This window comes from Eublepharis macularius, chromosome 12 (genome assembly GCF_028583425.1).
Source record: "Eublepharis macularius isolate TG4126 chromosome 12, MPM_Emac_v1.0, whole genome shotgun sequence".
In the NCBI taxonomy this organism is placed as follows: Eukaryota; Metazoa; Chordata; class Lepidosauria; order Squamata; family Eublepharidae; genus Eublepharis; species Eublepharis macularius.
The window spans coordinates 54,585,179-54,711,890 of record NC_072801.1 but is presented as its reverse complement, the minus strand read 5'-3'; the positions used below and the strand labels follow the sequence as shown (position 1 = coordinate 54,711,890).

The 126,712-nt window shown below is 43.0% G+C and overlaps 3 protein-coding genes and 1 long non-coding RNA gene across 11 annotated transcripts; 1 reads left to right on the top strand and 3 right to left on the bottom strand.

Annotated features, from left to right (window-relative positions):
- Nucleotides 1-1,785: 1,785 nt before the first annotated feature.
- LOC129338553 (tripartite motif-containing protein 72-like) lies at nt 1,786-29,454 on the bottom strand. Of its 5 annotated transcripts, XM_054992872.1 has the most exons (8): nt 29,348-29,454; nt 25,063-25,169; nt 21,668-21,757; nt 14,742-14,762; nt 9,720-9,740; nt 8,308-8,328; nt 6,784-6,810; nt 1,786-3,304 (listed from the first exon to the last, which is right to left on the bottom strand). In XM_054992872.1, the coding sequence occupies exons 2-8, from the start codon at nt 25,085-25,087 to the stop codon at nt 2,763-2,765; spliced, it is 747 nt and encodes a 248-aa protein (XP_054848847.1). In that variant the 5' UTR covers nt 25,088-25,169; nt 29,348-29,454; the 3' UTR covers nt 1,786-2,762. The 5 variants fall into 5 exon arrangements, with proteins under 5 accessions (XP_054848847.1, XP_054848848.1, XP_054848849.1 ...); XM_054992873.1 differs by lacking the exon at nt 14,742-14,762; XM_054992874.1 differs by lacking the exons at nt 14,742-14,762; nt 21,668-21,757.
- A 1,043-nt stretch (nt 29,455-30,497) lies between these two features.
- On the top strand, nt 30,498-60,347 carry LOC129338547 (butyrophilin subfamily 3 member A2-like). Of its 2 annotated transcripts, XM_054992860.1 has the most exons (14): nt 30,498-30,831; nt 34,971-35,039; nt 35,679-35,762; nt 37,190-37,546; nt 39,478-39,762; nt 40,717-40,815; nt 42,177-42,203; nt 45,311-45,337; nt 49,156-49,182; nt 51,130-51,156; nt 56,142-56,168; nt 56,571-56,591; nt 58,266-58,292; nt 59,509-60,347. In XM_054992860.1, exons 3-14 carry the CDS (start codon nt 35,696-35,698, stop codon nt 60,120-60,122), a joined length of 1,605 nt encoding a protein of 534 aa, XP_054848835.1. In that variant the 5' UTR covers nt 30,498-30,831; nt 34,971-35,039; nt 35,679-35,695; the 3' UTR covers nt 60,123-60,347. The 2 variants fall into 2 exon arrangements, with proteins under 2 accessions (XP_054848835.1, XP_054848834.1); XM_054992859.1 differs by lacking the exon at nt 34,971-35,039.
- A 5,348-nt stretch (nt 60,348-65,695) lies between these two features.
- Nucleotides 65,696-88,039, bottom strand: LOC129338546 (erythroid membrane-associated protein-like). 3 transcript variants are annotated; one of them, XM_054992855.1, is made up of 15 exons: nt 87,844-88,039; nt 86,158-86,253; nt 84,038-84,391; nt 82,938-83,330; nt 80,457-80,513; nt 78,599-78,646; nt 76,061-76,081; nt 75,485-75,514; nt 75,168-75,200; nt 74,413-74,433; nt 73,957-73,989; nt 72,351-72,380; nt 72,162-72,191; nt 69,595-69,621; nt 65,696-66,721 (listed from the first exon to the last, which is right to left on the bottom strand). In XM_054992855.1, exons 2-15 carry the CDS (start codon nt 86,219-86,221, stop codon nt 66,192-66,194), a joined length of 1,671 nt encoding a protein of 556 aa, XP_054848830.1. In that variant the 5' UTR covers nt 86,222-86,253; nt 87,844-88,039; the 3' UTR covers nt 65,696-66,191. The 3 variants fall into 3 exon arrangements, with proteins under 3 accessions (XP_054848830.1, XP_054848831.1, XP_054848832.1); XM_054992856.1 differs by lacking the exon at nt 72,351-72,380; XM_054992857.1 differs by lacking the exon at nt 82,938-83,330.
- A 2,655-nt stretch (nt 88,040-90,694) lies between these two features.
- On the bottom strand, nt 90,695-111,233 carry LOC129338556 (uncharacterized). Its single transcript, XR_008597955.1, has 5 exons — nt 111,158-111,233; nt 108,754-108,778; nt 106,706-106,758; nt 94,397-94,428; nt 90,695-91,294 (listed from the first exon to the last, which is right to left on the bottom strand). It is a non-coding gene; the product is annotated as an uncharacterized LOC129338556 (long non-coding RNA).
- Between the last annotated feature and the right edge of the window lie 15,479 nt (nt 111,234-126,712).

The following is a 126,712-nucleotide window of genomic DNA, read 5'->3' as shown; positions in this document are numbered from 1 at the left end:
CAGTCCTTCCATCTTCCTCAGTTTATGCCAAAGCTTGAATATGCCTCCTTACTATACCTGAATATGCCCTTGCTGTGGCATGCTGTTTTTTGGGGGGGGGGGGGGTTGCTGATGTAAGCTTTAAGAACCTTTCTGTTTGTCACTGTTTTCCTGTTCCAGGCACAATATCATGGGGCCAAGCTACAAGTGACGAATGACACTTGAACGGCAAGTGTATTTCTCCCTGTTCACTTGCTCTCCACTCAATCCACTTGCCATTCAAGTGTCATTCGTCACTTGTAGCTTGGCCCTTGGAGGGGCTTAGATTACGCACCTGGCACAATGGGGCATAAATCAACACCTAATGAAGGGAGGCTTATAGGCAATCAACTCTTGAGTAGACATGGGCACTAACAGAAAAAAACAAACATGGTGTTCGTTGTTCGTTGCCATCCACGAACAACGAACACTGACAAACATGATCCTGTCACAAACATGTTCATTGTTTCTTGTTCGTGGGGGCCAGCAGGCTCTCATCCAGCCATCAAGATCCCTACTGCACCACTCCCAGAATCCCTATCTGAGCAGGCAGCAATAAATGTACCTATAATAAATAATAGCTTGGCCCCAGAGCCTGGCAGCAGCCCTGGAACTTGAAGGGGTAGATCCCTTCCACACCACTCCCAGAAACCCTACCTGAGCAGGCAGCAGGAAAGGTACCAATAATAAATAATAGTTTGGCCCAGAGCCTGGCAGCAGCCTTGGAACCTGAAAGGGTAGATCCCTATCCCACCACACTCAAAGAAAATTCAAGCTCCAATGCATTCACCCTGTCTCTCTAACAGCAGCTGTCTCTCCCTGAAAGCCAGAGCTGGGAGCCTCCCCCCCACCTGCTCTTTGCTCTCTTGTAACAAATTTGGAGCTTCACACTTGAAAGGAAGATCTGCCTATCAAGCTAAATTGGGCTTAGATTGGGGTTTCCAGGGCAACAGCAGGAGTTCAGAGAGAGTTCAGACAATCTCTGCCTGAATTGCCATGGGAATTGATTGCAGGTGCCAGACTGTCTGGCTTGACGAACAGCAACAAACAGCAACAAATGAGGCTTGCAATGACCACCTGTTTATTTAGAATGGGGCCTCACAAGCAGCTTGTTCGCAAACAGCAGATTCGGCTGTTCATGGTTTTTTTTAGTTCATATTGCTGTTTGTGCCCATCTCTACTCTTGAGCCAGTTCCAGGTGCCTAGCTTATCTATTTGCTTTGTGCAATCAAGACAGCTTGGACACTAAGGCATTCCTGGCCTTGACCCTCCCTTTTCTGACAATTAAGCATCTTTTCTTTAATTATCTCTTTTTTGAAGAGGATTAAGGTGCCAGGTGGAAATATGTAGGTTCAATCTAGATATGCTGCAGCAGTGCCGTGCAAACAGGGCCAAAGAAGTCCACTCATTGCTGTCAGATGGGGTTCCCAGTAACAGGAAGAGTGTTGTAGCATTAGATGATATAGTTCCTCTGTTATTGTATGTCTTGCATGTTGGGATTGTTACTGTTATTCCATTCCTTGTATGTTGGGATTGCTACTTGGTTGAATTCATGCACTTATTTCTTTCCTGTATTTCAGTTGTTTACTTGCTGTTTGTTGAATACATTCTATTTTCCATCTACATTTGTTTTGTTATTGCCTTTGAATCCCAAAAGAACCATTTGCCCCTTGGCAAAACAACTTGGGTGTAACTGACACTGAGGATTGATAGTTAATCAGCTCTGCTTTATTGCATCTTTTAAGATGAAAGATCTTCCATCCTAAAGAAGGCTTGTTTGAAGAAGGAGAGTCAAAAGCATGAATGGTTCTATTTATATTGTTCCTTCTATTCGGTGTCTCTCGCTGGACACAAAATGGGCAGCAAACCATCCTGCATAAATTAAAACTCAGTATGTAGTACCTATGCATTGATTTATTTATTGAACATTGGATTGATCTGCATAGTGCTTAGAAAACAGGTTCCTGCCACAAGGAGCTTACAATCTAAAATTTGATCCAAGGAGAAGAGAAAAGGGAAGGAGGGGAGGTGGGGATAAAAACAGGAACCAAAGATATACACTAATTATGAGCTAAATTTGGAATGTTTTACATGTATAGCCCTTAGGGCTACCAAGTCCCCCAGTGGAGGATCCCCCACTCCTAGCCTCTGCTCCCCGCCACCACTCACCTTGCTAGCAAGGGGGAAAGGCCCTAGGAAACAGGCCCAAGAGGCAAAAAATCCTCCTGAGCCAGCACGCAGTAGGCATTGCTCCCTACAGGCATGATGACATCACTTCCAGAAGTGACATCATCATGCCTTCTAGGAGTGAGTGTATACTTTGCACGCATGCAAGAAGATCCAGGTCTCTGTCTCCCAGCCAGGAGGTTAAAGGGGCCTGGCAAGCCTAATAGCCCTGTACATATGACATATTATGTGAATGAAAGGTGAGTGGTAATCACATGTGCTGACCCGAAGCCACATCCAGAATTAAGCATGTTGGGCCTTCAACACACTTATGAGCATTCATCCCAAAGTGGGCACAGTGCCTAAGCATGTACAAACTTTACATGCATCAGCTCCAACCCTGTGATTAGGAATGTTCAAAGAGAAGAATTCCGTACCTGGGACAAAGAGCATAAGTGGGTCATGGGCCATGTGCTCAGTCCTGCTACAGGTAGCCGTATATAGGACAACATACATAGGGAAGGTCCTACGTGTGTTACCATATATTTTGCCACCAGTAGAGGGCTTTTCATTCTTCCTCAACAGTCTTCTTCAAACCATGGAGAAATTCTCAGAGGTAGGCTATCCATTTCTAAGCCTGTAGAGAAGAATGGATACAACTTCCCAGAAAAATTGTCACAGATTGTAAAAGTGTACAATTTAATTTTCCTGTGGACATCATAAAAAACCAGACTTTTGTCTGATAAATTTAGAAATATACCTATTTTTGTAGGTTTTTCATTCACTTTCAGAAACAAATAGTTTTCCTGATCCCAGTAATATTTGCCATCTTCAAGTTTTATAACCCAGCAGCCATTGTCAGGGGAAAATGAGATTCTTTCTGTTCTGCTAATGGATTCAGACACAACTCCCAAGATCCAGTTTTTTTTTGGGCCAACCTCCACTTCCCAGTAATGTTTCCCTTTGGAAAATCCATCTTTTGCCAAGATGAATATAAGAGTGCTAAACCTCTTCTCATTCTTAGAAACACATGACACATTTCCTGTGTCCTTCACACATTTTCCATCTTCAGACACTTCCAGCCTTGAGTGAGCTGTCTCAGGGTCAAAGACCACATTTTCTGCAAAGGAAATGAAGGAGCCTAATTAAAAGTCACAAAGAACAGATACTAGTATCTGGAAATTAGTGGACATAAAACAAAAGTCATAATCTTCTCAAACAGAGTTTAGTTTGGACAGCTCATGGATGGTCATCTGCTGGAACAAGTTCAGTTCTGTAGACCTGTGGGCATTATATTTCAGTCTTCTGGTATACATCTGCATTATGCACAGATGAAATCTCAACAATCTCCTTGAACTGCTACCTGATTTTTTTAAATATCAAAGGTAGATGATTTGTTCTATCATGATTTGGGTTTACAAGGCCACAATGGTGCCTTAATTACTTTATGGTGTTATAAGACAAAGCTTGTGTCCAGGGTCCACAGCCCAGCCCCTGGACTTACCTGGAGAGAAGGATGGGAGACCCCTGGGAGATGACCGCCCAGCAGCAGCAACAGGCAGTTGTAAGGGGTGGAGCAGTCATGGCACCCCAGCCATTTCCCCCCCTTGCTGCCTGCCAGCTGATAGTTTAAAGGGACCTGCCACTTGCAAGGAGCAGGAAAAGTGCTTATGTTTTAAGTAATTTTTATGTGTTTTTAACATCATACTTTTATTATTTTGGGGGTTACTATTTGATATTCTGGAACTGTAACACTAATCTGGGCTCCCTGGGAATCACCCTCCCCCACCAAATCTATGTTGTTTACCCCAAGTTCCAATGCTTACCAGCCATGCAGTGTGAGCTCATGTATTCTTTTGATTCTATAGATTTCCTGGACAATGACATTTCTCCTTCCTATCAGATCCTTGCAAGGAAGGAGCACAGAGTACTTTCAGGTACTCCTGAGCTACAGAGAGCTGCCATTCTCCCCCCCCCTTTCCTCTCTGAAAGTAGAAAGCTTGGGTTTGTACAGAGGCCTGTAAAATTCAAATCCTTTGTCCAATTTGCTTTAAATCGGGGGGGGGGGGTGTCCTTTGGTAAACAGGCAGAAAAATCTCTGCTGCAATTTTGGTGACATTTAGTTGAAATATAGTCCCCCAAGACACCCATAGGTAATATTGGAAGTGCAATTACAATGGCTGAGCGGGACCTTTTTCAGGGTCCCATAAATTCAAACACTTTGCCCAATTTGCTTGAACCTTGGGGGTTCTTTGAAAGGGTTTTTTGAAATTAAGATACTCTGCTACAATTTTGGTTACATTTGGTTGAAAAAAACGAATCCAGACCCTGCCCCCAAGTTCCCCATAGAAATAATGGAAACAATTATGATGGCCGAGGGGGACCTTGTTTAGGGGCTCATAAAAATTAAACCATTTGTTCAGTTTGCTTCAACCTTGGGGGTTCTTTGAAAGGGTTCTTTGAAATAAGATACTCTGCTACAATTTTGGTTACATTTGGTTGAAAAAAATGAATCCAGACCCCGCCCCCAAGTTCCCCATAGAAATAATGGAAACAATTATGATGGCTGAGGGGGACCTTGTTTAGGGGCTCATAAAAATTAAACCATTTGTTCAGTTTGCTTGAACCTTGGGGGTTCTTTGGTTGACAGGCAGAAGAAAAATTCTGGTGAAATTTTGTTGAAAAATGAAGACTCCATCCTCATAGACTCTGTCAAAGAATAGTGGCAGACTGACTGTGTGTGAAGACGGAGGGGAGCCTCCCTCATTTTGTGAAAGAAATCAAATGGAAAACCACAACAAGGAATGACAACAAATGCAGAATTTTCAGTAGAAAGGTTAAATGAAATTGTAGTTAGTTATTGTAAAAGTAGGGAAATGAAATGAATGCAACTGGTTGTTTTTTAATGCTAGTGGATGGCTAGAGTTCTCGTTGTCTGCTGCTTGATAACCATTTTAGGAACCAGTAGAGAGAACTTAGAGAACCTAATTTGACGGTCTGTAAAATTGGCCCCCTTCATTCAATTGACTTGAAATTTAGGGATCTTTAGATTAGAGGGAGGACTGTGTTCTGTGCAAATTTGGTGCCATTATCTTTATAAACAGCTGCCCTAGAGTCTCGTATACATTCCCTACTTAAAATAATGGTCCTGGAATTCTAGTATCCCCTAAAACACAGATTTGTATCTGAATCAGTAATGTCCTACCCAAAATAAGCAACCATGTAGGCAAAAATGGGGCCAGTCTGACTCCTAAGCAAAGAGCCCTGCTTCTGCAACTGGGCCTGGGAGGCAGTTCCTAGGTAGGGCAAGATTCCAGACACAGGCTGTACCATCAGGAGAACTGGGGGTGGGGGGCAGTCAAGAGGCTGCTCCAGCCTCCTTAGGCACACCTGAGCCTAAGTTGCAGGCTTTTAAGGGAAACCTGGAAGGTGGGGCAAAAGATTGAAGGGTCAGGGGAGGGTCCCATTGGCCCTGGCTCTTGTCACTCATGCCACCCCACAGTGGAGGGTTGGGAGACCTCAGGAATGACCTGCCTCCTGGGGACCCTTTTATAGGATGACCAAGGAGGAGGAAGGGAGGAAGGGCCAGAATCTTCACAAGATGCCATGGGAGATGAAGATGACTTGAGAGAGAGGCACCAGGGAATGACAGAACCTCCCTCCTCTCTGTATTCTGAGGTTCACCCAAGTCTGCCAGAAAGGCAATGCTAGAGGACACTACAGCTCCGGACTGACACATTAGATAGGGAGTCTGACAGCAGATAAGGGTAAAAGACCCCCCCCACCAACCTTGAATTTCAGGTGATTGAGAACTTCCAGGGGAGACTTCTGATGTAGATCTTGGATTGCACAATTCAATTTCCCCAAGATTCTAGAGCCTGTGTGGCTTTAAAAATGAACTCTTTCAGGGATGCTTGTGTTACCACAGTGTTTTTGCATGGCATTTTGAGTTTCTACTGCAAGCCAATATGCTGCCTGAATTTAACTATTTAAATGTCTGTGCATACTAATAGTTTGTAACTCTGTGCATGCGAATTGTTGGTAACTCGTATAGGTTTTTTTTGTCCCTTTCACCCACACATTAAAAAAAAATAATTTTCCTGTAAAACAGGATTTTCTTGGTTTGCAGAATCCTCATTCGCGGCTCAGTGTTGCTTGCCCCAGTTTGAAAATTTTTTTTGGAGACGTGACCAGAGGAAAGCACATCATTTTCTATGCTGCTCTGAGTTGAATTATGCTATGAAAAATATGATATTAAAACAGGCAACAAGGTGGAAGCAAGGCTACTTCTTATGAAGGTAGTGATTAGAATACTGCCTATACATTTTCATGGCAATTAGAAGAACTAGACATTTATTTATATATAAAAAAATGATAGCTAAAAATCTGGGAACAACTATAACCTTGGCAAAATTTGAACTGTTTGAACTGCATGGCAACTGTACATTGAGTGATGATTACAAAAGAGTTGTGGTGTGATGATTTATGGTTTAATCTGGATAAGCGCCATGAAACAAAGAGAGGTGTGCAGAAGTTGCTGCCTGCCCATACTGTTTTCCTGGTTTTTGTTCTTTCTTTTAAAAAAAATGTTACACTTACCTCTGTAGGAATGGGCATGCCAAAATTCTGTGATGAAAGAAAAAGACAATTCATATACAAAGATGTAAAAGATAGTTCTGTTCACAGAGTCATCAACAATGCTGGCCCAAATCTGTCATGGATATAGCCAAAAATACAGTGGAACTGTTGCTGGATTTGACCAAGAAAATCATAGAAGATTTCTTTGCACACAGAAGCTAGCCTAGCCCCATAGCTAGATATGTGAGGAAGGGAGTCTGGAGGCCTAGAATAGAACAACCTAGGAAAGGGGCATGAAACAGAGGAGTAACACAGTTGTAATGCCTTGTGTAGTTTAGAAGAGCAGTCTAACCCATATCAATAGATACCATGTGTTGAAGACTAGGTGCAGACAGCATCTCAGAATGACAGGACTGCCCAACTTTACAGAAATGGAGATATAACTCAAGGATGGGCATATCGATCAATGGCCAAAAGATATTGTAATCACTTAATTTTACATAGTCTTTGTTAAGATAAAATGTAGCAAGAATGAACTACATTTTTATATATTTTGAGAAGATGTTTCAAATATAGATAATCTTGTCTGGTGTTTGGAGTTATAAGATATGTGAACCCTTCTAATGCAGGACAGTTGATTGTTGGGAGAGGATTCTGAAACCCCATAAATACAAGAAGCTGAATTGTTTGGGAGCTTCTGCCTAGAAGGGGCTCCTAGCTCATGACCTATTTATTTTGGGGTAAGATACTTCCTTGGAAGCATGTATTTGCTCTCATTTAATCATCTAAGTAGGTATGATGGATGGTATGTTTTTTGTTGACTGAGCTAATATTAAGAATGCTGAATAATCATGGATGGAAGCATTCTGTAATAGTATTACTTGTGTGCCATACCAGGCAATGAACCCAAAATGTTATTTGTGGTATATCTTTTGCCAGGAGTTAAATAATTTGATATAGGAAAGCTAACTATACACTTAGGGCTTCTTAAATACACACCTATATATGAATAAGGCCTGACCAGAGTCATCCAGAAGAAGTCCAAAACCTATTTTGGCTTTGGCAGACCTTCATGTACTGGCCTTGCTTTGCAAGTTAGAGGTCAGTCGGGGAGAGGGACCAAACATGTACTCATCTGTGCACTGATTTTTCTGGCATCAGGGCAACTGAGGGCCAAGCTACAAGTGACGAATGACACTTGAACAGCAACTGGATTGAGTGGAGCGCAGGTGAACAGGGAGAAATACACTTGCCGTTAAGTGCCATTCGCCACTTGTAGCTTCGCCCATAGCTACAAGAAAATTAAGCAAGGGTAGGTCCAGCAAAAGAGAGACTTTACATTTTACTACCTCCCCCAAAATCAAAACCATTTGAACCACAGTTATGAGAATGGATCTGTAGCAGCATCCCTTGCTGAGGTAAGATCCTGATTTTCATATTGTGTGGTAAAAAACTTAGATGCATCTTGGTTTACCACAAATAACATAGGTTATTCTTATTTTTAATCAACGACACTGGAAAAGGCCACAGAAAACTCAGAGTTACCTTTTTCTTCCTTCAGTTTTTCTGGAAAAAAAAGTATTACATTCAGTTGAAAAATAAGCAAACAAGAATGGTGGCCTAAGAAGTCCAAAATGCATTCTTGCTCTGATGGAGCTCCATGTACCAGCTTTGTCTTGGTCAATTTGAGAGTGGGATCAAAGATAAAGTCTTCATTTGCACTGATTGTTTTGAGATCAGTGACACACATGATCACACAAGACAATTGAACAAAGGTAGGTCCAGCCAAAGAGAGACTACCTTTCCCAAAAAGTACCTTTTCCAAAATAAAAACTATTTTAACCGCAATAATGAGGATGGAACTTGGGGCTGTAGCAGCTCCCATCTTTATGGTAACAGCCTGCTTTTTATACTGGATTGCTGAAAAACCTAGATATATTTAGCTTTACCACAAATGACACGGCCAGTTCTCATCTGTAATAATAAACGGATCCATCTCTATCTCAATTTCTCTGTACATGGCACACATAACACCTCAGAAATTAATCTAGAGTCTCAAAACTGGCCACTGGCTTCAGGATGGTCATACAAGATGCAGTGCCAAACATAAAGGGAACTGGAATATCCTGGCCTGTGTGTAATCTTCAGACCCTCCCCCTCCCCCATATTTTGCTGTGGAAGCTATGGGTTGTCTTTGGCAGACAAAACTCGTGATGAAATAAAGCTAGGGTTTTTAAAAAAGTTGGCAACCAGCTTCAGGATGATTATGGAAATTGCAGTGCCAAAAATGAAGGGAATCAGAACATTCTGGCCTGAGTATTCTGCAACCCCGCAACCCCCTCATTTGTAATGAAAACTAAAATGGTCTGTGGCAGGCATAACTCACCAGAAAAAACAGCTAGTTGCCTCAAAATCAGCTACTGGCTCCTAAGTTATGATGGTCCTGCAGTTTAAGAAACTCCCTTACCAATGACAGCCTGTGTTGTGTTACAAATGCTGTTTGTTGTACATATAATTTTGCATACAGCTTGCTAACAAAAGTTGATCACTCTTGCTTTTGTTTCTTCTGGTATTGCTGTAAGTGTTTTAGCAGGGGTCTTACCTCTCCTGCAGTATGCAAATTACAATCAAATATGGCAGGCACAGGGAGCTATGGAGTTGGTGAGTGGACCAAGAGGGGCAGAGCCTATAGTTGCCAATTCTGAGTTGGGAAATTCCTGGAGATTTGGGAAGACTGGGGAGGGTGGGGCTTAGGGAGGGGAGAGACATCAGAGGAGTAAAATGCCACGGAGTCCACCTTCCAAAGCAGAATTTTCCCAAGGGGGACAAATCTCTGCAGTCTGGAGATCTATTGTAACTCCTGGTGATCTTCAGGCCACATCTGGATGTTGGCAACTGCAGAAAAGCCTGTGATTTTTAATAAAGGACACTGGAAATGCCACAAGAAAGTCACTTACTGTTTTCTGCTGTTAAGTGTTCTGAAAAAAGAAAGAACATTTGGTTAAAATATAAACAGTTTTATAGTAAAGACAGGGACATTTCTGAATATTGTCTTTCCACTTCATGACTCAGTGATACCACTACAGGAGGAAATTACCTGACAGCACCCTTTTCTCTCTGAGGGTGAAGATGACAGTGTTACATTTCAGCCAGTCCAGGCTAGAACGGCAGACAAACTAAACTACGAAATATTATGTGAAGGGCTTATGAAAGTGTGGAGTCCCCTCTTTGATAAAATAAAGCTAAGGGGTTTCAAAAATTGGCAATTAGCTTCAGGATGATCATGGGAATTGCATTGCCCAAAATGAAGGGAATCAGAACATTCTAGCCTGGGTTATATGCAGAAGCACCCCCCCTCCCCCAATTGTAATGGAAGCTCACATTGTCCATGGCAGCCATAACTCTCGTGAAAATACAGCCAGGTGCCTCAAAATTGGCTCCTGGCTCCTGAGTTATGATGGGACCTGCTGTTCCCCGAAGAAAGAGAATCTCGACATCATAGCCCATGTTACTGCGAGAAATCGCCACTCCAATTGCTAGGGAAGCAAAGTTGCCTGTGGCAGACATAACTCATCCTGAAAGAAAACTAGGCATTTAAAAACTGGGCACCAAGGTGATAGTGATGGGAATTGCAGTGTCATTGGTCTAGGATTGAGGCAATCCCAGTTTGAATCCTACTGCTGCCGTCAAAGATTCCTGGCTGACCTTGAGCCAGACACCTTCTCAGCTGGCCCTACCTCATAAACTACAACACCAAAAACATTTCGCAAAATCTTATTAAATATTAAGTCATAACCAAGTAATAGATATAATTCACATAATCATTTACTCAAGAATCAAACAGGCAATTCATGTATAGTCACAAAGTTTTTGGATGAACAAGCAAAGTGCTCTTTCACCAGATCAACAAGGAACTGCTCTCTTACAATGGCATGTGCAAATGAACCATCATTATTCAAATCTCAAATATACAATAGGGCTGCTTCCACAGACATAATCCACTTTCAATACTCTTTAGTGAACATTTGGAACTGCTTTTCCATGTATGGAACAAAAAATCTACTTCCAAAAGATTGCTAAAGTGCACTGAAAGTGCGTTATTCAACGTGTGTGGAAATGGCCTATGCTATTCTTACTAAAGTGCACATGCTTTAGTCTTCATTAAACATAGTAATTATAAGGCAAGCATAGAATATTCCACAATTCCATGGAAGAGTTCAAAAAGTTCATATTGCATCACAGTAATAAAGTGCAGAATTAATTCATTATACATCCATAGAGCTTGGTTTCAATATCCATGTACACTCAATCCTTGTTGAATAAATTCATCAATCACTTAGTTCATAGGGTATCACTAGGTCCTTCATGCAGATATAGGGGGAACTGTGATCAAAACTTGTTCTACAGGTTGTCTATATCCTTTCAATCCCATTTCAATATAAATCTTTTTTCAAAAAATCACAGACTCTGTAATATATTTAACAAAACACTGTATCTCCATACAAGGTTACTGAAAATAACATACATTGATTGTATTCTCCTATACGCACATAACAAGCAGAATTATTCAGGCATGCTGGCGTGTTCAATCCTTAGCTGATGATGTGTGTGAGTTGTATTTTCCTATGTTAATTATACTGAATCCTCTTGTACCCGCCTCCCATGTGGAGTTCAAAAATTTAAAATTTAAAGTGAAGTATTAGCTAATTGTTAGCCTAAATTTAAGTAGATTTGGAGTTAATAGACATTGGCAAAATTAATAAAGTAGATATTTTATTTAATTGTTAGCTTAAATTTAAATATATTTGAAGTTAACAGATAGTAACAGATAATAGATTTTAAGTTAATAACAATAGATTTGAAGTTAACAGATAGGGCTTAGTTTAACAAAGCAGAATGTAAACATGATATAATGAGTGATAGAAAAAGGGGATAGACTAGGAATAGATTAAGATATAGGGTTGGAAAGCTGTTGGAAGTCCTGAAAAAGGGGAGGGAGGGGAAGGGTGGGGAAAATGATATTGAAATGTTATTTGAAAAAATTAAAATTTAAAGGGGACAATGTAACCATTCTCAATTTCTGCTTAGCCCGCCCAAAAGGAAAAAATAATTGTGGGAATTTAAGCCCTTTGGAGCTAAAGAACAGAACTTAAATATCCAAAGAGTCTCCTTCCTGTGTAAGTCCCTGATAATTAATTCAGTGTTGGTTTCTAGTGATCTGTATAGGATGGTAAATTTCATGTCAGTTTCTCCATGAGACTTCTCTACATAGTGAGAGACCATGGGGGCTTCTAAGATTCGGTTCCTAATCTTGATCGCTAAGTCTGACCTTGACTTGACATGTAGTGTAGTAAAGAGCCACATGGGCATTTTATCAGATAAACAACATTGTTGGTATTGCATTTCATAAAGAACCCTGGTTCTTTAAGTTGTAAATCTATTAGATCTTGTTTTTTCATAATCAATGGACACATTTTACATTATCCACATCTATGAAGCCCTGCTGGAAATACGGAATTAGGATGCTTTATTGGAGATCCTAAATCCAAACAAATAATAATGTCCCTAATGCTCCTAGTCCATTGGAAGGCTATTATTGGTGGCCGTAAACATCCAGGTATGTCAGAAACCAACGTCCAGAACTTGAGGGCTTCATAGATTTGGACAATGTAATGTATGCCTATGATATTTCCCAGTTTTTGGGCTGAGCAGACACTGAGAACTATATTGTCCCCTTTAAATTTTAAGTTTTTGATCTCCAGGAAAATCGTGGAGAGTTGGGAAGGCTGGGGAGGGAGGGATTTAGAGAGGGGAGAGACATCAGTAGAGTAAAATGCCACAGAGTCTGTTAGAAGAAGGGACAGCTGATGTCTCTTGCTCAGGCCTTTAGGATTGCCAGCAGAGAAGAAGGAAGGCAACAACCATAGAGACAGTTAGATAGGCTGCTATTAGTCTCCTTCCTGCCAGGGGAACTTCCTTCCCTTCTCTCCCCCTCTCCCTCTTTCTCCCCTGCATGCACCAGGAGAGGCAGCATGGCCTACTTTCAATCTAAAGCCATCCTAGCTAGTTAGATCAGTTACTAGTTCTTTCTCTCCCCTAAACTTATCTATATATATAATTGAGTAAGCGTGTTTCAGACAACTCACTTTATACCCTGGTGCACCACCAGAGGGCGCTGCCACAAAGGAAAGCCCAGGTAACTCACCATATTGCTCCAGAAAACATGCCTTGGTGGGAAGCACAGCCAGGGAACAGAAGCGGAGGAGGTAACAATGCCCTCCCCATGCCTTAACCCAGCCGGTATTAGGAGCAGAGCAGGTGGCAATGCCAATCTCCAGCCTTAACACAGCTGGTAATAGGAGAAGAGCACTTAGTAATGCCCACCCCCACATTAACCCAGCTGGTATTAGGTGCAGAGCAGGTGGCAATGCCCGCCCCCCTTCAGCCAGCTGGTATTAAAAGAGCAGCTGGTGGCAATGCCCACCGCCATCTTAACCCAGCTGGTATTAGGAGCAAAGAAGGTGGCAATGCCTGCCCCTGCCTTAACCCATCTGGTATTAGGAGTGGAGCAGGTGGCAATGCCCACCCCCACCTTAAGCAACTGGTATTAGGAGCAGAGGAGGTGGCAATGCCGACCCTCACCTTAACCCAGGTGGTATTAGGAGCAGAGGAGGTGGCAATACTAGCCCCCCTTCAGCCAGCTGGGATCAGGAGTGGAGTAGGTGGTAATGCCTGCCCCTGCGTTAACCCAGCTGGTATTAGGAGCGAAGAAGATAGCAATGCCCACCCCCACCTTATCACAACTGGCATTAGGAGAGAAGCAGATGGCAATGCCCACCCCCACCTTAACCCAGCTGTTAAAAGCGGAGGATGGCAATGCCCATCCCTGCCTTAACCCAGCTGGTATTAGGTGTGGAGCAGGTGGCAATACATACACCCTCCTTATCATAACTGGCAATAGGAGCTGAGCAGGTTATGCCCACCCCTGCCTTAACAGAGTGGGTATTAGGAGTGATGCAGGTGGCAATTCCCACCTGCCTTCTCCCAGCTGGGATCAGGAGCAGAGCAGGTGGCTATGCCCACTCTCTGCCTTAACCCAGCTGATATTATGAGCAGAGCAGATGGTAATGCCCACCCCCATCACCCAGCTGTGATCAGGAGTGGAGCAGATGGCAATGCCCACCTCGTGCCCTCACCTTGGTGGGATCAGGCACAGATCAGAAGGGAATTCCCTTCTTCCCTTCACCCAGCCAGGACAAGAGATGGAGCAGGTGGCAATGCCCACCCCCTTCAACCTACTTGAGTAAGGCACTGAGCAGGTGGCAATGCCCACCCCATCTTCACCCTGTCTGTATCAGGCGCCAAGCAGGCAGCAATCTCTACCCCCCTCCAACCTGCCGGAATCAGGAGCAGAGAAGGTGGCAATGCCCGCACCCCCTTCACCCAGTTGGGATCAGGAACATAGCATGTAGCAAAGCCCATTGCCTGCCTTCACCTGTCGGGATCAGGCAAGGAGCATGAGGTAGTGCTCACTCCTCCCTTCACCCAGCAGGGAACAGCTGGCAATGCCCACCTCCCTTCACCCAGCTGCGATCAGGCTTGGAGCAGGCAACAATGCCTGCCCCCCTTCACCCAGCCGTAATCAGGTGCAGAGCAGAAGGCAATGCCCATTTTCCCTTCACCTGGCTGGGATCAGGAGCGGAGCAGGTGGCAATGCCTGCCCCCCTTTACCCAGTCTGTATCAGCCGTGCAGCAGGTAGCAAAGCCCACTACCCCTTCATGTTGCTGAGATCAGTTATAGAGCAGGTGGCAATGCCTATCCCCTTCCTTCCCTGGTTGGGATCAGTGATGGAGGAAGAATGAATGCCTGCCTGCCCACCCTCCCCTATCTAGATCCCACTGTAGTTTTCCCCCACAACGGGCTTTGTTTCTAGTTTTAAAAAACTGACCCTGGAAAAGATCCCAAGAATCTCACTTACCAATTTCTCCCTTTAATTGTTCTGAAAAAAGAAATTACATTTGGTTGAAAAACAAGCAATCAACAATGATGGCTTAAGAAGTTCAAAAGCCATTCACACTTTCTCAGAGCTCCATACACTGGAGTTTTCTTGCAAGTTAGAAATCAATTTGGGAGTCTCTCTGCACGAGACCTCTTACACGAGGATGCTCAAGTGTAGGGAGATGCAATGTTAGCTGGGAAATGCAGTTTTAAAAGACAGAGCTGAAGGGTGGTGAAACTGACAGAGCCTTCCGTGAGCTGAAGATGAAATTAACAAAACCTCTGAGGAGCAATCTCTGCCAGGTACTGTAGAGAGGTGAAATTGACAGAGTGGTTATATCTTTTTAAACTACGCTTCCTGGCTAACATTGCGTCTCCCTAAACTTGAGTGTCCATGTGTAAGAGGTCTTGTGTAGAGAGACTCTGGGAGCAAGACCAAACTTGTGGATTCTTCATCTGTGCACTGATTGGTCTGGCACCAGAGCCACAGGATCACAAGAAAACTGAGCAAGGACAGATCCAGCAAAAGAGAGACTTTATATTGGACCACCCAAAGATGGTTCCAGTTTTCTGTGGGCACTGGGCAACAGAGTACCCCTGGGCAACCACACCCCTTCCATTTAACCTCTCCATTTTCTTTTTAACCACTCCTTTTTCCATTTCAATTTGCTTACTATGGTAAAGAGAAATAATATTTTTGCTTTCTTAGTGACTTTTTATCACTTTGTATAAAACCAGAGAGAATGAAAAAATGCCTTCAATAATTTTATTTGGGGGCTATTCAATAAAATTGGCACCATTTGTGTAAAAGTAATACAAATGTTGTTTTGGAGGAGCCTCAGTCTCAAAGTCTGCTGAAAAGATTCTTCACTCTCTTCATCAGAAGCGAAGAGGCCAATGTACATTCTTCCAACTGAACAATTCCAACCGAATGAAGATTTTCATTTGGAACCATCCAGTAGAAAGAAGAGAAATTAATTGTATTATTCAGCACTGCATCAAAGGAGCCATAACATAGCTAATACAAGGGGGGAAACCCTCCTGATTCTACTATATAAAAGGCTAAGCATATTCAAGACAACTCACTTCCAAACATGTTGCACATCCAGAGGGTGCTGCTGTGGAGGGAAACCCAGGCCAAGATCAGGTGCAGAGCAGGTGGCAATGCCCGTCCCTGCCTTCAGCCAGCTGGGATGAGGAGCAGAGCAGGTGGTGATGCCCACCCTCAGTCTTCACCCAGATGGGATGAAGAGCAAAGCAGGCAGCAATGCCTGCCCCCCATTTTGACCCAGCTGGGATCAGGCACAGAGTTGGGGGCAATACTCACCTTCAGCCAGTTGGAATCAGGAGCAGAATAGGTGGAAATGCCCATCCCCTCTTCACCAAGCTCAGATCAGGAGCAAAGCAGGTGGCAATGGCCACTCCCTCCTTCACCCAGCTGAGATCAGGAGCAGAGCAGGTGGCAATGCCTGCCTCCTGCCTTCACGCAGCAGGGATAAGGAACAAATCAGGTGACAATGCCTGTCCCCACCTTACCCAACTGGGATCAGGTGACAACGCCTGCCCCCCGCCTTACCCAAATGGGATCAGGGGTGGAGCAGGTGGAAATACCCACCTGCCCTTTACTCAGCTGGGATCAGAAGGGGAGCAAGTGTCAATGCCCACCCCCACTCTACATAGTTAGGATCAGGAGCAGAGCAGGTGGCAATGTCCGCCCTCCTTCACCCAGCTGGGTTCAGGCATGGAGCAGGAGGCAATGCCCATTTGCCCTTCACCCAGCTGGTGGCAATGCCCGCCCCCTCCATCTTCCAGCTGGGATCAGGAGTGGAGCAGGTGGAAATGCCCATCTCTTCTTCACCCAGCTTGGATCAGGAGCAAAGCAGTGCCCACACCCTCCTTCACCCAGCCAATATCAGGAGTGGAGCAGGTGACATTGCCCGCCCCCTGCCTTCACGCAGCTGGGATCAGGACTGGAGCAGATGGAAATACCTTTCTCCTCTTCACCCAGCTCAGATCAAGAGCAAAGTAGGTGGCAATGCCTGCTCCTCCCTTCACCTGGCCATGATCAGGAGCAGAGCAGGTAGCAATGCCCACCCTCTCGCTTCACCCAGCAGGGTTGAGGAGCAAAGCAATAGCTTCCTGCCGCCTTCACCCAGCTGGGATCAGGAGTGGAGCAGGTGACAATGTTCAACCACCACCTTCACCCAGCTAGGATCAAGCAGATGGCAATGCCTGCCCATCCTTTACCCAGCTGGGAATTTGCACAGAGGAGGGGTTAATAACCGCCCTCCGCCCTCACCCAGCTGGCATCAGGAGTGGAATAGGTGGCAATGCCCGCCTCCTGCCATCACCCAGCTGGGATCAATAGTGGTATCAGACAAGAAAAAAATTCCCGTGTACTATAATGCCTCCACAATCAACAATAAAGCGTGTAATATTGTTTCCAGAATTATTTATTCACCAATATATAAGGGGTATATTAAACAACTTGTATTTCAAATTATCTCTCTTAGCACATTCAAGAACTGTACCACATATTGCACTCCCCCTCAACCTCAATCATATAGGCATTTCAGACGTCCTGTAATTATTCTATTAAAGTGTCACGTGCTCCAAGTGCTATAATTATTACAATTAAAGTGCATTTACTGGTCAGGCATCCTATGACACTACTTTTCCTATACAGGGTTTAAATTGCCTTGTTCACAATTATAATATACAGTCACAATATAGGTGCAGTCCAAGAATGATTCCAGACACTGTGGGTGTCACAGCTCATGGGTAGACCTATGTCCTTCCAATATACGTTGTAAACTCTGTGACTGAGTTCTCTAACGGACGGTCCAGATCCTTGTAAGGTCCGTTTCCAAAGTTCTTTTTCAAAGAGCACAGTAGCTGGAAAAACATACATAGTCATAAAGAATCCCTGAGTATCTAATGTTTACACTAATACATTCATAGTACAATATACTCACTCGGAGATTCTTGCAATTAACCTTCCATATCCCCTTCTAGTATTCCAATTACTTCCATCTGCATCTTGTTAGCTAGTAACCGTTTTATCCTCTGAATGTAATCCACGCCCCCATCATATAGTTATTCTCTCTTAAAGAGATATTAGTCCCATAAGTAGTTATAAGAAACACGTATAGTCATTGGCTATATTCAAGCCATTAGGTATGAGAGTATTGAGTTTATATATCCAAAAGGTTTCTTTTTGGTGTAGTTCCCTAGTAGCAGTCATATATTCCCTCTTTCGAGTCTTGAACAGCACTGTAAATAACATCTCCATGTCACTATGTTTTCTCTCCAAATAATGTTGGACCATGGGTGCCTCTAATACGTTATTCTTTATTCTGGACTGATGTTCACCAAGCCTTATTCTAATGGAGCGTGTGGTACTTCCTACATATAATAGACCACATGGGCATTTCAAAACATACACTACCCCCTCAGTGCCGCAGTTAACAAATTCATTTGTAGTCCTTAATCCTGACTGTTCCAAATCTTCTGTAGTCATTATTAGGGAGCATTGTTTACATCTCCCACATTTGTATACACCCCTCGGCAGTCCTATGTTCCTGGTGCCAATATCATAATTTAAATCCGAATGTATAATCTGATCTTTGATGTTCCGGGTCCTCCTGAAGGCTACCAGTGGGGGAGTCTCACAGCCTGGGATATCATTGACAAGCGGCCAGTATTTCAAGATTGCCCTGCGGATGGCATTTGCTTTCTCACTATAGTCAAGAACACCCACGATACGGTCTCTGGTCGTTCGTACCTTCGGTCTAAGTAATTCTTCTCTGGTCGTTTCGTCAGCACGTCGTCTTGCTTGTAATAACACCCTATCTGGGTAACCCCGTTGCTTCAAATGTTCTTGCAATATATTACTCTGGAGAACATAATCAGCAATACTAGTAGAATTTCTTTTAAGTCGCAGGAATTGTCCAAAGGGTAAGTTGGCCCTTAGATGTCCGGGATGAAAGGATCTATAATGGAGTAATGAATTTTTGTCTGTTTGTTTCCTAAAAGGTCTTACCGCCAGGGTCCCATCCTCCCCCTTATACACTGTCACATCCAGATAATTCACAGACTCCCTACTTGTGCTCCAAGTAAACTTTATATTGGGATGTATACTGTTCATCCATTCCCCCAATTCTTGGATGTTGACATTTTCATTTGTCACTAGGAAGAGATCGTCAATAAAACGAACAAATATGATGATGTCCTTCCAAAATGGATTAGTTACAGGATTACAAAAATAGTCCCTTTCCAGCCGTCCCATAAATAGATTCGCTATACATGGTGCTGCAGAGCATCCCATCGCGACCCCTCGAAGCTGAATAAAAAATTGGTCTTCTACTCTAAAGTAGTTGTTTTCTAGTATTATTTCCAAAAGTGATGTCAAAAAGAAAGTGGGTGGGCGCAAACACTCTCTTTGATCTAAAGTTTCCATTACCACTAGGCGTGCCTCTTCATGCGGAATATTAGTATACAGTGAGGCAACGTCCAGTGTTGCTAATATCGCCCCTGTTGGTAATTTGAAGCCTTCAAACTTCTTGACAAAGTCCCCCGTGTCCAGTAAAAAAGTCGGTAGTTTTCTTACAAAATCCTGGAGAAAAAAATCCAAGTATTTAGACAACGGTTCCAGGATAGAGTTGCTTCCCGATATAATTGGGCGACCCGGAGGGGGAAAACCTTCTTTATGGATTTTAGGCAATAAGCCTTAGAATAAGGCTTGGTGAACATCAGTCCAGAATAAAGAATAACGTATTAGAGGCACCCATGGTCCAACATTATTTGGAGAGAAAACATAGTGACATGGAGATGTTATTTACAGTGCTGTTCAAGACTCGAAAGAGGGAATATATGACTGCTACTAGGGAACTACACCAAAAAGAAACCTTTTGGATATATAAACTCAATACTCTCATACCTAATGGCTTGAATATAGCCAATGACTATACGTGTTTCTTATAACTACTTATGGGACTAATATCTCTTTAAGAGAGAATAACTATATGATGGGGGCGTGGATTACATTCAGAGGATAAAACGGTTACTAGCTAACAAGATGCAGATGGAAGTAATTGGAATACTAGAAGGGGATATGGAAGGTTAATTGCAAGAATCTCCGAGTGAGTATATTGTACTATGAATGTATTAGTGTAAACATTAGATACTCAGGGATTCTTTATGACTATGTATGTTTTTCCAGCTACTGTGCTCTTTGAAAAAGAACTTTGGAAACGGACCTTACAAGGATCTGGACCGTCCGTTAGAGAACTCAGTCACAGAGTTTACAACGTATATTGGAAGGACATAGGTCTACCCATGAGCTGTGACACCCACAGTGTCTGGAATCATTCTTGGACTGCACCTATATTGTGACTGTATATTATAATTGTGAACAAGGCAATTTAAACCCTGTATAGGAAAAGTAGTGTCATAGGATGCCTGACCAGTAAATGCACTTTAATTGTAATAATTATAGCACTTGGAGCACGTGACACTTTAATAGAATAATTACAGGACGTCTGAAATGCCTATATGATTGAGGTTGAGGGGGAGTGCAATATGTGGTACAGTTCTTGAATGTGCTAAGAGAGATAATTTGAAATACAAGTTGTTTAATATACCCCTTATATATTGGTGAATAAATAATTCTGGAAACAATATTACACGCTTTATTGTTGATTGTGGAGGCATTATAGTACACGGGAATTTTTTTCTTGTCTGATAGCAGTATTACCGTGTTGCTCTATATTTTGGGATCAATAGTGGAGCAGATGGAAATGCCCATCTCTTCTTCACCCAGCTCAGATCAGGAGCTAAGCAGGTGGCCGTGCCTGCTCTCCCCTTCACCTGGCTGAAATCTGAAGCAGAGCATGTGGCAATGCCCGCCCCCTGCCTTTCACCTGGCTGAGATTAGGAGCGGAGCAGGTGGCAATACCCTCCCCCCACATTCACCCAGCTGGGATCAGGAGCAGAGCAGGTGGAAAAGCCCACTCCCCCTTCACCTGGCCGAGATCAAGAGCGGAGAAGGTGGCAATGCCCACCCCCTGCCTTCACCCAGCAGGGATGAGGAGCAAAGGAGGTGGCAATGGCTTCCCCCTGTCTGCCCACCCCCCTTCACCCAGCTGGGATCAGGAGCAGAGCAGGTGGCAATGCTCACCCACTGCATTTATCCAGCTGGGATCAAGTGCAGAGTAGGTGGCAATGCCTGCCCACCCTTTACCCAGCTGGGAGGAGGGGGCAATACCCGCCCTCTGCCCTCATCCGGCTGGCATCAGGAGTGGAGTAGGTGGCAATGTCCGCCTCCCACCATCACCCGCTGGGATCAAGAGTGGAGCAGGTGGAAATACCCATCTCCTTTTCATCCAGCTCAGATCAGGAGCAAAGCAGGTCGCAATGCCCACTGCCCCCTTCATCTGGACAAGATCAGGAGTGGTGCAGGAGGCAATGCCTGCCCCCCTCCTTCACTCGGCTGGGATCAGGTGCAGATGAGGTGGCCTTGCCCACCTCCTCTGCCTTTATGCGGCCAGGGTCAGTGATGGAGGAGAAGGGAATGCCCACCTGTCTTCCTTCCCCTTTCTAGATCCTGTTGTATTTTTCCCACAACGAGCTTTGTTGCTAGTCTTTAATATTGAGAAAGGTATCACTCAGTTTTTAAACAAGAGTGACATCTAAGAGTGCCAGCACTCCTAGTGATGTTTCTAGGCTCTGCTTTGTGCCTGCTACTCCTGCTCACTCTGTAGGGACAGCTTCTACAGATATAGCTTACACTCTTGTGCACTCAGAGGACCTAGTGATCTATTGACCAAGTGCCTTGCTTTTCCAAGCACCCTTTTAGTAATGGGAATTGCAAGTTTTGCAGTTTGCCAGTTGTATAATATTACTCACCTACTTCTGCTTGGCTTGGTGTTCTATTGTTGTGTTGGTGTCCTTTAATTGTATCATGTTGTACTTGAGGTTCACAAGTCTTAGAGAGCTCTGCAATATTGGACACAAGCTCAATGACTGTTGATATCCTATTAAGCCTGGTTGCACTCTCCCTCCTCCAGCCCCTGCCTTGCTGGATGTGCCAGCTGCATGCTGAACTGACATGGCCTCCTCAGAGTTGCACCCATCTCCTTGCTTTGCCCCTCTCTGGGGCTGGTGCTTATAGGGTGGTTCCCAGCCTAATTAATTTAATTTAATTTCTTCAATTTATAGTCCACCCTCCCCACACAAGTGGGCTCAGGGCAGATCACAACAGACTTAAAATACACCACACTACTAAACACCACCATTAAAAGCATAAATAATACATGTCATTCAGTTAAAATGTATACTACAACTATATAAATACAAATATAAAAACAAAGAACATGGCAGCACGTAAGCATTTTACAGTAACTATGTGAAGGACAAGAGGCAACATTGGGTGGGAGGGCATAAGATTTTAACCCCCCCCCCACCAAAGCCTACCTTTGCTGTTGCTGCTGAGGTAGGGTTGCCAGGTCCTGAGGGCTCAAAGTGGGGGTTGGAGGGTGCTACAGCATGTGCAATGGGGATACCTATCATGGACGTGTGTGCAGAGCGTGCAAACACTGGAATACTTCCATGTTGCACTGGGAATCTAGCATTTGCAGCTTATTTTTTATCAAGTTGGCACCTCGCAAGACCCCTTGCTTCCACATTGAACTGGGAATGACATAATTGCCAGCATGGCACAGAAATGTTCTGGAGCACATGAGAGCTCACTTTCAGTCTTTTTTTTTTTTACCATTTCCATGCCTTTCTCTCCACTGGTCAGGTGAGTAGGGTTGCCAGATGAGGTCCAGAAAAAGACTGGACCTTGGAGAAAGGTAAAGGGGTGAACCAACCTTTTTTTTTTGACAAACATATGCATGCAGTGCATACATAATCCCAGCCAGTGTGATGATGTCACTACCAGATGTGACATCATTGTAATGACGCACTTCTGGGTGCCCAGGCTGCCGTCCACTCCTGCTGGTGGTGCCACACAGCCACAGGAGACTGCCTAGGCACCTAGCCACTCTTGAGGAGTGCTGTGCAGCCACAGGAGGCCACTCAAGTGCCAGGGCTGCTGACCCCTTCTCTGGGTTGGTGGTAGTGCCACATAGCCACAGGAGACTGGCCAGCCAGGCTGGGCAATAGGGGAGGGGGAAATGAAGGGAAGGGCCAGGTGTTCAGTATCTGGATAAGGTTTCCCCAGACATTCCCCCCAAATACCGGACTGCCTAAGTGAAAACTGGACACCTGGAAACCCTACAGGTGAGAGGTGGTGATGAGTGGAGGCTGGGAGCAGGGAATGGTACCAAGGGAATGGTAACTCTATGATTGGTCCTCTTTAAGTCATTGAAATCACCATGGCTGGGGATGAACTTGTCTATTTCTGTTTAAAAGATGCTGGACTGGAACCTGGTACCTTTTGCATGCAAAGCAGATGCTATTGCAATGAGCCCACTTACTGGAGGCATACTTTCAAAGAAGTCTTAAAGGGCAGAGGGCAAGAAGTGATGCTTACAGTTTATGAGGATGGATCTTGGGACTGTAATTGCTCTCCCCTCTGAGGTAACACCCTGCTTTACATATTGGGCTGATGAAAAACCTAGACCCATTTAGGTTTACCACAAATGACATGGACTGTTCTTATAAGAAAACAATTCATCTGTCTGTCTCTGTGGTATGCATAAGCCCTCAGAAATGAAGCAAGGAATCTTAAAATTGGCCACCGGCTTCAGGATGATCATGGGAAATGAAGCCAATAGAAACACCCTGGCCCAGTTTATCTCTAGAAATTTCCCCCCAATACACTATTTGAAAAGCAAGCTAAAGTTGGCTGTGTCAGGTCATTGGCATCACGGTGGTTGTGGGAGATGTAGTGACAAATGTGGAAGGAATTGGAACATCCTGGCACACACAATCTCCAGAAACTCTATCCCATTCCAGTTTCTGCTTTGGAAGACATGTTTACTCTGGCAGGCATAACTCATCCAAAAATAAAGTTAGGAGCCTCACGTTTGGCCAATGGCTTCAGAATTATGATGGGACTTGCAGTGCCCCCAAAAAAGGGAATTGGAACATTGTGGCCTAGCATTTTCACCAAAAATCCCCCCTTCAACTGGAATGCCTGTGGTAGGCATAACTCATCGAAAAATAAAGCTAGATATTTTAAAACTGGCCACCGAGGTCAGAAAGATGAAGGGAGTGGCAGTGCCCAAAAGAAAGGGAATCAGAATACCCTGGATGAGGTAACTTCCAATAGTCCCAAATGCTATATTCAATGGAAGCAATTATCTGTGGCAGGCATAATTCATCAGAAAATAAGGCTAGGAGTTTCAAAATTGACCAATAGCTTCAGATTGACTGCAGGATCTGCAGTGCAAAACATGAAAAGATTGGAACATCTTAGCCTAGGCAATGCCCTTGGCCCCCCCGCCCCTTGAGTTTTCTCATTGGAAGTTATGGCAGGCATAACTCATCGGAAAACAAAGCTAAGCAATTAAAAATAGTTGACCAGCTTTAGGATCGTAGTGCTACTTGCAATAACAAAACGAAGGGAATCATACCATCCTAGCACAGATTATAACCCTCTGGTATTTGCAATGGAAGCAAAGGTTTACTTACAAACAGCCAGCAAGGGCAGTGAGCTCTGATAGGGAAGGCAGAACATATCCCATCTCTAACAATGCAAAGAGAATTTAACAACTTCCCTGACCTATTTAACCTTGTGTGGTGTAACTGTTAGAATGTCATTCTAGGATCAAGGAGATCTAGATTCAAATCCCCACTCTGCCATGGCAGGTTGCTGGCTGAGTTTTGGCCAATTCCACACTCTTAGCCAGACCTATTTTCATGGTTGTTGTTGTGAGGATGAAATGGAGGAGGGGGAACAATGTAAGCTGCCTTAGGTCCACATTAGGGACAAAGGCAGCACAGACGAGGAGGATGGAACACATCCCCTCCTTTATTAAGCAAGGGGGTTTAAGAACCTCTTTTAGCAGGAGGCAGAACCACTCATTCACTATTAAAACTACCATTAAATATTGTCAGTGCGGTGAATTGTGGGGTTGGCAAGTGTGAGTAGAGGCCAAGCCCCTAGTAGATGAATATTTTTCACTTTGTAGTGTATCAGAGGCTTATACTACACTGGGGTAACTGGGCCTTCAGCTAGCTGTTCAATGCTCTTAGTTATGACTAGTATGCTTCTACGAAAGGTCAATGTGTGACACTTTAAACTGTAAATAAATTCAATTAAAATAAATATAAATAAAAGATATTTACTGTACCTCTTTTGCAGGGGCAGCAGGGCATACTGCTTTCAAGAGCTAGGAAAGCTTCTACAGCAATATCTTGAAGATAAGAACTGGGTAAGAAGTACGCAAAGAAGTGTTGCCTGGAGTAAAAAAAGAATGACAAAACATAAGAAAAGTATTAGCTAAATCTTGGGAGGGGTTATAATTAGACATGGGCACAAACCAAAAAAAATTAACAAACCCGTGGTTCCTGGTTTGGTGCAGCCGCCGAACCTGAAGTCGCAAACCACAACAAACTTTTCCTGCTGATGAACCGGTTCGAGGTTCATGGTTTGTGGTTCACGGGGCTCAGAACGGCCCCTGTTGGACTTAGAGAGCCCATATTCCCAGGAAGCGTTTAGCAGGCTCTCCTCCAGCCAGCACCCAAATTTGGTCAAGATTGCAATAGGGATCTTGGAGTTATACCCTCTCCAATCCGAGGCCCCTAGGAAACTCCCACTCGATACAATTAGAGCCACCAGTTGACGTTGGCCCAGTGTACTTGAAGGTGGGCTGCCTCCCCTCTAGGGGCGGGGGGGGGTATGGCCACTCGCTGGCGGCACCCCCATGTGCCGCCCGCCAGGCCTCAGAGGAGCGTGCGCTTATTCCCGGCACAGGCTGGAAGTTGGGTGATGATGGTGGCCACTGGGCCTGGCGGGCATGGGGAGGTGGTGACGAGCCACCTCCCCTTTAGGGGGTGGGGGGTCTGGCTGCTCAACAGTGGCACCCCCATGTGCCCGCCCACCCGCCAGGCCTCAGAGGAGCATGCTCTTATTCCCAGCGCAGGCTTGAAGGTGGGTGATGACGGTGGCTGCCGTGCCTGGTGGGCATGGGGAGGCGGTGGTGTGCCACCTCCCCTCAGGGGGTGGGGGGTCTGGCTGCTCACCAGTGGCACCCCCATGTGCCCACCGGCCAGGCCTCAGAGGAGTGCACTCTTATTCCTGGCTCAGGTTGGAAGGTGGGTGATGACGGCGGCTGCCATGCCTGGCTGCCCCCGAGCCACACCCACTACTGCTTTCCACAAGTAAACCAGGAGGACTGCCATTGCACTCCGCTCCACAACCACCCTTGGTGGCCAACACAACAGGAAGACTTATTGTGCCAAGAAAGTAGAATTAAGGAGGACAGAAAAGGAGATGACTCTGTGAGCCCTCAGCCATGTTGCCCACTGAGCTTGGCCACAGAGCCAGGCAGCAGCCCTGGCACCAGAGGGAGGGAGAGACTAGAGCCCTAGCCCACCACTCCCACAGACCCAACCCGATCAGGCACTAATAATACTGTGTGAGCCCTCAGCTGAGGTGCCTACCGAGCTTGGCTCCAGGGCCTGGCAGCAGTCCTGGAATCAGAGGCTGAGGTTAGAGCCCTAGCCCAGCACACCAAGATGCCTGACCACCAGATCAGGCACTAGTACTAATAACAGTGAGCCCTCAGCCGAGGTGCCCACTGAGCTTGACCCCAGGGCCTGGCAGCAGCCTTGGAACCAGAGGTAGGAGATAGATCCCTATCCCCAAAATCCCAGCTCAATTATACTCTCTCTATCTCTCTCCCCAAAGGCTAGCAAGTAGCAAGCAATAGCTCTGTCACACTCCACTGCTTGCTGAAAGTGAAGCCCAGCCTGGGAGCCCACTGCTATTTATAAGCACAAGTCCCATAGACCAACACAGGAGGTCTGTGGTTGGCTGTCAAAGCTGCCTATCAGGGTTTGCAGGGATGAGATTGGAGTGCCCAAGGCTACAGAACACTCCCCTCCCCCCTCACTCCCCTGAGTGTCTTCTCCCAAGTTGTAACCACTTTGCAGGTCCATGGTTGGAAGGAAGACCTGCCGATCAAGGTAAACTGGGCTTCCATTTGGGTTTCCAGGGCAACAGAAGGAGTGCAGACAGAGTTCAGGCATTCCCCTGGCTCCATTTCCAAGGGAATTGATTGATGGTGCCTGACTGTCTGGCTTCATCAACCGTGGAAGAACGCACCAAACCGGGCCTCTTACGAACGCTGGTTTATTGGCCTTGGACACTCATGAACTGCCAGATTGCGAATGGACGATCGGGCAGTTCGTGGGTTTTTTTGCATTCATAATGCGGTTCGTGCCCATGTCTAGTTATAATTTTTTCATATCAAAACTTTCTTCTCAGTTTTGTCTAAAATGTCAGGTTAGAAGTTCACACGCCATCATCAATATATCGTTCACATGGCCCCATCTATGGATACTAAAATCCCTAGAATGGGGCCATGAACAAACAAAACATGTCTTTCAACAAACCCAAGAAAAGCCCCAGGTTTGCAAAATAATACCAAAAAAAATGAAATATGAAAAAATATGAAATATGAAAAAATACAAAAAAACCCATTAGGGTGTTACCCCCCCTCCCCAAAATTATAAAAGCATTGCCTGTAGTTTTAAGAAATGAAAGCCCTCAGTGGTCATTGCTAGGCAACTGCCACAGTATTGCCAGCCTTCAAGCCTTAGTTTCTTTCAATAAACAACAGAGGTAGGGTCCCTTACAAGGCTATTTTGGCCTTTGAAGGAGGATTCATTGGGGCTAGACTCTTCAGCAATCCTTCAGCAATCATGAGAAGCCAGCATAAGCAGTTAGCTCAGATAGGGAGGATGGAAAATATCTCCTCTTAGACAAAACTAAAGGGGTTGGAACAAGAACTCTACCATGGAAGGTTGCCGGATGACTTTGGGCTAGTCACACCCTCTCATCTAGACCTACCTCTCAGGATTGTTTTAAGTATAAAATGGAGGGGAGGAAAACAATCTAAAACATTTTGTTTTCATATCTGGGAGAATGACAGGATATTACATTGGTTATAAATCAAATACTGGCCACTATTTGCCAAAAGGGATGTTGCTTCTTCCAGTATTACTGTAGCTCTTTTGGCAGGAAGCAAAACTACTCAACTACTGTCACATATAGAGAGAGCAAGGAGCTTAAGAGTTGGCAACCAGAGTGAGTGAATTAATGAAAATGTTGAATGGATTTCAGTGTAAAAGAGCCTAATTTACTGACAAAATATGAATATAAGACCATCTTTGCTGGATCAGACCAATGGTCCATCTAGTTGAGCTTCTCGTTTTCAACATTGGACAATCAAATGTCCCCAAAGACCCCCCAAACAAGATATGGTGGCCTAAACTATCTCCCGTGGGCTCTGAACATAAATGTAGTCTTCTTGGTTAATAGCCACTGATAGCTCTTATCTTCTATGTATGTTTCCATTCATACAAGGAAGTCATCTATGGATTTCATGCTGACAGCACAATTTCACAATTTCATGCTGACAATTTCATGCTGACAGCACTAAAGGTGATACAATTTGATCAGTAATACAATTTACACTAGTATGTGAATGCACTTGCAGAGGGGGATGCCCTGACCTGGATGGACCCGGCAAGCTTGACCTTGTCAGATCTTGGAAATTCAGTATGGTCAGTTTCAGGGTCATGGCCCCCGAAATAAGCCATGCTTTACAAGCTTAATGGTCTTAGCAGCCCCTGCCATACTTTAGGGACTTAATGTTAACTGTTATGCTGGGTGCTTGATATTCTTTGACATGCTGTGTAAAATCTTGTGTGTAAAAGATCCTGCTAGCTGACACTGTTTCCTCTTGGCACGCTGGCCTGGGAAAGCAGGCAGAGACATTTATCTGTCTATATCTATGACCTTATAGCCAGAAAAGAGCCGTTGCCGTAGATACTAACCTTGAACTGGCTGGATTTTTAAAATACATTCTAGTAGCTTGCATTCTTTTAGATATGTACTGTAGCTAGATTCTTTCTGTAACTGTTTGCTGTAGATAGAAGGGGGGGAACAGGGCTGTGCTTAAATGTCTGTATATGTTGGGTATTGGGAAACAGACTTTATTCCTAACAAAGAATGTTTTGGGATGCTGAACTGAAGTGGGATTATCGATAAAGTTTTCACTCATGCAGTCTTGGACTCTTGCAGTGAATTTATTGAGATTCAACTGGCAGATCCTTACAGTCAGCCACGGTCAGTATTTGGATGGAAGACCACCGAGGAAGTCCAGGGTCACTATACAAGGGCAGGCAATGGCAATCCACTTCTGAATATCCCTTGCCCTGAAAACCCTATGGGGTTGCCATCAGTTGGCTGTGATTTGCTGGCACTTCCCACCATCACCACTTAAAGAGCTAATGAGATTCTTTGGCAAACAGAATTGGCAACACATCTCAGAATTATTAACCTGCCCCCAGTTTCACAATATTATTTAACCCATTTTTGTTTTTAAAAATTCACAAGAAAGAGCTTACCGTTTGCTGAAATTTAGGAGTAACCACCACAATGTAGTAAATTACTGAAAAGAGACCTGCATGTGTGTCCTGCTCTGAAGAGGTAAAGTGAGAGTTGAGATTTTGTAGGAGAATATAAATCAACCACTGAACCTTAACCGGAACAAAATGACACCAGTAAAAACAAGTTACATATTAATCAATCGGGGCAAAGTCACTTAGTAATTTAACTTTGCCTCTATAGGTGCCATATGGTCCTGATGAGTTTATGTAGAAGCATTTTTGTTTACGAAGAACAACTCCCTTTCCCACAAAGGAACCCTCACATGCACCCCCTAACAAATTGGCTATATTAGAAATATATCCATCATTAAGCAAGGTGCAATATACAGAAAAAGACTGCTTATTGCTACAACATCCACTGTTGTGGCGGAGGGTAGGTTTTTGTTTCACTACGATGTCCCCAAGTACAGTGTTTACTTTTCATTGGAGCAATAGATGGCAATGATTAACTCTCAAAAGATAATATTTTGGATAGGCCTGTTCTCTGTTTTTAATTATCACAACTATCTTGTGCATGGGAGTTTGTTTTGTTCCTTTTGTTTTTATTATTAAATCCCACGGGACTGTTTTGTTATTGGGTTGTTTCATATGGCTTTGTTTCATTATTGTTTCTTTAGTTCGCTCAGCAATATTATTGTGGTTGCCTTCAAAATGGAAACAGTGAATTCAGTGGGCATTCTTTTCTTAAAACTACAAGCATTGTTTCTATTATTTTGAGGCATTTTAACCCACCAATGAACTTTTTAAAATTTAGCTTTCAGATTTTTCTTCAAACTTCCTTCAGATGTGTAGAGAAATCGCCCCAGCTGTCCTTAGTTCCATTTTGATTTTAATTCATACTCTCTTAATTAACACTCTATGGCCTGGTTTAGAAGTAGATACATAATTATTATTTTGGCTTGTTATCATGTAATTAGCATGTTGCTTAGATGCATGAGGCTTGTAAACCCATAGATGTATATTTACTGTTAGACAAACAGCATTTTCTGTGGACTCTGACCATTTACTGCTTGTCTTTGCGCTTTTACTGTGCTCTACCCTTTTATCACTTGGCTCTACTCCAAATTCTTTTGGCTGTGCCTTTTGTCTTCTACATGTCTTGTGCCACAGCTACAACTCTGTTATTGAGGAGCGAGCAATTGTATAGGTTATGGTGTGTGAACGAGCTCTTAGCCACTGTATGACACCAATCCACATAAGTATCTGTAAGAGCACACAAGATTAGTCTTTGTATGGCACAAACTTAAGTTTAGAGTAGAGGGATGTGGAACAATGAACTGCAGATCATATTGCTAACTCCTATCTACATCTGTTCAGCAAGTGGAAAATGAAAGAACAAATCTAATCAGCGGTAGACTTTTTCCATGAAAGGCAAAGAAAAGTGAAGCAGAAGCTACAGAAAAGTGCAACAGAAGGAGGATATATTGGAATATTCTGGGCAGGTGAGAAATTACATTTTACCTGAAACAAAATTAAAGCTATTTTTATGTTAACAGGAATGTCCTTTTAAATTCTGAATCAGTGGTTTTGGAAATTTCCGTCCTCATTTTAGAAACTAAATTAATCTGTTCCTTAACTACAGATACACTTTGATACTAGATTTCCTAATACATTTCTTTAGGCAATATCAATTAATCATTGGGAGAAAATATTGTGTATCTTACAGAAAAGATTTTTTTTGGTGTAAACTGAGAATTACCGCTCAAGTATAACAGATATAAAATATTTGTTTTTCAGCCGTTTTCATTCCATATCAGCAAATTATATTCATCCACCAGCACAAACTTCAGTTCATTTTTCTTTCAATTCATTTATTTCAATAGATAGCTATAACAAGGTCTACATGCTGTTTGTAGTGGTTCAAACAGTTAATAAAAAATGGGGTTTTGGCAAAGAAGCCACTTTTCTGAATGTGCCTATTGGAAAGAAGAGTTTTATTCTGTGTGAATTTGGTTAGTGTTCATGTTTTTATTTTTTCAAAAGGAATGTATTCCTTATACAGTGAAGTAGCGAGAGTCAAGTAAATAATGGATAGAAACTTTTAAATTATGTGGGTAAGTTCATCACCTCTGTGATGAATGATTTATCCATTTTAATGAAATGCTTCAGTAATGTTTATTTTTATTGTACTGTATCAAGGAGCAATTTTGTTTTTATTAAAAGTGTCTGTGTGCATTTTAAATTGCTTTTAAACTCCCAACAAGCAGCAGTCTCTCTAGTTTAACTAAAATAGACATTGGAAAACTGTGTAATTGTAGCATATGAACATCCTTCTGATGCCAAAAACTCTGGTCTTACTTTATAGAGTAAATTTACTCATGTAGACATAATTTTTGAAGTATCTGTTTGGACATATTTTAATGCCAGTAACTGAAGGTTGATAAATGGATCTTCAACCAGTGGAAACACTTCTGTTTTTTTTAAAAATATTATTATTAAAGGGTATAATTTTGAGATCCCTAGAACAGTTTTCAGTATTATATTATGAAAACTCAGCATGGAAAAGTAAATTTATTTACTTTATTTATAGTTTGCTTTTCTCACTGAGACTTAAGGCAGATTACACAGTGTAGGAGAGCCCACATGCTTACCAGTGTTCTTGATCCTCTAGTGGAAAACCTTTCCATTTGAATGAGGGCAGCCTTAAAATGGCCCAGTTCACAAGAAATACCATGGCCCCAGGTATTAAGGGAAGTACTGGTGGGCACGATGGCACCTATGGGCACTATACTAGCATACAGTATTAGACATGATAATTAAACCAGTGGTCTCTAAACTGTTTGAACCTCCAGGCACCTTGGGAGTTTTCAGAGAGGGTGGTGTGCACTACTCCAAATGGCTGCCACAGGAGGCAAAGCCAAACTCAGAATGGCTGCCGCAGTACTTCCCTCCTCACTTTGCAAAAGAATCATGGAAGAAATATAAGGAGAAATGAAGGAAAGCCCAAAAGGGAAAGACAAAATAGAAAGAAAAATAAAAAGAAATGAAGAAAATTTTCCTCATTGTGGATGCAGAAGGGAGAGAGAGAGAGAGAAAGATATTGTAAATTAAAAAGAAATGATGGGAAGTCCAAGGAACAGGAGAGTGGAACCACACAGTAGCTAAAGCCTGGGTGCTTACCAGTCCTTTAGAGGTTGCAGCTCTTATTTCAGCCATGCAAAGCCCTTTCATTTAAATGAGGGAAGTCAATAACAAGCCCTGCCATACAATGCACCCATTCACTTTCTCAAAGCTTTGCAGACACCAAGGGAAGTATTTTCAGGCGCTATGGTATCCATGGGTGGCATGTTGGTGAACCCTGTGTTAAACAATGCAGGATAATGCAAATAGCAAACAGATAACACATACTGTGCACAGTGGTATAGTCCACAATCTAATTCCCTTTCTAAAAACGCCTTCCTTAACTATTCCGTTATAATATACCCTATAACCTTTATAGAAATGGCCTTCTGAACAATTTTGTTTTACATAGTTTGTGGAATTATAGAAATGTGGGGGCCTTTCTGACTACCTCAAGTAGGCCATTCCACAATGTGAGGGCCACAATAAATAATGCATATGTATCAGCAGTTGTTGATCCTGACATTTGCAATATGGCACCCCCAGAAGGCCCTATTCAGGTAAGCAAAGCTGTCATATAGAGCATTGGAGGAGAGGTGACACCCCACTTTCTCCAGTATTCCCCTCCCAACACAATTTCCCTTTTTCTGGAAACCCACACATTCTCACCCTTTTCTGCTTTTTTCTCTCCTTGCCACCCACCCACCCACCAACGTACCTTTTATCTGCCCACTTATCTTTAGCTATATTTATTATTTATTTACTTCATTTATACCCCTCCTTACTCCTCAATGGGCACCCAAAGCCATTTACATCATTCCCCTCTCCTCCATTTTATCCTCAGAACAACCCTGTGACCAGGGACAGACTGAGAGTGAAAAACCCAGGAAAAAGGCCCCTCCTCCAGGCCAACCTGGTCCCACCCCCAAAATAAGGGGGGAAGAAAGGAAGAGGCTATCTTTTTGATCCTGCCCCATGCTCTGGATGGAGGAACGAAGAGGCAGCCTGTCTAACAAATTACCAGAGGCCGCTTTCCTCATTCTGAGCAGGTTTTTGGAGGGTTGGATGCTGCCTCCCTTGTGCACCTTGTACAGAGCTCGGCTGGTGCACTCAGCCCTTCTGTCACAGGTCTGGTCCAGCCCAGGTGGCATTCCAATGCTCTAAATGGCCAATCTGACTATTCCTGTGAAGTAAATAAGGCAGAGATTTGGCTGAGAATCTAATAGCCAAGTGGCCGTAATCTGAGGATACTGAAATCCAGACATCGAAGCCATGAACAGACAAGACGGATCTTTCTACACACTTGAAACCTGCCCCAGGTTTGTAGGTTTCAGGAGTTTAAAAAGCCAAAACGATAAAAGAAGTGCCTGTAGCTTTAACCAGATGCCCTCCGTGGCTGTTGCTAGGCAACCATAACACTTCTGCCAGTATTCCAGGCTTCCCCCCCCCCAGGAAATGGCAGGACCCTTTCTAGAGATGCTTTGGCCTTTGAGGGAGGACTCATTGGGGCCAGGCCTGGGTTCAACCACTGGGTGACTTGATACTAAATGATTTACATGACTCACCAGCTTGGCCGCTTGCTACTCTTCAACAACATTCCCGCCCCCAAGCCAATGTGGTTAGAATTTTAGAGTAGGATCTGGAAGACCCATATTTGAATCACCACTTTGCTGCAGAAGCTCACTGAGTGACTTGGATCTAATCACACACTCTCTTAGCATTGTTTTGAGGATAACGTAGAGGCAAGGAGAATGATACAAGCTGCTTTTTCGTTCCCCATTGTGGAGAAAGGCAGTATATAAGTGAAGTAAATTAATATAGATGGAGATAAAGGGCAGATAAAAGGTAAGTTGTTCAGTGGGTCAGAAGGAAAGAAGAACATAGGGAAAGATGTGCATATGGAGGCTGACAGGAAAAGTGAAAGTTGAAACAGTGTGGGGAAGGGGATACAAGGGAAACTGAAGTACCTCTACAAGTCCTTGCAGGTTCCATACCATGCAACTGAGCTCAACTCAGCATGCACTGTCCAACTAGGCCATAGGAGAGAGACTGCCAGGGGAGGAGGGGGAAAGATGAAGACAGGGGGCAGATAAAGGTGGGTTGGAAGAAGAGAAGGAAACAGGAAAAGGGGGAGAGGCTATGAGGGTAGGGAAGGGAGAGATAATATAATAGGGGATGGAAAATTGAGATGCCTCCCTCAAGCCCTTGAGGTCCTTCACTTGTTAGATATATTGACAAGTGGGGTTCTGCAAGAAACTTGTGGAGCTAGGAGTGAGTGGGGGACTATGGTGGTGACAGTGCAGGGCAGTGAACCATGCTGGATGCAGAGGGGGGATGCGGAGGCGGGCAGTGATGCCACCAACAGCTGCACTGTGCCTGGGGGAGACTGTGGCAAGAGGGGCAGAGAACTTCTCGGGAGAGAAATCCCGTTACCCTTGCCTTTGCTTCTTCCCATTTCTTCCAACACCTTCCCTGTTACACTTCCCCCCTATCCCTACCCTTTCTGTTACTTATCTTCCAGAGACAGTGGTGAATTATGGAGCTATGCTGTGCTATGTTGTGAGCCTGGCAACAGTGAGGCTGAGAGGAGGTGAGGCCCATTTCCAGTCCCCTGCTGCAACTTCTCAACTGGCTTTGGAAGCTGCTGACAGCTGGGACATGACCTGCTCCTCTGGTGGCAGTGGTACCAATTCCTTCCTGACCACTTTTTCCTTCAGCCAGGCTGTTGGGACTGTGCTGCCACCCTCCAGATCCTGCAGGTCCATCTGGTCAGCCACAGGGAGGAGGAGTCAGCAGTGGCATTTCCCTCGCCAACCTGGCCTCCTTTATGCCAGCTGGGAATTGGGGGAGGGGAGGCTGCAGCAGCAAGGCTCAGAGGAGCTGTTGTCTGCACATGTGCTTCTTTGTCAGGAGGAATTTAAACCGCTCTCCCTTTTTCAAAGTTTTCAGTTTTCAATATGTGTTAAAACACTGTTTTTAAAATGAGATGAAGCAGTCTGAACATTTTTCCTGTGATGTTCATCACTTGATCATGCTGTCATCAGGTACTGAACATTCATGTGTCAACTGGTCACAAAAAATAGCAGTAATATATAAGCATCATTTGGGAGGAAGGGAAAATGAAGGATGAAGTAGTTTGTCCCAGTTTACTCCCTAGTGAACTCAGTATCAATGTGTTGATAGTTCTGTGCTCTTTATATATTAATGGTTGATCTATTGCTCAATACAGCCTCATTCTTCTGACCCATGTGTTCCTTATCAACTGCATTTTACATCTGGACACTTCTACAGATCTCTCATGAGGTACATGCAGGTAAACTACTTTTGTGCATAAACCTGAGTGATTCTATACTCAGTTAAACCCAGAAAGATGCAAGCATGGCACCTATGAGGTGTATGCTGACGATACTCAGTTCTATTTTTTTCCAGCAAGGTCAGGTGATGTTTTAACCAGTGGATGTTTTAACTAGGTTCTAGAGGGGATGGATAATGGCTGATAAACTTAAGTTCAGTTCAGACAGAATGAAATGCTGTTGAGCTCACAGTTATGCTAAGCAAACCACCTCTGTTAGTCTCTTGCCATGAAAACCCCACCGGGGGGGGGGGGGTCCTAAGTTGGCTAGGACTTGAGGGCACTCTCCACCACCAAGCTGCTGATTGCATAATGGAGAACTAGAGGATGAGTTCTGAGCAGAGCTGCTGCAAACTTTGCATAAACTGCAACTGACATTCAAATGTACCATGTTTCCAGTGCCTGTTTTGTGTCTACTCCAACTCTTTATGTAATAGTAGAAAAAAGCAAGAAGCCAATAGCACCTATAAGACTAACAAAATTTGTGGTAGATTATGAGCTTTCATGAAGAAATCTGTGACTCACGAAAGCTCATATCCTACCACAAATTTTGTTAGTCTTATAGATGCTACTGGACTCTTGCTCTTTTCTATTTCTACAGACAGACTAACACAGCTACCATCTTGATCTACCTTTATGTAATAGTCTTGATAATTTGATTGCAATTCAAAATGAACACCACCTTGAGTAGATTTGCACCCTGGCGACAGTCCACATGATGCTACAAAATCAGATGTTATGGCTTGTTTGAATTACATATCCTGCAGGGTTGTCATGAATAGGTCATATTATAGTGCAAGTCTGTAAAAATCCTGTTTTCATACCAGATAACTAGTTTTGAATATTTTGACTGGCACTCAAACACTACTGTTCAAATAGGGGGAAATCCTGCTTATTCCTCATTTGCATAAACAGCTTAAATACGTGCGGAAGTATTACTGTGTTTAGCATTGCATGTGATCTTTAAAAAGCATGTTAGGGATCAAAAAAGTTCTCTCCCAGCTAGGTTTTTTTTATAATCTATCTTTGAGGCAACCCTCTTTGTATGCATTACAGAGACTTCATTGTTATAGATTTGAATCATAGCTTTTTCTGAGCGTATTTTGAATTTATTATGTTACGACTGCCTCGTTCAGTTAGTGAAGAGTTAAGCATATGCACAAATGTTGGCTGGGATAGTATGATCCTGAATCCATTATTAGTATATTAGACTATTCCTTCTATTTTTGTGACATAGAAAACTCTTCTTGAGTATTCCTGATTGGCAAACTTAAAAACAAAGGTGGAAAGTGTATATGGACAAATATAAGAAAAAGGTAGATTCTAACTTAAAGCAAACAGGAAAGGGATATATCTCAGATGGATTTTTGCTTTGTTCTTCCCTGAAGGTCAGTTTAGAATCACCCCACCCCCAAATCCTGTCACTGGATTTCTTGGAGCGGACATAATCCTGCCATGCCAAGTAACAGACTTGAATATACCTGACAGCAACAGGATCACTGTCCAATGGACCTATGACAATTCCTCAGGAAACAATGAAGTCATGTCCTATGATGGAAGAAAGAAGGAAGACAAACAGGACAAGAGATACCAAGGCCGAACAGAGCTCTTCCACTCTGAGTTTAGTAAAGGGAACATGTCCCTCAATCTGAGAAACAGCCAACTCTCTGACCAAGGAACATACACCTGCATGATCTCCCTTGAAAACTGGTATGACCAGGCAGTTGTTGAGCTGGTTGTGGTAGGTGAGTTGATTGTTTAATCAGTGACAGGAAAATGAGAAGTCTAGGACCTTGAGGCATCCTTTCATCTTGAAAGAAATCTCCGATGAGAGGCCCTCAGATTGAGACTTGTTAGCTGCTTAGAGCCAACTTTAGAAAGAAAAGAGTAGAGGCTTCCCCCATTCCTGTGTATTTGGAAGAGTTCCTTTTCCATGTTGAGGAGAGAAATTGGCCCTTAACATGAAGAGCAGTCTGAGTGTTATGAACTGAGGTTTCATTATGACATTTGTCTTAATATGTGATCACCCCTAATCAGGACATTCCAACATTATAAACTTCAATGAGTATTTATGTCATGGATTACATCATTAGGAGTTGAATGAGGATTTCAAACAAAGAGAATGAGCCTTGCATTTCCAAATAATTGGGGAAATTCTTGTCCCACCAACTCACAGGCAAAAAAGTAAAGATAAACTAGAATGAGTTCTAGCATCTATCCCTGCTTACATGGCTGCAGTTCTCAGTATAGCTCTTTGCTGTTGAGAATGCAGGGGCATTTAAAGCAGCAACTGAGCTTTCAGACAGCATTATTGTCTGGAGTTTTCCCTGCCTAGCCCCCTACAGCCCCCATTCTTCCCACTGCACTATAGGAATGCTTTTTTGAAGCTTTTAAAAAAACTGGCAATTGCTAAATCATTCACCGTATCACTATCATATATCAAATTATGAACTGGGCCATAGAGTGAGGATGTAAAAAAAAATCTGTACAATGGAGCTGGTGACAGAAAGAGAACACTTTCCTAGCTACTTGAAGAAAGCCCCAGGTCTGTAGAACAATCTGAATAAAAAAAGTACAGTTGGGGAATTAAAACTCCCCCAAATAATAGAAACAATGTTGCTTTAAGAAAAAATGCCCTCTGAGAGTACAGTCTGATATCTCAGTGACCAGTTAGGTGGTTGCTAGGCAACCACAACATTATTGCCCAGCCTTCCAAGCTTTGGTTTCTATAAAGCAAACCCATGGGGGGATGCAGAGGTGGACCAGGAGGCCAAAACTGCCTTGGAATGCCCCCCATCATGTCCCCTGATGGAAGAGGGCTCGCCAGAGAAAGCCCCAGCAGCAACCACCGGAGACTCACTCTCCACACAACTCAGATGGGCCTAGAAGCATCCACTGGATAACTTGGCCAGACTTCTCCAGGAGAGAGCCTACTCAGGGGAAGGAAAGGGGGAAAGCTTAAGATGTGTAGAGGAGGGAGAGATAAATGTTGGGTGGGTGGGTGGGAAGGAGAGAAGGAAGGGAGGAAAGCTGAGAGCCTAAGAGAGTACTGGGGAAGGGAAAGAGGAAACAGTGGGGAAAGGGGATAGGGGGAAAATGCGATCCCCCCAACAAACCTTTGAGGGTCTATTGCCATGACCTACTAATTCCTCTGAATTTCTAGCTTTCATTTTAAAAATGTCTAGTTCTTTTCAGTGGCTGATTCCGCACATGTTGGATAATGCACTTTCAATGCACTTTATCAATCCTTTGAGGTGAATTTTTTGTTCCACACACGAAAAAATCCATTCCAAATGATCTATAAAGAGGATTGGAAGTGCATTATCCAACATGTGCGGAATCAGCCATTGTGTGAACTCAGAGGAACAAGCAGATTGTGTTAGGACTGTCATCTGACAATGATTTTAAAAAAGTCTAGAAAAAAGTCTTTGTGTGGTGGGGAAAGGTGAATGTTAGCTATGGGGGCTGAGGTAAGGAAAATGGGGCTGGTGTGGCCCCATAAAAATGTTCACATACTCATCCATGTGGCATCCAAAGGTGCTTTTATTGTAACTTTCCAAAAAGATTGTGTCAGACCAGGTTTGGGAAAGATCACATCAAAAAAGGGCATACGGTAGATGGATTCTGCTGTACCTGAGGTAGTGGAAACTAAATATGCCTTGTTATTTTTGTGTAGCAAAAGGAGAGGCGCCTTCCATTTCCTTGGACCTTTATAAGGGCCATGGTATTGGCCTCTCTTGCAAGTCTAAGGGTTGGTACCCAAAGGCCCAGGCTCTCTGGCTGGACAGCAAAGGGAAGAATCGAACTGAGAAATCAGAGACTACAAACACAGAGACCCCACCTGGGATCTTCAGTATTTCCAGTTCCATTGTGATACAACCAGGAAGAGACAATGAGGTTTCTTGCAAAATCATCAGCAATGTCTTACAACTGGAGAGTGAATCCAGGATCCTGATTTCTGGTGAGTAGAGGGGGAGCAGAGTGTTGTACTACAACAGCTGCATTCATGATCTGACATATTTTGATGCCTGTTGTAAAGCTGTCAGAGAGATGTTCTATACATGCTGAAGAGATGTAAAGTTTGCAGCTTAAGATTGAATTGTTGATGGTGGTTCTGATGAGGGACTCCTGATGAAGCAGTGGGAAACAAGTTGGACATTAGCCGGCCCCTTGTTTAGTCCACGCCAGACACGGGCTTTGATATCTTCTCAGCCACCTGAAACATACAACAGGACTTTATGAATAGCCTTGTGTACACTAGCAAAAATTATTAGCCTTGTGTGCACTAGCAAATATTATGCTGCATTCTCTTAGGACCTATACCCCATTGATGAGACTTTTGTACATCGAAGAGAGGGGGGTCTGAGCTGTTAAAAATATTTAATTTTGGAGCTGTTGCTACTATAGCTGTGTAAGAATTGTCTTTGTGAAAATTACTAATATATATATATTATTCACTATATGGAATATAAATTATTGTTCTGCATTTTGGATTAGATTGTTTAATATTTACATTGAGGTTCACTGAGCACAGAATATAAGAACAAATATTTACTTTATTGTTGTAATTATTTATTTGGACCCTCTGGTGTGGTTTCCACTGTTGGTTTGCTACCTCCAGGTGGTGGCTGGAGATCTCCTGGAATTACAATGGATGCCCAAGTGACAGATATCAGTTCCACTTGAGAATGTGGCTGCCTTGGAAGCTGGATTGTATGGCATTATACCCCACTGAGGTCCCTCCCCTCCCCAACCCACCCTTTCCAGGATCCACTCACAAAGTCTCCAGGAATTTCCCAACCCAGAACTGGCAGCCCTAAGTACAGCCTCTATGACATTTGAGTAATTGTGTTTTGCAATTTGGATTTTTTTCTGTAGAAATAAAAATTAACACAGATTTTAATGTGTCTTTCAGATGTTTTTTATCCTACCACTTCTGCTTGGCTTCCTCCTTTCATAATAATTTTATTTCTTACCCTGGGCCTTATTCTTTTTATGTTGCATAAATTGAGAAGTAAGTATTTTAAACTTATTTTGGTAGATCTAAGAAACTCATAAAAGCTGTCTGTTTTTTACAACTGTGAGTAGGATCCAGACAGTTTTTCTGTTACTGAAAAGGAAGGCAGAATCCACTTTTGACCACTCAAAAAGACTATGGGTGGGGAACATGGAACCATCATGGACAAAAGCCATGCGGAATGGGGCTGTAGTAAGAACAAGTATTGGGTGATATTGTGTAAAAATGTTGGCTGGATCCAACCATCTGTTTATAAAATAAATGCTATGGAAGAAAAGCATGCCAGTTAAACTGGGTATCTTCTTGACCAAGCTCAGTTGCCCATCAATGTACTCTACAAATTGCTTAGTACAGCCTAGTCATCTTCTAAAAGAGATATGGCAGTTCACAAAAACCAAGTAAATCTTGTCTAATATATAAAAGGCAACCGTGAGGCTGACAACTCACTTTTTACCCTGGCGTAGGTGCACTCACTGCAGCATATGAGGGGCCTGTGATTGTGCTTGTGCCAGGATAAAAAGTTAGTCATCGGCAACACGGTGACAGAGAAGCTTGGTACAGGACTCCTCTGGAGAGCCGTGCCATCATGCCAACCTTTTTTGTGGCTATGGTGGCCTCCTTGAGGCCTTTGGAGGGCCGTGCTGGCGTGGCAGGCCTCCTTGCTGCCTCCGTGGCTCCTGAGGAACCTTGGGAGACCCGGCACAGCGCCGCTCCCAAGGCCTTGCAGCAGCCGTGGATGTGGCAGGGAGGCCTGGTGTGGCAGCATGGCCCACCCAAAGCCTTGCAGCAGCCACACAGACCATAATGAAGAAGGATGGCAAACACAGAGTTTTCAGCAGAAAGGGAAAAATATTATCAATCAGTCACTATAAAAGTAGGCAAAATAAATGCAGACAGAAGGTTTTTAAAAAATACTAGTGGCTTGCCAGGGCTTTTCCGCTAGGCTGTTGCTTGAATGCCGTTTTAGGGATCAGTACAGAGAAGTGCATCTGCACAGAGAAGCACCTAGTTCAGAGGTCTGTAAAATTGAACCCCTTTGTTCAATCTGCTTGAAACGTACGGGATCTTTCAATTAGAGAGAGGACTGTTTTCTGTGCAAATTTGTTGCCTTTATCTTTATAAACAGCTGCCCCAGACCATCATATACATTCCTCATTAAAAATAATGGTCCTGAACTCCAGAGACTGAAAACCACATAGATTTGAATCCTGAATTGGTAATGTCCTACACAGAAATAAGCAATCACAGTACCCTCAAACCCCCAAGCACAGATCTAAAATGATAATGAAAATTTTCTCTACACAAACTCCTATAAAGTAGTGTGTTTGTTCTTCAGAATTTGTTCTGCTTTCTTTCAGAGAGTAATCAGAAGGCAACTCAATCAGGTGAGTAATTGACAATAACATCCTACTATATAAAAGGCTAAGCATATTCAAGACAACTCACTTCCTACCTTAGTGCACCTCCAGAGGGTGCTGCTGTGGAGGGAAGCCCAGATGAGGCAGCCAGACCTCCAAAGAGCATGCCATGGTGGGAAGCCCAGGCTGGAATCAGGGGTGGAGCAGGAGGCAATGCCCGCCCTCCACCTTCACCCAACTGTGACCAGGAGTGGAACAGATGGAAATGCCCACCTTTGCCCGCCAGAGATCAGGAGCAGAACAGGAGGCAATGCCTGCCCCTTCTTCACCCAGCTGGGATCAGGAGCAGAGCAGGTGCAATGCCCACCTCCACTTCATCTGGCTAGGATCAGGCACAAAGCACATGTCAATGCCACCCCCCCCCCCGCTTTCACCCATCTGGGATCAGGTGTAGAGCAATGTGGGTAATGCCTAACCCACTTTCACCCAGCTGGAATCAGGTGCAGGGCAGGTGGCAATGCCCCCCTTACTTCACTTGGCTAGAATCAAGCACAGAGCAGGAGGCAATGCCCACCCCTTCTTCACCCAGGCAAGATCAGGCGCGAAGCAGACGGCAATGCCTGCCACTATTTCCCTTTGTCAGAATCTGGCACAGAGCAAGAGGCAATGCCCATCTTCCCTTTACTCATCTGGGATCAGGAGTGGAGCAGGTGACAATGCCTGGCCCACCTTCACCCAGCTGGGATCAGGCATGGAGCAGGTGGCAATGCCCGTCCCCCCTTCATGTGGCCAGGATCAAGTGTGGAGCAGGTGGCAATGCCTGCCCCCCCCAACTTCACCTGGCAGAGATCAGGAGCAGAGCAAGTGGCAGTGCCCACCCCCACTTCACCCGGCCAGGATCAGGATCAGGATCAGGCATGGAGCATGTGGCAATGCCCAACCCTCACATTCACCTGGCCAGGATCAGATGCGGAGCAGAGGGTATTGCCTGCCCCCTTTTTACCCAGCCGGGGTCAGGTGCAGAGCAGGTGGCAATGTCCCCCCACTTCACCTGGCCAGAATCAAGTACAGAGGAGGATGCAATGCCCACCCCTTCTTTATCCAACTGGGTTCAGGAGCAGAGCAGGTGGCAATGCCCTCCCCCACTTCACCCAACTAAGATCAGGCATGAAGCATTGCAGCAATGCCCTCCCCTTCACATGGCCGTGATCAGGAGTGGAGTAGATAACAATCCCTATCCCCCTTCACCCAGCCCAGATCAGGTACGGAGCAGGATGCAATCCCCGCCCCTGTTTCACCCAGTTGGGATCAGGTGCAGAGGAGACGGCCATGGCAGTCCCCCTGCCTTCATCTGGCTGGGATCACTAACAGAGGAGGAGGGGATGCCTGCTCTCCCCTTTCTAGAGCCTGTTGTATATTTCCCCAGAACATGCTTTGTTGCTAGTTTCATATATGGAAACAATTTATAAGGAAAAGGGCGTTTGGTATGTGGGTAGCAGTTAAAGAGTAATTTTTAGAATCTCCACCTTAAAAGTAATTAAAAGCAACAACCATGTCCAGTAGCACCTTAAAGACTAACTTGATTGCCAGGGTCTGAGGTTTGACTCTTGAGGGCTCATATCCTGGAAATCTAGTTGGACTTTTAGGTGCTACTGGACTTGATTCTTGCAAACCAACACTGCTACCCATCCAAAACTAAAAGCGTCATCAGTATAGATGTAGGTACCTCTCCCTTTTCTGTTCCTTTTAAGTTCATCTGTCTTGTAGAAGGTCAATTTGTTCCCACCAAAGTTATTTTTAAAATTAGGTTATTTCATTGAATTTCAGTCAAGCTCCTTTTGTCAGAGCATTTTATGAAGGGAGCTTGACGAGAGCTTATACCCTGGAAATCTTGTTAGTCTTCAAGGTGCTACTGGACTTGAACCTTGCTCTTCGACTGCAAACCAACATGGCTGCCCATCTGAAACACGGAATATGATAAATTCTTACAACAAAGTATGCTTTGTTTCCTTGTAAGAAGATGCAACCTCTTTAGATTGGCCTAGTTTAATAATCATCCATGGCTTATCTTAGAATAATATGCTTTTTGTGTAAGAAGTAGTAATAGTAGTAAAAATCCAGAGGCAGGGTAGTAAAAGTTTGTATCTCAGAGAATTGTTAGTAATTTATCATATTTATACCTCTTCTCTCCAACAGTTTGAGCTGGGTTGTAAAAACATTAAAATTTCAATTTTGTGGTACACAGCATATTTGAATCAAAATTCATATTTTAGTGTTGTACTTTGCCCATAGCTGATAGTAAAGAACTGATATATTGCTGTGTTTCTCTTTTGATATTTGCTACTTTGATACCATCTGATCCAATATTAGTAAAGCAAACTTTATATCCTACTAAATAAAAGAGTAAGCATGTTCAAGACAACTCACTTGCTACCCTGGTGTGCCTCCAGAGGGCGCCGCTGTGGAGGGAAGCCCAGATGAGGCAGCCAGACCTCAGAGAGTGCGCCACAGTGGAAAGGCCAGGCCAGAATCAGGCGTGGAGCAGGTGGCAATGCCCGCCCCCGGCGAAGTAGATGCAGGATTACTATCTGCTATCAAACATGGTCTATATCAGAGGTTCCCAAACTTATTTGGTCTACCGCCCCCTTTTCAGAAAAAAAATTACTCAGCGCCCCCCTGGAAATCTAACTTCAAGAAGTGGACAAAAAATCTAGTGACAAATTTGCTCCCTCCCTCCCTGATCCCAGGGAAGACCAGGAGAAGGCAAAAAAAGGCTGCTTTAGATAGGTTCTGGACTCTTCTTTCTTTATGTTTCCACTGTCCCCTTATTTTTATTCAATGCCCCCCGATTGTGACCCAAGGCTCCTACTGCCCACCTGTTTCATTCCAGCGCCCCCCAGGAGGGAAGTATTGCCCACTTTGGGAACCACTGGTCTGTATGTTTCTGTATGTCAGGTCTGGATTCTGGGTTCACACAGAACAGCCAGGCAACCTCTCTTCCACTGTCCTTGGAGGCAAATGTAAATTTATGCGTGTGGGTGCTGTTTTTGATGTAGTACATTTAATGGAACATGTAGTTTCAGCCTAAAATTTTCAGCAAATAAATAATGCAAAAATGTTTTTTTTTCTTGCAGAAAACAAGAAGAATGAATTAAAACAAAGTAAGTTATATATAGTCTAATGTTTGATTTTAAAAGCTCGCAATGGAGCGGTAGGTCTTGCTAATATAACCATAGAGATGGGACAAAACTAGAGTGACAGGAAGAGTAGAGAAGGCATAGAGAAAGGGATGGATAAAGATAAAGTTCCAAAGGGAATAAAAGGAGTGGGGCAAAAAGAATTAAGGGAATGATCTCGCTAGAAAAGAAAGATGGTTTGAAACTTTAGAAAAGAGCAAGAATCCAGCAGCACCTATGTGACTAACAACATTTGTGGTAGGGTATGAGCTTTCGTGAGCCTCAGCTCAGTTCTTCAGATACAGCTAGGTGTTAAACTTGCCATTCAGGCTTGAGTTAGCTTAAATCCAAGCAAAATAACTTCTTCTGGCTTTCTAGGGATATTCTTGTAGTGCTTAGGACAATAGCTTTAGATGATAAGATACTCCTGTCTATGTTGGCAGCTAGCTTAATCAGTACAATCACCTCATCTTGTTTTGAATGTCTGGCTGATTGGAATGGGAATGACTGTGCTATGTGGTTGATATTTTAAAAGACTCATCCCCAATGCATTTGGCTTACAGTCCTGAATAGAATTACACCCTTCTAAGCCCACTAAAGTCAGTGGGCTTACAAGGTTGTACATTTGCTTAGATTTGCACTATTAAAATGAAATATGACACTATGGACAGAGACAGAATATTGTTGTTTAACTGGTTTCTGAATTTTAAATGGTGTTACAGGATTAATTGAACCTGCATGTGAGTATGAGACACTGCTAGGTTAGAGAGCCTTATGCACTCTAAAATGGAGTAGAATTTTTAAAATGTTGGTGGAATGAACCAACTTATACTATCACAATGTTGTGGCTATCTGATACACAATAGCAGTGCTGTTAAACTATTTTCAGAGGTAATGCAGCAGAGGGTTGTTGTAGACTAGAATCAAGCAGAGATGGAATTGGGTGAGGAATAGTCAGGTTAGAGCATCCTAAAGATATTCGATCCATCAAACAATCAGCTATGTCAATACAGTGGTAGATGATACATATATGATATTGAAACTTAACATCATAGGCAAACTAACAAGAGGAACGTGTTTCTTTCTTATGTGTGGTTATCAAAGAGAGGTTATGGAAGATGCTGAGCCTTTTCTTTGGGATTAATTCTGTGGAGCACCAATCCTATTTTGTATCTGGCTAGCTAGCTAGATAGGAGAGAACAAGGCTGTTAGGCAGGCAGCCAAGAACAATCCAAGCTAAAATTGATCACTAATTCAGAAGCAGGAGCTGAAGCAAGTGACCAGGGATCTAGGCAAAAAGCTGCAACAGGTTGAAGAATTGGAGCTGTCATAGCAGGCTGATGCCCATGCTGAAGTATGAGGTAAATTTTAGAAGATAGTTAACCAGTAAAGATTAGACCAAATGAGGAGTCATATAGGGAACTTGAAGCCCCACCCTTTCCTGCTGCCTGAATAGGTATCGTGATTAGAGATGGGCATGAACCGGAAAAGAAATGAACCATGTGGTTCGTGATTCGTCAAATTTCATGAACCACGAACCATGAACTTTCACAAATCTGCCCCTGATTTGTGAACTTGTTCATTTGGTTCGTGAAAATGTCACATCCAGGTCAGAAAATTGTCACTTCTGGGTCAGCAGAAGGTCTGCAGGAAGTCCATCCCCTGTTGCTTATGAAACTGATTGATTGGCGCCAGGCTGTCTGCAGTGACAAACCAAAAAATGAACCAAACGAACCAGCCTAAAGTTCGTGGTGGTTCGTCAGAAATGGGATCTGATGAACCGCTGATTCATGAACCACGAACTGGCCTGGTTCGTCATGAATTTTGGTTCGTATTTTGGTTTGTGCCCATCTCTAATCCTGATCCTACATAAGAACATAAGAAAAGCCCTTCTGGATCAGACAGCATCCTGTCTCACATAGTGACCAACCAATTCCTAAGGTGGACAACAACAGGGCATAGAGGCCAAGGCCTTCCAGTGATGTCTCCGCCTGATACTGGTATTCAGAGATTCACTGTCTCTGAATATGGAGGTTCCCTGTGGTCACCAGGGCTAGTAGCCACTGATAGACCTATCCTCCACGACTCTGTCTAATCTACTTTTAAAGCTGTTTCTGCCTGTGGCCATCACTATATCCTCTGGCAGTGAATTCCACAGTTTAATTACTCATTGAGTAAAGGAGTATTTCCTTTTGACAGTCCTGAATCTGTTGGGTGCCCCAAATTGTATTATTATAGGAGAGGAAGAAAAAGCTTCTTCTACTCATTTTCTCCATGTAATAGTTTTATAAACCTCTGTCTTCCCTTGTTCACATTTTCCTAAATTGAAAAATCCCATAGCTCCATACTTTCCTCATAAGAAAAATACTCCACCCCCTAATTACACCTTTTCTAGCTCTGCAATGTCAACTATGCTAAACCTGCTGCTGTAACTTCAAGGCTAGACTCTGTAACATGGTGAAATATACTAGGTGGGGCTACCTACCCACAGAAGATGATTCAGAAACTTCAGTTATTGCAAAATGTGTCAGTTAGGCTTTGAGCTGGAGTGAGCTAATATTGGCATATTTCACCTCTATTAGATCATCTTCATTGGTTGCCTATTTGTTTCTGGGTTCAATTCAAGGTGCAGGTTCTTATGTTGAAATACACTGGGGGCCATAGTACCCAAGGGGCTGTCTCTCCCAGTATGAATCCCTGCACTTGTTTTGGTCCTCTCAGCAATCTTTAATTCCTGTGGTTTTCATTAGGATTATAAAATCTGTAGCAATCTGATTGTGTGTCCCCCTTCCACTCCAGCAGTATCCTAGTCCCTCTGGAATGATCTTCCAGAGTAGGTATCTTCCCTGCTGGCCTTCAGAAAAGACTTTAAGGCTGGGTTATTTAAAAGTGCTTTTTATGCTTCGTGTTGAATATGGTAGATGAATTTTTTCTGGTGTAATATGGGAATATTATGTACTTTGATTTTCTCTTTGAAGGACATTACAATCGGAAGGACATTACAATTTTGTATTATTTACAAATCTTGTTGTAAGTTACCTTGGGCTCATTCAGGGGGGAAAGATGGGATTAAAATATTTCAATGAATACATATATAAATTCTTTGTGCATTTGATGCATCACAACCAAGATGATTAAAAGGCTAAAGCATCTTTCCTGTGAGGAATGGTTAAAAAGTGGGATTTTCCCATTTAGAAAAAAAGACAACTGAGGAGGAGACATGATAGAGCTTTACAAAAGTAAGCAAGTGGATGGAGAGAATCCCACCCTCTCAAATAATGCTTGCACTCAGGGGCATCCAATTAAATTGATGGGCAATAGGTTCAGGACAAAGAAAAGGAAATACTATTTAATGAGTAATTAAATTGTTGAATTCCCTGCCAGAGGATGTAGCGATGGCCATAAGAACAGATCACTTTAAAAAGGGGTTAGACAGCTTTATGGAAGAGAGGTCCATCAATGGCTACTAGCCACGGTGACTAAAGGGAGCTCTTCATATTCAGAGGCATCAGACCTCTGAATAACACTGCTGGGAGGCAACATCAGGGGCAGGCCTTGGCTTCTGTGCCTGTTTCTTGACCCTCCTCGTCCTGTTTCTTGACCCTGTAAAACAGGTCGCTGGACCAGATAGACTGCTGGTCTGACTGCAGATTGTCTTATAGGATACCCCTTTAGTTATTTTCATGCAGGTTACTCTTTATACCATTGCTTTTATACTTATTGATGGGTTGAGAGTGGTCTACTCTAGAAACAATTTGTTAATAAATAACTGTCTAATAACACTTCAATATCAATGTTTTCAGAGCAAGAAATACTACAGAATGCATTAGGTAAGATGGAATTGTTTTTCTGTAGATTGAAAATAAAATTTAGAATGCAGAAATTAATCAGATCTGTACCAATGTGTGCGTGTGTGCATGTGTATGATCAGTACAAGCCATTCCACAAGAATGTTGCCAAGTAGAGAACGATTCAAAGAAGGGCTGAGAGAGAAAAAGCTCCCTGCTCCTTTCTCCACAGCCAGATGGAGCAGATTTTCCAGTCTCTGTATCCCCATGATTTTGCCTAGAAGTACAAATAAGTACAAAAATGATAACAAACACTTTCAGCCCCCTCTGTAGTACCAAATGTATACTGCAAAGCATCAAGGCACTCTTGAACACTGACTGTAGAGTCACACTGACACAAAGTACAGAAAATATCTAACGCAGGACCCTAAATATTAAACAAGATATTCCTCCTCTACTGTTTCTTCCTCTGTCTCAGAAACCTGTCACTCATTTAATGTTTCAGTGAAATGTTCAAACAACGTATCAAAAACTTTCTTCACTGAATAGCTACTGTATTTCTCCTAAAAGGGTGAAATTAACAAATAAAAATTTCACTATGAATGGGGCTATGGAACTTTTTCCAACGCTTGTCCCAAAGGCTACGGCCACATTTCAGGGCAATCTTCTAAACATAAATAATAAATTCAGCGACTGTAGCGCAACACTCTGCCCCATCCCTAGCCAGCAGGCGTCAGGATTCCAGATTTACTTTCCAGCTGCAAGTCACCATTGATGATTTTGCAAGAGATCTCACTGTCAGCTCCTGGCTCTATTCTAATTGAACTGGAGGTGCTGAAGGTCCCAGGTGGGGTCTCCGTGTTTGTGGTGTCTGATTTCGCATTTCAATTTTCCCCTTTGCTGTCAATCCAGAGAGCCTGGGCCTTTAGATACTAACCCTTAGAGGTACAAGTGAAGCCAATTCCTTGGGCCTTGTAAAGATCCAAGGAAATGGAAGGCTCCTCTCCTTTTGTGGCACAAAAATAACAAGGCATATTTAATTTTCACTATCTCAAGTAGAGCAGACTCTGTCTAAGGCATGCCCTTTGAGATTAAGCACTAGAAACATAGGAATACATGTAGACCTCCATTGAATCAGACAATGGTCCCACCTAGAACAACACCCTTATTCCTGCAGCGGTCAACCTGATGCCCCCAGAATGCCAATAAATAGATCATAAAGGCAATATCTCTCCTCCACTGTTTCCCCTCAGCAACTGGTGTTCACTAGCATCCTACCTCCCCTCCCCACACCCACAGTGCGTCCTGCTCCATGCCCAGAAGGTGGCAAAACACCTCCAGGATCCTTAACCAAACTGGCCTGTGGAAAATTTCTACTTGACCCCAAGGTGGCAATCACCTGGCTCCCCCATGCTACACCTCTGCTGTACTATCCTCTATACGACAGTCCTTCAAGTACTTGAAGATGGTTACCATATCACCTCTCAGTCGTCTCCTCTCCAAGCTAAACATTCTCAGCTCCTTCAACCTTTTCTCATAGGACTTGGTCTCCCCTCACCATCTTCATTGCCCTCCTCTGGACACGTTCCAGCTTGTCTATATCCTTCTTAAATTCTGGTGCCCAAATCTGAACACAGTACTTTAGGTGAAGTCTAACCAGAGCAGAGTGATACCATCACTTCGTGTGATTTGGACACTATGCTTCTGTTGATACAGCCCAAAACTTCACTTGCCTTTTTAGCTACCACATCACCCCGCTGACTCATGTTCAAGGTATTTATTGAATACAATAAAATGCAATTATTTTTAATTATTATTATTACAAATGTTAATTTCTGAAAATAAACAACCCTCTGAAATTCACTAGATATTGCTACGACTTTACCCAAACTTAGGTTGTAACAGCCCACTTTGGAGACTTTCATATGTATATGTGGTGAAATTTTATGAACTCTGGTGCATAATTTTCTTCTTTCTTTATTATTGTAGATACAGAAAAAACTACAAGGGAAGGCAGTGAGTATTCATCGCCTTCTTTAAAAAAAAAAGCAACCCACAGAATGCTTTCTTTTTTGGCTCCATTATTTTTTCAAAAGCTAAAACATACTTGGAAGGTAACAGAACACAAGAGCAGGACCTGGAGATGGAACAATCTAGGTCCCCCTGTAAATTTGAGCTCAAGAAAGATGCTACTCAGATTCTATGAAGCTCATAACTCCAAGAATAGAGATGATGGTAAAAATAGTAATGCTATTTTTTACACTAGTTCATAAGAATGCCAAGCCTCTGATGGGGATAAAGGATTCCCTGCCACCAGGCCCCATTGCCTGCCATGGCTTGGATCTGTAGCAGGATAATTTTTTAAAAACAAAGCAGCCCCAAGGACTGACCAGAAGTTCTTACTGGAAGTGTGATAAAGGGTAGCTCTAGAAATGGCTGGAAACTCTATAGTACATGTAGAATTACCTAGTGTAACTTCCAGGGTAACTATAGAATTTCCAGAAACTCTATAGTAAACCATAGTTTCTGGTGATTTCTAGAGCTACACTTCAAGTAAGTACACAAGTCTGCGTTTTTAAATAGAAAAATGCAATGATACTCCCCTCACCACATTAGTTGCCAGTCACTGCCTAAGTCACTCCCCCCCCCATCATTTCATGAGACAGTGTTCAAGCACTTCCTAGTCAGCCTTCAAAAGCCTGGGATTCTGTGGTCTTAGCCATGAGGAGTATATAGGATATGTTGTGGTTAATTTGGAGTGTCCCTCCCCCGCAAATATGCCCTGACCTGAATAGCAAAGGTGAACCTGATCTCGTTGTTACCGAGATCAGGCTCACCTGTGCTATTCAGTCTCCTGTAGGTCTCCTTGTGAGTAGGGGGAATTAGCAGCAAGGAAGACGGCTATACAAGCGGGATAACAACTGGATCTCCATCAGTATTTATGGAGTCCTTTCCCCAAGGAGCCAAACGAAGCCAGTGTTCTTAATTAAAGAGTGGTTTTATTGAAAGGGAAAAATTCTCTCACACACACATGCACGCACACACGCACACACAGAGAAGATTGCATACAAGTGCACAAGATGCCTAGGAAAAGCAGAAGTGAAGTTGGAATAGATTTGAGGGATTGCAAGGTGATAATTACCTATGTGGAGTATGGAGAAATCTGTGGAGGAAGAGCTTCAAATGTCCAGCATTCTTGGCAGCAAGAGAGAGAGACTTAGGGAAGGTAATCCCAAGGGAGCAGCACTTCAGATCCAATAAGTGTGCACTACTCAGTTTGCGGCAAGAGTTCCTATTCTTATAGGGCAAAACATGCCTTGAGGCGGGAGAACCCTCCCAACCATTGGGACAAAGACCCCAATGGTCAGTTCCTGGGTATAACAAAGAGTTGATTACCTTTTGATTGGTGCTGCCGGGGTGGGGCAAAAAAGTAAGATTTTTACCTCCTCTTGAATCATAAAGGAGCATTTGCAAATTAATGTCCCTGGAGCTGAGTTGATAATTTAGTTGGGGGATGTACCTTTTCCCAGGAATGAATTACAAAACTTATGGGTGCTAACTGATTTCACCTCAATCTTGGGCTGGGGATTTCATCATGGAAGGAGGGGAAAGGAATGTGTTAAATGGGATGACACAGCAAGACCTTTCTTGCTCTGGCTTCACCTGGGGCTGAGAGGAAAGTAAACTAATCACCTCTGGTCACTGCATTTACATTTGGCATTCCATTCATGCCTGGGTCTCCTGGGCGGGACTCAGCAACTGCTAGCTGGAATTCCCCCGTTTGCAAATCAAACTGCATTTAATCCAGGGGCCTTGTGATTCTCATATCACAGGTAGTTTATTAAATAGCTATTAAACATGGTAGAGGCTGGGCTGACTGCTTACATTGTCAGATCTCAGAAGCTAAGCAGGGCTGGCCTTGGTTAGTCATTGGATGGGAGACCTCCAACGAAGACTGGGGTTGCAGAGGCAGGCAATGGCAAATCACCTCTGTTAGTCTCTTGCCATGAAAACCCCCGCAAGAGTCACCGTAAGTCTGCAGTGACTTGAGGGCACTCTCATCTCCACTCCCCAAAGCATAGCTGGGGTAAGAGAAGTTATAGATACTGCAGTCTTGATCTGACTTAACCTAAAGGGAAGTTATGAACTATATTTGCTGATTCAAACAAATTGAAATTTATTCAAAGTGTTGGCTGACATATATCACCAGAAAGGGTGACGTCCACTCTGAAAATGTGCTGTTTCATACTGTAAAATAGAAACTGAGAGATATGATTCCCCAGTTGTAAAAAGTAATTTTCACTGGATAACAAACACACTGATATTTTCTGAAGGAACTAAAAAAAAGATCCCTATTTCTGACAAAGAAAGGGCAGTGTTTTGTTGATTGGTCAGTCTATGGAAGAAGGTGGTTGGTTCCAGATTCCTAGTCAATTCTTTGACCCAAACACAGGCCAGTGTTTTAGCTATCAGTGGCTGATTATATGATGGCATGCCAGTGAGCCACTTATACAAACTGTACATTGACTTGTTACAGTGTTTATTAATAGGCTCAGGTCCAATGTGCAGAGGAAGGAACATTTACAAGTCATTTAATGGTATTACTTGAATAAGCATTTATATGTAGTTCAATGGGCTGATTTGCTGGGAGTGCAAAATTGAATATTAGCATCATATATTTGTTTAACACTGGGTTTTTAAATGTCTGCTTCTTAGCTGTCTGATAGTTAAACAAATTATGATCATTTATATGAAGTGTGTTCCCTCTGCGCTTCTTATCAAGTGTCCCATTGTGATCAGTAATAGTATTACTGAGAATGCTGCCTGACCTTACCTTTGTTCATGGCTGATTCTTTCTGAATTAGTGCTAATTGTTCAGAGATAGCGCCGTATGCAAAGAGGCAGTAAGTGAAACACATGGAATTTATCAACTAGACATCATTGTTGCTTGAATACATGGGGTGATTTCTTTAAAAAAGAGAGAAATAAGTGGCATCAATCCATAATTCTAGCATTAGCTATTACTTAGCTAAAGCTAATTAAAAAATAATTAACTTTCTGAAGAATCTGTGGAGCATATGCATTTTATTTTTCAATGCACTCTGCTTTTCCCAGATCAATTGGTTTGAAGAAATAGTAACAATATCACTGAAGTTCAAGAACAATATACTGAAAATAAGAATGTTCATAGCTCACAAAATTCAGTCACATTGCAAATTAAGCTTTCTTTAGACACTCAAAGTCTCTCCACATGATACTTCTTACACGAGGATGCTCAAGTGAAGGGAGACACAATGTTAGCCAGGACAGAAGGCTCTGTAAATTTCCCCTCTCTACAGGAGGATAGTTTAAAAAGACAGCAGGTAGAGATGCTCCTCAGAGGGTTTGTTAATTATATGCAATTAACAAACCCTTTGAGGAGTGATGGGGTTCTTTCTTTTCAAACTACCCTTCTGTGGAGAGGGGAAATTGACAGAGCCATTGGCTTTTAAACTATGTCTCCCAGCTAACGTTGCATCTCCCTTCACTTGAGCATTCTCGTGTAAGAAGCATCGTGTAGAGAGACTCTCAGACATGCAGCTTCACAAGAGAAACAAAACACTGAAGGAATGTAAAAAAAATGACAATAAAATAGGAAAATAGAAAAAATAAATAATAGAAATATAATAAAGATAAGCTTTTGTGACACACAAGAAATTAATTAAACACTATGGTTCCAGTTAAGTTGACGGCCATGAGAATTTCTTTTGCAGCCCTAATTTGCCACATTCAAGAAAGGGGAAAGCAATGCCAGCAATTTAAAAGAAATGGGGAAAAATGAAAATTAAAACAAGCCTCATATAGAACAGAAATAAAAACATGACAACAATAGGGAGAGATTTACACATAAACATCCATGAAAGGTTTCCAAATCTATAAAATAAGGCCCTATGTAATTTTCATCCGTATGTCATACAGTTGAATACCAATAAAGTTGTAAGGTCCTCCTCAGTCCATTGAATTAGGAGAGATGGGCATTTTTCTTTCTAATGTTATAAGTCTGTTATCTACAGTAAGGGCACAGAGGGTCCATTTCCATTGATGATTGGTTAGGTTCCTGGATACAGGCAGGTAATTTAAAGGACATAAACATCCTCAAAAACCATTGAGCATTCTAATACAAAATTAATATGAATAGTGACGAGCACTTATTTTCAGCTATACCTAGGTAGCTGAGAAACTCACCATTCCACTTAATCTATATTTAATGAGGGTTGAACAAATTATGTCAATGGTTGTTGTGGGTTGTTGTCGGAAAACCCACAACAACCATCGTTCTCCGGCCGTGAAAGCCTTCGACAATACAAATTATGTCAACTTGTAAATTTGATATTTTCTAGGTTCAGCTTAGCAAAAATGATAGCTTGGTTGTTTTGATCTCTTTCTAATAAACCTGTCTTACTAACTTATGTCTTTGCCATAGAAAGAAGAAGATGCCCCCGTTTCTATGACAAGAATGCCTATGTATCAAATTACTTGGCTATCTAACCTGAGAGATCTAAAAGTATCTAGTTTGAAATGGACAAAACATTCCTAGGCCTACACAAATCCTCCTACATTTTTAAAAGAAGTTAAGAGGGGTAGGCTACCAACATTCTAGTATTTAGTCTTCATTCCCTGATGACTACAGTGTGTAAAGTTATGTATAGGAATGGTCATAGTGGTTTTCAAAGGCAAAGTGCTATAAATGGTCCTCTAATTGCTCCATATAATTGAGGGAAGAACCATACAGGCCATAGGCAGAGGCACAGAGTCAGTGTCACATTCTGTCAGTGGCAGGATTCAGTGGTATCTGTGGGTCTGCCCTAGCCACATTGGTTTCCTGGGCATGAAACGAATGTGGGAAATATGCTTAAAAATAGGCATGATTTTCTGTTATGTGAATGGCTTCCAAATTTGTGCTTCTGTTTCTTTTCTTATATGAATTTTTCATTATTCTAACTTAAGTAATTGTTTTATAGTTGTTGCTGAACAAGAGGAACGTTTTGGTAAGACTTCTCATATGGATTTGAGGGATGATGAAAGGGGTGGGATTTGTTGATAACATTGAATGGGATTCAGATAGCTTTTTTTCAGTCTTATCCAAGTCCCCTCCTTACTCCAGCCCCGCCCCATATGGCTTTTGGCCATACAAATCTTGTGGGCCTCATCACAGCATTTTATTTTGGTGTGGTGAGGTCAAACTGATCCCCCTTCCCTTTTCACCAGTGGAAAAGCTGGTTGTATCCATTCCCACCCATAAGGCCAAGAAATGCAGGTTTATTTGAATGGCAGAACAGGTTGGCAAAATTTATATAATACTACTGCTTCACTCTATAGTATCATTGTCAATAAAAACATCGATATATTTTGAAAATGATGTCACTAACGGGAACTTCTTTTGATTTCAGCTCGACTCACAATTGAACTTGGTAAGCCTCAGTGCTTTTGATTAAAATAGTTCTGCATAGGAAAATGATTAATTATGTATTTAATATTGTGTTAAAATATACTCAATAATGAAAAAGTGTTGTCTAGCAGAGCCATGGTGAGCCCATTTGCCTATATTGGTTTAAGTTTCTAAGTTCTTACAGGCCCAGTTTGGCCTGACACCCTAGGAGTGGAATGTGCAGCTCAGTAATTAATTACACCTGGAGCTGGTGTCCTTGAGAGACAAGGGAGTTTGGGATCTGCACGTACGCCTTCTCAGCCTAGCAACGCTGATTACAAGGTGCCTCTGATTGGCTGGCAATCTTAGAAAAGGATGGCTCCTCGCTGTTCAAAAGGCGCGCAATTACGCCACACACACTCACTGAGATGTTTGTGAACTATTCCATGCTGTGTTAGCATCTGAGAGACTTTGCTCCAGGTCAGGCCTGAGATGACTACCTGCCTGGCATGGATTATGGATTTGTGAGTATGAGCCTCAAGCCTCTTCAGAAATGCAAGTTAGCAAGTTTATGTTTTTAGTCAGTCAGCTGTAGTAAAGAGTAGTGTAGCTGTTCGTTGTTTTAATGCCTCTTGTTTGTGCCTTAAAGGGAGTGTTTCCTGCCGTTTGCATACACTCCTCTGAGTTAATAAAACATCTGTTTGTATAAAGTCTTGTGTCTGAGTGCTTGACCATTCGTGTGCAAAATCCTCCAGACTGAGAACCAAAGAAAATAAGGATGTTCAGCCTTCTCCAGGAGCTGCCAGAGCTTGAGGGCTGTGGTAACATGTGGAACTGTAGCTAAACGGGGGGTGAACCCCTTGATAGGTGTATATCATTATGTTTAGGCTGTATATCTAGGCTGTATAGTGTGGATAAAAAATCCATACAATGGGGCCAGGGCCAGGGGTTACAACTGCCCTCCAGTCATAGAAGCAATGACTACTTCTTTAAGAAATCTATGGCACTGAGATTTTGCAAGACTATGTGGTGAGATCTCACTTGCCATTTTGTATGTTGCTAGACAACCACAACTAATATGAGGCCACTCAAAACCTGGGTAGGGGAGCAGAGGTGGACGAGGAGGCCAAATTACTCTGGGAAGATCCCCATCCACTGCTACATCAATTACATGACTCTCTACCACTGCTTAGGTGAAGACAATGGCAACCACTATACAACGTGCTTGGGTGACTTGACATCATGTGGCTTACATTAATCAGCCAGACTCAGTAGAGGTCACTATGTGAATCACCCAGGAAAGTTGTAATTGACTGACCAGTGCAACTCAGCCAGGCCTGTTAGTGACCAGAATGCAACTTGTTCAGGTAACTTGCTGCCATTTGACCTGCAGTACTTGGTGTGGCTCAATGGTAACTAATGCACAATTTACCTGCCTGACTTGCCACTGTGCAACTTGCATGACTTGGCCATGCTTGGCAGTGGACAATGCAACTGGCATGGCTCGGCCATGCCTGGCAGCAGCCACTGTGCAACTCACTGTGCAACTACTATACAGCTTGCCCAACTTGGCAGGATTTTTCCCAGTGACCACAGTGGCCAATCAGATCCTTGGGGGTGGGAGTGTACAAGGGCATATGAGATACAAGTTCTTGTGGGGCCCCCACTTGTCTGTTTTATATTCATTAAACTGACCAATTTTTCTTTATTTTTGTAGAATTTAGAAGAGCTCAGAGTTATGAAGGTGAGAGAGCTACATAATGCTATACTTTAAGACTAGTTCATACTAGAGATGGGCACGAACAGCATAACGAACGCAAAAAAGCCCACAAAAAGCCTGTTCGGCTGTTCATCAACAAGCTGTTCATGAGGCCCCATTCTAAACGAACAAGTGGTCATTGCAAGCCTCGTTCATTGCTGTTCATCAAGCCAGACAGTCTGGCACCTGCAATCAATTCCCATGGCAATGCAGGCAGGGATTGTCTGAACTCTGTCTGAACTCCTGCTGTTGCCCTGGAAACCCCAATCTAAGCCCAATTTAGCTTGATAGGCAGGTCTTCCTTCCAAGTGTGGACTGGAGCTCCAAATTTGTTACAACAAGGGAGCAAATACCATGGGGGAGGGGGGCTCCCAGCTCTGGCTTTCAGGGAGAGACAGCTGCTGTTAGAGAGACAGAGTGAGTGCATTGGAGCTTGAATTTTCTTTGTGTGTGGTGGGATAGGCATCTACCCCTTCAGGTTCCAGGGCTGCTGCCAGGCTCTGGGGCCAAGCTATTATTTATTATTGGTACCTTTCCTGCTGCCTGCTCAGGTAGAGTTTCTGGGAGCAGTGCGGTAGGAATCTACCCCGTCAAGTTCCAGGGCTGCTGCCAGGCTCTGGGGCCAAGCTATTATTTATTATTGGTACATTTCCTGCTGCCTGCTCAGGTAGGGTTTCTGGGAGTGGTGCAGTAAGGATCTTGATGGCTAGAGGAGAGCCTGCTGCCCCCCATGAACAACAAACAACAAACAAGTTCGTGACAGGCTCATGTTCGTCAGTGTTCGTTGTTCATTGTTTGTGGATGGCAATGAACAACAAACACCATGTTCGTTTTTTCTGTTTGGGCCCATGTCAGGTTCATACATGTATGACCTCGCTCAGTATGCCATCCTTCAAAGACTTACTGCTTGCTGAGAGACAGAATATGCTGGTATGAACATATTCTGGTATTTTCCCTCCAGCAGAAAGCTAGTTTCTGATAGTGTCCTCTTTTTTTGTCTTATAAAAACATTTTGGCAGTGAAATCTGGAATCCTGATATCCTGTGATATCTTATGAATAGTAACAGTTTGCTAATAGGAACAAATTCATGGGAAATACTATCATTGAGAAAATACTAATTATAGCTTTTAATGTTGTTGTCATTGGTGCTGCTGCAGTTGTTGATGTTAATGCTACTTTCTCCCTTCACTTCCTCCATAGCTGCTGTCACTTGGGATCTAGATTTTAACCTACATGAAGTTAAAAAAAGAAGCCATCGTAATAAGCTTCCCAAGACTGGGAAAGCAGCAGCACCTTCTGGGACTCCTTTTGTAGTGGCAAAGGATGGTTATTGCACGGGTAAACATTACTGGGAGGTGAAAGTAGGGGACAGGATTGATTGGGAACTGGGGGTGCTGACTCAGTCTGAAAAGGAAAAAACCCAAAATGAGAAGTTTGAGAAGTCCCTGGGGAAAGGATCCTGGGCTCTGAAAAGTCTTGGAGGAGACTTCTTTTCTAATTCAACTGAAGATAAGATTGAAAAGAAGGATGTACCCTATTCAGCAATTGGCATATTCTTAGATCAAGACATGAAAAATATCTCATTTTATAATGCAAATTTAATGTTCCTTATAAAATCTATTCCTGTTCAGTCAACTGAAAGATTGTACCCATTTTTAAGTTTTGGTAAGGCTGCAGAAACCTCAAATGAGAAGCCACTAGATCATCCACATCAAAGTCCCTGTTGTTTGTCAGAGTCCAGTAGAGAGGAGGAGGCAGAAAAGTTGACTGAAATTTCCAAAAAATCTATAAAAATAAAGAGTAAAAATCTTTGACAAATTTAAGTGGTGTGAGTGTGTGAACCATTTTTAACACATACTACATTCATAGCACAATCTTGATTCCCATAGTGATCCCACTGAGTTCTTCCCTCTCCTTCTCAGGGGAGCTCAGCCAGGTAGATTGTTATGCTTACAGAGATTCTAGGACAATCAGGGATATACTGGGTATTATGTATTTTCATGTACTTTTCACCGTCTTTCATATTTTTATTGTGGTACACATTAAAATAAAAATGAGTAACAATGTAATGGTCAGGCTGGATTTATTTTTTACATTACACTTCACTGAAAAAACCCTGCCCCTTCAAAGATTCTTTAATACATTCATTTATTTTGCTGTCACAAAAAGTCTCCATCATGAATCCTAACTGACTATGCTAAAGTTTACTAAACTGGGATGGATGTATCATAGTATGACTAGCTTCTCCTAACCAATGAAGAAAATGTTGATATTCAGAGATGAGGAAAATAATTAATAGTGGCACGTCCTAAGGATTTCTTAACACATTTATTTTACTTTATTTCATTCGCAATCCCTTCAATCTTAGGTTGGTGGGATTACAGATAAAACAGAAATGGAATAAATCAATAAAACAAAAAATACTAAGATCATTTAAAAACATTTACAAGGAATCTAGCAACAGCTTCCGGCCAACATACATCATTTGAAAACAACAGTTTCAAAATAATATAATTACTACAGCACTGAACATCAGAGTTGGCAAGAGGTCCTAATATATCATTACTAGCTTCAGTAAACAAAGGACAATGTAACAGCACGTGTGAGATGATCTTTATTGCTCTAGATGCACAAGACCAATTTCTTTCAATCCAGGGAATACCTTTAATATGTCTTGTATATTCAGCTATCAGGAGTGAATTACATCTTGCCAAAAGAATTGTGTCTGTGTTTGGGATATTTTATGGTAATCAAATAATTAGCAACTATAAAGGAAGTTGTACGAATATAACCATAATACAAAGGAGAATGTTTTCTGTATGAATCAGTAAGTAACCCAGACCAGTCATGTGACAAAATTATTTCTGTTATAGTTTTCGATAAATAATCTGAATAGTAATTAAATACGTTATCATTGAAAATCTGAGTTCACACAGTTTGTCAAAAAAGGCACTTGCACTTGGTGATAAAAATAAGTCTTGCTTCATCAGAGCCCCATGGCACAGAGTGGTAAGCTGCAGTACTGCAGCCCAAGCTCTGCTCATGACCTGAGTTCGATCCTGGAGGAAGTTGGGTTCAGGTAGCCAGCTCAAAATTGATTCAGCCTTCCATCCTTCCGAGGTCGGTAAAATGAGTACCCAGTTTCCTGGGGGAAAAGTGGGGAAGGCAGTGACTGAGGAAGGCAATGGCAAACCACCCCATAACAAAAAGTCTGCCAAGAAAACATTGTGATGCGACATTACTGACATGGGTCAGTAATGACTTGGAACTACCTTTACTTTTTACCATTAGATTAGAGAGACAGTTTGGTGTAGTGGTTATGAGCGGCAGGACTTTAATCTGGAGAGCCGGGTTTGATTCTTCACTCTCTGCTTGAAGCCAGATGGGTAACCTTGGTCAGTCACGGCTCTTCCAGAGTTCTCTCAGCCCCATCCACCTCACAGGGTGATTGTTGTGGGGATAAAAATAACATACTTTGTAAACCACTCTGAGTGGGTATTAAGTTGTCCCGAAGGGTTGAATGCTTATTATTCGAATTATCTGAAACACAATCAACAATAAGCAGAGGTCACATGTTATTATTGATTGGCCTTGCTAAGCTGATACAAGTTTCCGTCAGAGACCTAAGTATCAACCAGATATTGGCGTAATATGTACGCTGTTCCAAGTAGTGCCGTCTTTTGCAGTTCTGTAGGTGTTATGTTAGAAAGCTGCAGTTTTTCCATATGAATTGCAAAGTTTTCGAGATGGTTCCAAGTGCCCCAATGACAATGGGGACTACAGTTGCATTCTTCTTCCATAGTCGGGTGGTTTCTATTCCCAGATCTCTATATTTAATAATAATTTCTTCTTCTTCTTCTTCTTCTTCTTCTTCTTCTTCTTCGATTCAGGGGTTTCAGTAAGACTATTGTAAACTAAATCTTAATAGCGTATTTCCATGTGATTGATTGTAAGGAACACAGTCCATTTTTTAGTCTAATTATTGAGTTGGAGACACAATTGGGAATTCCCAAGATGGTTTGGAAGAAACTAGCTTGCAGCCTCTCAAGATCTTTAGCAATTATATGCTGCTATAATGGTGCTCCTTATAGAGTTGCAGGTAAGATCTTAGAATTGTATAGTTCAAGCAATGCTGAAAAAGACTCTCCGCCTTTTGCAAAATAAAATATCTTCAGAGATATGGACAGGAGCTGAAATCTACTTATAATATATTTTAGATAACTTTTCCATGTCGTTAGAGCATCAAAATAGATGCCTGGGTATTTGTAAAAATGAATTTGTTCAAACTCCATTCCTTGCAACCTCCAAGGACACCCTACCTTCCTAGGGTCTCCAAACAACAGTATTTTAGATTTATTTTGACTTATGCTAAATTGCTCCATTTCACAATAATTAATAAATTGGTTGATTTGGTTCCTTAAGCCCTGCCTAGTCAATGATAGTAATAAGTCATCATCAGCATAAAGCATTATGTTAATTTGATGCCCCCATAACGATGTCATCTGATAACCAAATACTCATTGCTTCAAACCTGGCAAGGCTGCAGGTCCAGATGGCGTCCCCTCTTAATTGTTCTTCGTAAATCCCACTTGGTCTTCACTTTGGCTAGTTTTTTCCACTGCTTTAGATCAAACAGGTGACATTCCTGCTGACTGGCAGTCATCCATTGTGGTACCCATTTATAAAAATAAGGGTACTCGCCTAGATTCCATGAATTACAAACCTATTTGCTTTCTGTGCTGGGCAAACTATATGCCATGCATTTGGAACTCAAATTGAAGTCTTGGACAGACAATTGTAATATTTGGGACCTGAATAGTTTGGCTTTAGGAAGAGTTATTCTATAATGTATACATTTTGTCACATTTGGCTGAGAAATACTTACAGACTAATGGACTATATGCTGCCTTTTTTATTTAAAATTGGCATTCGATACTGTAAGTTGTTAGCCAAACTGCTCTAAAGATGGGGAATTAATAGGCAGTAGGCTAGAATTAAGGGATCAAAACCAATGTATACCAAGGTCAGTAATCCTGGATTCTGCCCAATAATAGAGGAGACTAATATTTCAATGAATCAAGGCTTTTACTTAATACGTATACAGAGTACAAGAAACACACACACATTCATTACAAGACTAGGAAATGAAAGGGTAGAAGGCATATAGAGACAATGCATTATCAGGAAGGTCGTTGTTTGGGCGATACTCACTTATCCATGGAGGAGCAGAGATTCCAGCAGCAAGGGTACTTAGTGTAGTTGCCAGCACTACACTAGGTTAAACATAGTAGGAGTGAGACAGAGGGAGAGATGGGGGTAGGTAGGGGAGGGGTCTGAGCATCTCCCTTATATAGTTAATTTCAGCCCCTAGACTAGACCTGGGGTGGGTTTATGCCCTGTCAAATGGTAAATAATGTGCCATTCAGGTGAGATAAAGGAGGTCTGGAATGGGTACTTTGGAGCCTAATGTTTGTGTTTGTGACACCTCAAGAATAACAAAAGGGACAGGAGGAAGAGAAGATGAGGGGAAGGGCAGATGAAAAGTGATCTGCATTTTATGACTGTCCGTTGCTTAATGGGTGGAAGCGATTAACTTGATTGTGGGATTACCAGGAGATCCTGAAAGCCTTTTGTTCCTGGCATCTCCATATCAAGAAGACCATCTGGAAAACAGTTCATATCGAGACACTGACATATCATGGCTTCCACAGGAAAAATAGTTGTCATTTTAAAACTATCTCTGGGAAGATGGCTTCTCTCTCTTTCACTGCTAGTCTTGATTCCTGCAGGCACCTCAGGAGTGGTTGGCATCTTGGCCAAGTAGGCATGTTTCTCTGGGTGCAGGGTGGCCATTTCAGCACTTTTGCAGAGGGAGGCCGCTTGGGGATGCTGGCTCAGGAGCTGCTCTGCCAGTTCCTTGGCTTTCCCATCTTCATGCATTGCATTGGCCTCACCATCCAGTTATGCACTGTTCCCACATAAAGTCCATGCCCAAATTATAATGAAAGGGGCTCTGGGCAACAAAGTAGAGAAAAGTTGTGGGCCAAGCTACAAAAGCATGGCAATTGCAAAATGCTTACTGTATTTAATTCAGTTACTGTACACTAGTACAACCCTACAGGTTAGATGGTCAAGGAAAGGTTTTTTAATAGATAGCATACCTGTAGTAAAAGGAGTGTGGCAGGGTTGCATCCCCGATGGCGCAAACGCCATTATCAGGGTTTTTTTCAAATCGTAATGCCGACCATGCCCATCTCTACTCTTTAGTCCCACAGCTGACTTATCATGAACAATCAAGGAGAGTGGTTGTTATTGCTCCTTATCTGCCTTGTTTTAAAAGAAACTCTAGCTTGCTGCTTCTTGCAAGTAATGTGGCAAGAGTCGGGAATCTCGGAGTTCAAAGCAGTGATAAACAACAAGGATATAATTCACTCCAAACACTCGGAATCATTTCTTATAGCCAAGGAAGCCAAAGAAGCAATCTTTAAGCTGAATTTGAGCAGTTATTCACCATAAGAGAAAACTTATGAAAAAGCAAAGCAAGAGGAGCTTAACATCAAGAGTCTGCTCAGGTCATCATCTTGTTTCATACATCTTTCTCCGTGATCCCATCACCCCATGTGTTTATGTGTACAAATGTGTTTGTGTAATTGTATATAGGTGGGTGTATGGGATTTTTATACTGGTGAAATGGGGAGAGGACCTTTGACCACTCAAAAATTCTATGCTGGGATTATGAGACCTGAAAGGACAAAATGCCACGAAGGACAGGGGCTGTAGCAAGGAGGAGAACTGGTTGAGCTTGGGTGAGAAAACTTACAGGATCCATCCCTATATGATGAGGACATGCAATACATGGTCATGTATGTGCAAAATGGTTCTGAAGCAGGTTAAAAAAAATTCTGCAAATGTTCACCGAAAACCACGTATTTTTATTTGCATGTATTTCTATTTCCCCCCTTAATCTATTGTTATTGAGGTTTGTAAATCTGAAATGAATGAATGAATCAACAAAGTGACATCTCATCTCTAATGCATTGGCACAATTTTAAGTACTCCCTCTTTTCACTGTGGATCATCTGGTTTGACCAGCTGGGCAATATTCATATTGGAAGGTGTCTCTCTTCCCGTAGGGTTCCTTCCTAGGCATAGCACTGGAATAGTTTGGGGATGTGGCTCCTGCAACATTGCCATTGTGTTAAATCACCGCTTCCTGCCTTCTCTCCTACTATTCCCTATTAGTTATTTCCTTCTTAGCAAGTAACAAAGTTATATCAAGATTTTTTTTACAGATGGCTACAAAATGGATCAGGAAATGTTTGTTTGATGGAACAGAATCCATTATTCTTATGGGTTCGAGGTGTGACACAAGTAAACCAGTCATGTTAAAAAAAATCTTTTACTTAAAAACAGTTTTCTTAGAATTAAAAAAACACACTTGTTTACAAAAACATTTGAACAGTATAACATAATTCCCATACAGCAATGAAGAAGGCTGTATCGCCTATATGCACACTCTTGTAACATGTTTTTGAATCTGTAATATCAATGCTGTATTTTTATGAGTCTAACATATTAAAAATTGTTTCCATTTAGGCTTCTTCCCCTAAGAAGTTGTATCAAGTGGTGCCTGGCTATACGTTCACTTATATGATGATCTCTACCTGCTAGCCTATTCTTGGCTGTGTCCTAGAGACTTCGTATTCTGTTGAAACAATGTTTTAGGCCTCTCTCACAAATTATGGCCAACTAGCAAAAAAGCCTGTTGTAAGAAAAAATACGACGGGCTCTAGAAAGGGGAGAGCAGGCAGGGGGTATTTTCAATGATTTTTGTGAACAAACCTCTAAAAAAATTATTGGTCTGAAAGAAACAAGCACCCCACCTAAGCTTTCTCCTCTTTTATGGAACAGATTCTCATGGCTGTTCCTTTGTGTGTGTTTTTAAAGAATGGAAATATTTCTTCTGTGAATGAGCAGTCTTTAAATACAAACAGCACAGACATATCAGCAATGTTGAAAAAAGCCACCTCTTTCTCTTGGAAACTGAGATAAACTCCAATTTTGCTGAGCTTTCTTTGCACTGTGACTCTTGTCCACGGATCTGTCTTTGCCCAGTAATCTTTTCCACTCCTCCCCAGGACCCAAAACCCCTCTATTGGTAACAAGGAAATTTGCCCCTTCCTCTGTATCGATCTTATGGCCACTCCCAGGTCCCATGCAGTGCTGTTCCCAGTATCCACTGTCCAGTAATGATTTCCAGAGAAGAATCCTTCGCTGCCCAAGACAGACACAATCCTGTCAAAACGTTGAGGATTATCTAAGTTCTGGGTGTGATCTTCGTGGGTGAAGCTTTTCTTATCAACAGTAATGGAGAGATTGGGGTGGGCTGAGGATGCATCTAGGGTGACGGAGTCTGAAAAGAAAGTTCTTGGTTAGGCCACTGGGAGCCAGAGGACAGAAGCTTGGTTTTGGGTCTAAGAAACCTTATCAGCTATGAAGTCACTGGATTGTCTTGGATGTATCACTATCCTCCAGCATCAGGCCACCAAGTATAAAATGAAAGTAGGGGCAGACTGACCATTGAAGTTGCTGGGAAATTTCTTGGTGGGTCGCTGCTCTAAGGGGCCACTGGCAGCAAGAAGCAAACAGAGTGAAGACCCAGCAACTTTGCCAGTGCCTTACGGGCCACTTGGCTTGGACTTTTCACTGGCAATGAACATTGTCAGCTCATTAGTTGTCTTCCCCTGCACAGCTGCCAGTTTGCACCAGGAGTTAATGCCCACTGTTTGCTTTGTTGAACAAAGTGACTCCTGCTGCACTGACTTGCAGCCATTTTAACTTTCTAGTCCATTCTGGATGAAAGTGAATAATCACGTACAGTGGCTATTGTGGATATAAATTGGGGATGCCACAAATTCCTTAGTGAACTTGTTTAGTAGTCAGACTTATCTTGTTTGACACTCACAAGCCAATTGTGAGTGGATCAGAGATATGCTGAGATTGAATCCAGAAGGAAAAAGTAGTTGGGTTCCAATCTCAGCAGCAAAGATTGCAGAATGGGAAAGCAGTAGAACCCAATTTCCAATAAGAGTTTCCAGCTCCACTTAATTTAAAAGCAGGGAGTGGGGAGCATTAGGCAGGTGGGGGTCCCTGATATTGGTTCTTCATACGTGTGTGCTCTGGTGGCCTCGATGACATCATTTCCAATTGAAAGCCAATTTTGCTATGTTTGGGGCCAATATGGTCCCACCGAGACCCCATAGCTTCCAGTTTTCAACTGGAAGTGCATCATCAAGGCCTCCAAAGCATGTGTGTGCACCATTTTTCTGTATGCTCTAGTGGATCCCAACCTCCTCCCTCCTTTCTTCCATATTTGTCCCCAACCTGCATGGTTTTTGTCCCTGCAGTCCATGATTCCTAGCATATCCTTTTCCAGTTGAAAGAACTCCTCCTTCAGCAGTGGCAACATTGGCTGAATCCAGTCCCATGTTGATGTAATCAAATGAATGACAGCAACACATACTTACAACTGTATGACCATAGCAACACTGCAGCAAGCCATCTGTGTTCTCAGGATATTCAGAGTTATTCAAAAAGTTAAGGCAAGGATTCAATGTGAATGTGTGTGTTATAATCCAAAAATCAGAGATGGAGTTGTGTCAGGATGGGAATTCCTACATCAACCACATTTATGCTAAAATGGGTGGATTCGGTTTCGTTTTCCCGGCCATGTCGGACGCTCCTCTCCGCAGGTCCGGGGGGAACCATCTGAGCAGCCTGACCGGGCGGTTGACCCGCGAGGGTTAACCCCCAGGACTCCCAGTGAGGGAGCCTGGATCTGGGGCGCCGCGGGAAGAACCCCCTGGAAGTAATGCAGGGGGTAAATTGCCCGCTTGCTCCAACGGAGGCCGGCAGACTTGCGCAGCACCTCGTGTGCTGCCGGGCCATGGAGAACGGTAATAAGCAGATTTAAGGTGAAGACCTGTAAGTAAGCGAATCCCTTCTGATTTTTAAGCGTATGCGAAGGATCGGTGGGAGTTGAAGCTAAAAAGGCGCAGACTTCTTCCCCTGCACCGAGTTTCGGAACTTAATTGGCGCCCCCCCCCTAAGATGGCGACAAGAAAGCAGAGCCCAGCAATGAGTAAATCGGTGATGGCGATGTTACAGGGGAAGGGGGAAACTTTGGAAGAGATGGTGAGACGAGCAGTCTTCGATGCTGTGCAGCCCTTTGTAGCGAAACTGAATGAAATGGGGCAAAAGGTTGATTCAGTGGAGAGCGAAGTGAAAGCCATTAAAGAAACAGCGACCAGAGCAGAGCAGTCTGCGCACGAGAACGCAGTACTCATGAAAGTAACAAGTAAGGAAGTGAAGCATTTGGAGAATCAAATAATAGGATTACAAGTGGACCGTGCCCAAACGGTATTGCGTCTTCAAAATGTAAAAGAAGAGCAAAGTGAAAATTTAAAAGATTTGGTGTCTGGACTTTTGGCGCCATTCGCAAAGGCAACTAAAGAAGAGTTAAAAAGCGATATTTTGGAAGTCCGGCGGACATCTTCAAAGTATGCAATGAAGCGGCAGCTGCCTCGCGAGATTATTATTGACTTTTCATCTAAGAAGACTCGGGACACCATCTTAGACAATTCGTATAATGTGGACTTGGATTATTTGGGCAATAAGGTTAAAATATTGAAGGATGTTCCATTTTTGGCTCGTAAAAGAAGATTCAAGTATAAAGGACTTGCGGCTTTCTTGAGGAAATGTGATATAAAATATAAATGGCTGTTTCCAGAAGGTGTCTGGTTCAGATATAAGGATCAAACTTACAAGATCACATTGGACGCGCAGCTGACAGACTTTTTGTTCAACCATCAGGAGTTTCAGCAAGAAGAAAGTTCGAAGTCTGAAGGGGAAAGTGGGGGGGGGGGAGGAAAGAGCGGGCGCAGCTGCTCCAGCTGCGCAGAGAGAATTGAGACCGAGACGCAAGGGGGGGGGGAAGAAGTCCTGATCCTGAATATAATCTGTATTGTATAAAACCTACCAATCTGATAGCATATTAGAAAGTTAACTTTTAAGAAAAATTGCAGCATGAATGGAATACAAGACATGTAGTGTAGTGTTTGTTGTTTGTATGTTGATTTTCCCTTTTCCCAGTCCTCCCTTCCTTTCCCCCCCTCCCCTTTATACTTTTGTAGTCTTTTGTAGTTTTTTATGTTAGATATTAAAAATAATAATAATAATAATAATAATAAACCCCACATTTATGCTAAAATGGGTATTTCATCTCACCTGCATTGCTACAAGCTCTTCTCCATTCTGAAATCAGGGGAAAAAAAAACAGTCATGGTCTGGGGACAGATGGATCTCAGATAAAGCAACCAAGCCCTTCCTGTTGTACCATTCTTGATCCAGCTCTTCTGCTCAAGTAAACATAATAATATTAAATAGTCTAAGCACATTTTAATTGAGCTAAAAGTGGCCCTGAGTAAAAGCTCACTTCTATTTCGAATATGCTTGGGCGTATGATAGAATGTTTGTGCCAAAAGCTCACTTGTTGCTCAAAGAGTCTTTCCCCCCAGATTCTCATCAACAAAGTGTTTTAAGTTTGTTTGACATGAAATTAGGAAGACCACTTAGTGATTGCCAGAGATCGACAGGCAATTCAACAACCCCCTGGGAGATTGTCCACTACTGGTGGGCAACTGGTAAGCTTAGCAACTGGGGCTCCATTGAATGCTGCAAAAGACCAAGGGAGTATCCTCGGAATGCTCCCTGGCCATACAGCTGATAAATGGCTGGCTTAGATGAACTCCCTTCATCAGTAGCGTCGCTCAGTGCTTGCCAAGTTTTCCCACCCATCTCATTTTTTCACAAATTCTATTTTATTTAACACTTTTTAAGTGTATATTTTTACTTATTTATGTTCCAATAAACAACCTGTCCAGCTTTTTCAGATCTGTGTCCAATGTTGTAGTGTCCTCCAATGACCTCTTTTCTTTGCCTGCTATGAAGGAGCCTCAGAAGAGAGAGAGGAGAGGAGTTTGGGAAGTACCCTTTCCCCTCTCTCTCTGCAGCCAACTAACCCTCCCATGGCCTTGCAGGAGCAGTCTATCTCTTCCTCTCTGGTTCCTCCATGGCAGACTATTTAAAGGGTTCCCTGGGACAACTCTAGGCATTCCCTCCCACTCTCATCTCAGGGTGGTGTCTGGGGGACTGGCAGACTCCTCTGCCATTAGGGTATTCTCCCTAGCCTCTGACCTTTCTGCCTTTCCCCCTGGGAGACCTTATTGGCCAGCATGGGCCTATGGAAGCTGGTGGGGCTACCACCTGTCCCTCTCCTCAGGCCTCCGAACTTCTTGCTGGGCCTTACAATGGGCCTCAACAACTGTTGGCTCGCCCTTTCCTCCGGACGTGGATGGCGTGGTGATCTCCCTGCCTCTTTCTCCAGCTGTGGGGTGTACCAGTCTCACAGCGGGTCTTCCAGTGAGCCCTCCTTGGTCAACTTATGTTATGTTGCCCTGGACAGCAGTGTCTCCTGATTGTGGTTGCTGGGTGGTTGGGTGTGGTGTCACCAGACTCTCCTCCAACATCATCTTAGTCACTGTCATTGGTTGGGGCTGCTCCGGCCCCAAAGGTGAGCGTAGGGACAGGGGGGGCAGTATCTAACTGAAATGTACTTTTATGGTTTTTGTTGGGGGCAAAATGGGGGGGGGGTTCCCACCTATGGCTTCAACATTTCCAAAATGTAAAGTTGGGAAAAATCAGCAGGCCAGTGAGCCCCCTTGGCATATCCCTGGGGAATTGGTGAGGAATTGGGGTCTGTTGGGAGCAGCTGGCTGCTTTACGGTCCAGTTGCAAGGAAAGACTGCCTGGTGGGGAACCCCTGGACTAGCCAGTCCTCCCCTAGCTTGATGGCCAGATGGGGAAGCTTTAAGGGGGGGAACCACTTCGCCTGGCTGGGCTGGGTCCCAGCCATGCACATGGATGGTTTGCACTTAGGGCAGTGGGTGGCTCGCTCAAGCAGGTCAGACAGCCTGACCTGTAGCGCTAGTTAGGCCCTTGCCATTATGTTGTAGTTTAATAAAGCGGCCCTTTAATTCCCAACTCTTGTGTCTATCTTTTCATTCAGAATGGGGGGCAAAGACATCATACATCTCCAGTGCTGTTAAAGAAAATTAAACCCTTTAGTGCTTTTTTAAGAAATGCCAGAGTTAGGAAAAGAGGAGAGCATTAAGTTGCTTGCTTGCTTAACTTATTCTCCTTTTGCTGATCTTCCAGGAGGTCATAGAAAAGTGCAACGCATGAAAGCTTTTCTCTCAGAGCATTACAAGTCCTACTTAATGCTCTCCTACTGCTACCTTTCATTTTGGAGATATTACTGATATTGCTCACATGTTTTTAAAACCAGCCAGGAAGGTTGGTGACATACATTTTGATAATGAAAGCTACAATATCTATGATGATAAAAGTCACACTTAGTTCTTAATAAACACATTCATATCCCTTCTTTGTAAACTAAGAACAGCTTCAACATAAGACAATGCAAATGTCATGTTATTGAAATAAATCATTGCAAAGTGGATCAAAGTTCTAACATTCAACCTTCAAGGGAGCTCTGACTCTCGAAAGCACATACCCTGGAAATCTAGGCGGTCCTTAATAAGTTACTGGATCTGAATCTTGATGATCAAATAACTACTGTATAATCAACAATAAATTTTTCTCCAAAAGTTATTGAAAAACATAATAAAGAAATAAGACATCCCAGAGGAAATAAAGACAAAATGGAAAAACAAGAAAAACAAGATACAGGAAATACGACAAGACAAAGATACAGGAAATTGCTTCAGACTTACGGACTTCAATGCAGAGTTTTTGGAGTTCTTCTGAAGAGGAAGAAAAGGGAGAAAAGGGGTAAAAAGTCATCTCCATGCTTCATAATACTGCAAGGAGAAGAACTGGGTAGGATTGAGCGAAAGAGCTGGCTAGATTCAACCCAGTGACATTATGTAGATGAAACATATAAGAAATTGCTTCAAACATACCAACTTCACTACGCAGTTTTCGGAGTTCTTCTGAAGGGAAAGACATGAAGAAAAAAGTCATACATATCTCCACACTTCATAGCACAGATATCAATGTTCTATTTATTGGCTTTTTCTATATACCAAGTTCTTGATTTAAAGCTTATTTCTTTTCAACCCATAACAGGCATTTGACAGTGCATCCCTAAATGCAGCTAGACTCTTCTAGGTTCATTGAAATCAAGGGGCTTAGAAAATGTAACTCTATTTAGGATTGCACTGTATAGTGAAACAATAGGAAGAAAACAACCCTGTGTGGGTTGGTTCTTAAAATGACATGGCTAGTTTCCAACTGAAATGTAAATTGAGAAGCTCTTTGCCATTTAGACAGGTGTTTGGAAAACAGACAAGATGGGAGACCTCTCAGAAACACACAAATACTCAGTCTTGTCTGTCTGCCATTACGTACCTTGTTCTGCCTTACGTACTATCTGTTGCTTTAAGTATGACCCTATTTGGTAGTTCTATGTTGTCTAAAGTCAGTCACAGAATTCCTTATGCTCTGTTTCAGCATTTCTCCAACTCTGTATTGGATATGTGCTAATGTCTTTGTAAACTTGCATATAATTATTCTATGGCATTATTTATTGAAATGTCCTTGATATTGACTGTACTAATCTCACACTATGTAATCCATCTTGAGTCTCAGTGAGAAATGTGGATTATAAATTATACAAATAAATAAAATAATAAATAAATGAGGAGAGTGCCCTTAAGTCATAGATGACTTATGGTGACCTCTGGCCGAGTTTTCATGGCAAGAAACTAATAGAGGTGGTTTGCCATTGCCTGCCTCTTCAACTCGAGTCTTCGTTGGAGGTCTCCCATCCAATTACCAACTGTGGCCGACTTTGCTTTGCTTCTGAGATTTGATGAGATCAGGCTCACCTGGGCTATCCAAGTCAGGGTAATCAATCAATCAATCAATCAATCAATCAATCAATCAATCAATCAATCAATCAATCAATCAATCAATCAATCAATCAATCAATCAATCAATCAATCAATCAATCAATCAATCAATCAATCAATCAATCATCTTTTAGGAAACCAATCTTATCTAATAGAGTACACACTATGCTAGCAAATCCCCAAAGATATCAACTTCAGTCGCCAAATATCCATACTAACTCAAATCCTTTCATACAATACAAGAGCAGCAAAAGTATGCCATGTCTTAAACCCGAGATTTAAACTTATTGCCATTTTACCTACTCCCTAGTATCACTCTGGAGGAAAACTTTGTAAGTTTCACTTTGTTCAAACATGTTTTTCCTCATTAAGGTTATCTGAAATGAGGGTGGGGGAGGTTCTTTACAATGCAAGTAATTAACAGAAATCTTGTTGAATATTGAAACTGACAATCTAATAATTATTCATTTCTTTGTCAGAGGAGATTCCTGCTTTCTATGAAAAAAGGCTATGCATGGGACGTGCATGGGAAAATAACATCTGTAATGGAGCAGTAGTAAGGAGAATAATTGGGTGTGATTGAGCAAAAGAACTGGCTGAATCCAGCCCAGTGACATTATGTATATGAAACATATAATAAACTGCTTCAGCATACCAATTTCTTCACTACACAGTTTTCGGAGTACTTCTGAAGGGAAAGACATAAAGAAGGAAAAGTCATACACATCTCCAAACTTCATTTCACAGATATTAATGTTCTGTTTTATCTATTGGCCTTTTCCACAGACCAGGTTCTTGATTTAAATCTTATTTCTCTTCTGCCCATCATAGGTATTTAGGTAGGGGCATCCCTAAATGCAGCTAGATTCTTCAAAGTTCATTGAAATCCAGGGGCTAAGAAAGATCTCTGTTTAGTTGCACTGTATGTCTGCACATATTGAGAAACTGGGAAGAAAAACCCTGTGTGGGCTGGTTGTCAGAATAACATAGCTAGTTTCCAACAGAAGTGTAAACGGAGAAGCTGTTTGCCATTTAGAGAGAATGCTTGGATAACAGGCAAGCTGGGAAACCTCTCAGAAACACACACACACTCTCACACACAGAGACTAACCTTTGTCTGTCTGCCATTGACCTGTAAGGAAAGATAACACATTTCAGGAAAATAGTTTCAGGTAGGTAGCCATGTTGGTCTGCAGCAGAACAGCAGGATGTGAGACCAATCAACAGATCAACAAGATTTTCAGGGAATAAGCTGTTGAGAGTTAAAGCTTCCTTCTTCAGATATGAAGGTATGTGTATTGAAGAATCAGATGAAGGGAGCTTTGACTCTTGAAAGCTTATACCCTGAACATCTTGTTGATCTGTTGATCTCTAAGGCGCTACTGGACTGAATCCTATGCTTCAGGAAACCAGTCTTATCTTATAGAGTGCACACTGTTCTGGTAAATCTCCATTTCAACCCAAAGATATCATCTTGAGTTGCCAAATATCCATACTAACCCAAGTCCTTTCACACAATACAAGTGTAGCAAAAGTGTGCAAAGTCTTAAACCCAGGACTGAATTTTCCCCTTAAGGAATAAGGGGGGGGAGTTCTTTAAAATGCAAGTAATTAATACAAATCTTGTCGAATGTTGAAACCGACATTCTAATAATTATTCCTTTCTGTGTTAGAGGAGATTCTTGTTTCCATGAAAAAGGCTATGCTGGGAATCATGGGACCTGCATGGAACAGAAATATGTATGATGGGGGCAGTAGTAAGGAGAAGAATTGGGTGCGATTGAGCAAAAGATTTGGCTTGAGCAACATATAAGAAACCACTTCAACATCTGTAAATGAAACATAAAAGAAATCGCTTCAGCATACCAACTTCTTCAGTGCACAGTTTTCGGAGTTCTTCTGCAGGGAAAGACATAAGAGGGAAAAGTCATATACATCTCAACACTTCATAGAACAGATATCAATATTCTGTTTTATCTATAGGCTTTTTTCACAGGCTAAGTTCTCTTTTACTCATCATAGGTGTTTAGCAATCCATCTAATGTGTGACATGAATGGAAAAGAAACATATTGTGATGGGGGCAGTAGTAAAGAGAATTAGGTGTGATTGAGCAAAGAGCTGGCTGGATCCAACCCAGTGACATTATGAAGGTGAAACACATAAGAAATCACTTCAAACATACCAACTTCACTGCGCAATTTTTGTAGTTCTTCTGAAGGGAAATATATGAGAAAAAACGTTATACACATCTCCTTGCTTCAGATATCAACATTAGGATTGCAAGGTCTCCTGCTGATGACTGCCACTGCGGTATCAGCTGGCTGGAGCAAAATGAAGGGGAAAATTCCTGTTTGCATGACAGCATTACATAGCTTCCAAGGAAGGTTCATTATGCCTCTTTAGGAATTGCTGGGAACTCTATGGTAAAACAATATGGTAAAACCATAGAGTTTCCAATAATTCCCAGAGAGGCATGATGTTCCTTCTTGGTTTTCTTCAAAAGTGATGTGATTCCATCACACTGATGGCACCCCCATGCCCCTGGCTCTCTAGACTGTCTCTTTTGTCTTCTCAATTAGCTTTACCACAAGTCTAAACACTTGATTTAAAGCATATTTCTGTCCCACCAATCATTGGTATTCAACAAGATGTTCCTAAACACAGAAATACAAAATGGGAAGCCCTCAGCAATTTAGAAGGGAAGCTAAAACCACAGAAAAAAAGGAGCTGTGCTCCCAGAAACATGAATGAAACTCACCATTGTCTGCCTGCTGTTGACCTGCAAGGGAAAAAAAAACACATTCATTGGGTCTAGCTATATAATAGATGTGAAATGAGCTGGGTAAAGAGGCCACTGACCAAATACATACAGTCAGGGAAATCTCCTTAGAAACTGCTTTGTTGCTTGGTGTGGCCACAGAGCATTGAAAAGTGTAGGGAGTGTTGCTTTTCCTCCTGCACCATTTAGCCTAGTGCAAATAACTGTATGTGTGAGTGGGAAAGCCTGTTTGCCCCTTTCTTGGGCTCTCTGTTTCCTGGGATCATGTGACTGGGGATCTGTGAAGCCCAAGAAAGATGCAAACAGGGCTCTGAAACCATTTTGGCTAGGGAAAACAGAAGAGAAAGCAGAAGCCCCTCCTTCTCCCTTGCAACACTCCAGAGCTGCACTGATTGACAGAGTGATTTGTAAGGTGAATCTCCCCAATGGTATATGTGACTGCTACTCAGGCTGGGGGACCCCTGACCCAACTCATGACTAGACATGGGCACGAACGGGAAAAAAAACCCAAATACCTGTTTGTTGTTGCCATCCACGAACAATGAACAATGAACATGGATGAACATGAACTTACTTTTTTCCTCATTAAGAGGAAAAATCTGAAAATGTTAAACAAAAGGTTCTTTACAGTGTAAGTAACCAAGCCAACATAAATTTTGGTGAAAATCACAAACTGATACTCTTATACGTATTAATTCCTGTGTCATAGGCTAATCTGGGAATTGTGGGACCTGTATGAAGAAGAAACATGTGGATGGGTTCTGTACTAAGAAGGAAAACTCGGCAAGATTAAGTGGGAAAACTGGGTGGATCTGGTCCAATGACATTACATAGATGAAATATACAAGAAATCACTTGAGGCTTATCCGCTTCACCATGGAGTTTCCTCTATTGTTCTGGAAGGAAATCCTTCTCTTAAAATTTAAGCACATCTTCACAGGTTTCTTTGCTTTCTATGAGGTTGTGGCTCAAACCTAGGAATTAATACTTGAACTGAAGCTTATTTCTATGTCTCACCCATCCTACTATATAAAAGGCTAAGTGTATTCAAGACAATTCACTTCCTACTCTGTTGTGCCTCCAGGGGGCACTGCTGTGGACAGAAGCCCAGATGAGGCAGCTAGACCTCCAGAGAGCATGCCACGGCAGGAAGCCAAGGCTGAAATCAGGAGCAGAGCAGGTGGCAATACCTGCCCCCACCTTCACCCAGCTGGGATACAGAGCAGAGCAGATGGCAACACCCCCACCTTCACCCAGCTGGGATCAGGAGCAGAGAAGGGGCAATGCCCACCCCTAGCATTCATCCACCTGGAATCAGGAGTGGAGCAGGTGGCAATGCCCATCCCAGCCTGCACCCAGCTGGGATCAGAAGTGGAGCAGGTGACAACGCCCACCCCCTCACCTTCACCCAGCTGGAATGAGGAGCAAAGCAGGTGGCAATGCTCACTCCTCCTGCCTTCACCCAGCTGGGATCAGGAGGGGAACAAGTAGCAATGCCTGCCCTCTGCATTCACCCAGCTGAGATCAGGAGTGGAGCAGGTGGCAATGCCCGCCTATTCTTTACTCAGCTGGGATCAAAAGTGGAGTAGGTGGCAATGCCCGCCCCCACCATCAACCAGCTGGAATCAGGAGTGGAGCAGGTGGAAATACCCATCCCCTCTTCACCCAGCTCAGATCAGGAGCAAAGCAGATGGCAATGCCCACTCCCTCCTTCACACACCTGAGATCAGGAGTGGCATTTACTTTTGTTCAGATAAACAGTAAGTTTTTAACCATGCAAGTAAATCAGTAAAAATCTTGATGAAGAAGAAAAAAATCACCCACATCTCAACTTGCCTTTTAGTGAGCAAGAGAGGAGGTATCTGTAAATTCATGAAGGTTTTCTTTTTAATTTTTTATATAAAAGGTATTGCATTATTTCTATGCAGCACTGTGTTATTTGTGCTCCTCAAAAAAAATCAGGGTGAATGGAGAATTCTGTAGATCATGTGCGAACACAAGGAGAGCGGAGGAGACCAGGTCTGAAAAGGAAATCATAGCTAAAAATGGAGAGAAAATGGATCTGCCTTGAGTCTCAGTGAGAAAAGCAGACTATAAATGACAGAAATAAATAAAATAAATACCCTGGGCTGTCCAGAATCTCTGCTGCAAGGGCAATTTCACACAGAATTGCATCGGCAACCACACTACCATGGGAAATCACCTTGGTATGGACATAGCCATGGAAATCAACAACAACAACAACAACAATATTCACTTCATATACTGCCCTTCAGGACAACTTAATGCCATATTCAAGTGGTTTACAAAGTGTGTTATTATTATTCTCATGACAATCACCCCTTTGACCGCACAAAAAGGTTTCATTAGGGATCATGGGATCTGCATGTACAAAGGCCATTTTGTAAGGAGGGGGATTGGGTGAGATCAAGAGATAAAAGCTGGCTGGATCAACCCATGAAGCTCAGATACACATTTTACAAAATGGTGTATATTTAATAAAAAGCATTAACTTACCGATATTTTTAGGCAAACACAGGGCCAGAAAGGGTAAGCAAAGGAGATCTAAGTATAAATGAAATATATTACGGTTTTAAAAAACACAAGCATTAAATAAAGATGAATACTTAGAACTAACAGGGCCATCCTAAGAATGCTGCATAGACCTGCTTAGGCTCTCTCTGTGACAACACAATCCTAAACACAGTTATATTATTCTAAATCCATTAACTTCAATGGTGTAACTGTTTCACTGTAAATCTCCCAGTGTAAATCTCCCAGAAAGAAAAATATATATTTCTGCCCTGGCGTGATGCAAAAAGCAAGGATAGCAAGGGCCAGTTCAATGCACAAGTGATTCAAATGGCTGCTTTGGACATCATTGATAAAAGGCAAGGGGTGGGAGGAGGCAACTAGCGTGGCCTCTGACAGTTTGTTCTGGATGCCTCTAGTCAGACCTGATTCAGATATAGGTGTGCACTTAAAAAGCCCTGAGCGTCTAGTTAGCTTTTATATACCAAATATTTAACTCCTAGCAAGAGGTACACCACAGATAACATTTTAGGTTCATTACTGAGTATTTTACTTAAGTAATACTATTACAGAATCTCTGTTTCCATTCTAAGCCTTTATCATTACAACATGATTATTTAGCATTCCTAATATCAACTCATTCAACAGAAAGTCCTCCATTATAACTACATTGATCTTTACATCAGTCCAAAAAAGTATCTTACCCAAAAATAAGAAGGTCACATAGAAGGAGCCTCTTCAGTTTAGCTTCTCGTATTTATAGGGTTTCAGAATCTTCTCCTAATAATAGCTGTCTGTACTGCTAACTTATTTGGCTAATTTACTATCTTGTAACTTTAAACACCAGACAAAGCTATCCATATCTGAAATTTCTTATTAAAATATATAAAAATAGTTCATTCTTGCTACCTCTTATTTTAACAAAGGCTGTGTAAAATTAGTGATTAGAAGTTTCTCATAACTAATACATCAATCCTTGGATTTTATTTCTGACTTCTGTGAAGTTATACATTCCTGCCATTTTCAGACACTCTCTGCATCCAAGCCATTATATATATTGTTACAAGGGTCTTCTATCTACACATGGCCATACAACTGTGTTACTCCATAGTTTCATGCCCCTCTCCAAATTTGTTCTATTCTACGCCTCTAGATTCCCTTTGTGTGATGTCTAGTTATGGGCTGAACTAGCCCTGTCTCTGTGTGCGAAGGCATCTTTTGTGACTTTCTTGGTCAAATCCAGCATCTGTTCTCCTATAGTTCTAGTTACATCCCTGACAAGTTGCTGCCTCACAGACCCATTCCTGCCTTGGAGCCAGGGCAGAAAGCAAAAGAAGAGTCACCCACCAACACTTTTACCATTGCTGGGCTCTAAAATGGACTGCAGCTCACCTTGGAGTCTGTGGAGGCAATACATCAGGAAGTATATATCCTCCCTCAGGGCTTTTTTTCTGGGAAAAGAGGTGGTGGAACTCAGTGGGTTGCCCTCGGAGAAAATGGTCACATGGCTGGTGGCCCCGCCCCCTGCTCTCCAGACAGAGGGGAGTTTAGATCGCCCTATGCACTGCTTGGCAGCGCGGAGGGCGATCTAAACTCCCCTCTGTCTGGAGAGCAGGGGGCGGGGCCACCAGCCATGTGACCATTTTCAAGAGGTTCCAGAACAGCATTCTACCGTGTTCCAGCTGAAAAAAAACCCCTGCCCTCTCTCACGCTATCACTGGGTTCCAGGACAAGCAGTCTGCCTTGGAGCTCACAGGGACAAAACAGGAGGAGAGTGTTTAGGAAACTAGTTCCTCAGAAAACATAGTAAATTCCCTACCTCCCTTTACCAAGGGAAACTTACAAGGAAGCACAAAAGAGAGAAATGTTGAGCTGCCACTCATATCCTGGTATTGGTTTCCTGAAAGACAGCATTAAGGATGAGAGATCACACCTCTGTTCAGTTCACAGTTTGATGATACATTATAAGCAGAACTCTCAAACACTTGTGAAAACTGCTTTTTCCATGTTCTAACTTTGAAACTGTATCAAAAACATTTTGTGTATACATTTTTTTCATATTGCTATCTGCATAGCTATCACCTGCCTTTCGTCTACCACATATATATTGATGTTAATGACTTATAAAAGAAGTGTTTCTATCCTGGTTGGGAGTGGGTAGCTGAATGTATTTGTTTTTTGTTTTCCAGTTACAGTGTAGGGGAAAAGTGGCATACCACAGGACCCATTTTATTATTTATGTTGTTTAATATTTACATCAAGGCATTAAATGAGATCATCTGGAATTTGGGGGGAGGGTTGGTGTCATTCACATTTATTAATTATAAATGAATTATATAAATTAATTACATTTATACTACTATATAAAAGGCTAAGTGTATTCAAGACAACTTACTTCCTACCCTGATGTGTATCCAGAGGGTGCTACTGTGGAAGGAAGCCCAGATGAGGCAGCCAGACCTACAGAGAGCATGCCACAGTGGAAAGCCCAGGCCAAAAACAGACACAGAGCAAGCGGCAAAGCCTTCCTCCTGCCTTCACCCAGCTGGGATCCAGAGTGGAGCAGGTGGAAATGCCTGCTCCCACCTTCACCCAGCTGGGATCAAGAGTGGAGTAGGTGGTAATACCCATCCCACGCATTCACCCAGCTGGGATCAGGAGCAAAGCAGGTGTCAATGCCACTCTCCTTCACCCCGGCCGAGATCAGGAGCGGAGTAGGTGGCAATGCCTCTCCCCCCCACCTTCACCTAGCTGTGATCAGAAGCATAGAAGGTGGCAATGCCCACCCGCTGCTTTCACCCAGCTCAGATCAGAAGTGAAGTAGGTGGCAATGCCCACCCCTGGCTATCACCCAGCTGGGATCAGGAGCAGAGCAGGTGGAAATGCCCACTCCCCCTTTCACCTGGCTGAGATCAGGAGCAGAGCAGGTGGAAATGCCCACCCTCCCTTCACTTGGCTGGGATCAGGTGCAGAGAAGGTGGCCATGCCCGCTCCCCTGCCTTCACGTTGCCAGGATCAGTGACAGAGGAAGAGGGAATGCCTGCCTGCCCACCCTTCCATTTCTAGAGCCCATTGTATTTTCCCCCACAACGGGCTTTGTTGCTAGTTCGTTATAAATTAGTTATATGGGCTGGATCAAACCAAATTCTATTCTAGTGAAGAAGGAAGGAGGGGTTCTCTTTGACCACCAAGAAAGGCTGTGCTTGGTAGCATGTGACCTGCATAAACAAAAGCTATGTGGGATCAGGGTTCTACAAGGAGTGGGATTTGGCAAGAAAGAGTGAAAAAACTGGCTGGATCCAACTGTATATTTATGCATGAAATAAATAAGTAAATCCATCTCCATATTACATTAACTACATTATCTGGATGAAATTTCTTCTGACTTAAGCCAGTGCTTGGGTGGTGTGATCAAGATGAAACTGAATCCAGACAAGCCAAGGATGATGCTGGAAAGTAGAGCTGATGTTCTAGAGGGAACTGACTTGCCCATGTTGGATGGCCTGAATTTTCTCTATCTGGGAATGTAAAGACTTTTGGGGTATTATTAGATGCTCTCTGAAATCAAGCTCAAGATGTGACAATACGTGCTTTTTCCCATTTGAGCATGGTTAAGAAATTCTCCTCCCTTCTATATTTAGTTGATTCAGCCACATTGATCTATGCTAGTTTTTGACTACTGGAACAGTAGTTTCTACATAGAGCTTCCCCTGCTGCCCTTCCAGTTTATTTTCATTTCAAATTATTACCTTTAAATTCCACAATGACTGGGAGTGTATGCCTTTCCCAGTATCATCCTGGACATACATGGAGGTCAATCCTTTCTGACCCCACCCCCCTTCACTGTGGCAGTCCATCTGGTCTTTGCCAGAAATTGGCTTAATATATAATAGCCTCCCTGAGGATATATACCAACCGGCCACTTGTTAGCAAGCTTGTAAAACTTAGCTATTTTAGAAGCCCTTCTGCTGACAGTTTTCAGAAGTTTTATTTTTGAGTGGAAGTTGAAGGCTATACATGAGATTATGGGGAAAATCTATCTATATATTCCAAAAAATCTATATTTCTGATTATTCTCATATATATATATATATATATATATATATATATATATATATATATATATATATATATATATATATATATAAAATAAAACAAAGACTGCTTCTGAATTAATATTGAATACATCCAAGATCAGATTTCTAAACTTTGCTGCTGTGCAATGTTCATTTTCTTTGCACACCAGCCTCTCTATCCATGCAATCACAGGCAAAAGCAACAAAAAGGAGGATGTGATTGTCCATGTCTAATTTATTCTGCTTACCTTTTACAGATAGTTGGAAGGTGACCTGTTTGTGCAGCAAGTTGGACTTCACCGAACATAAGTATTTCCCGGCATCCTCTTCTTGAATATTCTTTAGTTTCATATACCCATTTTTGCTACTGAGTTCATTGCTTTTGAAGATCTCGGCCTTTTGCCTATATTTCTTCCCAAACCAAACTCTACTACTGGGAACATTTGAAGAATTACACCTGTCACCATGAGTGTCCTCAGAATAAACCACTGGACTGGTGCCCTGGTACAGGTAAGAATAGATGGTCTGTTCCTTTCCAGGACTAATTCTTCTCCAGTGCATCTTTAAATAGGATGGGTTATGTGCCAAAATAAGTGGGCATGGCAGAGTGGCATCTTCCCCAACAGAAGCATTAATTATACCTGGAAAATATGCATTTAATTGATCATGTTTTTATTAACCAATGATATTTTATGTCCACACCAGAATCACTTAATGAGCATGTGCCTAGAAAAGGTCAGAAAATCAGATAGTGTATTTCATTAAATCAAATATGACAGAATTTCAAGATTCAAATTTGATTTTTCAAAATTTTACATATTTTAGCACCCAAAACATTATGTTGATGGCTATTTTTACAGTGCAATTGTAAGCTAACCTTTCTACAGTGCTTTTTTTCTTTAAAAGAGAGGTGCTGGTACTCATCCTGTTTGCCAACTTGGGAGCCCAAGCCTGCCGGCTGAAACAGATGCTGGTACTATGGAAAGAGGTGCTGGTACTATGGACTGGTGCATACCACCAGAAAAAAAGCCCTGCCCTTCTAAGTCAATTGAACTTAATGGGCTTAGAATGCCTGCTTTTAGTTAAGAAAGAACCCAAACATTTGAATAACCAAAATTCTACTGAGGTGCAACAGTTTAACTTTGAATGCCTGAGATAGTTTTTTTTTAAAAAAATGATTTTCAGCATTTGAGAGAGTTCTGGTGCCTTACCTGCTTGGTCAGGAGTCAGTACTGCAAATTACAGGGTTTTTTTTAATGACTGGCAGGCTAATGAGTTCTCTTTGACTTGGTAGGTTATGCAAGGATGGCTAGAGGAAAGTTCTAACCATTAAAATGTTCATATTTACCTCCTGGTATCACTTCCATAGTATCTTCTTTGTAGACTTTTCCACATGTTAGAGCACATACGTACTGTCCAGCGTCTGCTGGTTTCACCTGTAAAAGAGTCACTTCAAGGAGTCCATTTATATAGCATCCTTGTTGAGTTTCATTCTTCTCTCTCTCTTCTGAGTTGCTTTCCTGAACTTTCATCTGTTTTGTGCTGTTATAAATATATAGAGTCTTATTTTCAGAGCCTTCCCATTTATATAAGTGGACTTGCAGGTTTGGGAATCTGCAGCCTCTTTCTAGGCAGGACAATATCACATCTTCTCCAATCTGGACATTTACTGGGTTAACATTTCCAACAATTGAAATATCATCTGCAAGACAGAAAACGAGACAATAACTTTATTTAGTATTGAGCAGTATTGGTGACGATGACTCACTTTTTATTCTGATGCAGGCACACTGACAGCCCTGCAGGTGTACCTGCACCAGGATAAAAATTGAGTCATCAGCCCAGCAGGCCTCTGAGGGGCCATGGAGGCAGCAGAGAGGTGCAGAGAGACCCTGCAGCTGCCACAGAGGCAGTGGGAAGGCTGCGCAGGGGTGGGGCTCCCCATGGCTTTGGTGGGGCCTTGGGAGGTCTGTGCTGGGACTCAGTGGCAAGCCTTTGAGGGGCCGCAGAGCCAGTCAGGAGGTGCAGCATGGGGGATCCCCCCTGTGGCCTTTCCACCGCCTCTGCAGCAGTTGCGGGACCTTGGGAGGGCTGTGCTAGAACCCATTGTATTTATTTTCACAATGGGATCTGTTGATAGTCTTTAATATGTGTATTAAAAATTCCAAGAAATCCCACAGATGTATGGATTTTGCTCCCAAGGCAGTATTCAATGGGTGAAGTCATGACACATTATCCTGAGAAATAAGAATAATCTATCTCATTGGAATTTGATAGTAAATAGACTTAAAAGTAAACTACAAACATACAATGTAATTATTTAGCAGAGTTACACCCTTTTAAACCCATTAATTTCAATGGATTTAGAAGGGTGTAACTCTACTTAGAAGAGTATAACTGTCAGTATCACAACTCAGTGAATCAGTTTAGACTGAGAGATAGCAGCTTGCCATAGATCATGGAGTGAGTTTCACAGCTGAGTAGGGATTTTGCTTATCCAGACCCAACAATGAAGAAGTGGTTTCCTGATCTACTCATGCTCACATGTAGAGATGTGTAAAAGAAAATGTATTTTGGAGAAATACATTAAATGCATTAAATTGTGATACATTGTTTATATCCTAAAGTTACAATAAAGACCATATCAGACCTGGAGGCAAGTAGTTGGGGGCGGGGGAAAGTTTTTAAAAGTGGCATTGCACTGACAATGCAATGTCCCTTCCGATGAATACTTGGTGACATATTGCTGGCATGGTGCTAATGAGGTACTTTGGGATTCAGGCAAAACTCTATGGTTTTACTATGGAGTTTTGTCTGAATCCAAGAGTGTCGCATCAGTATCATGCTGGTGATGTGACATCCTGGTGATGTGACATCACTTCTGAGCATTTCTTCCCATCCCTGACACCTTTCTCTCCTACATGGAAATGAGTTTCTGTGGTGGCTGCAGTTAATGTTTATATTAAGATGATTTTTACAAAATTCTTAGAGATCCTCTTACTGCAGGGGTCCTGTGGGCACCTTTGGTAGGTGGTGGGCACAACCACAAAACGACTACCTTTGTAATCACGAGGGATGTTTTTCATTAGCATGGTAATACTGCATGTGATTGGGCCAAAACAAAAACTAAGAAAAATTCAGCTCCCTTACACATGTGAGTCAGAGTTCACACACAGCGAGCTGATTACCCTTGTGATCAGTAGTTTCCAGGTAACATCTTTGTAAAGTTGTACAGCTTTACAATAAACAATATCCTGAAGTCAAAATTCCTACTTTATGCATTAAACTAGAGCCATTGTGAACCTCATTAACCCCTGTAACTTAGCTAGCTGACCCAAGTACCAGAACAGTGAAGTAGTTTCACAGGAAATTAAATATTACAATGCTGTGAAAAGCTTTATGTGGTCTCTGCTTAGCGATTTAATTGATCCCCTTACAATGTTCTTGGAGAAGAAAATTTGCCCTTACCTATCCACCAGTATACAGCCAAACTAATATAAGACACAATGGTGAATCCCAGCTCTTTTATCATTGTGATCAGAAGTCACTGGCATCCATCCAGACCTTTGACATCACAAAAAGGAAAACAAAACCACAAAAACTCAATTAACTATCTGTGACACTCTAATACATTATTTGCCCTAGTGTCTCAATCTTAACAACTAACTGAATGGATATTGCCACAAAAACAACCACATGGAAAGTAAAAAAGTCTCTTTTGTTAAATTAAAGCAACAGATGACCATGATTTCATGGTACATAGTGGTGAATGAATATACCCTCTGGCCCTAGCCTCCACCACTTACAGAGCCTTTAAAAGAAAAATCAGAACTTTGTTTAGTATCTCATTTAATTTAATATTTATTTAAAACACCTGTATGCTGTTTTTCTACCCAAATAGGGTCTGCAAGGCATTGAACTTTTAAAAATTAAAACAACATTTTAAAACAATTTAAAACATTTAAATATTATGAAAACTATTCAATAAACACATACACACACACAACATCAAGAACAGGAAGGAGGTTCAATAATAGTTATTGGGAGATGAACATTCCAACAGGAGAGTAATTTCAGAACACATGTAGTTGTTCCTCAGGAGCATATACTCCTCTAGTCTATCTGATGATTCTACATGGTGAATGTTTGTATTTACAAGCAATTAAGCAAGGCTATGTTTTAGCTACTCATGTCAAAAGCATAAATACCTTTTCTTCCAAAAAGATGTGTCTACATCTTTTTGGAAGACAGCAGTTTGGTACAGCCTGATCTTGTCAGATCCCTGAAGCTAAGCAGGGGCAGTACTTGGATGGGGGGGCGGGCTCTGCAGAGGAAGACAACTGCAAACCACCATCGCTTCTCATTTGCCTTGAAAGACCGTTGCTGGAGTTGACATAAGTGGGTTGTAACTGTAGGGCACATACAGACTCGTATAAACTATATGACTCAGTATAGTCATAATGAAGTTTTAAAAAAGAAAATAGCCACAACAATCATTCTTTAAACTTTTCATAATTTATCAGCATATCTAACAGCAGCTCTTCATATCTTGCTGTGAATCTCACCTTCAGGCATGCTAAGTGTAACAAGAAAGAGTTAAACAACTGCAAAACAGGCTCAGAAAGAATGAGAACACTAGAACAATATAGGCTCTTCACACATTTCCATAGCTTTTCCTTTACCTACTAAGATATATGCCCAGAACTGGATAGTCCAGGTGTGCTTGATCTCATCAGATCTCAGCCGCTAAGCAGAGTTGGCCCTGGTTAGTAATTGGATGGGAGACTTCCAACCAAGACCAGGGTTGCAGAGGCAGGCAATGGCAAACCACCAATGTTAGTCTCTTGCCTTGAAAACCCCAGCAGGGTTCACCATAAGTCTGCTATGACTTGAGGGCACTCTCCATACACACTAAGATATATATAACACTTTTTTAAAATGGCAGTATTAACGAATCAAAATACAAGCAGATCTGTTAAGTATCCACATGATCTTGGTCCATTCAATATATTCCAAATTTACAACTCGCCACATTTCCATTGATTTTTTAAAAAAAATAGAACCCTGACCACTTCTCAGCTTTAGCAGTATTTTTAAAAGAATGTTCATAAAGTCAAGAGACCTTCCGGTTTGAAAAAGGGCTGCTGGGCTTACCTTTATGTGTCAGTGGACAGAACAGAAAATACTCGACCTTCTTACAATGTTGGAGTCGCCACTCAGCATCAATTCACCTGTAAAATCTTTGGTAAAGATGCATTTACATAATGTTTTTCTTCATGAAGTTACACTATAGACTAATGCAAGTTGCTTGAGCATTGTCTCAAACTTCTTGGAGCTTCTCTTTATGCACAGCAGAGAAAATGAATGGAAAAACGAAAGTAGTTCTCGGCACATCCTGCATTTCAAACTTTGCTCCCTTCTGTCACTGATTAACTTTTCCAACCGTTTTTCTTTGATTTTGATTATGCATCTGAGACACAACTGGTTAGTAAGTTCAAATCAATAAGTGAATCCCACCTCCTCCCTCCCTCCCTTCTTGGGCTGTTCCTTTTTGGTTACCTAGACCACTGCCCTCTTTATCTAAAACTCTCATGCCAATTAATGTGCCTGTCAACAGGTTATAAGTAAACATGGTAATGTGAGAAGTTTTGACTCTGTGCCTTGAATACATCCAGCATTTAGTAGAACATTCTACATGAAACCAACGTAGAAGAAAGTTTGAGCAATGTTCTGATGAATTAGTCTCTCTGGGAATAACCCCAGCATGTGTACACTTAGGAGGCAAGACTGAGTGGAGGCTGGGAGCAGTGATGGATCCAGCGGCCCCTGGCAGGCAAGGGTGGTCAATCTCTCTAGCTCATTTGCAACAGTTTTTTGGACCCACAGGCATTGATAGCAGATTCACACCTCACTGCACCACCTAAGCATCAAACATAACCAAGAAGGAAGAGCCTAACTTTATTACTTGGATAGCTAGCTAGTTGTTGGCCTTCTAAAAGCTTTGCTCTGCCCTTTCTTGGCTCTGGACTTTTGGCAAATGGACTTTTCACACCCCTTTACATTGCAAACAGGTGTCTTGGACTGCAGTGCTCTCTGTGCTCTCCCAAAAGTGGAAATGTTCAAGAACACGATTTTCTTCCTCAGTAGAATCCTATAGTTGTCCAAGAGCCACTATGCTGTGACAGAGAAAGAGGCTCAGGCTGCTAAATGGGCTGTTGGTGCTCTATAATATGGTGTAGTAGTTAAAGTGTCTGTCAGACTAAGATCTGGAAGATCCAGGTTCAAATCCTCACTCTGCCAGGGAAGCTCGCTGGGTGACCTTGGGCCAGTCACATTCTATCAGCCTAACCTACCTCACAGGGTTGTTGTGATAATAGCATGGAGGAGTGGAGAATTAAGTTAGACACTTTAGTTGACCAGTTGGGAGAAAGGCAGGCTAGGGGATAAGTAAAGCAAATAAAAATTATAACAACCACTTCATTTTAGTTATAGACCACACCCCTTTACAATGGATGTGCCTGATGAAGAACCACAAGAGCAGATTCTTATACTGGCACTTACCCTTTTACCTTCTGAAGTTGCCATTCAGCATTGCCCTGGCCACCAGCACTCCAATTCCAACTATTTGTCCAGAATCTTTGTCCCTGAGACCACTATCCTGCTGAGCATGTGTGTCTAGAAGTAACCTCAGCACCCCCAAACTTACCAAGGACAAAGATATAAAGGCTGGAAGCAGCAAGCAGCTCCAGTGTAACCTGGCAGGTGGGGCGGTCAACCTCATTGGCTTTAGAGGAGGTGAGGGGAAGAGAACTAGGTGGAACAGCTTGCCCAGTGGCATCCCCCGGGCAGCAAAACTTGAGCCTGCCCCTGCTGGTCACAATAGAAGGATGTCCAGACATCTGGTTGTTGGGCACTATGGAGCTGGTCCTGACCCAGAGCATTATAGTGGTTTCAGCCCTGCAGGGCCAAAATAGAGAAGCAAAGCTGTATCCTTGGAGGATTCCAGGTGCTTGCACCCATCACTGGCTAGCACCATGGGCCAGGGCAGTCATTCAAGGGAAGTGAGAGGTAGGGGGAAAAGTTAGTTGAGCTACAACTGGGGCAACCCTCTGGGAACACTGAGAAAAAAGGGGCAGGCACACCCCAGGTAGCCTCTCTCATAGGGGTAGGGGTCTCTGGCCTGAGAGGACATACCTCCAGCTCTCCCACTTGTTAAATGGCCACAGGGAGGGCAGTAGGGACAGAGGAGGAGGGCCCAGGGTGGAATTAACCCATCCCCCCTCTCAAGCCTGAGACCTGTCAAGGGGGCTCTGTCTGGAGGGTTCATCTGCCCTGCCCAGTGATGTGACAGATCCTCACTTAATCTAAGATGTAATCCTTGGAAAAGTCTTCTTCTATTGTACAAAAATATTATTTTTTAAAAAAACTTGTTTGTTAAACAGATATAAGATAAAGCGCTTTCAAGCCCCGCCTTAAGTAAATTATACTTTGACCTTCAACTATCTGGGCATGAGTGAGTTTAGAGATATACAAGAAGTGAATTTTACACCCACTTCAGATAATGTTAATTTCAAAGTAACGAATGATTAAGTTGTATGATTCGTTCTGAGTGCCTGAACGGAAACGTGATGACTTCTTATATATACTTGGGGATACTTCCAGTGGAAAAGTATCTTATGCTGCATCTACACGGAGATGCAAAAACACGCTCCTGCCGTTATATAAGCAGCAAGCAGCAGGGGTGGGTGGGAACAGCATCCACATGCAGCCATTCCCCTGCTGCTTTCTGCTGCCACTCTCACCCCTTTCCCTTCTTTTTTGCTGTATCAATCAAACCCCCACAAAGGAGGCATTGAAAATGAAACCAGTGAACAAGAAATCTAGTTTCAGAAAAAAAAATGCCCTCTGTTTCCTATCCAGTGTCAAGCGAAATCAAGTTAAGCTATACGTACGTTATTGCAGAAATATCATCTGAGGAAAGAGCAGGAAAGGACACAGAAATACAGTCAGGGCCAACATATTTATTGAATTTGACTACGGATGAATATTAACAAAACAGTGGCCCTCACTCATTGTGCTGTTTGTGACTGACGTAAGACGATCCCTATGTATAGACACTTGAAAGCTATGCTAACATCAGAAATGGCAGTCAGACCAAATCAGTCGTGAATGACACTAAGGCTCTTCAGATGCTCACTCAAATTATCTTCTGTGAGGATGGATATTATACAACTAATCTACCAAAAGAAGCATAACAGTGAAAATAGGCTAAATAACAGGAGTCTTGGGAGGACTGCATGGTGAAACAGACCAGAAGAGTATAAAAAGGACAGAAATCTGTACACTGGATGCTGGAATACTGAGGAGCATGTCAAAATAAAGCAATAAAACAGAGAATGGGATGGAAGTATTCTTCGGCACCTTTCTGAGTTCATCCTTCCATATTTATTCTCCTTTATCCATCTCCATGAAGTGCCATTAGCTCTGAGAATTCCTTATCTGCACATGATGTCTCTGAGGAAGGTGCAAGGTGGAGGGAAGAACACCTGTTTTGTGGAACCAGGTTTGCATATACTGTTCTTTCTGTATTCTTGGGCTGCAGCAACTTGGATTAAAGAAACAGAAGATTAGCCACTTGCTGTGAGGAAAATGGCCTATCTTGACTGGATTTCTAAAGCTTGGTTAATTTAATTTGAATAGCTTCACCTTTTCTAAAGATGCACACCCACCTCCCTTTTGACAAGGTCTCTGACCAAAAACTCCTGAATAAGGAGATAAGAGGATGAGTCTGTTTATGGATTAAAAATTACTTAAATGGCAAGAAGCAGAGATTAAGAATAAATGGACAGTTTTCACAAGGGAGGGAAGTAAGCAAGTGGGATTCTACAGTTATTATTGAGATCAGTGTTATTTAATGTGTTCATAAATGATTTACAATTGGGCAGTGTAGTAGCTAAATTTGCAGATGACAACAAATTGTGCAGGATGATGGAAATGAAGGCATATTGTGAAGAGCTACACAAGAATTTCTCTGAATTGGGTGATGGAGCGAATGAAATTCAGTGTCGGTAAGTGAAGGTGATGCATTCTGAGAAATCCCCCCCCCCCTTTTAAATATATGCTGATGGGGAATGAACTGCCTGATACTGAGATTGAAAGAGATCTTGGGATTGTAGTGGAAAGCTTAATGAAAAGGCTGAATCAGTGTGCAGTAGCAGTGAAAAAAGGAAAACTCCATACTAGGTATTATTAGGAAAGGTATTGAAAATGAAATAGCCAGTATTGTAATGTCCTTGTATAGTGCTTCATTTTGAACACTATGTACACTTCTGATCACCTTATCTCAAATGGACATTGAAGAGCTAGAAAAAGTAAAGAAGGAAACCAAGAGCACTTTTTGTATGAGGAAAGTCTGGTAAGGCTGGGACTTTTCAATCTAGAAAAAAGGAAACTAAGGGGAGGCATGATAAAGGTTTATACAATTATGCATGGGATGGATAGAGGGAGCTTTCTCTTCTTCTCCCATAATGCTAGACTTCAGGGGCACCCAATGACATTGATGGGAAATATATTCACAATGGAAATTGTTGGGAAATATGTTCATGACAGAAAAAAGAAAATATTTCTTTACTCAACAAGTAAACAAATACCTCAACCAGTGGAGGACCTCCACTGGAGGTAGTTATGGCCACAAGCATAGATAGTTTAAAAGGGGATTGGACAGAGTCATGGAGGAGTGGTTCATCAACGGATATTAGCCATGGCTAGTAAAAGGGACCTCTATATTCAGAGGAAGTAAACACCAGGGCTCAGAGGAAACATCAGAGGAAGGCCTCGGCCTCTGTATCCTGTTTGTTTGGCTTTCAGGGCAGCTGGTTGGCCACTGTGTGAAACTGAATGCTATACTAGATGAACCACCGGTCTCATCCAGCAGGCTGTCATGTTCTTATATTCTTTCCCTCTTGAGCAGTTGGTGTCATTATGAGAGTGTGTGCTCTATTTCCTGAGAAGCCTATGCTTCAGACAGCCAGATACATTTTCAGGTTAGGTGATATCTCTCTATAGATGCATCCCGCTTCAAAACCTAGTTTGTCTACTCTTTTCTAGCTTGAATATTTTCAGTTCTCTCCCTCAGTTTTATCTATCCTTCTATTTCAGTTTTTAAAGAGAGCTTTCTGCCAATTCTGGATGAGTACATTTTCAGTAAAAAAGGAGAGCTCCATGATATTTAAAGGAGATGTTCTTTGTACATTTTAGCATGAGTAACCTGCTTCTTCTTGTTTATTTGTCTGAGACAGAACATGTTACTATCTCTATTTGGAAAATGACATGGACAACGTGTTTCTCTTTTGAGTTTGAGCACACTCTTGAAGGCATTTCAAAATGTCTTTTGCCTATGACAATTTGCATGTTGCTAGCTTTTTTTGCTTTATTTAGAAGTGTTCTGTCTATTGGTTTTAAAAAAATCATATAAATTCTGGAATCTTTTATATAACATTCAGTTCTCTTTTTAAAATCTATAGTTCTGTGTCTGAGCTCTGCCACTTAATGCCTATTCACATCTATCATTTTGGTCATATATATTACCAGAGTTTGTACCAAAATAATACTTGTGTTTTCCTTTTTATAACAACACTATGCTCAGTTAGGAAAAGGTCAATAATGAATAAGATCAGGGCTTTTTTTCAGCAGGAACGCGGTGGAATGGAGTTCCGGAACCTCTTGAAAATGGTCAGATGGCCGGTGGCCCTGCCCCCTGATCTCCAGACAGAGGGGAGTTTAGATTGCCCTCCACGTAATCTAAACTCTCCTCTGTCTGGAGGTCAGGGGGCAGGGCCACCGGCCATCTGACCATTTTCTCCGAGGGCAACCCACTGAGTTCCACACCTCTTTTCCCAGAAAAAAAGCCCTGAATAAGATACACTAGAATCATGTGTCTCCATAATATATTGTTATACATTAAGCTGATCTGTTTCAGGGCCTGCTGAAACTGTTTGCTAGGCCTGCTCTTTTCCTCTTTCCCTGTCTTTGTTGGGGGGTAGGGTGGGGGTTGGCCCTAGTCCTCTTCCTCTTTCTTTTGCTGGCATGATGGAGTGCTAAGAATGGGCAGTGACTTCTTTTCCTTTCCTGCCCTGAGTGAACAAGGAGGGTGGATGCTGCTGTGTCTTATCCCACAGCTGTGCAGTGCATGGAGATGAGTATTACCATGCCATGCTTCCGCATAGGGGGTGAGAGGCAAGTGAGCACAGCAGTGCTGTGCCTCTGTGCCTCACCTCATGGGTGAGCAGCAGCTTCATAATGCACTTTGCTGTGGTGGTATTGGAGAATGCTGTGAGTGGGGAGGTGATTGCTGTTAAATGGTGGGTTCAGGCACTGAGTGATTCAACAAGCTCTTTATTCAATCAGAACATCACTGAAAACCTAGGCAGCAAGCTGCACATATATACACAACTTTCATTCCCAAACCACGCCCCAGCTATCTTAACATCCGATGAGAATACGCAGAACAGGAACCCTTCATTTGCATCAACTATATACATTATAACTTATTTACAGCTCAGTGATTGGTCTTTATTGTGCTGCCCTGATTGGCTGCTACCAGCAAAACACAACCAATGACAGTGCAGGCTTCAGTACCCTTGTTTGAGCTAGAGGCTTGACCAATACATAACAATTGCTGCCTAGAGGTACCCTGTCCATTACTCACCATAGGTTCGCCAAGCCCCATAATGCCTGCATCTGAGGAGAAAATCACAATTAGTCTAATCTTGTAGTACATTTTCAAAAGAGCATGCATATGATTTATTCTATGGGAATGTGAAAACCTTTCAGAAGAAGCCATCCTTAAAAATATTTTGGATCTCAAAGACAGCCTTGGAAATCGGGTTGCCAAACCAGGTTGGACCCGGAGAACTGATCTCAAGCCAACAGAAATCAGTTGCCCTGGAGAAAATGGCTGCTTCGGAGGGTGGAGTCTATGGTATTGTACCCAGCTCCCTCTCCAACCCCCACCCTCCCCGAGCTCCCCTCCAAAACATTTTCAGGAATTTCCCAACCCAAAGTTGGTAACCCTACTTGGAAATACTTCTTCCGCAGTCCAAGAAACAGCAAGTGTGATATTTGAGCCCTTGGCAGCTTATCCTTTTCCACAGCAAATAGCCATAAAGAGAAGGGTATTTAGCCAACGGCTTGGTCAGCACATAAATAATTTACTGGGGACAGGAAAAGAAAGTGAGAAATAAGATCGACAGTGACCATTGCATTTCACTGGCTGATAACTGTGAGCATTCAAAACAAAAGCAGACTTCTGCCAAGCGCAGTATCAGTGACAACAGAATGATTTACTGGTACCTCTCAGGAGTGCACAGTGACAGAAACAGATTTTTACCTGTGATTCTGGCCATCAATGCAGCATTCAAAGGCACAGAGGCCTTGATTCACTTAGAGGGTTAGAAATCCCATTTGACTGACTTGGTTTCAGAATTCCATTCTGGATGTTGTCCAATAACTTAGTGGCTTATTGCACAGCTGTGTGGCTCTGGGGGAGATAGGGATCTATGCCCACCCACTATTTGTTATTAAGCTCATTGGGAGGGGGCTGTATAAGGGAGGGGGCAGGTACCTCTGGTTCCCCTCAAGATATAAAGCACATAGATATAAAGCATGTAGCCTACATGGCAGAAAGTGATGATTATGAATACGGATGCTGGGATGAATAACAACAAGTACTGGTAATCTGATGAATGCAGAAGAAGGATGGCTACTTGAGAAGGTACAAAACAAAATTATTGCAGTCTAGGACAGCCAATTATCATGAGCTGCCCATCCTCAGTGACTGGCTCTGATGGTACAAAATCTCAGCACTGGGGTCAAAGACATGCATGTTAACTTGTGCAATTCTATAAAGCCACCCCCCTTTCCCATGTTTCCTACTCTGTTATGTATATCAGGTTTCGACACTGGAACCGATAATGGATTCCAAGCGCCCCATTCATCTTCTTTTTTTATTCTCCAGTATGTCTAGTAAGTAGGAGCCCCATGGCGCAGAGTGGTAAGCTGCAGTACTGTAGTCCAAGCTCTGCTCACAACCTGAGTTCGATCCTGGCGGAAGCTGGGTTCGCATAACCAGCTCAAGGTTGACTCAGCCTTCCATCCTTTTGAGGTTGGTAAAACGAGTACCCAGTTTCCTGAGGGTAAAGTGTAGATGACTGGGGAAGGCAACGGCAAACCACTTTGTAACAAAAAGTTTGCCAAGAAAACATTGTGATGTGACGTCCCCCCATTGGTCAGTAATGACTCGGTGCTTGCACAGAGGACTTTACCTTTTTTATGCCTAGTAAGTATTTAGAGGAATGGTGTATACTTTGTGAAGTGTGGGTTCTAGCTCTGCTTCTTCCTTCTGTTTTGCTGCTGCTAGCCAAAATATGAACTTAATTTTATTCCCAAATCCCCCTTGGTGAAATACTTTGTTCTGGTTTCCCACACATACTTTTGCCCAGAGAGGTATGGGAGAAGTGACAAGAAGACTTTCTGTGAATGTTGTGTTTTGTGTTCTGTTGTTGTTGTCCTTTTGTACTCACTTGCTTTGAATCAAGATGCTCTTTGAGTCATTACAGTCCTTAGGACCTGAACCTTTCTATAGAAGAAGCCTTTGCCTTTCCATAGTACTGTTCTTTGCCAAGAAAACAGTGGACGTATCTGGGTGAGGTAATATGAATAGCCATATTCCTTCTCTTTGTGTCTATCAGGAGAGAATGTGTTTGCATGAGGTGATTTCCCCCCTCTTCTGTGTAGCTCCCCAAAGTGCAGAAGGTAAAGGTCTCCTACTACGCACACAGTAAACTTTCCCACAGCAGGTGTGGTGCTGTGTAGCCATTGTTCCTTTTTCTGTAGGTTTCTGTGGGTGAATGGGTGACCTCACAAAACTGTGTAGGCATCATTGTGTATTTATTGGCTACAAGCGTAACTGTTTGGTATGGGGGCATCATCAGCATGCCATTCTATGACTGGTGGTTGCTGAAAGTTTTGCTATGGACTCCAATGTAGTTGCTACGATCTCAACTTCTTGGAATTACGCCTTGTTTTGCCATTGCTTTTCTCTGCTAAGAGGGCATAGGACATAACAGCTAATGTCAGCGCACTAGCTGCACCAATGCCAGTGATGAGCTAGCATCCAGAACTTGAAATTTCTGGGACCCTTTCCTGTTCGTAAAGTGATCAATGAAGTGACTGTTGCCTTAGATTTGCCAAAGAACTTGCGCCATGTTCATGATACCTTCCATGTCAGCCTTTTAAAAAGGGCTCCACCAGCAGACCAATGGCACGCTCGAGCCCCTCCTATCCCGACCTTGATTGATGATCAAACCCATTATGAAGTACAACAAATTTTGGACTCTAAACTTAAAAGAAATCAACTGTTTTAACTTATCAGATGGAAAGACTTTGACTCTGGGTTTGATGAATGGGTGCACTCTGTACATGTTCATGCTCCTAGATTAGTCAAGGCATTTCATAATCGTTATCCGCATAAACCTGGGGGAGGGGCATCTTAAGGGGAGCAGAAAAAATGTCAGGGTTAGAATGTTCTTCCTGTGTGTGTAGCCAAAGGGACTCCATATTAATTCTTTCAGTATTCTAAGTGCTTTATTCACAGGGGCCAAGATGTTCCAAGCAGCTATCTCACAGAAGAGGATTGTTTTGGCTATCGCTTCTCCAGCCTTGGGAAACTTTCGCTTTCTCAGCTTCAAAGGGATTGTTTTGAGAACTATGGGGGGAGGTTGGGTCTGCTGGGATCTGATACTTTGTACCTTGTGCTTTGCCTGTTATTCGTAACAATACACGTGTACCAGCCCAGATATTGCATCTGGGCCAGTGGACTATAATGATTGCTTTTTCAGTAAATCTTTTTGGAAACAATGGACTCTTGTCTGATTGCAGAAGGTAGTCTGGATTACAATTATTATTTAGCCACAGATCTGACATTTTGTTATGAATCACATATTTCCAATGCCTAAGCCGGAGAAGACGGATTCCAAAGCTGTACCTGACAGGGACCCTTTGTTTGATCCATATGCCTCTCCCGGCTCTCAAGGACTGGAACCTCAAGGACCCGTTCAAAGAGGGACAGGGTCCTCTGTTACTACAATCTACACCCTCGCGCCCAGCAGGACAGATACCCGACCCACAGCCGCCGCTGACCCGCTGATTTCCTTGCCGACGCCAACGCAGTGGGGATCGAGGCCAAGGGACGCGAGGGAGAGGAGAGCAAGTATGGTGTTCGTGCAAGCCCCGATGGAAGGCCGACGGAGTCTCGAGGTGATTGCAGAGCACTCCAGTAGTCAACTTTGGTATTATTGGAATCAAGAGTCTGACAGTTGGAACGGGATTGAACAGCCTCGGAGAGTACCCACACTTGGGAAACGTTGCACCGTGATGTGATGAGTTGGGACTATGCATAGGTCGTTCCGTGGACGGGACACCAAGATCCGAATGAACATTCGTGGATACAATTACAAAGTCGAACCATAGCTGTGGATGCTAGAATTTCGGCGGTCACAGGATTGGCGAAAGGAATCCTGGCAGGGAGATCGCAAGAAGAGCAAGGTGCGGGGGCCCAAGGCATGGGAGAGATAAAACCTTGGCCTGGAGCAACCTGTGCAGAATACTATACAGAATACGGAGAGGCCCCGCAAGGACCCGGCGAAACCCCCTACCAGGGTGTGGGAACCGAGGCCACCGCAGGGGACTCGAGTCGGGTGCAAGTTTTAGAAGAGAGTCTGATGAGCATGGAGGAAAGTTTGGCCCATGCAGTCCATTTACTCTCCGTACTAGTGGTCAGGGGAACAGAAGGGAATCAATCAGTCCCTACAGGGATGCAGACTATCAGTCAAAGTCTGGCAACTCTGCAGAAGATCGTTCCCCAGACAGAGACAACGGACCCTAACCAACCGCCCCCGATTCCTGAGGAGCCAAATGAACAGCCGTCAAACCCTGTCCCAGGACAAGAAGAAGAAGAAGAAGAAGAGTGTGAGGAGGAAAGAGGAGGGGGACAACCACCAGAGGGGACTCTGACAACCTCGTCTCAATCTGGGGGTACTCCCCAGCATCCACCAAGAGGGACCCCGACACTCACGCCAACTACAAGTCAGCCTCAGGGGCCACCACTCGTCACGCCAACAACAGTCCTGCTACAAATAGTTCCGATACCTATAACCCAGACGGGAGGACAACCGTTTTTGCCGAGACTTGTGGCTCCGATACCAAGAGGCACCACTCCTAGGTGAACCCTGACGCCAGGGCCGAGAATAACTCCCTTGCCCATTCAGCCAATACCTGGAGGAACTCCTCAGCTACCTCCTCCACATCGACTTCCAGTTCCGAGGGGTCCGCCGCTGCCGCGACAGCCGGTGCCCACAGGGCCTCCTCCACCGCTACAGCCAGTGCCTAGAGGACCCCCTCCACCGGTTCGACCAGGGCCAAGGGGTCCTCCCCCGTTGCAACCTCAACCGGGGCCCCAGTACCCTCCACCTCAGCCCCAACCGGTACCAATCGAATATTACCCTCTACCGGCGCCAGTCGCCCGAGCCCCGGAACTGCCTACGGGGTGGGTGAAACTGGAAGCCACGTTTGATGGAGATCCCTCCAAACTAGGGTTCTTCCTAGTGCAAGCCTTACAATTTTTTAACCGTTGGGGACATTTATTCGGAGACGAAGCCAGCCAAATCGAACACTTGGGGTCTCGTCTGCAAGGAAAAGTGGCAGAATGGTATGTAGCCCTTTATGACTTAGGGGCCCCTGAATTGAATACTCTGCAGGGTCTTGTCGATGCGCTTCGCGCCCAATATGAAGAGCCCTTGGAAGAGAGTAGAGCCAGAACAGAATTACAGTCTATTAGGCAAGGCAGCATGTCGGCGAGAGACTATGTTACAAAATTCCAACAGCTGGCTGCAAAATGCCCAAGGTGTGAGGAGTCCACCAAAATAATTCTGTTCAAACAAGGTATGAATCCCAAATTGTTGGATAGAGCCCTCATGCAAGATAATCCCCCCACCCTCTTGGGGTGGATTCAGTTAACTTGTGAAGTAGAAAATTGCATGCAAGAAGTACGCTTAGTCGAGCAACAGCAAAACACTGGACAAAGGCGCTCTTCAGTACTGGTGAGAGGAAGTAGGGGTGCTGGGTACGCTACCAGAGGAGCGAGAGATGCTAGATGGCAACAAGGATTGTGTCTGCAGTGTGGACAAAGCGGTCACTTTGCGGCGCAATGTCCATACCGGCCTGTGCAAAGAACTCCGTTCTCACCAAGGCGTCCAGCCCCCACCACTCTACCTGCGCCAACCCGCCCGACGCCAGCTCCAAGAGCAACAAGAGGCAGAGGGGCATTTCGTAGAAATCCTCCCGAGAGAGGGTTGGAATTAGAGGAAATTATGGACTATTCAACAGCTCTAATCGGGGAGGAAAATCCAGAGAGTCCTGCCTCGGGAAACGAAATAGATCTGTCGTAAAAGGACCCAAACGGCAGATCAAAGATCAGTCAGTTCCTACTCCGAACAGACCTCATGGGTCCATACTCTTCATACCAGTAACATTGGTTAATCCAGAAAGAAAAACGCATGTCCGCGTTCAAGCTCTCATAGACTCGGGCTGCTCTAGAGACATTATTTCACCGGCCCTAGTAAATGGATTAGTACTTCCCATTAAAGAGCTGGAAACTCCGGTCATCTTTGAACAAATGGATGGCACTAATATGAATCCTGTCACTGCCGAAACTGTGCCAGTCATCACAGGCATGGGACAACATTGGGAGACAAGATCATTCGTAATTAGCGCCACCGCCAAATATCCGTTGATTCTGGGAAGCAGATGGTTGTGGGATCACAACCCCTATATAGACTGGGCAGTTGGAAGTATCACTTTTTCCCATGATACATGTAGAAATCACCGCTGGAACCAAAATTGGGGTAACAACCCTACCCTCATTGAGCAAGCCCTTCTAACTCAAGAAGATATTAATCAAATACCTAAACAGTACAGGGCTTATATCCAAGCTTTCACTGAAGAAGAAGCCAACTCTTTACCTCCCCACAGGAGGACGGATTGTGCCATGGAGATATTACCGGGTGCATCTTTACCCAAAGGCAGACTGTATCCCATGAGTCCTAACGAACGTGAAGAGCTCCGCAAATTCATTGACACCAATCTGCAAAGAGGATTCATCCGACCCGCTAATAGCCCACATGCCGCTCCAGTACTTTTCGTTAAGAAAAAAGATGGAGGACTGAGACTTTGCACGGACTTTAGAGGACTAAATGCAGTATCCTCCAGCAACGCCTACCCCATCCCACTCATCCGAGATTTACTCAATGTCGTGGCGCAAGGTAAGATCTTTACAAAATTGGATTTAAAAGATGCTTACTTCCACGTTCGTATCAGAGAAGGCGATGAATGGAAAACCGCTTTTAATACGCCCCTCGGCGAGTATGAATACTTGGTTATGCCTTTTGGCCTGGCCGGGGCCCCTTTGGTTTTCATGTCCATGATCAATGAAGTTTTGCATGAATTCTTATACAAAGGAGTAGTAGTGTACCTAGATGATGTCTTAATTTATTCAGAATCGGAAGAAGAACATGTAGAGCTCGTGAAGAAAGTTTTGACTACTCTAATGTGTAACAAATTGCCCATTAAACTGTCCAAATGTGAATTCCACAAAACGGAACTCACCTATCTGGGATATTGCATCTCTAAAGATGGTCTAAAAATGGACCCGGGCAAAGTACAAGCCGTACAAAACTGGCAAACACCCACTACCCACAAAGAACTACAATCCTTCTTGGGCTTTGCCAACTTCTATAGGGAATTTATAGCAAACTTTGCTCAAATAACACTCCCCATAACCGAACTGTTAAAAACCAAAGACAAGGGGGACCAAGCCAAAAAACCGAGTGCCAAATTGTCCTGGACGCCGAACTGCCAGGCAGCATTCAATCACCTTAAAACCCAGTTCGTTTCTGAGCCCGTTCTACAACACCCTGATGAAAATTGCCCCTTCATAGTACAGGTTGATGCCAGCGACACTGCGATTGGAGGCGTCCTCTTGCAGACAGGGGAGGATGGTATACTTAAACCCTGTGCCTTCCTATCCCGAAAATTTTCTGAAACTGAAAGAAATTGGAATGTTTGGGAAAAGGAGGCGTTCGCTGTAAAAGCAGCACTCGCTGCCTGGAGACATTGGCTAGAAAGAGCCCGTCATCCTTTTGAAGTATGGACGGACCACAAAAATTTAGAAGCCTTACGCAGTCCCAGAAGATTAAATGCCAAACAACTGCGTTGGGCGGAATATTTCTCTAAATTCAATTTCACTTTAAACTTTTTGCCTGGCAAAACTAACTTTCTTGCTGATGCTCTGTCGCGCATGCCCCAACACAAAAGCAAGAGGGAGGAGACGATAGACACCGTCTTTTCGCCTACGCAATTAGGGGGAGTGGTGACAACGCGCAGCCACTCAACCCAACCTCCTCAACCCGATCAAGGGTGGAGACTAAAACTGAAAGCTGAAGTAGAAAAGGAGGGGGGGAACGTACTCAAAGAAAAATTGCAACAATCTGAACAAGGAGAATGGCTTTGGGGAGACCGCTTCTATGTACCCAGCAGTTTAAGAAAAGAAGTATTACAATGCTGTCACGACGCCCCTATGGCTGGACACTATGGGTACTTAAAAACACTCCATTTGGTGCAACGGCAATTTTGGTGGCCGGGCATGCGCAAAGACATTTCTCAGTATGTAGCATCATGCCCCATTTGTCTTAGTGCCAAGTCCCGCAAGGGCAAACCCCCGGGACTGTTACAACCGTTAGAAACGCCAAGCAGACCATGGGAAACAATATCCATGGATTTTATCACCGACCTTCCCCCCTCCAAGGGTCACAATTGCATTCTGGTTGTAGTGGATTTATTCTCCAAACAAGCTCATTTTATACCTTGCACCACTATACCTTCGGCTCGAAAACTAGCGGATATCTTCCTAAAACACATTGTAAAACTGCATTCTTTTCCGTCAAAGGTGATTTCGGACCGCGGCGGGCAATTCGTTGCCAAGTTCTGGCGGGAGCTTCTACAAATTATGGGGGTTGAGCAAGGTTTAAGTTCAAGTCATCATCCTCAAACCGACGGACAGTCCGAAAAAACTAATCAAATATTAGAACAATTCCTCCGCTGTTATATTAATTTTCAACAAGACAACTGGGTTGATTTGCTTCCCCTAGCAGAATTCTCATATAATAACAGTGTGCATGCCTCCACTGGAGAAACTCCCTTCAAAGTTGTTTATGGCTTCCACTTCAAACCCTTCCCGTTTGAAGCGCTCCCCCCTCCTACTTCAGCAGCCAAGGACGTTTCAGACTGGTGGGGGGAAGCTGCTCAACAATGGACTCTAATTAAAAAACATCTCGACAAAGCCAAACAGGATTACAAAAAGTACGCCCAACGCCATCGTGTGGCCGAATGGGATTTACAACCAGGAGATCTTGTTTACCTCTCAACAAAAAACTTGAAAGTAACACAAACCAGCCGCGAACTAGCTTTGAAATTTCTGGGACCCTTTCCTGTTCGTAAAGTGATCAATGAAGTGACTGTTGCTTTAGATTTGCCAAAGAACTTGCGCCATGTTCATGATACCTTCCATGTCAGCCTTTTAAAAAGGGCTCCACCAGCAGACTAAAGGCACGCTCGAGCCCCTCCTATCCCGACCTTGATCGATGATCAAACCCATTATGAAGTACAACAAATTTTGGACTCTAAACTTAAAAGAAATCAACTGTTTTATCTTATCAGATGGAAAGACTTTGACTCTGGGTTTGATGAATGGGTGCACTCTGTACATGTTCATGCTCCTAGATTAGTCAAGGCATTTCATAATCGTTATCCGCATAAACCTGGGGGAGGGGCATCTTAAGGGGAGCAGAAAAAATGTCAGGGTTAGAATGTTCTTCCTGTGTGTGTAGCCAAAGGGACTCCATATTAATTCTTTCAGTATTCTAAGTGCTTTATTCACAGGGGCCAAGATGTTCCAAGCAGCTATCTCACAGAAGAGGATTGTTTTGGCTATCGCTTCTCCAGCCTTGGGAAACTTTCGCTTTCTCAGCTTCAAAGGGATTGTTTTGAGAACTATGGGGGGAGGTTGGGTCTGCTGGGATCTGATACTTTGTACCTTGTGCTTTGCCTGTTATTCGTAACAATACACGTGTACCAGTCCAGATATTGCATCTGGGCCAGTGGACTATAATGATTGCTTATTCAGTAAATCTTTTTGGAAACAACGGACTCTTGTCTGATTGCAGAAGGTAGTCTGGATTACAATTATTATTTAGCCACAGATCTGACAATCTGCACATAGCATCTAGAATGGCCTATCACTCTCAGCTGCAAGCCCTTCCACTAAGGCTATATAGGCCTTCCAAAATAGCCATGTGGTTGTCACCGACTGTTGCATATGTTGTGTGGGCCAGAAACTAGAATGAATACATTAAATACATTCTCATCCACAGATCACAATCTTTATAAATAAGCCCATATTAACAACTTTGTGCTATTCAGAGGCAAGAATAAAGTGGAAACTCTACTGAATCTGGCTTCTTCTAAGAAGAACTGTGTGGGTTTTGCATGAGAGTGAAGCTCCATTTTAGTTCACACAGAAAGCAATCCTAACCAGCTCTATTCAGAAATAACTCCCGTTTTAATTAAGGGAGTTTACTCTTAAGAAAGTGTTCTTAGAATTGCATCTGCAATACATATGTGATGGACAGGACTGGCTCCAGCACCACCTCTCCTGGGTCAGGAGACTCTAAGGAATGACAAGAGGAAGATCTGTAGCAGGAAGGGGGAATTGCTGGAAATATCCACTTTAGTCTGGCTCCATCCAACCTGTTGTCATTTATTTACTCTATGTTAACATTTCTTCCATTATTGAATTTAGTAGGTATTACATAGGTTTCCCCTGAGGTTGGGAATTGACATTAGGGCATTGACCAGACCCTGACCTATTTAGCTTCAGCAACTCTACTACAGCATGTACCTTCAGATTATGCTCTGCTATCCCTTAAAAATGTAATGTGCTGGTTTCTGCAGGATAAGCTGTTGTTAATTCTGCAGAAACCAGCAAATTAAGCTTTTCAGTGTATGGTGAACAGTTCAGGGCTGGATTGAGGGGGGGCAGGGGAGGCAGTCTGCCCCTGGCACTGCCAAAGAGGGGGTGCCGGGCGCAGCTGCCAGCTTCCAGGAGCGCGCTGCAGCTTGCCATGCGGGAGGCTGAGTACAGGGTTGGGAAGCCCTTGCCTGCTCTACCGATGAGGTGGCTGGCTTGCCGTGCGCGCAGGACCTCCCAGCCCTGCGCTCAGCCTCCCACGTGGCAAGCCAGCTGCCCCATTGGTGGGGCAGGGAACGGCTTCCCAACCCTGTGCTCAGCCTCTCGCGTGGCAAGCCAGCCACCCCAGCGCATGCCTGCGCTGCTACCGCCAGCTCTGCGGCGCACTGGGTGCTTGGGTGGTTGGCTTGCTGCACAGGCGGCATGGGGCAGCAGGGCAGGTGAACCACACAGAGGGCCTCCTAGCCCTGCACTCAGCTGCCCGCACAGCAAGCTGGCCACCCCAGCGCATGCCCATGCTGCCACCGCCAGCTCTGCAGCCTGCCAGGCGCTGGGGCGGCCGGCTTGCCGTGTGGGTAGCACGCCTCCCACCCTACATGATGACATCATGGAAGTGATGTCATCATGCAGTGCTGGGAGCGCATGTGCATGCTGCGCGCATGCACACAGGGCTGGACAAGGGTTGCACTGGGCGCTGGCAACCCTAGATCCAGCCCTGGAACAGTTATCAGGTGGGATCAAGTCTGCTTTTTCACTCAATTTCATCTTATGGCCCCCGTCCCATGTGGCACAATGTTGGCCTGAATCCACTTTACCTACATCACAGCATGTTAAAATGGTTGAACAAATAAGAGTTTTATATATACTTTCCTTGGCATCCTTACGTAATTATAGGATATATTTCTCTGTCTGTTGGGTAGAGAGTAGGGATTGTCAGTTTCTTTCAACTCCCTGCAATTGCAACCAGAGAAAACCTGTTGCTTCTTGGTGACTAGTGTTATATTCAAAGCTCTTAAGGAGATATGTAGTTTCTATGTGCTATGAAAATAATGGTTGGATCCTAAAGTCTTTCACAGAATAGCTCACCCATAGGAATACTAATGAAAAATCTTACATCATAATGCAAAATTCATGTGGGTTTTACATAAGAAGTATGGGAAGGAAGAAATATTCTAATCCCCTGTTCACAGAAATTTCAAGGCCTGATTATAGCTCCCTGACTGTATGAAGAACAACACAAACAGCTTTCTAGGTTTACAGCAGGAAGTGTACAGATTTTTACCCCACAACCATGAAGTCCAGGCCTGTAACAAAAGTAAGCAGAAGGTGCTCCGCATTCTATAAGGTCTCTAAAGTGTGTGCTAGATTCTATAACTCAAGGGCCAAGCTACACATGACGAATGACACTTGAACAGCAAGTGTATTTCTCCCTGTTCACTTGCCCTCCACTCAATCCACTTGCCAGGCAAGTGTCTTTCGTCATGTGTAGCTTGGCCCTCAGATGTAGGCTTGCCAGGTCCCTAGGGGGCAAATCTAGGGATTGGGGGGCCCAGGGGGGACTTACCTCACACGTGCTTTGTGCACACATGCTCTGGAGCGCTCCACACTGCATAAGGAATGATGTCATTCCTGCCGTGATATGGAAGATGTCATTCCTGGGATGACATGGGCATTTACTGGGGCGCTCTGGAGCATATGCTTCACCTCCAGAATCACATTCCTGCATCTTTCTCTCCCCCCTCCCACTGGCCAGGTGAGAGGCGGCAGGGGGCAGTGGCTGGGGGTGGGGGATTCCCCTCCCCAACTGGGGGAATGGCAAGCCTACTCAAATGTATTTCATGAGACCTTATTCCAAAGGGGGAAAGAAATATCTCTTACATTGAGTTTCATCGTAGACACAGTTTCTTATGTTTTCAGCTGGAGCTTGTTCTCTGGGAAAAGTATGCAGCAAGTTAGTTTGTGATTCTGCCTGTTTTGACTCTAAAACATTTGGGCTGCCTCTGTTTTTGCAGAGGATACACATTTACCAATAGTCAAACTATACAAGATACACTAGATCCATAATTTTAAATCCTAGATCCATAATTGAATTTCATAATTTTTGTTTAAAAAATAAAGTAACCCTTTCCCCTCTATAATTTTCCTGATAGGCAGGACACATGTACAAGGACACAGGAGCGTGTGCACACACACAAACACACACACATTCTGGGGTCAATAGCTTGGGCAATGGAGTGGAATCTAGAATTAGGAAACCATCACAAGAGTAAGTTGTCACTTCTATCCCTAGCTCTGCTGCTGTAACAAAAAATAAGAGTTTTCTTGGTCTTCCCAATATGATGGTAACATGAGATGTTTAGTTTTCTGTTAATAAAATCATGATTACCTGCTCCATTCTGAATTTCACCTTTCCCACCATGCTTCATCAGGATTGGTTAACTCTACTTAGGATCCTGAAGCAGATATTTTTGATTTATGAAGCCTGATTGTGTGGCTTGCCATACAACTGGGCCATCAGATGCAAAGAAGAGCATGAAATGCACCTGTTGGAAATCTCTCTTCTATCCCAAAATCAACATGTCTGGTCTCCTTAGTAATGTCTGATTGATGTGACATATTTGGAAAGAAAAACCCTTCCCAAATTTAAGAGGCTGTTTTAAACATGCAATCAGGGTCTAAGAACACATTACATGTTCTTCATGTTGTGTAGGTCTTCACAATCAGATGTGTGTGCAAAGTTTCATGCTGGAAACTCATACAGGGGCCAAATTTGGATCAGAATTGTGGTATGCAGAAAGAGGGTATGTAGAGAGATGGTGCTAGTGCCTTAGTTGATAGTCTCCACTTGAATGTAGACAAGGGGTGTGCCGTTATATTGCTCTTACTAGTTTTATGAGCAGTTGTTGACACTGTGTACCATGAAAGTTCTTCATTGCGGTATGTTTTATTACTGCAAAAGTTACTAGTTCTAACTCATACTGTGTGAATCTTCTAACTTGATTTGTGTTTATACGCACAAGTGTGTATTGGCCCCAACCTAAGCAAGTCCAACAAGCTGCTTTTTAATGGAATATTTTACTGTGAGTAAATGAATATGTTCTACCTTAGACAGTTCATGTTGTCTTAAGCAGGTTTTGTTTACATCATGTCCAGTTCTATAATACTACTGCATTGCTTAGTGGAAATTTTTGTTGTCTGATTAAATTGATTTTTATATTTTGTAGTCTGCCTTGGTAAGTCTTGTAGTCTTGGTAAGAAAGTTGGGCTAAAATCAAGTTGTTATTAACAGCAACACCTTCCATAGTTTTCCTGACCTAAAATGACCTTGACCCAAAATGACTTTGCCCCACTGGGGGTTCTACATATACTGATTAGCTACATACATATAAGTTTCCACAGAGGGCCAAATAGCACTCCCCTGGAGCCATTTCAGGTTGGAAAATGGGATGGAAGAAGAAGGCTCAAACAACCCCTTCCCAAATGACATGGCCTTGATTTGAATCAGACCCCTGTGTCCCTGAGAAATGAGCATGGAACTCACAAGTCAAGTTTGATCATACAGATCTGCAGGGGACACAAGGAAAATGTGACAAAGACTTCAGCTGTTTCTCCACAGTCCAAAAATAGTGTGATACTCACAGATCACTGACAGCTTCCTTGCACGATTTCTGACATTGCCCATTTACAAAATGCGATTTCTGATGTTGCCCATTACAAAACATCAGAAATCGTGCAAGGAAGCCAGCAGCGATCCAGGAGCAGCTATTTTTAGACTGTGGGGAAATGGCCTTCATTTTGGGATGTCATTATTTAAACTGACCATTATAACCCTGTCATAACTTCACATAGACCAATAAAGAAATAGTCACATTCATAGTAAAGTTGTACACAAAATGTCAAGCTATGGGGTTTTTGTTTCTTCCTACCTTGAAGATCTCTGACAAGAAGCAACTGAAACAGAAAAGAAAAAAACCCTAAAACTATTTTTCTCATAAGAAGCAGAGTATAAAACAATCACTTTCATGGAAAAACAGATATCTCAGAAAGCTATAGATTTTCAAGTGATTTAAATACCACCTGCATAGATTTGGGTGGTAGCTTTGCCAATCTTACTTTCAGAAAGTCAAATGGAAGACTTTCAATCCCTTGGGTTAGTGGGTTGAAGCATAATAGCCTAATAAGTTCTGCCTTTGCATCCTTGTTGCCCCATATGCTTTTTATATGACCGCTTCATAGATGCTCAGAGCCAAAAGATGACTATAAGTAGAAGGTAGGGGGCAAACATTTCCAAAATGAATTTGCTATCCTAGAGTGTGAGCCACATCACAGGGCTGGGAACAATCTGAACTCTTCTAAGGAACCTAAAAGAGTGTGGATATAAGAGTGTAACTTGTAGAGAGATAGATCAAGATGGGTAGCCGAGTTAGTCTGTCTATGGGCCAAGCTACAAGTGACGAATGACACTGGAACGGCAAGTGGATTGAGTGGAGCGCAAGTGAACAGGGAGAAATACACTTGCCGTTCAAGTGTCATTCGTCACTTGTAGCTTCGCCCTGTAGCAGTAGAAAAGAGCAAGAATCCAATATCACCTATAAGACAAACAAAATTTGTGGTAGGGCATGAGCTTTTGTGAGCCACAGCTGCATGAGCTTTCATGAGTTGTAGCTCATGAAAGCTCATACCCTACCACAAATTTTGTTAGTCCTATAGGTGCTACTGGACTCTTGTAGAGAGATAGTAAGGAATATTAGTAGATATTGACAAGGCAGATTTTGTATAACATATATTAGATACTGCTGGTTGCAAACCCCTTGCCACCTGCATGGACTTGTGATTGATTGGCTCCCTGTATACATAACATATGCAGGGAAAGCCCACATGCTTAGAAAGGGAGCAGTAGCAAGCCAACTGGCCTCACTAGCCACCTATATGTATTTGTCCTAAGTACCCTGTAAATGTATAAAGTAAGGATGCACAGGTTCCATCCCTGTACAAATTGTTGAACATTCCCAGTCATGGGGATGGTGCCTTCATGTGTGCAGTTTTATATACACTGGCACTATATCCCCACTTTGGTGTATGTGTGTATGGTGCCTTCAAGTCATCTAATTGGTGGAGGGGCCAGCGTGCTTGCTGCCACTTTGTTGGCTTGTCCCTGCATATGTTATATATACATGACTGTGATCTGCTTTAGCTACATACATAAACAATTTCCTGCTATGTTCTCATGTAGACACCTTATCTTCAAATGCTGTTCATGGCTTGGACCCAACCAGCTTTGCTGCTGGTGAGAAAGGAAGGAGGGGGTCCCCTCTGACCACCTATGCTGGGGATCATAGGACCTGCCTGGACAAAAGCCATGTGGGAAGGGAAGGGGAACTGGGCAAGGGAATGAGGCAAGACTTAGTGAAGGGGCTGGCTGGCTTGAACACCATGACACTTTACAGTGCCATCCTAAGATGCTTTACTCAGAAGCCTACTCCAGTCTATTCAGTGGAGCTAACTTTCAAGAAAGTGTTCATAGGATTGCACAGTTACTCTCTCAGCTCCAGATTCACTAGATTCATGCAAAACATCCTTTGTTTCTGTCTGTTCCCATTTTTTTTGCTTGAACCAAAAGACATATCATTTTAACCTCTGCTTCTCCTGAACAGAAGTGTTGTGTACTGGGCCGAGCAAGGCCTCTAAAGTATTTACTGTATTGATTGCAATGCACTATACTGTGTTGAGCTTAAGGTTCAGTCAAGGCTTCCAATGCCTGCATGCTCATTGGTCCTTAATCCCTGCAATATCACAGGTTACTTTCTCAAGGCAGCAGCCAATTGGTCCTCTATAATAAAGACCAATCAGTGGCCTGCCTACTTCAAACATTGTATATAGTTTATGCAAATGATGGTATTGTAAAGTATGTATTCTCATTGCCTATCAGTTATTCTGGGGGTGGAGCTGCTGTATATATATTGAGGGCTTCTGTTCAGTCAGTCAGTGTGTGTTGTGTTCCTGCTAAATAAAGAGCTGTTGAATTACCTCATGTCTGAACCCACTACTTAACAAGAAGTATGTCACGCGGCACCATTTCTTTTATTTAGAGCAAAAAATGTTACAATTATTGGGCTTTGCAAAGGGCTTCCTTCCCCACATGGGCACTAATATTTGACTAATAGTAAGGGCTCCTATGGAATGAAGAGCAATATCCCTTCTCTAGATGGATGAGCCATGTACTTCAAAGTATAGTGTGAAGGCTGAACCTTTGTATTTCCTACAAGTATTAAGCAGTTTCAAAATTCTACCTCTGGTGGTCTGACATGGCTTCATGCTGCCATCACTCACCTTTCTTTAACAAGAGATAGATCAAGGGAACCAGAACCAGAATGGCGAGAGAAACAAATATATATATCCATTTCTGGCCTGTGAAGATAAATATTTATCAGAATTAGATCAAGGAGGAAAGAGCATTTCTGTAAGACATTTGTACACCAGGCAAAGCTCATCTACCTGCTATTTTGAATAGGTAAGCTATTAATTGATTTTTATTATAGACTGTCATCTTTAATTTCTCTTCTTTAAACTTCTGTTCTTGAATCTACTTATTCAAACAGCCTGATATCCTGGTTTCTACTTAGGTTTCCATGTCCCCCTGTCCTCTTGGCAGGAGGGGTGGGGCTGGCCCCTACCTGCTCTGATATCAGTTGCGTATGTGACTGATTGTCATTTCTGAGAAGTGACGTCATCATGCAGGCCGCGGCTGCCCCTGAGAGTGTTCCCATGTTCTGTAGGGGGCTGATTCAGGGCCGAATTAGGCCCAAATCTGCCTGGATCAGGCGCAAATTGGCCTGGAATGGGCCACTGCAGAGGGTGGGAGTGCTCCCATACCCTGCTGCTACCTGATCTGGGCTGAATTAAGGCTGAATCAGCTTGGATTGGGTCTGAATTGGCTTTGATCCAACCCACTTTTCCAGTAGTAAAAATGGGAGGAGTAGTCCATGGGAGCTGCCTGAACAAATGCCATGTGGGATGGGTCTGTAGTAAGGTGAAGGATTGGTCAACACTGAGTAAAAAAGATGGCTGGATCCAACCCATTACATAGTGTGCAAGTAAGAGATTTTTTATCTCAATAATATTAGAATGTAATTGAAATAATGGGTGCAATCTTATCAACTTCCCCACTCGTTCTACCCCAGTTCCTCCCCTCTCATTGCATGCCCTAACCTGTGTGGCATTAGTTTATGGAACTTCCATGATCTTTAACATTGCCTTTTTTGATATTCTTCTGCAGCTTTTATGAGTACAAAAGCTGTCAGAACAGAACTCAGTGATATTAGTGAGTATCACACGCATATATTAGCATAATGTCATATTGTCATCTTCTATGATAGGAATTGATATTCTAAGAAAAAGGAGCTGAAGAAAATTCTGAAAAAGAAGATAGAGGATGATAACAGCATAAATAAATATTGAAATTCACCAAATGGAAGAAAAACTAAAAGAAAGACAGGATGATAGTCTGTTTTGGAAAGAAACTGAAGACGGAAACATCAGAAGTCTACCATTTCAACAGCAGATTAACTTGTTGTTTAGGTTAACTTGCGTTTCTTAAAAATTATCTGTTTTAATGTAGTTTTAAATACATTCATTAACAGTGCAATCCTAAGGAGAGTTATACCAGTCTAAGCTCATTGAAATCAATGGGCTTAGACCGGAGTAACTCTGTTTAGGATTGCACTGTAAAAGTATTAAGGCACCTTAAGTTATGATTGGTTGCCTGTCTGCTTCTCTGCTGTTATAATGGATTGGGAACCTTAATCATTACAACTGACAACCAGACATTGCTTCCTCTGAGAAAGCTAGAACAGAAGTGAAGGTCAACTGAATAATTCCAAAATCAAAAAGAGTCCAGTAGCACCTTTAAGACTAACCAATTTTATTGTAGCATAAGCTTTCGAGAATCAAGTTCTCTTTGTCAGATGCATGGTACAGAAACTGGTCAAATATAGAAGAGGATGAGAGGAGAGAGAAGAGCATCTTCTCTCTCCTCCCCTCCCCTTCTATATTTGACCAGTTTCTGTACCATGCATCTGACGAAGAGAACTTGATTCTCGAAAGCTTATGTTACAATAAAATTGGTTAGTCTTAAAGGTGCTACTGGACTCTTTTTGATTTTGCTACTACAGACTAACATGGCTAACTCCTCTGGATCTTTGAATAATTCCAAGGGTTTTTTTTTTAAAGAATACAACAATTTGTTTGTAGATACAACAAGAAGTACAAATTGGGATTAAAGCCCAAGTCCAAAAACTGAAAGATGAGCAGTGACTCCAAAGATGAATTTTGAAATATGGCTTTCAAAATGTGAAGACCGTGTTGATTTATCTAGGCAGGGGCACCTAGCTGAGTGTAACCAATGGTGGTTCTGGATAAAGATCTGCATCCCCAACACAACAGTATCTACTTAGTCAATGAGCTGTAATACTGATAGTAATGCATTAAAATAAAATCGACATCCCCATTGCCTATGCATGCAAAGGGCTACTTTGGCGTTTCAATGTCAGGACATATGTTTTAAAATAACCTCATATAAAAGGTGTATTGCAAAACACAAAAATACAGTTGACCTAGAAGATGATACAGATCACTTGGATGGCTTGGCTTAAAGGTTTGTGGAAAAAAAGAATTAATGCTCAAAAGATGCGTAGTTAATTCTTTACAAAAACAGACACAATCCCCAATGGACAAAAGTTTTTACTCACCAAGAATGAATATGATCTCCTGGATATGTAACAGAGTAGTAATAAACTCTGGATCATTAGTGGCCCAAGAATATGAAGAAACAGCATGGATAAATACTTACTTGAATGTCCTGTGTCTCCTAAGATAAGGGAGAATAGCTTCAGGAACAAATACTGCGGCCAAGGATTTAATGTAAACTATTGTAGCTCCAAACTCCAATCCCCTCCCACCCAAGAATCTTGAATGTTACTAGGGATCTGATACTTAACAGTTTAAAGCATTACAAAGGGCCTTGGCCTCAGAGGACACTGGTTGCAAACATATGACCAAATTCCATTGAATTCAGTAGGATTTATGTTGAGTAAGCATACATAGAATCAAGCTTGATGAGAATCATAGAATCTTGAGTTGGAAGGTACTTCCATGGCCATCTAGTCTAACCCCCTGCACAATGCAGGAAATTCACAACTAACTTCCTGCCACAACCCCAGTGACCCCCTGCTCCATGCTCAGAAGATGGCAAAAAACCTCCAGATCCCTGGCCAAATTGGCCCAGAGAAAATTGCTTCCTGACCCCAAAGTGGTGATTAGCATTACCCTGGACATGTAAGAAAGGGCCACGAGAACTAAGCACTGATGTAACCCTTCCTGTCCTCCCTCTCATGATCTGCCTAAGTTCACAGAATCAGCTTTGCTGTCAGATGGCCATCTAGCCTCTGTTTAAAAACCTCCAAAGAAGGAGCGCTCACCACCTCCCAAGGAAGCCTGTTCCACTGAGGGACCCGCTCTGTCAGGAAGTTCTTCCTAATGTTTAGGTGAAAAGTCTTTTGATTTAATTTCATCCCATTGGTTCTGAGGCAATGGAAAACAACTCCATGTCATCCTCTATATGACAGCCCTTCAAGTACTTGAAGATGGTTATCATATCACCTCTCAGTCTTCTCCTCTCCAGGCTAAGCATACCAAGCAACCTTTCCTCATAGGACTCGGTCTCCAGACCCCTCACCATCTTCGTTGCCCTCCTCTTGACATGGGCCGTCGTCACACGGGCTTTTTTTAGCGCTAAAATGGCGCTATTTCCCGGCAAACACCCACCTTATTCCAACACTGATGCGATTTCCTCATTGCTGTTTTTTGCTTGATAGTTGCGATATTTTGCGCCTCAGTGTGAATGCCTCACATCGATGTATTTCGCCTCGCAACGTCCTATGCCCTCCCTTCAATCCCAGAATCCATTTCTTCCTGCGACTCCCCCTTTTTTTATTTTATTATGTCCTTATAACGCCATAACGACATAACACAATGAAAACTTTCTGCTGAAGTAAAAATGACTCAGTTGCCATGGCAGTCTTCAGCGATGGGGATCACGTCAGACAGGGAGTTTTCTGCGGGCAAAGGGCTATTTATATAATTTCAAAGTTGGAAAAACAAAAGGGTCGTAATGTTTATATGCTGTTAATCCGTTATAGCGGAATTAAACGCCAGAAGAATTAAAAAAAAGGGGGAGGAGCTGCTTCTGCGCGGTTAGAGAGAACAGAACAGAGTGCTTCGGTGTGGACAGCTGGTGGCGCGAAGAGCCGTTAGGTGACCCAAAGAAACGTTACTGTGCCGATAACAGGTAGGACGCTATATGCTGTAAATTTAATGGAAGAGATGCCCGTGTGACGACGGCCATGTTCCAGCTTGTCTATATCCTTCTTAAATTGTGGTGCCCAGAACTGGACACAATGTTCTAGATGAGGTCTAACCAGAGCAAAGTAAAGTAATACCATCACTTTGCATGATCTGGACACTATACTTTTATTGATACAGCCCAAAATTGCTTTTGCCGTTTTAGGTACCACATCACACTGCTGATTGGCCATCTGGCTTGGCTCATGTTCTGTTCATCAGTTACAAACAGGAACCTAAATTTTGATGGTTGTTTTGATAGTTCATTGATCTGTTCATTGGCACAATATGATAAACGCCACAATTGTACTAAGGGGAATTAAAGCCCAGTACTCATCCTACTATATAATTCCCTTAGCATCTATCAGATGACTCACATTGATACTGGTGCGCCTGCGCACCCTCCCTAAACCCCCATTGCCTCCCTCCCTGCCTTTCCTCTCCACACCCCACCTGGCTCTCAGCCCTCCCCAAAACTCCATTGCCTCCCTACCTGCCTTTCCTCTCCACACCCCACCTGGCTCTCAGCCCTCCCCAAAACCTCATTGCCTCCTTACCTGCCTTTCCTCTCCACACCCCACCTGGCTCTCAGCCCTCCCCAAAACCCCATTGCCTCCCTACCTGCCTTTCCTCTCCACACCCCACCTGGCTCTCAGCCCTCCCCAAAACTCCATTGCCTCCCTCGCTGCCTTTCCTCTCCACACCCCACCTGGCTCTCAGCCCTTCCCCGAACCCCATTGCCTCCCTACCTGCCATTCCTCTCCACACCCCTCCTGCTTCTCACCTATCCCCAGACCCCCCCTTGTTCCCCACCTGCCAGCCCTTTCTAACTACACCCTCCCACCAGCCCTCCCCAGCCCCAGCTTTCTAGAGCCCGTTGTATTTATTTGCACAACGGGCTCTGTTTCTAGTCACAAATAATCATTGCTACACCACCTAAACTCCTGATCCATTCTTGCACTTATGACTTCAGTAGTCTTACCTGGCAGAGCAATCAGTTTCCATACATTGCTGAGAAAGGACCTTTTCTCCTGATTTTTGCTGTCCTTATGCTGATAACCACAAGAATATTGGCCTGCACTCTTCTTGGACATACTGAATGTGTAAAAAGCAGTCTGGGATTCTGCTCTCTTAGTTGTTATGTGATGCCCGTCTTTGCAAAAGAAAAATTTGGTCACAGGGACGGTTGATGGACATATGCACCCTGCCAAGACCCAGTCTCCCTCCTGAGCAGAAGTTGTATTTATAAACATCTTGGGTGCAGGAAGTTCACCTACAGCAATAAAGGGAAGATGTATGAAAACAGAGCAAGAGGAAGGGAATGCTTACACATAATAGAGGAATACAGGAGTTCTGGACATGTTCTGCCATGGAGAGACTCACAGCAGATTTTATACCTTTCCTAGGCTTTTGGAGTCAATGGACTTAAAAGGGTGAAACTGTGTTTAGGATTCCACTGTGAGTCATTCAGTTCTGTGGCAGCAGGGTCATTTCTCACCATTCAGTTTCTCATCTTCATTTGGCTCTCACCCACTAGGAGCTCCACCCTTGCTTGTCCTGGTCACCAATCCCATACCTTGATGCCTAGCCTGTCCCAAAGAGATGGCTGGACAGACAGAAGGATACTTTTATTATTATAGATCAGGACTCTGCTCTTGCTTGCTCCACTTACCAACCCTCAAGGTCCCTGAACTTGTCATACATAATGGTAATCAGAATACTGAATGAGAAGTTTGGTCTTCTGCCAATAGAGCTGCAGTAATACCAGAGGAAGCAACAGGAAGAGAAATCATCCTTTTTGCTTCCTGAACCCAGCAAGAGAAATCATCCCTTTTTGCAAACTATTGCCAAAATTACAGTTACAACAGACATTATACCCTGTCACTGCCCCCAGCAAAGCAGCTTACATTGTTAGATTACTCCATTTTATGCTCACAACAATTCTGTGTGGTAGGGCTGACTGAGAGGGGGTGACTGGATCCAAATTATCTGGCAACCTCTTGTGTCAGATCTCCTTGATCCTTATCCTACATTCTAACCACTTACCATACAGGCTCTGATTGATTATGGCCGGTGTTAAACCACCTGTTGTTTTGTCGGAAAGGGGACATTTTTACCCTCCTTATCTGTGCAGCCTGCCTGTGTCAACTTTTCATGAGTAAATCTTTTCTTCCATCACAAAAGTGGTTTGTTTCTGAAGTAAAGTGTTCCAGGATGGTACAATTCCCTTCATTTTTGCCACGGCCAGTCCTGCTGATGTCCTGGAGATGATCACCTATTTTTAACCCCCAGCGTTATTTTCGGATGGCTTATGCTTGCTACAGACAACCCGCCCTCCCCCTAGTCCCCCATGAATGATCAATAGGGATTTTGCAGGCCTGGAAGTTTCAGTTCTCTTCACATTTGACACTGCAATTTCCATGACCATCCTGAAGCCTGTTGGCGAATTTTAAGGATCCTAATTTCATTTTCTAAGGACTTCTGAATGCCCCAGTTGGTCAGACAGAAGGACAGATGGATGGAAAGATACACAGACAGATCCTTTTATATAAATTATCATTTTTGTTTCATGTGTTTTTAAGATATAAAAAATACATGTCTTTTTTCAACACCAGGATTAATGGTTGTACTAAGCATAAGAAAGTTTTAGCTTCAGGTGGAACCTTTTCTCAAATGTCAGAAGTTCCAGTGCTGACAATTATATGGGAAATATTAGTGAGAAGAACCAGGGTGCACCTGAAGCAATCCCTCTCTGCAGGGCCGGATCTAGGGGGGGCAGGGGGGTAGTCTGCCCCCAGCGCTGCCAGGGAGGGGGCACCGGGAGCAGCTCCCAGCTGCCGGAGCGTGCAGGTGGCAGTGCAGGCAGCCCCACAGCCCCCCGCGCTGCCTTTTGCCTGCCCCGCAGGACAGGGGGCGGCTGGCTTGCCGCGCACCCCCTGTCCTGCAGGGCAGGCAAAAGGCAGCGCAGGGGGCTGCGGGGCCGCCCGCACCATTCACCTGCCCCGCAGGACCGGGGGGGCGGCCGGCCGCCCCCTGTCCTGTGGGGAGGCAAATGCCGCGGGCAGCCTTGCAGCCCCCCGCACTGCTTTTGCCTGCCCTGGAGGGCAGGGGTTGCGTGGCAAGCCGGCCACCCCCTGTCCTGCGGGGAGGCAAATGCCGCGGGCAACCTCGCAGCCCCCCGTGCTGCTTTTGCGTGCCCTGGAGAGCAGGGGGTCGCAGCAAGCTGGCCGCCCCCTGTCCTGAGAGGCAGGCAAAAGCAGCGCGGGGGCTGCAAGGCCACCCACGCCATTCGCCTGTGAGGAGGCGAATGGGACGAGCGGCTTCCCAGCCCTGCACGCTGCCTCCATCCGCCCTGTGTGATGACGTCACCAAAGTGATGTCATCGCACAGCGCGGGGAGCACATGCTTGCTGTGCGCGCGCGCGAGGCGGCCGGACAGGGGTTGCCCCCAGGCATGGGCAACCCTAGATCCGGCACTGCCTCTCTGTTACATACACAAAACTTTGCAAACAAGGATGGAAACGGCAAACATTAAGCATTTCTTCCCAAAACAGCAAAATGGCTTTGATCTATTTTTAGATTGAATTCTAGCACTGAGCCTATAGATCAAGCATTTAAAAGCATACATTATTGCATGTTCTGAAAATCACATGGCATTACCTTGTCCTGTCTCTTCCTGTCAGACTCACCTGTGGAATTGCAGAGTCCAAAATCTATATCACCAACATCTTTGCTCAGACAGCAGAAAGCTGTAGACAGACCATCTGTCATGACATGCACAAAAAATTCAATCAAAGTTTTAAAAAATAAATGCAAGGATACAATAACTTTCACATTCATAAACTCTAAGTCTTTGGGACTATGAATATTGCTTTAAGAGGTTTTTTTTCCCACCGGCCTGGCAATCTTCAGTTGTGCAACATAATATATTTATCATATGATACAGATATAAAATATCTTAATTGCAGTCTGTACGCAAGTGCAGAAACTGAGTGTGGTTTAGCTTGCATGTTTTTGAATGTAAGAAAAACGAGGGTGTTTTATGCTGTTCACATGAAGCTGCTACTGACCCTCTTCCCTGTTCTTTATGTTGTATGTTATTGAATTGTTTTTATACCATTTTAAACATTGTTTTAAATTTAAATTGTTTTTAATTTTTAAACAATTAAATTTTAATTTTTAAAAATGTTTTATAATGCTTGTTGCTTTAAGATAGAAACATGGTGTATCAATATTTTAAAATATGTAAAAAGTAAATATACATGAAGGTGCCTTCTATTGAGTCAAGTTAATGCTCTGTACAGGTCAGTATTGTCTACTCTGCGCAGTGGCGGCACTCTGGTGCCTTTCATATCACTTACTACTTTGCTATTTAAAATGGCCAGGATTGAATCTGGGTCATTTCATGAGCAAAGCAGACAAAGCATTGAGCTATGCTTTCCTCATTGCACAAGTGCAACTGTAATTCATAAGCACATATTAGTGTAAATGAGTAGCTCTAAAACTTTTGAGTGTTAATGCACTTGGTTCTTTTGATCACACAGAAAATAAGAGAGGAAAATGCTGAGGAGCCGAAGTTTTCCTTGAAGTTTCCACAGCATGTTGAAAAGGCAACCCATTCTTCAGTTTGTTAGAATCCTCCATATGTATGTATAATTTTCCATAGGTCTACATGCTTTTGTTGGATTCTTTTTATGTTCCTTTAGGTAAGAAATGATGGTGATCAACAAACAACAAGAATATCCGTTAAGTGTTCTACGAAGATAAAAAAACCCCAGTAGGACCTTTGCTATAGACATAAATTACTCATACATATAAAAAGAAACAAGATTCCAGGGATCCTCCCTCCCTCCTTCCGTCCCTCCCTCCCTCCCTCCCTCACTCAATGCTCTGTCACATCTTTTTAAGGAATTTCATGCCATTACCATCAATTAAAATAATACAGAGTAACTTCTTGAAAAATGGTTGTTGTGGGTTTTCTGGGCTGTATTGCCGTGGTCTTGGCATTGTAGTTCCTGATGTTTCTTGAAAAATATCCAGCTTTCAGACTGTATCTAGATCATTTGTCCTTCAACATCAAAGTCAGCCTATATGGAGTCTCGGTAAGAAAATTGCCAAAGCAGTGCCTCTATTTTCTTGTTCGAGCTCCCCAGGAGTGAAAATAAGAAAAATAACTTACTTTCGCCCCGGCTTTTCTTCACTTTTAAGGCTACATTCATACAGACCTCCCCCCCAGCACAATTTTATCTAGGCAAGCTTGGAAAGGAAATGCAGGAATGCTTGTTCCCCAGAGTTTTCTACTCCACACCAGAAAATCCCTTCCCTGTTTTCTCCAACTCACAGGAAAGCCAGAATAGGTTCATAATGGAGCAGAATTTGGTCTGTCACAGTCCTGCCGAAGCTGGTGGCTGTTCCTTTCTTGGCTATCTCAGTTCTGTTTTCTTTCACTCCGCAAACAGACAGACAGAATAATCTATTTTGTAGCACAAGTGGCTCTGTCCCCTCCTACCCACACACAACACTTACGATATGTGGCTACAGCTGAAGACAAAGACTTAAAGCTTGTATTCAGAACTTGCATTTGGAAAGCAATTTTTTCAATCTTTCACTGTCTGATGTGCATGTTTAAAGTTATGTTTTGAATGGCTTGACAGTGAAAGAAACAATTTTTCTCCCCCCTTCCCCAAACAAGCTACTTTTGGATGTTGCTAAGCTAGATCACATTGTGGACATGAATTTTCTGAAATGTTGTAGAATTTAGCTACAGGTACACTTTCATAAATTGTGATGATTCTTCCTCTAAAGTGACAGGCTAAGACCAAATTCTCAGATGGGATTGATTCCTGGGTGCGCTTTTTCTTTTTTCAAGGTATTGTGGATTCCCTTTCTGTCATTCTTTATTTTCCTCACACTTGTCAAAGTTAGAAATGGATATTTCTTTGGATTACTTTGACTCCATATACATGCGTTTGCAGTATAAATTTAAGCTGTGTGTATACTTTCTCAGATGACAGTGTCTTTCAATCATATTTTTATCCTGACCTTCTTCCAAGGGACTTTGTGTGGCATATACAGTTCTTCTCTTCCGTTTTTATCCTCACAATAATCCCTTGAGATTAAGTTTTCTTGAAGAAGAAACTTTATTTATTGATTTATTTGGAATTTTTTAATGTCACCTTTCAGTGAACTTGCCTGAGGTGGCTTTCACAATAAAAAAATAATTTAAAAAATTAAAACATTTTATTCAAACTCAAGCATTAAAAACCCAACCCAACATAACAACTGAGGGCCAAGCTACACATGACGAATGACACTTGAACAGCAAGTGGACTGAGTGGAGGGCAAGTGAACAGGGAGAAATACACTTGCCGTTCAAGTGTCATTCGTCATGTGTAGCTTGGCCCTTAGGCCACAAAAACAGACCTTTGACTGATTAAAACAGTATCCACACTAAAATGGTATTCAAAAATAGACCCCTTAGTTAAAACCCTGGGTGAACAAAAAGGCTTTGGCCTGGTGCCTAAAAGGGAGCAATGTAGTTCCAGGCAAGCCTCCAGGGGAAGGGCATTCCACAAATGAGCTGACATTACTGAAAAAAAGCCGTGTATCTGGTTGCCACCTGCCTCGCAGGTTGGGGCAAAATAAGAGCTGACTTGTGAGGCAGATCTTAACTGGTAAGCTGGACAATATGAGAGTACTCTGGTGCCAAGACATTTAGGGATCTAAATATAAGAACCAGCACATTGAATGGTTCCTGGAAACAAATGGGCAGCCAATACAGAACTTTCAGAACATTCATCTGAGTGGGAGCAGTGTAACCCTGCAAATGGGCAGCCCGGATAGAGGGGGGGCAGGGGGGTAGTCTGCCCCTGGTGCCGCCAGGGAGGGGGCGCCAGGAGCAGCTGCCAACTGCCAGAGCGAGCAGGCGGCAGCATGGGCAGCCTTGCAGCCCCCTGCGCTGCCTTTCGCATGCCCCGTGGGACAGGGGGCAGCTGGCTTGCCACGCACCCCCTGTCCTGCAGGGCAGGCAAAGGGCAGCACGGCCGCCCACGCCATTTGCCTGCCCCACAGGAGAGGGGGCAGCTGGCTGCCCCCTGTCCTGCGGTGCAGGCACATGGCACGGGTGGCCTCGCAGCCCCCTGTGCTGCCTTTTGCCTGCCCTGAAGGACAGGGGGCTTGTGGCAAGCCGGCCGCCCCCTGTCCCGCTGGGCAGGCAAAAGGCAGCATGGGGGGCTGCAAGGCCACCGGCGTCATTCGCCTGCAGGGAGGCGAATGGCACGGGAAGCTTCCCAGCCCCGCATGCTGCCTCCGCCACCCTGTGTGATGATGTCACCAAAATGATGTCATCACGCCATGCCGGGAGCGCATGCGCAGGGTTGCCCTGGGTGCCGGCAACCCTAGATCCAGCCCTGCAAATGGGCAAGATCAATAACTGCCTGTATATGTGCATTCTCTGTAGAGGCAACCACCATATGGAATGGCCTGCCTGAGGAGGTCATGAAGGCTCCCGCTCTCCTGGCATTCTGCAAATTGTCCAGAAAGGCATTTCTATAAAGGTTATCAGGTGATAGCATAACAAAATGGTTCAGGAAGATGTTTTAATAAAGGGAATGGGACTATGGATTATTACGTATAGAGAGTATGCTATATGTATTATGTTGCTTCACTGCACTGTATTTCTACTTATGTAATACCATTTTCTGCATTGTTTTAACATATGGTGTCTAATATGCTTTGTTTAAAATTTATACTCAGTTTCAGATTTCTGCAAACCAACCACTATTACATTGTTTATTAGGTGTTCCATCCTGTTATTTACATAGATTTACACTGTGTAATCTGCCTTGAGTCTCACTGAGAAAGGCATACTAGAAATAACAAAAAAAATTACAAAAAGCTATTACATTTTATCCTTACATTTAAGTTTTATTTCTTAAACTTTCCAGTTATGTGTAACCATAAAATAAAATTTTATTTATTCACAATTTCTGAGTAAAGCATATGAAAGCTAGCAGAGGTTTAGACAGTCAAAAATTTGAAGAGCAATAAGCCAAAGAGGCTGGAGTACACCACTAGTGTACAGCATATCCTAGAAGGTGTCCCTGGAATATAAGGTGGCCCTCAGGAAAGGTAAACAGTAAAGATCTCAAAGTGCCAGTGAGTAAGGACCAAGAAGGAGTTAATAAAGGCAATCATTAAGAGGGTGATAGTGATTAGTACTCCCAAAGTGACAGGCTATACAGTGTCAGCCAGGGTGGGAACCTCCTGAAATCAAAAAAATCAGTTCCAGCCAGGTGGAAATGAAAGGTAAAAATTCTCCTCTTTCCTGAGCTGAGAAAGGAGTAAGATTTCAGCACAGATGGATCCAATTGTATCAAAACTTTGTGTAATAGAAGCTGTAATGAAGAAGGGCATTGAGTAAGATTTAACAAAGAATTTGGCTGGATTCAACCCAGGCACAAATTCATTATTAAACTTCTGCTACCAGAAAACGACTGATCATTTGAAAGGATTTGCTTGTAACTACCCTCAAGGGTTGCTGATTCCAAAATATTACAGTATGTTAACAAAAAAATCTGTCCTATAATTTAGTATCTATTATAATAAATGATCTGTCTGTCCATATATCTGTCTGTAGGTCTGTGGCATGCATATCTCCTCAGAAATTAAGCCAGGCACCTGAAGATAGGCCACTGTCTTCAAGATAAGCATGGGAGTTGCAGTGCCAAACATGAAGGGGTCGAAACATCCTTGCCCACACAATCTTCAGAAACTCCCACCCACAAACTTTTTCTGTTTTGGAAGCTGTGGTTGTCTTTGGCAGGCATAACTCATCAGAAAATAAAGCCAGTCATTTAAAAATTAGCCACCATGTTCAGGATAATGATGGGAGTTGCAGTGGCAAAGATGAAGGGAACTGAGACATCCTCCTGACCCACTTATCTGCAGAAATGCCTTTCCCCTCCCTGCTATTTGCAATGGAAGCTAAGGTTGTGTGTTTGTGACAAGCATAACCAAACATAAAACTAAGCTGGGAGTCTCAGCATTGGGCACCTGCTTCAGAATGCACATCGGAGTTCTCATCAAAGAGGCAGTGGGTTGCAAACACAGAAAGAAAGGTACGGGCTAGAGATACTCTTAAACTAGCTTCATATGTCAAAAGGCCTTGGAGAGAAGAAGGAAACTTGTAAATCTCTGTTTTGCAACTTATTTGAAAGCATCCATATTTTGCTAGCATAGAGCAAAGGTTGAAGGGGTACCAACACCAGCTCCATCCCCAGACTCATTCCTAAGCAAATAGGCATGCCAACCATTCTTTATGTCAAGGAACTGTCTCTTGCTTAAGAGTACTCAGAATCACTTTTGGAAAAAAAGAGATGCACCATATTTTCAGGAAGCGGTTTTAATTTAATTTATTACCATAGCAGTATGCTTTACTGAAGTACTGTAAGTATTCTTGCACATTCATGCACAGGAGTTCAAGACAGACCTGCACTTCCAGAGCTCAGTCGTGATGGTGCTGCTGGAGGCCAGCGAAGCCTACCTGGTGGGGCTGTTCGAGGACACCAACCTGTGCACCATCCACGCCAAATGGGTGACCATCATGCCCAAGGACATCCAGCTGGAGCACCGTATTCACGGGGAGAGAGCTTGAAGGCGCCCGTCTCTCGCTGCTTGCTCCACTCAGTCCCTGGGTGCCCGATCACCCCACCCCCCAAAAACCCAAGATGACCCTAGAGGTCCCTCCCAACCCTATGATTCTATGATTCTACATGATACATCATTTTCTTATGTGGTCATAATGTGTTCCTTATTTTGTAGTACATTAGATGTGTAGACCCTAGACCCCACCAATATCCTCCCCACAATGAGAACAGCAGTAGAATTCCAGAATCTTCCATATACACATCAGCAGATGGCTCTGGTACCCAGGCCCACCTAGTACTAACTTCAAGATAGGCTTTTCACAGAACTTTTGCTCTGCTGTGCTTTTCTGCTACTGATAGCCAGTAGATGGTACATTAGTTTGCACACATAAGTGAATAGCATATAATAAAGGAAGAGGCCTTAGGATTGGGAGCTATTTGGGGAGGGAGATGGGAACTCAGAGCATTTAATTGATCTTTGAATCAATGAATTTTGTGAATCAATGGATGAGCAAGAAAGATGAAAGTGGTAGGAGCTGGCAGTGGACTGGAGCCATGTTCTATTCCCAGTTGCTTTGTCGTCAAGACAGGAAACAGATTCATTTCCTCAAAAAGTAATTGAAGATTGGCACTGAGAACAAGAGGAGAAACACCACGGCAGTGCGGATTAGCCAGGCATAGAGAGGAACTGTTTGGCCTAGATTTAAAAGAAAAGGAAAAATAGCAAGATTCTTTCTTTCTTTCTTTCTTTCTTTCTTTCTTTCTTTCTTTCTTTCTTTCTTTCTTTCTTTCTTTCTTTCTTTCTTTCTTTCTTTCTTTCTTTCTTTCATTCATTTCCATTTCTACCTTAACATTTATGTTCCAATGATCAGTTAAAAGAGTTAAACAACAACAACAACAACAACACCCCCGCAAATATTCAAAGTTATCAAAGCACACCGACAGACTATGAAATAAATCGAGCAATAGAAAGTAAAGCAATGATAAAACTAGTAATGTTCTGTTATAAATCCAGCAGCTTAAAAGATTAAAAGTCACTTAAAGTCACTAAATGACTTTATTTTTATACACCTCATATAAAGAATATACGTTTATGGCTGGTTTACTCCTGGTTATTGGATAATTAAATGATCAGAACAGAAATTATGAAATACTTTCCATGAATGATAGGTAATTATTGTTAAAATAAACAGAATTAGTATTAGAAATAGGAAGTAAAAATAGTTTTAGCTTATTTTTTCAAACATTCATATTTGACCTTACAGCATGCACAAGTTTTTTTTAAAAGACCAAGAAGTGGAAGGACACAATCCTGCCAAAATTAAGCACTTTCAGGAATTGTCGAGTTGGAGTGGTGTGCTAAACACAGACTTAATTTTCCCTTTCACAATCAATACCCCATTTTTTTAATGCTTGCCACTGCCAGGCAGGTTCCCTTTCTGTGGAAACTCTGTTAAAAATCTCTACTGCTTTTTGTGCATTCTGATAGCATAGCCAGGAGATAGCATGGGCTGAAGAGAGAGCAAGTGAAAAAGCTGGCTGTCTCCAACATAATAATATGCATGTGGCCAACTTATTTCTAATTGATATTATAATTGAAATCATAACTTTAATTCTACCAGCTTTTCCACTCAATCGTACCCACCTCCGCTGCTCAGGTCCCATCCCATGTATCATTTGTACACAGAAATCTGAAGCATAGATTTGGGGGGGGGGGTCAATAGGAGCCACTCCTGCTGCTTTTACCAGCGCAAAAGCTGGTAAAATAGAACTCACTGAGATTAGTATCACACACCTATATTAATGTTATTTTATCAACTTCTGTGACAAGAATAACCATA

Bases quoted from the DNA above. Each gene is read 5' to 3' on its own strand.
- LOC129338547 (XM_054992859.1), top strand. From the start codon at position 35,696: ATGTGTTCCTTATCAACTGCATTTTACATCTGGACACTTCTACAGATC. The intron at 40,816-42,176 runs GTAAGTATTTTA...GCTTTCTTTCAG, and splicing joins TATGTTGCATAAATTGAGAA to AGAGTAATCAGAAGGCAACT. The intron at 51,157-56,141 runs GTGAGTATTCAT...ATTGTTTTATAG, and splicing joins AAAAACTACAAGGGAAGGCA to TTGTTGCTGAACAAGAGGAA.
- LOC129338553 (XM_054992871.1), bottom strand. From the start codon at position 8,647: ATGGGAGCTGCTACAGCCCCAAGTTCCATCCTCATTATTGCGGTTAAA. The intron at 6,811-8,307 runs GTAACTCTGAGT...CTTTCATCACAG, and splicing joins AAAACTGAAGGAAGAAAAAG to AATTTTGGCATGCCCATTCC. The intron at 3,305-6,783 runs GTAAGTGTAACA...TTTCCTTTGCAG, and splicing joins GCATGCCCATTCCTACAGAG to AAAATGTGGTCTTTGACCCT.
- LOC129338546 (XM_054992855.1), bottom strand. From the start codon at position 86,221: ATGATAAAAGAGCTGGGATTCACCATTGTGTCTTATATTAGTTTGGCT. The intron at 80,514-82,937 runs GTAAGCAGAATA...GCTGTCTTTCAG, and splicing joins CTTCCAACTATCTGTAAAAG to GAAACCAATACCAGGATATG. The intron at 72,381-73,956 runs GTATGCTGAAGC...CTTTCCCTTCAG, and splicing joins ACTGTGTAGTGAAGAAATTG to AAGAACTCCGAAAACTGCGT.